Raw genomic sequence first — 144,179 nt, forward strand, 5'->3', positions numbered from 1 at the left:
TCAAGACAGCATCAACAAAAACGACATGGGTATTGCCATCATCTTCAAGTAAACCATCTTATGTACCATCATTAAGCAACGCCTCTCAAGGAACACCTCAGCTTTAGACTTCGGACTGATGCTAAGACCACAGAAAGAGGCACCATTCCTTACAGACCTCTGGGAACTCAACCAGTTTTCTGCAATGCCATCTACAACCCCATTGCCCACATTGCCATGGACTCCCACCACTATGTCCTACTTGGCCATTTCAATTTCCACGTTGATGACCCCAATGACACCAACTCCACCATCCTCCTGGAGAACCTGAACACCACCAGCCTCACCCAACTCACAGAACCCATGCACAAATTTGTAGGGGCACTTGATGCCAATTTTACCTCCAGCAACAGAATCAAATTCACACTACATCAGAAAACTCACCTGGACTGACCACTCCATGGTTCACTTCACCATCTCCAATGACAGCCAGTGACATTCCTAAAGCCCCTCCCACTTCCACAGAACATATGAACGTTAAATTGACAGTCTTGTATTTTCAGAATTGAAACATTTACAATACCAACTATTCATAACAAACTCCTTTTTGCTGTTCATTTAGCTTGTAGGCCAGGCTTGTTTGAGGTGCATGTGTTGATTGCTGTGTGAGATGTCTGGATGCAATAACATCAAACTCACAGCCATGCACCCAGACACTAGTCAGATGCACTGCTGAGTGAAGCACAGGATTGTAGTTTACATCTTGTAAGTTAAATCCTTACTTACACAGGCCTCTCTTCTCAGACAGGAATCCTACTTACACATAATTGTCCTCGCCCCTTTTAGAGAGCCCCGCCCTATCTTTTTCATCCCCCTTGAAGCACTGCCCAGAAGACCACTGGGCCCAGATGGCTTTCCATAATTGCTTTAAGTCTGCCTTTCCCTATAAACAGATCTATCCCCCACACACAGGTGTTTAGGATGCTCATCTAACACGAAGCCCTCATTGGACTGGCTTTGGTGGGTGTGGACTATAAAGGTATGTACAGCCCTATCCCTGCACACAGGTGTTTAGGATCCTCATCCAACACAAAGCCCTCATTGGACTGGGCGTTGGTGGGTGTGGACTATAAACCTATCCAGAGAACTCCCTTCTGCAGTGACGTCAGTAGTGAAGGTGCATTCACTCTGAAGTAATGAAAGCCATGTGAAGGAAGGGTCAGTTTTATCACATTAAATGAATATTGGTCAGTAATGGAGGTAAATAAAGATCCGACCTTCCAAGGCTGGGACAGAGAGACCTGTGCATGATCTTCACCTGGAGACAGCCCCCCCTGGCTGCATCAATGGGTGGTACACACAAACTGCTGGGACTGAGGCTAGAGGGGGAGTCAGTGGGGTGGGCGCCCTCTACAGACAGCCCTCACACAAGGGCTATAATGAGAGACTCTACCCTCTTGGCTACTGAAGGAGAGGGAATCGTTGAGAAACCTCTGTACCCCAAACACACCTCACCTGGCACAAGGTACACATAGGAGCTAGAGCCAGATCAGACACCTGAGGAGGGAGGGGCTGCGGCTGAAGTAGTGGAAGAGGTGAGTGGTGCCTGGGGCACCAAAACCTCATGTATACTGCCCCTGGCTCAAGATACTTGTTCTCAGGACACCCCCGCGCCGCTCGGCCACCAGCTGTGTGTGTGCCCCTCGCCTCGCTGCTGCTCGCAGCCTCGTTGTGCCTGCCTCTTCGCCCTAGCTGCCTGTCTCGCTGATCCCTGCCCCTCCGCCGTGTTTGCGTGTGTCTAACTATATTTCTTATTTCTTTTCATTGCCTTTTCTTGTTGCCACTGCTGTTGTCCCCTGTGCACATTGTAGAATTAGCCTATTGTTTTGTTACTTCAGTCCCCCTGTGCCCTGCCCGCCCCGCTCCCCGCTTCCCGCCGCCGTCCACGCGGCCACGCCCCCTTTTTGTTCTGTGCCCTCCCCGCTCCCGCCTCCCAGCTGCTCCTCCCTCCCACTTGGCCATAAATGACGACCGCGCGGCGCAGGTGAGTGTGACCTGTTCTCAGGACACCCCCGCGCCGCACGGCCACCAGCTGTGTGTGTGCCCCTCCCTCCCTTCTGCTCGCAGCCTCGTTGTGCCTGCCTCTTCGCCCTAGCTGCCTGCCTCGCTGATCCCTGCCCCTCCGCCGTGTTTGCGTGTGTCTAACTATTTTCTTATTTCTTTTCATTACCTTTTCTTGTTGCCACTGCTGTTGTCCCCTGTGCACGTTGTAGAATTAGCCTATTGATTTGTTACTTCAGTCCCCCTGTGCCCTGCCCGCCCCGCTCCCCGCTTCCCGCCGCCGTCCACGCGGCCACGCCCCCATTTCGTTTTGTGCCCTCCCCGCTCCCGCCTACCAGCTGCTCCTCCCTCCCACTTAGCCATAAATGGCGACCGCGCGTACGCGCAGCGGTCACGTGCAGCGGGCGCGCCGATTGTGCGCCGAAGGCACGCCAAAGGCAAGCCCGTCCGCGCCTGGACCGCGCCCAGGACCCCTGGCCCCCACCGACGCAAGACGACCCGACAAACCTACGATGCCACGGCCCTCAACGCACTCAATACCGGCTGGAAGCCCACCTGCTGCCGGGCTGCCCCCCACCGACGCAAGACAACCCGACAAACCTACGACGCCGTGGCCCTCAACGCACTCAATACCGGCCTGAAGCCCACCTGCTGCCGGGCCGCCCCGAAACGCTTCCACGGACCTTTCACCTGCAAGTTCACCTGCCTCCGAACAGGCACCGCGCCCGCGAAGCCTAACTCCAGCAGCGACCTCAAGTGCATCCTGCTCAACACCCGCTCCGTCCACAGACACGCCGTCGAACTCTGGAACCTCCTCGACACAACCTCACCAGACATCGCCTTCCTCACTGAAACATGGATGAACGCCTCCTCAGCCCCCGACATCGCCATCGCCATCCCGGATGGATACAAGATCACCAGGAGGGACCGCGTCAACCAGACCGGAGGAGGCATCGCCATCGTCCACAAGAACACCATCCGCATCACGACCGAGGCGGACAACACATTTGCCGCCGCCGAACACCTCCACTTCCAGATTCACACCGACCCAAAGACGACCCTCAGAGGCACCCTCATCTACAGACCCCCGGGACCTCACGCACAATTCAGGGAAGACATCACGGACTTCATCAGCCCACACGTCCTCCCCTCCGCCGACTACATCCTCCTAGGGGAAACCCAACTTCCACCTGGAGAACAACAAGGACAGCAACACCGTCACCCTGCTGGACAACCTCGCCAACCTCGGACTCAAGCAGCTTGTCAACACCCCCACCCACTACGCCGGCCACACGCTTGACCCCGTCTTCTCATCCAGCAACCACATCGCCTTCAGCCACTCCACCGGATTTTACTGGACCGACCACAGCTGCGTCCACTTCAGCTTCAGAAAAACCACCACCCACCACCACCCGCAACAGGTCCCACACAGAAGCTGGAGCAAGATCACCGCCGACCAACTCACCACCTCCCTCAGCCAGAACCCACCTGCCAGCACACCGGACCCCAACGAAGCAGCCCGCAACTTCACACAGTGGCTGACCGCCTGCGCCAACGACCTCGCACCACTGAAGAACCCAGAAGCAAGAAGGCCCCCTGGTTCACTGACGAACTCAAAGACTCCAAGAAGACCTGCCGCACCCTCGAGAAAGCCTGGCTCATCGACCGGACCACTGACAACATGACCGCCCTCAAACTCGCGACCCGCAAGCACCACCAGCTCATCCGCACCACCAAGAAGAAATCACTGAAGGATCGACTGGACAACAACGCCCACGACAGCAAGGAACTCTTCAGCATCGTCAAGGAGTTCTCCAACCCCAGCACCGGCAACAACGACATCACCCCTTCACAAGATCTCTGCAACTCCCTCGCCTCATTCTTCCACCGCAAGATTGCTGACATCCACAACAGCTTCTGCGCACCATCCGCGCACCCAACCGTCGAACCAACGCACCCCACCGCCACCCTCCGCACCTGGACCACGGTGACCACCGAAGACACAGCCCGTGCGATGAACACCATCCACTCCGGATCTCCGACTGACCCCTGCCCCCACCACGTCTTCAACAAGGCCGACTCCACCATCGCACCCCAACTCCGAGATGTCATCAACACCTCCTTCGACACCGCCACCTTCCCGGAGAGCTGGAAGCACGCCGAGCTCAGCGCCCTACTGAAGAAACCAACAGCGGACCCCACCAACCTCAAAAACTTCCTCCCCATCTTGCTCCTCCCTTTTCCTGCCAAAGTCATTGAGAAGATTGCCAACAGACAACTTGCCGCCTTCCTCGAGACGAATGGATCCCTCGACCCCTCGCAGTCCGGTTTCAGAGCCAACCACAGCACCGAGACCGCCCTCATCGCAGCCACCGACGACATCGGAGCCCTTCTCAACAACGGGGAAACAGCGGCACCCATCCTCCTGGACCTCTCCGCAGCGTTCGACACTGTCTGCCACCGCACCCTAGTCCAACGCCTCAGCAACACCGGCATCCAAGAGAAGGCACTGAAGTGGATCATCTTGTTCCTCGCCGGAAGAACACAGAGAGTCCGCCTTCCCCCGTTTCGATCCGAGGCCACCAAAGTCATCTACAGCGTCCCGCAAGGTTCATCACTCAGCCCCACCCTCTTCAAGGTCTACATGAGACCTCTTGCCACCATCGCACGCCAACACAACCTCAATATCATCTCCTACGCCGACGACACCCAGCTGATCCTCTCCCTCACCAGAGACCCCGACACCGCCAGAACCAGCCTCCACGAAGGGATGAAAGAAGTCGCCGAGTGGATAAAGAACAGCCGCCTGAAACTGAACTCAGACAAGACGGAAGTCCTCATCCTGGGACCATCACCCTCCGCCCGGGACGACTCCTGGTGGCCCCCAGCCCGGGGCACCGCCCCCATGCCTACAGACCACGCACGCAACCTGGGCTTCATCCTGGACTCCTCCCTCTCGATGACCAGACAAGTCAACGCCGTCTCCTCTTCATGCTTTCACACCCTCCGCATGCTCCGCAAGATCTTCCGATGGATCCCGACCGAAACCAGGAAGACGGTCACCCAGGCACTCGTCACCAGCCGACTGGACTATGGAAACACCCTCTACGCCGGAACCACAGTCAAGCTACAGAAAAGACTCCAACGCATCCAGAACGCATCCGCCCGTCTCATTCTGGACATCCCCCGACGCAGCCACATCTCCGGCCACCTGAGGGACCTGCACTGGCTCCCCGTCAACAAGAGGATCACGTTCAGGCTCCTCACCCACGCACACAAGTCTCTCCACGACCTGGGCCCCAAGTACCTCAACGACCGCCTGACCTTCCACACGCCCACCCGCCAGCTACGGTCTGCCAGCCTCGCCCTCGCCGCCGTACCACGCATCCGAAGAGCCACCGCCGGAGGCAGATCCTTCTCCTACCTGGCGGCCAAGACATGGAACTCCCTCCCCATCCACCTTAAGCTGACCCAGGACCACCTCGCCTTCAGGAGACAACTCAAAACCTGGTTGTTCGAGCAGTAGCGGACCCCTTCCCCAAGCGCCTTGAGACCTTTACGGGTGAGTAGCGAGCTATACAAGTGCCATGATTGATTGATTGATTGATTGATTGAAGATACATGTGTGACAGCACCTGACACTGGCTGTACATACATGTGTGACAACACCTGACACTGCCTCTACTTACCTGTGTGACAACATCTGACACTGGCTCTATTTACATGTGTGACAACACTTGACATCTCTGAGTGTTTCTGTGTAACAGCACCTGACACCTCTGTCTCCATTTGTGTGTGACAGAACCCAATACCTCTAGCACTGGTTCTACGTGTGTGTGTGCTTGTGTGTGTGTGTGTATATGTGTGTCTGTGACAGCACCAGACACTTCTGGCACTGGTTCTACATTGTGTGTGTGTGTGTGTAACAGCATCTCAACTGCTGGAACTATATATTTGTGTGACAGCACCTGACACCTGTGGTACGGACTCTACTTGTGTGTTACAGCACCTGACAGATTTGACACTGGCTTTATGTTTGTGTGACAGCACCTGACACCTTTGACACTGGCTCTATGTGTGTGTGACAGCACCTGACACCCCTGGCACTGGCTCTATGTGTGTGTGACAGCACCTGACACCGGCTCTATGTGAGTGTGTATGTGTGACAACACCTGACACCTCTGGCACTGGATCTAGGTGTGTGTGTGACAGCTCCTGACAACGGGTCTATGTGTGTGTGTGTGACAGCACCTGACACCTCTGACACTGTCTCTATGTGTGTGTGTGACAGCGCCTGACACCGGCTCTATGTGTGTGTGACAGCGCCTGACACCGGCTCTATGTGTGTGTGACAGCACCTGACACCTCTCGCACTGGCTCTATGTGTGTGTGACAGCCCCTGACACCTCTGGGACTGGCTCAATGGGTGTATCTGTGACAGTACCTCACACCTGTGTGTGTGTGTGTGTGTGACAACACCTGATACCTCAGTACTCAATCTATGTGTATCTTTGTAACACACCTGACACCTCTGGCACTGCCCCTACATGTATGACGTGTGTATAACGGACAAGGGAAACCAAATTAAATCGGCCAGGGACCTTGGAAACAAACAGGCAGTGGTCCCTGAGTTAGAGGAGAATATAAATATAATAAGTATAGCCTCAATCAGTGCTATAGTGCAACCGATATCCAGCCGGACAAGGGCTGTTTTAATATGCAAAATGTTTGAATAAAACGGGAATGCGAGTTCCATAACAGTGGGATACAAGCTGCATGTATGACAGCACATGACACTGACTTTAGGAGCAATCTCTGACCTCATGCTCTGTATGAGAGTGGGAGACTTACCAGTGAGTCGAGCCAAGGTCAGCCCCAGCAGTACCAGCAGCAGCAGCGAAAGTGCACAGAGGGCACAGAGCAGCACTGGGGAGGATAGAGTCCCTGTAAGAGAGGAGACAGGACAAGGGGTCAGAGAAGCTTCTGGTCACAGGATGCAGTGAGAGGATCTCTACAGGATAGGGGGTGGTGGGCCTATACTGGCCGGGGCAGGCACAGAGGTCAGCTGGGTGTCTCTTACTAGCAGAGCTCGGGAGGAATCCATCCTCAGACTGGGCCTATATAGTGTCTGACGCCATATGTGGACTTCAGACACCTGTAGGCTTCTAGGCGCTCAGGAGACGGGCTTTCAGTACTGCAAGGCATAGAGAATAGGACTCTACAGGCTAGGACAGTGTCAGGATTTAAAGCTTCTGTCCTTCACTCACAGAACCTGGAACCTCTAATATCTGACACCACAAGCTGGATTCAATTCCTTTGGTTTCTTGGCGCTAGAAAGGAGGATACCGGCGCAGGGTTTCCCCCTCAGCAATGTTGAGAGTTTTCCCATTGTAGGAATCACTGAAGGTTTGCAAAGAAATAACCAGCCTTTCTGCTTAAGAGGCCTTAAAATGAACTTTTTTTTTTAAACACAATTTGATTGAATTTGAAATCCAGGTTGCTAGTGAGATGTATTCTCTGACTCATCTCATGAAAGGACTCCTCAGCAGTAAAACACGTGCTGGGGTGACATTAATGCACACATCACATCACATGCTCTCTCCTGCTCATCAGTGTGATGATCAGATAGAAGTGAATACATTCATTATTTTTCCTCCTGGTTTTGCCCGCTGCCTTATTCGCTTCTGAGGTCACTCTGGTAAGTCACGGTTTCGAGCCAAGGTCACACAGAGCTTCAAGGTCATCAAGATTTAGAGCTGTTGATTTACTCCAGACACAGCTCCGACAGTCGGCGGAAGACTTTACAGAGACTTACTCCTACTCCGGGGAAGGTTCAGAAGGGGAGCAGATGAGAAGGGGCACTGCAGTTAGTTGTACCAATGCTTGTGCCTCGATTCTGATAGGATTCACAAAGCCAGTACTAGCAGCCAACAAGCACTGACAAAACCAATACTGCCAGCCAACAAGCACTGACAAAACTAATACTGGCATCCAACAAGCATTGACAAAACCAATACTGGCATCCAACAAGCATTGACAAAACCAATACTGGCAGCCAACAAGCACTGACAAAACCAATACTGGCATCCACCAAGCACTGACAAAACCAATACTGGCAGCCAACAAGCACTGCCAAAACCAATACTGGCACCCAACAAGCATTGACAAAACCAATACTGGCAGCCAACAAGCACTGATAAAACTAATACTGGCATCCAACAAGCATTGACAAAACTAATACTGTCAGCCAGAAACTGGCAGCCAACAAGCACTGACAAAACCAATACTGGCATCCATCAAGCACTGACAAAACCAATACTGGCAGCCAACAAGCACTGACAAAACCAATACTGGCACCCAACAAGCATTGACAAAACCAATACTGGCAGCCAACAAGCACTGATAAAACTAATACTGGCATCCAACAAGCATTGACAAAACTAATACTGTCAGCCAGAAATCATTAACAAAGTCAGATCTTTGCAGTGCTTATGAGTGGCTGTCCTTGCCCTTCTTCCTCTCTCTCTCTCTGCTCCTTCCACTCACCCACCTTCCTCTATTAATTATCCCCTTAGCAACCCCTTCCCCCACATAGAGGCTGCAGCCCCACAACAGTACTCAGCCCCCTCAGGATGGCTTCTGCGCCCTCAGCTTGTGACCCTCTTCATTTGGATTTGACACGGTTTCTTGTCACTGCCTGTGAATGTGCAGAGACAGAGACACTGACACACAGGGCACATTCAATGGATTGTGTTAATGCTTTACCATAATAAATGTAAACATTACAAGCAGGGATGTTTACACCGCCGTCACAACTGTCTTTTAGGTAAAGCATTCATTAATTAAGATAGCCACCATGTATGCAAGAACACCAGGGCAGTCTGTCTTAGCCTAGCCGGAGCAAATAAGCATTGGGAAAGCCAATAGATGTATTACCTTTTACGTGCTTGTTAGTTTGCTGTAGTATGTGAAGCAGATACATTCACGTCAGAAACAGTGAAAAAAAGAAAACAGAGGCAAACACCTCTCCCTGTTTCCGCGCTGTGCTGTTTGCAGCTCAGACACAAACTGGAAGAATTTCTGAGTAAAATAGGAATTCCCTTATTTGCATGGGGGCGGGGCAACATCTGAATAAGGCTACGTCTTTGCTTCCCACTTCTGCGTCTTCATCATTGTGGGCCACTCAGAGACTGACCTGAAGCCTTGCAAGTGAGGCATCACAGGGAGCTGAAAGTGAACTTTCAGAGTGACATACTTCTTCTGGGCTCCCTCCTTCCGTGCATGAGTTTCACTGCACATGTTGTACAAATCCCTGCACTTCCCACTTCTGCATCTGCATCACTGTGGGCCAATCAGAGACTGACCCAAAGCCCCTACAAGTGAGGCATCACAGCGAGCTGAAAGTAAACTTCCAGAGTGACATGCTTCTTCTGTGCTCCTTCCTTCTGTGCATGAGTTTCACTGCACCTGTGGTACAAGCCCCTGCACTTCCCACTTCTGCATCTGCATCACTGTGAGCCAATCAGAGACTGACCTGAAGCCCTTCAAGTGAGGCATCACTTTACAACTGTTCTTAAACACACTATACAACTCTGTTGGAATAAATCCAGAACTTTGCATCAAATACCCTGGTTCTCTTTCATGTGAAATTTTAATTCACATCCATGTGTTATCCACGGATCGTTCTACATGAAACAAGCATTGGCAAAGAAAACAGGCCTGGCACTCTATTTTAAGTGCACCTTCACTGATTGGTGAGCAGCCTGTGTGTGGTGTTGTGGATGGATGAGTGGATGAATGCAACAATAGGTTAACAGGGCATGAGTGCAAGCATCAGTGACCGAGTGCAGAGGCGAAGAGTCACCGAGTACAGGCTTGGACACTTGAACGCAGTGAAGAGGCATTTCCGTTTATCAACCAGACCTATTGGCTTTGACTCTGCAGTCTGAGTATGTAATGGTGTTCACTTAAAATTGGGCATACAGAATTGCAGCTTGACCTGGCACCTAAAATACATCCTGAGTGCAGAGTCCCTGTAGGCGCACTCGATGCGCTATAAAGACACACATGACTGCTGCATGTGACCACTACACCCTGGCCCAACAACAGCAAGATTGCTGCATTCAGACCATTGAGTACCTTGCATGGGGTGTGAATGAGGGGGACACATGTGAGACTGCTTAAATTGCTGTAGATAATGCAGCAAGTATCAGAAAAGTGCAAAGGGCAGCTTTATAAGAACAAGCCTTGGCAAAGCCAGTAGGTCTCACCTACAAGAAAGCTATTAGATTTGGCATTGTCTTTTAGCGTGGCTGCTGCTCAGCATGGCTTAAAGTTAGTGGCTAAGCATGGGCGAATTTTGCGAATTTGCGATCCGTGAATTTGCGGATTTGCGAATTCGCGATCCGCAAAATTCGCGAATTTGCGGATTTTAGTTTTTTGCGTGTTCGCTGGTTTTTTTGCGTGTTCGCGGGGTTTTTTGCGTCTTCGCAAAACGCTTGCATAGCGAAGTTACCCATGCAGTCGTTTATGGGAGAGGGAGAGAGAGATAGATAGATGGATAGATAGATAGATAGAAAGAGAGAGAAATAGAGGGAAAGAGAGAGGGAGAGAGAGAACGAGAGAAAGAAAGAGAGGCCGGATCTCTGAAGGGCCAGATTCCTGAGTTGCCCCTACAGAACATACAGCTTTTTATTTTTAGCAAAATGCATATGAAAATTGTGCTGTAAGGGTCTCTTTTAGTTTAACCCCTCCTGACAACTCAAAATGGGTGTATTTGCCATCCTCTCCCTTCTTCCTGTCTTTTATATCTGTAAGTGCTTCCTGATGAGGTTTAATTCCTTGGACAGGTGCCTCGTTGCCTACTTGTAACTATTCTCTGACCCTGCTTTAAGGGTCAGAGCAGGGTCAGAGAATAGTTGCAAGTAGGCAACGAGGCGCCAGGAAGCAATTAGCAGCAGGTGTCCAAGTTGAAGTTAATTTGTTTGTAACCCTTTTGAAAAAGGTTACAAAGAAATTAGGTTCAACTTTTGCACCTGCTGCTGTAACCCCTGCTTGGCTGAAAATTCGTCCCCGCTGATTCGTGGATTTTACCGCGATTTCGCGAGATTCGCGGAAAATCCGCAAATTCGCCCACGAAACAGATTTTACGCCCACCCTTATTAGTGGCGTGGTGTAGAGGAGAGTAGAGTGGAGTAGGAACCACAGAGTGGAGTGGAATGGTGGAGTGGAGTGGACTGATGTACAGTGGCGTCTATTGGAGTTGCATAGAGGGGAGTGGTGTGCATTGGAATGAAACAGAGTTGAATAGTTTCAGTTTTAAGTTTATTGTATGATTAATTAAAATCATTACAAATATCCAAAACAATTAAATATCTTTTAATCCATGGTTAAAACCAAACTACATTAAATACTATATCCTGTTAATTACATTGTGGGGACTCTACCAACGCATGAAATACTAAAAATACAATAGTTAAAATTTAGTCCAACATCTATGTCACCTAATCAATTAAATTCTAAATAAATCTACTTTTCAGTCCGTTTATTGCACAACTGATTCCAATTAAACAGTGTCCTGTTGGTCAGACCTTTCTGATCTTCTCCTGATCCGCTTGGAGTAATAGTTTTTTTACTTCTACCAGGTATTTTACTCCTCGGCAGGCCAGGATTATGGAGGAATCGTCCATCCAGCGTATAACAGCTTGCCTACACGTGCGGATTTTAAGTTCATTAAAAATAGCTCTTAAGTAGTATCTCCTCCAAGTTGTAACTGCTGGACAAACGCAAAAAAGGTGGATTAGGGATTCCTTTTGGTAGCCACACAGGCGACACTGAGGTACTTGTTTGGGTTGTTTCCAGGACGGCTGTAGGTCTTTCGAATCGTGCAAGCCCAGCCTGTAGTTTATGTAACACTTTTTTACCTGCCAGCTAAAGTGAGGTGTTAGGTATGCTTGCGGTTTCAATAATTTATAAGAAGAGATGATCCTGCAATTAGGAGTTATAATTTTGTCCTCCAGAAAGGATTTCTTTTTTGCTGCGTCGTTAATCACTTTACTAAAAGTTGCTTTGTCTAGGCTTTTTTACCAGTCTGCTTGTATTTCCAGGTCAGCCTAACAAGTTCTCAGATAGCTTCCCCATGAGCTTGATCATTCTTGGCCCATCTGGAGCTTGATTTCTTCCCAACATAGGCTATCGTCTGAATCTGGTTCTGCGGAACTGAATTTTTGGCAAAGCTTTATAAACCCGCTCATGCTCTGAAATTCTTGGTTTTGGAGGCCGAATTCAAGCCGGACTTGGGATGGAGAGGCTGACTTTGGCAAATTAAAAACGGCTTTATAGATCCTTGTCTGGAGATCATTGAGTAACTCTGCCTCCTTGCCACACCAAGTGACTAAGCCATATGACAGGGTAGGCATACTTTGCGCTGACATCACTTTGAAAAGGTGGTTATAATTTGGGCAGTCCAATTTATTGTTTAGTTGTCGGTAAGCAAAGATTAATGATTGGGCTTTTGCTTTAGTGACAAGTTTGTGCTCCTTGTGGATTGTACCCTGCCCTATTGTAATACTGAGGTATTTGTATGACCCTTGCTCTTCGACCTTCGTCCCTTTTACTGTCCATTTGAACTTGATTTTGTGTGGATCCACCAAGCGGACAACCTTTGTTTTTCCTTTGTTAAGTTCCAGATTTTCCTGGTCCAGATAGGTTGCTAAATTATTTATCGCTCTTTGTAGGCCGAGAAGGGTTTGGTTTAACAATACAATGTCATCCGCATACTGTAAAATGGAGATCTGCTTATTGGCCATTTTCGGCGGGTGGCAGTCAGCTGCTTCCATGTATTTACTAAGATCTGAGAGGAACAAGTTAAATAGGCTTGGTGCTAACACGCAGTCTTGTTTTAATCCTTGCTGAGTGTCGATGCTCGCTGTCGTACTGCATCCTTCGCCCAATTTTACTCTCGCCCAGGTGTCACTATGTAGGGCAATTATTGCATTTAATAATTGATTCGGTAGGCCCCATGCCTGTAGCTTTTTCCAGAGTCTCCTTCTGTTTACTCGATCAAAGGCAGATTTTATATCAATAAAACATGCATACAGACGCGTTCTCCTTATTTGTGCCTTTTCAGTTAGGATTGCCAGGATTGCCAAGTTTGTTATTGTACCCATCCCTTGTCTAAAACATATTTGACAATTTGGAATTATGTTATTGTCATCCGTCCACTCTTGCAACTGAACAAGGAGGCGTAGAGCTTGGCCTCAACATCGATTAGAGATATGAGTCTATAATTCCCTGGATTACGACGATCGCCATGTTTAAATATAGGATGGATTATGGTCCCTTTCCATGAATCGGGGACATCGCTGTGTGTAAAAATATGGTTGAAGAGCGGAGTTAAGTTGTTCGACCAATAATCTGGTTCATTTTTAAATAATGCGTTGGGTAGGCCATTCGGACCTGCCGGCCTTCTGTTTTAAGCTTTTGTATTATACCTCATAGTAGTTTTGTGGTGGTCAGGGTATTTTGATCAATGCCGTCTATCACTTGTTATTGATTTTGCAGAACCAATTTATCCTGCTTTGGTTGTATTTTCCTTTCTTCCACTACCAAAGACGGCCCTTGAGACCCTACAATGGACCCTAGTGCCGAACTGCTGTACATGTCCCACACATGTTCGACCCACGCTTTCGCTCCAATTCCAGGCTCTTGTTTGAGTCTTGCTCCTTTGTTCAGGCTATTTATAATACCCCAAAAGTCCCTACTATTTTGGAATTTACTTGCGCTCAATAGATTTATCCAAATTGATTCCTTATAAACCATTTTTGCGTGCCTCAATGACTTCTTAAAGTAATTCCTTAGTTCTTTCAATTTACTTTTGGGTTTGAATGCGTACCTCTCTTGAGATCCTTCTCTTTTGATCTCTTAGATCGTTGCTAAACCAGGGTTCCCTCCTCAAGTTAAACCTTCTTTGGCTGCCAGGTGGTGCTGGAAATTTCCTGGTAATTTCCTGGATCAGATATTCCCCCTCGCCATTTTAGTTTCCACAAGTTAAACCTTTCGGATGGTTGTATAAGGGAGTTGATTTTTCCAGCCCGTATAATGGAATTGGACATTGTCGTAATTGGAGAGAAATTATCACTTTCTATGCGTTGGATGATACAAAAAGATTCGATGCAAGGGAGTGACCTTTTACTGGCGATGGTAACATCTATTATTGAGCTAACATTACCACTCAAATACGTTATTGCCGCTGATGTGTCTCCCTTTGCATTTCCATTCAAGATGGTCAATCCCAGATCTTTTAGCTTATTCATTAATATTCGGCCTCCCCAGTTCCCTAACCTCTTTCCTTTTATTCAATCTTTGGTTATAAGATTGCTATTAAAATCACCGAGATGAACATGGGGCATTGCTCATAAGATCCTTGCAAAGTTTTGATCAGAGCCGTTAAAATGGAGTATCTTTCTTTCTGGGTTTTTCTCTCAGGATGTACGTAAAAATGAATCAGTAAGAGTTGCCACTTTAGGTTATTTAAAGGGGACGTTCCGATGATTTTAATCACTTGTACCCAATTTGCCCCCACGTCCAGCTCTATGGTTAGCCGGTTATACTTTTGTGAGGCGTATATTGACAGGCCTCCTCGCGGGTGCCCAAGGTTGAGAATCTTTCTGCGAGAATATGATGTTCTTTAAATCCTGGGATTGCGGATGGAATCAAGTTCCAGGTTTCCTGAAGCATGATTATATCTAATTGTTGAAAGAAAGCTAGTGTTTCATAGTCCTAGTCCATATCTTTAAACCCGTTGACATTCCAGGAGCAGATTGAAAGTTTGTCATGCTTTATTCCCTCCGTATTATCAGCCTGCTTCTCTTCTCTTACATTTAGTTTTGCCTCTTTGTTAGGTATTTTTTTAATTAGAACCATTGGCAACCACGACCAATCCAGCCTGTCCAATTTTCTACTTCCCTCGTCGGGTCCACTTGCCGATGTTGTGGGCCCCTTTTCTGTCAATGTCATAACTGGTGTGGTCGATCAAGCTCCTCGAATGCATATGTTCTGGAATTTCCTGAGTGAGTCTTCCTGTTTTACATTTTTTGGACTGCCTAAGAGGGGATAAGGGTATCTTAGGTGTTTATGCAACATCAGCGTGATTCCCCAGGCTCTGAATCTTGCTTTTGCTGCAAATATCTTGTCAACTACTTCCTTTGAGGATCAAGTTGTCACTGACTGTTCAATATCAGAGTTTGATCCTTTTTGTTGAAATTCAACAGCTGTTAAGTCTTGTGAGGTAATTCTGTTTAATTCTGGGACTGCTTTAAGCAACATTAGCAAGTTCCCTCGATTCAAAATGCCTTCTTGGTTGAATATTCAGGCACAAATGTCAGATTTAATTCAAATGCGTCTGACTGGGTTTGCAAACGATTAGGAAATTGTGTGATTTCTTCTTTTGGTGATGACAAGTTGCTAGTAGTCAATGAGGCAAGTTCTTTACTGGCTTCTTGACCCAAGTAGTTTCCATGAGTCCTCTTCATATTCATGTCCAAATTTTCTGTTGTCCTTGTCCCTGTTTGTTCGTCTTCCGGTTCCTTGGGGGGGAGCATACATCTTCATTCCTTTCCTCTTGTGGTAACCTTTATCAGGTTGTACTTAGCATGGGGACTGTTTTTTATTTCCTGTATCCACCTCTTACTTGTTGGATCGTCCATACTTCCTTGTTCGTTCCTATTTATGACTCGTCCCAATGTAGGATTTTGTCTCCTCTGTCTGAGTTTCGATGTTTGTTACTAAAAGGAGCGTTGTTCTGATCTATTTCCTTTATTTGCAGGCTTTCTGCTTCTGTGACAAGACGTTGCTTTAACTTGTTTTTTTGCAAGCTGGAGATGGAAAGAACAGGGATGCGTGAGCTTTCCTCCTTTCTCTTATGTTCTTGTGGGGACTTTGCTTGAGCTATGTCAATTACGACTGGCCCACCCGCTGATGAATTCAGCGAATTGATTTTTCTCGTTCGAGATGTTTCGATTGCGAATATTGGAAAGATCTTTTCTGAATCTGGGCTTTGTTGCTTTTTATGCTTAAGCCTGGCCTTACTTGCACGTTTTCTTTGCCTTTTTGTGGGTTTTTCTCCTTCCCTCTTTCCTCTCTGTTGGTCAGGCTCCGGCTTCCGATTCACACAGCGGTCGCCATTTTGTGAGCTGTTCCCGGGGACCACTAGTTGCTAATTTTAGCATTTCCCGGCGTTGCATGGGAAATTATCACACCCTTTCACGTCCACTGGGTGCCAGGGTAAGGCGGCCGCCATTTTCCCAGTTTCAGTGAAGAGCCCGGGGCTCAGGATATTGACAAACAAGGGAGTCCAGGGCCGGAGATCCGATACTCACTCCCGGAGTACCCCAGCTGTGCGCGCAAAAAGGGTTAATTAATGTTCTCTGCAGAATGTAATCAAGACTCAGTTCCAAATGTGTGCCCTACTAGTCCGCTGTGTGTGCTGGTGGAGTATGTCAACAAGAAAGGAGTACTATGGGCCTGTGTCGCGGGGGCCGTGATGGTCTGAGGAGGCTGCCAGGGTCGTGACACTCGGGCTTGGAGCTTGCACCGGCACGTGGTGGGCACTCTTCGACACACACCGATGTCGGCAGGTGTGCCTTGAGGCCTGGGTGCGCAGGGCAGGACCAGCAGCCCGGGGTGCAGCAGGTGGACAGGATTGCAGGCAACTCCGCTTACGGTAATGGCATTGGTCTCATAGCGGGGTGAGGGGTGCTGCCCTGGCAGGGACTTTGGGCATTACGGAGGAGAACCACGCCCAGAGCTACATGCTTTTTATTCACACCCCTACGCTGGCCTGGCTTACGCCGGACCAGCCCACTCTGCTCACGCTTCCAGGGGGGAACATAACAAGCTACATTTCCAGGATCTTCTCTAATGGCTGGGGTGACATGGTGGCGTCCACTGTCAACTACACTCCAAACACCAGTGGTGTATGTCGAAAAGGATATATGTGTGTGGTCTGCATACTACAGTCTGGCCATCACATCCATGCCACACTTGGCATTGTGTACATTCTCATTCTTGGGTCACTTGCCTCCTTCGCACATACCTGGACCCCACCTCTTCCCACATTCTGCTATTGTGTGGCTGAGATGCCAGGCCGTTGATGGTTTTTGTGCATGGCTGGCCCAGGTTGCCACAGTAAGTTGTGCTGTTGTGTCTGGTGGGTGGGCTGGTTGTTTGGCATGTTGTATGTGAGTTTGTGATGTTTGCATTCCCAGTGTTGTGAGTTGCATTTTAGTGGAGTTGAGGTGTTTGTTGTGTTCATTTGGCACTTGCCAACGAGCAGTGCATTTCCGTAGGTGCCATCCTGCAAGCGCTGGTTGATGATGGAATGTCGGAAGATGTAGGAGTCATGTACACTGCCTGGGTGGTTGGCGTCGACATTGATGGAGATTCCCCAATGGTCCACTATTGCCTGCACATTGATGGAATGCGTGTGGTTTTGGTTGCGGTTATTATGTCCAGTGTTGCCAGGGGACAGAAGTAGGACATGTGTGCAGTCAATTGCCCCCTAACACGTGCGGGAAGCCAGCTATGGTGTAGACACCTTGCTTGGTCTCCAGCTGTTCATGCGCAGTGAGGGGGAAGGATAGGTAGAGTGGTACGAAGCTGAAGATGGTATCCAAGACAGTTGTGATAAACTTTGATTGGGTTGGCTGTGAGATTCCTCTAACTCTGGCTGTTGTTGGTTGGAAGTTCCCAGAGGCCAACATGTGCAGCACAGCCAACAGATTTGTATGAGGTGTGATATTGGTTGGCCACTGTTTTGGTATCGTCAGCCTGTGGGCAATGGTGGTCAGGATGCGTAGTATGGTTGTCCTTTTGTGCCTGTAGTGGGCAATGACATTCTCTGGTGTTGGGTCTGTGAGGTTGTTTTCTAGAGGTCCGCTGTCTTGACCTGCGCTGCCTCAGTGTTGATCCGGAGAAGGGGGAGTGGAGGGGGGCGGTTACAGGGGAATGGCTTACTTTTGGTGGTGGCGGTGGGTGTTGTTGCCCTATTGGGGCTCCGGGCTGCATGATCAGTGGCTCCATGGCATCTGTTGTTCATCAGGTATGGCTCCGGGCTGTGCTCCCTTGTTTGGTGCCGGTTGTCGTCTGACTTTGCACCAGGTCAGAGCAGGTGTTAATTTCCTGCTGCTAACATGCCTTATCACATATTTTGTGTTCTTATCGCAGATCTGGATGGTTGTTGAGAATGTTGAGGTGTGGTGTTGTCATGGCTTTTTCCTCGGGAACTCCTACTCTGTATCTTATTAGCAATAGTTGCCAGGGTCATCCGTGGTGATGTTTTTTGAGGATGCTATCGCAGGTAAACTGGCGATATGGGCTGTTAGCACCAGCTTGTGAATGGGGCAATAAATTTATCGCGAATTTGGATGCGATAAAGTGCTGATAACTCAGTGATGGGTCCTTGAGAATATACCCCTGCGGTAGTGTTGTGTGATCATGTGTAGTAGGACCCTTGTGGTCCTCGGGACCCCTTACAAAGTTACATAATCCGTTGGGAGGTGTTTGGGTATGTCTGGATGTGGTCAATAAAGTTTTGACATAGTGAGTTCAATTAACAGTTGCATGTCGAAGAATAAAGACATATCGTACTGTGCTCTATGTGTGGCATGGTCATTTACATGCTCCCGCGCTGGGGAGCAGAATACATCTGATGATGAGTAGGAAATGAATACACCAAAGAAAGAAGATTGCTCCCCCTGAAAGCTTGCCAAGGCCCAGAAAACTGGTTGTGCATGCCAGATGTGCCTCAAGAAGCAGTTTACTGTTGGCGTATGTGGAGTCAAAGCACCACTCTAGCTTGTACAAACCCATCGAAGAAGGGGAAGGCCCCAAAGAGGAACACAGTCAGAAAACCTGCCAGGAACATACTGATAAGGCCAAAATAAGTAATGCTGCGCCACCGAATAACACAGAGCCATCGTCCTCACGAAGTAGAAATGCTACAGGCAGCAACAGCCAGGTGTAAGAAAGCACTAATAGTTAAGATGACCAGGTGCAAAGAAATGGACAAGGCAACGATAACCAGATAAAATACACAAAGTTAAGAGCAGTGAATTACATGTTCAAGAGACAATTCTGTTACTCACTGTCAAGAAAGAAGATGGTGCCTTACCAAATCAGCCTGGGCGTGACGGCCCAGATGTCAGCACATTGCTGACGCTTCAAGTTCAAGTTCAGGAATTTGTATAGCGCACTACTCACCCAGAGGGTCTCAAGGCGCTTGGGGGAAGGGGGTGCATTATTTATGGAATAGCCAGGTTTTAAGTTCCTTCCTGAAGGAAATGTGGTTCTGGGTAAGGCGGAGGTGAGTGGGGAGAGAATTCCAGGTTTTGGCAGCCAAGTAGGAGAAGGATCTTCCTCCCATGGTGGATCTTTGGATGCGTGGAACTGCAGCGAGGGCTTGATTGGAGGATCTTAGTTGGCGGGTCGGTGTGCAGAAGGACAATCGTGAGTTGAGGCATTCGGGTCCTAGTTTGTAGAGGGCCTTGTGTGCGTGGGTGAGGAGACGGAACGTTATTCTCTTGTTGACGGGAAGCCAGTGGAGGTCTTTCAGGTGACCGGTAATGTGAGCTTGACGCGGGATGTCCAATATGAGTCTGGCTGATGCGTTTTGGATGCGTTGGAGTTTTTTCTGTAATTTGGAAGTGGTTCCGGCGTAGAGGGTGTTTCCATAGTCCAGTCGGCTAGTGACCAGAGCGTGGGTGACAGTCTTTCTTGTTTCGGTGGGGAGCCAACAAAAGATATTTTTGAGCATACGAAGTACATTAAAGCAAGAGGATGAGACGGCTTTGACTTGTCTGGTCATCGAGAGGGAGGAGTCTAGGATGAAGCCTAGGTTACGTGCGTGGTCTCTGGGTATGGGTGCCGTGCCCAGGGCCGATGGCCACCATGAGTCGTCCCAGGCAGAGGGGGATGATCCTAGGATGAGGACTTCCGTTTTGTCTGAGTTAAGTTTTAGGTGGCTGTTTTTCATCCATTCGGCTACTTCTTTCATGCCTTCATGAAGATTGGTTTTGGCGGTGTTAGGGTCTTTGGTAAGGGAAAGGATCAGCTGGGTGTCGTCAGCGTAAGAGATGATGTTGAGGTTGTGTTGTCGCGCGATGGATGCGAGGGGACTCATGTAAACGTTGAAGAGGGTGGGACTGAGTGATGATCCTTGTGGTACTCCGCAGATGACTTCAGTGGCTTCTGATTTGAATGGGGGGAGTCGGACTCTCTGGGTTCTCCCAGCGAGGAACGAGATGATCCAGTCTAAGGCTTTTCCTTGTATGCCGATGTTGCTGAGGCGTTGTATGAGGGTGCTATGACAGACCGTGTCGAAGGCGGCGGAGAGGTCGAGTAGGATGAGGGCAACTGTTTCTCCGTTGTCCAGTTGTGTTCGGATGTCGTCTGTCGCTGTAATAAGGGCGGTTTCGGTGCTGTGTTTGGCTCGAATGCCGGACTGTGAGGGGTCGAGGGAGTTGTTGGATTCAAGGAAGGTGGCGAGCTGTCTATTGACGGCTTTCTCAATGACTTTGGCAGGGAATGGGAGGAGGGAGATGGGACGGTATTTCTTGAGTTTAGAGCAGTCCGCTGTGGGTTTCTTCAAGAGGGCGTTGAGTTCAGCGTGTTTCCAGCTTTCTGGGAAGGTAGCGGAGTTGAAGGAGCAGTTGATGACATCACAGAGATGGGGTGCGATGATGGAATTTGCTTTGTTGAAGATGTGGTGGGGACAGGGGTTGGTTGGCGAGCCTGAATGAATAGAGTTCATTAGGCGGATGGTGTCTTCAGTGGTGATTGGGTTCCAGGCGTTAAGGATGTTAGAGGGCGGTTTAGGTTCGGAGGTGGGTGGAGTGGACTGTTCTTTGGAAATGTTCTCAAAGCTGTTATGTATGTCGGCGATTTTGTTATAGAAGAAAGAGGATAAGGAGTCGCAGAGTTCTTGGGAGGGAGTAATGTCGTTTGAGGCTGTGGTGGGGTTGGTAAATTCTTTGACGATGTTGAATAGTTCCTTGCTGTTTTGGGCGTTGTTGTCGAGTCGATCCTTGAATGCTGACTTCTTGGTGGATCGGATCAGTTGGTGGTGTTTGCGGGTGGCTGTCTTGAAGGTGGTCAGGTTGTCAGTGGTTGGCTTTTTTTTCCATGTTACAGAAGATGCAGGTCCAAGTGAGCAGCGACCGTCGTCGGAACAGCATATACTCTCAACGTCAGTAAGTCCCAACACAAGTATAATGTTGCTGCAATTTTTAAACCCCCTCTGCCATTCGACACTGCCAAGAAGAAGAATCTTGGTGCCAGATGGACCGCATGGATCAAAACATTTGACAACTTCATAGATACTCTAGAACAAGTAGATGACAAAAAAAAATCATAAAATTCTTAAAATAACTTGCAGGACATTGAGTGAAAGAAGTGATAAAGAAAATATCACAAGCTGAAGTATTGTACCGTCAAATCAAAGCAACATTAGAAGCCAAATACAATCTAATGCCAAATGTTGACTATAAAAAGGGACATTTTAAACCAGGCAAGACAGCAAGTTGGTGAAATGATGAATGAGTTTGTCGAAAGACCTGATACACTTATTAAGCACCGCAAGGTCAATGAATTCAGTGATGAAGAAGCCATGGGTCTCAGAGTCATTGGTGGTTACCTCTTCGATTCATTCAGACGACTCCTACTGAGAGAGACACTCAGTCTAGAAAAGGTACTCATGGCTGCAAGAGCTGAAGAATAGGTTGATTGACAGGCTGCTGATATGGAAGCTGGAACACCCTAGTATTAGTCAGTGTTGATCATGAAAAGTAAGCAGAAACACAAAATCGGATCCCATAAAATGATGTCCGTGAAGAAAAAGAAATTGTGTTTGCGATGTGGATTTTCATTTGTACACAAAGGTAAATGTCCTGCCTTCAGTCAGATATGCAAGGGCTGTTGGAAACAAAGTTGTTTCATATTGGTCTGCAAATCAAAAGAGAAACCAACTGTGTCACAAAGAGAAGAGAAAATGGATGCCAGAAAGTTCCAGAACCATTCCAGGCATGCCCCCAAGGCCAAATTGCTAAATCATTTGAGGCAAGTAGAGATTTAACGAAGTCAGTCGTTATCAAATTCATCTTCCAAATGCTGAATGCAGTGACTCTGTTGGATTACTTTGCATTTACAGGGGGCTGTTGAGAAAAAAATAGAAACACTTTTAAAGCAAGACATCATCGAAGTGCTCTACTGGTCCAACGTCCTGGGTCTCACCCATAGTGGTAGTGACAATAAAGGACAGCTCTAGGTGTAGTGTGCATTTGTGTTGATATTCATCAGGCCAACAAAATGATTGAGAGCGAAACACATCCAGGTCCACAAATGGTGGAATTATTACACAGCTGAATGGAGTTAAAGTCTCCTCCCGTCTTGATTTTAACAAAGGATACCATCAATTTAGGCTGGAAGGGAACTGTGGGTACAATACTACTTGATCAACTCATGTTAGTTTTTTCCAGTACAGAAGTCTCATGTAATGATGTGTCGTTAGCTGCAGAAATTTTTCAGGATGTCATTCACAGAGTCATTCAACCTGTCTCACATGCTTTTAACTACATAGATGTTATACTAGTGTTTGCTGCCACAAAAAAGGAGCATGGCAAAGCTCTCATACAAGTATGCCAAATTCCTGCTGGTGCAGGTCTCACTTTAAATGCAGAAAGTGTGAATTTCACAAAACAAAACAAGTTTGTTGGGCATATTTTCTCTTCCAGAGTCCTTCTCTTAGTGGAGAAGGACTCTGGACCCTGTAAAAGTACATTGTCATCCACTTGTCCTCCACAAGATGTAAGCATGCTCTGATTCTTCTTAGGCCTGAACAGCTATTGCTCCAGATACATTTGTGATTTTTCCGTGGTGAATGCCCCATTAAGAGAGTTGACAAAGAATAAAAATTCCTTCCAGTGGTCCTTTGAATGTGACCGAATCTTCAAGAGAATAAAACGTGCAATTGAAAATGCAAGTGAAATGGCTTATTTTGTTCCAAAGTTACATTCTGAGATTGTAGTTGATACAAGCACAGTGGGGTTGTGTGTGATCATTGCTCAACACAAAGGGCATACAAATGCCACGGGACACATTGTGGCTTATTCTGGCAGAAGTCTAACTCAGATTGAACGTGCCTACTCTCAGACAGAAAAAGAGAGCCTGGCTGTAGTGTTAGCTTGTGAACATTTTCTATGGAAAGCACTTCATCCTTGTCACTGATCACCAGGCGTTGCTCACCATCTCGGAAACCCCAAATTCAAGATTCCCCTTTCCATTAAGAGGTGGGAATTGCAATTGCAAGACTATGATTACACTACCATGCATAAATCGCGGACGGATCAAAACCCTGCAGATTACTGCTTACAAATTCTGTTACAGCATCACAGTGAAATCTCTAATACGGCTGAAGAATATATCCATTTAATAGCAAAGTCTAGCACACCTGCAGCTCTATCCATTAAGCAGATCATCATTTCTACCAACACTGACAGAGACATGCTCAAACTCAAGGATATCATTGTGACCTAATCATAGAGAAATCATACTCGACCTCTCATAGATAAATATCAAAAATGTGCAGAAAGAACTTTTCACCACTCAAGAAGGCAGTGTACTAGGAGGGTTGAGAATTGTCATACCTGAGACCTTCAGGCAACAAGTCATTAAACTGGCACACTAAGGACATTGTGGCATTATAGCCACCAAGAGAGCCGTCAGATTTGAGTGTGGTTTCCTCGCCTTGATGAACGAATCAAGAAGGAACTGAAAGGGTGTCCCCTTTGTAACTCATTAACTCCCAAAACACAGCATCCGCAAAATATATCTGATCTTCCGAAACAAGTGTGGGAGAAAATTGTGAATGAATTCTTTGGACCCTGAAACAATGGAAGATTTACCATCAACCACCCATCATAGAGACATTGAGAGGCTGGATGATATTCTCGCAGCTTTGGGTATTCCACCCTTTCTTAAATCTGACAACGAACCACCCTTTAACAGCAGAGAGTTTAATACTTCCTTAGTCATTTGAATGTCAAACATCAGAAAAGCACCTCGTCATGGCCACAGGCAAATGTTGTCTATGAGTGATTTCTGGGCACCCTGAAGTAAGTGGCTCAATGCATTGTGCTTGAAGGAATCAATCTCAAGTCAGCCTTATGTACGGCCCTATATGCCTATTGGTCAACTCCCCATTCTACAACAGCAGGAAGCCCTGCTACCTTGCTATTTGGGAGAGCCACTGGAACACAACTACCAACATGGACCACGAGCTGAGTGATAGACATTGATGAGATTCATGTCACAGACACTTCTTGCAAAAGCAAGATGAAGGCCTATCCCGAAAACGCTTAAAGTCCCTTGAGACATAGTTTTCAAAGAAAGGGACAGAGTCTTAGTAAAAAAAGAACAGAAATGTAAGACTGATGCTTGTTAGATGCTGATTCATTGAGAGTCGTAACATGTAAAGGATATTTTAAATGCTACATCTCAGCAAGATCCCTCAGATAAGCCGAGCTCGGGAATCTTGTTGTTCCGAGAATAAAAAGGGCTAGGTGGCTGGTTAGAACTTCATCAATACAACAATCAAACTTTGGAGCTCCTTACCAACATCACAAAAAAGAGAGACATATCTGCTAAAATTAAGAAAGGCTCTAAAAACATGGCTTTTTGGGCATTACATAGAGCCTCATACAGTGGCAGCAGAAAGACTTCCTGAGAGTCTACCCTACTCTACTACAGATTTTGTTGTGGTATGAAGTCCTATGCTTGAGTGTTGCTCACTCGTCTGTATCTAGTCATTCCTTTGTATGTAATAGAACGTTAATGAAAGTATTTTCCCTTCCAGCTGACACAGCAAAAGTCCCATAATTTTTCATAGTTCCATAATTTCTCCTCCCCTAAGAGCTGAGTATGGACCTAAAAAGGTACACAGGCATTAAACAAGTTATAATACTACTCTAGATTGTAGCTGTAATCATTAGAGATGTGTATGTGAAGTGGAAGACAAAAAGGGTAACAACTCTTTTCTGTATTTCTTGTCTCCCTCCCGGCTGTTACTGCCCTCACACCCTTTTCCCTCACCGGGCCACATCAAACTTCTGTACCAGTACAGCAATCGGCATCGGTGGAGTCAGGAGGTGGACCCACTTGAGCATCGCACTGATCCTGAGGAGCTTCACACTGACAGCCTCACAACATTATCTTCAATATGAAGAGACATCCGTCACCTGTCATTTGGGGACAAGGAGAGACTGCAGGGATTGGACGTAAGCAACCAGTAGCATCATGTCAAGAGCTGTCCAGCATCTGCCAAAAAGAAAAGGTAGATTCAAAAAGCCAAAAAATAGAAAAAAATATAAAGAAATGAAAGGAGGCATTGCTACAAGGGCAATGGCACTGAAATGCATTAGTTTGCTAAAGTGGATGTACAGTGAACAAATGCATGCAAACAAAGCGATACCAAAGAGGTATGCCCAGACGTGGGTCCCTTGCTCACACTACCTCTGGATTCAAGATAGCCTCACACTCAGTCCATCATCCCCTTTGGTATCGCTTTGTTTGCCCCGAGTTGGCAGGGTATGCCCAGACGTTGGTCCCTTGCTCACTCTACCATTGGATTCAAGATAGCCTGGCTGATGAGGATTATGAATCCGAAACTGGTCCCAGGATGCTTGTTTCCGGTCCAGGGAAGACATGTCTTGGCAGTTCGGGCTGGACTGTTCCCATGAGGCACAGGGTCAGACTAATTTGCATATGGCCATATCTGAACTGGGGTGGCTGAGTGAGCTAAAGAATGATGATGGATTAAACCCAGATCAGTTGACTGGGGTGAGTGTTTGATTTGCTCAAATACTCCATCCATCAACCCCTTAGGTATCGCTTTGTTCACGCTGTTCTTTTAAGGCATTTGGACATGAACGCCATGGCACAGAGTGGGCAACTGAGACCAAAAAAACTGATGAGCTTGGAATGGACGGGAGCCTCTCATGTGGCATCATGTGGCTGCTAATTCTTCCACCACGCAGAATGATAAAGGCCTGCCAATCAGAGGCAAAGAGAGCATGGTGGGGTGAGAAGCACAGCCCGTGTTCCCACACAGCGCCTCAGTGCTTATATGGCAGGGGCGGCATTGTCTCTATCTGAACAGAAAGAGCCAATGTTGCATGTGAAGAGATGTAGCCAAAAGCCTCAGATTAAAGCTAGATTTAAAGCCAGAGGCTGGTAATGTAGTGCGTTTGGGCTGTCTGATGAATCTGTCTGTAAATGGAAGATAGACAAGGCTTTGGAAACAGTCAGGGAGGCAAAAAGCGGTCAGGCTAGCAGTCGAGGCTGTATCTTCAGCTATTCCATGCTCCCTAGCGCCTTGTTTCCCACACAATTTAGAGTTAGGGTCTTCCAAAGCATTTTGTTGCAGTTGTATTTACACTTAGCAGTGTAGCGCCACCATAGTGCAAGGGTGTCTGCATGCAGGTGAAAGATCCCCCTCGCTGTACATAAGAATCTTTCAATGTCATTTTGTCACTTAATACAGTCACAAAATGGCATATTTTTTTAAAGATTGTTTAGGTACAGGAAGGGGGGCCTTCCTACACATAAACAGACCATAGCATTTTGCTTTACCATGTGTACTGCACAAGGCAGCACACATGAAAAAAAACTAGGCAAAATAATTAATTTCTCCTCATTTTGCCAACTTAAGACCAGGTTTTCCCTGGTCTTAATTTTGGAGCTGCCTCCTATTTACGCTGCCCTTGTAAATGGGGGGCAATGTCAAAATACATAGGTGTTGCAGTGGAAAGCTCACAGCAACACACACTGCCAATCCTGCACGCTAAGCATAGCATGAAAGGGGGCCTTACTTACAAGGCAGCATCAAGCCACGTTAAGTGGCTTAACACTGCTTTGTAAATAAGGCTAAGCCCCTATCGCCACCACATTATCGTTGAAAGTGATGTTACCATGGCAATGGGGGCTTAGAAATATACTCCTTGGTAAGGGCCCCATATAGTTGGAAAAAGGTTTGGGCAGAGGAAAAGTCAGTTTTACACCCTTGTCAATATGGTTTTATGTACAAGGTAGGCACAGTTGGACAGTGCTTGAACCTAAATCTGATTATTGGGAAATACACTGTAGCCCAACAGTCTCCGCTTTACTTGGCTTTCATGGATTTGACCTCAGCCTTTGATTTCGTTAATCACTCAAATTTGTGGTCGACCCTTTTAGCGAGTGGACTGGATGACACACAGGTGCATTTTGTAGCTTATTAGCACAGAGATATGAAGGTCAGAATCAACATTAACATACAGGGGGAGGACTCCAAAGATAAGGACCTTCTTGGGGGGAGTGAGACAAGGTTGTGTTTTAGCCTCACTTCTAGTTATTTTGTATATTAATCCGTTCCATGCTCGTGTCGGCCAACGGCCGAAGCGAGCACTACCTACCTGGTGCTGCACACAACCGTTGGCCGACACCACCCTGCCCACCGAATAGAACGCCCGCACCACGGCAGAATTTGCACTGCGGTAAACGGGTTAATAATCTTCACCCTTTTTTAGCAACCATCACTCCTGATGTTGCAAAAATCCAAGGTTCTATTTTACGGTCCCTGTTGTACGTGGGTGATGCTGTGTTAATAGCTTGTACACCAAAAAGATTGTGTCTTTTAATTCAAGGATTTGTGGAGTTTACGGCCATGTTAGATCTGTGTGTAAAATAAGAACAAAGACCCAACTGGTATTATTTTAAGGCAGTTACATTAACATGCACAAGCATTGTACAAACAGAAATAAGGAGACTCACAATGATTTTAGAAATGTGCTTCGAGCATCATGTATTCAAAAAGGAAGGTTCAGAGAACAGTTGTAACTGCACGATACAAAGAAACAAACCCAATGTCTAATTTGACGGTGATTGGGTTAGCGTTAAGCTTTGCTATACAAATTCCCCTTATCTTGACTATGGTTGTCAGAAGCCATTTTGAATGTATCGGCTGCCATTTTATATGAATGCGTCGCCTCGTGGCTAGCATGCCTGTTCGTCCTTCCTCTGTACCACTGACCACTCGAGTTTGCCCAGCAACAGGCTATTTTTAGTACTGGTCAAGCCCGCACATGCGCAGTTGAGCTCTTTAGGACCGTTGAATAGTCATCACTTAGGAATGTCCCTCCAAACTGACCAGTGGTGTTGTAACCCCTCCTATGAGTTGGCTGTGTTCCAAAAATGACCATATGTGTACCTAAAACTCTGTAAATGTGTTCCGCCTACATTTTTATTACTGTAAAACTGTATAAAAGAGGTCTCGCACCGATGTTCAGTGTGATACTTCTTGCATTACCGAAGGGTGCTGTAGGAATGTACCACCACCCCATGGGGTCTTAATAAACTTGTCTTTTGCATTTTCAGTTTACGTGTCAACACCTTTTTATGGTGTAGCGGGTCTTGCTGAATATGTAGGCCTGGAGAACCCAATAGCACAAATTGGCGACCACGAAGGGACTCATCGGCGACTCGGATGCCCGAAGGAGAGGTCGTGACGAAGGATTGGAAACTCGCCATGGACGCGTACGCTGCCACTGAGTGACCCGAGTCTTGGCACCCACAGTGTTTTCTTCCTTTCCTTCTGATCTGACCTTCCAGGTGGCGCCGGTCCTCGACTGAGATCCTGCTCGTTCGAGTTGTCGTACAGTGCCAGTTTGGCTGATTCGATTAAAGACCTTGGCAGTTGGAATCTGGATATCTGAGAATTTGGTAAGCTTGTGATTGGTAAGATAGTCTACGGACGCTTACTGTGGCTCTTTGAATATGTTTTGAGTTAGCTAACATTTGATTCTATGATTTGAACTATATGTGCAGTGCACGTCACATAGGCAGGCATGTAGAGAGATTTCTCTAAACTGGTTTCTGTTTGAACGGCACATTTGTGTAGAGTATATTAAGTGCCATTTTTGTGATATTGCGTTTCTGTGATATTTTGACATGCCTGTTTTAAGCACACTCCGAGGAATGTGCTGTTTTGGAAATTGTACCAATTATCGATTAAATGAATCTCAGCCGGCTCCCCGAGAGGGGACCCCTAATCGGGAAATGTACATCAAATTCGGCCTTCCCCCTATTCTATATAGTAAATTATGGAACAAGTATACAAAACGAGATCTTGAGTTGCAATGGCCACTACATGGGTCATTTGATTTACGAAAGGTTCAGTATGTGGAGCAATGTTTGTTTCAATGTAGGTCTAGACAAGATATGTTTGATTGTGTACGAATGTGGGAGAAAGCAGTGCGAGAACGAATGAAGCGTGAAATAGCCTTGGCGGACAAAGAACAGCGAAAGGCTGCTCGGGAATAGGCTTTACAGCTGGAGGAGAAAGAGTTGCAGGAAAAGAAAGACAGGGAGACACTGGAACGCAATTTGCAAATGAATGGTCAATTTCCTATTCGGCGTCCTCTTTATCCTGTCCTTACTAATGAAGTTGATGATTTTTCATTATTAGATCGGTGCCCGCCTCCGTATGCTCTGCCTACGGCCCCAGATGAGGAATCGGACGGAGATGGTCAAGGAGATAGTCGTGTCAGGTTAACTGCTAGTGTGACTGCGGAATTGCGCAGTTTTGCCCGTAAATTAAATTTGAACAAAATAACTATGACAGAGATTAATGATGAAATGAGTAAGTGGACCGAACGAGAACGGTTGTACTTCTTGAGTCACTTTGGAGATGAAGTTGTAGACCGGTTTAGGAAATATTCAACTGATTTAGAGCCTAAGGACATATCAGTTAATCGTGAGAATATGCGTAAAGGCTTATTTGTTATTGCAGATGCGGATGAGTTTTTCCGACGATTGGTCCAGCTACGGGATGAGGCGTCAAGATTACGGGACGCAAGAAAAGAATCAGAAGTGTCTGCGCAGGGATCAACTGACACATCCAAAGAGTGTTCTATCTTTGGAACAGATAAGAGTTCTGCAGTTCATGTTAAGCCTATGCGTGAAGCCGCACCTTTGTATGTCCCTCCTAAAGGGCAAGGTACAAGTGATGATAAATTATCTGGGGATGCCAAGGGTTATTTCATATATAATTGGGTTTATACACCTTGGAATAGAGCAGATGTTATGGCACTGAAAAATGCTTTACCTGATCCGCGTAAAAATCCAGCAGCTTTCTATGAAGGAGTGGAAGGGGCTATTTCTTCGTGTGTTATGACGTTAGTTGATATTGATCTTTTCTTTGGGTTAATATTGCCCCCTGATATGTGGAGAGCGATTCGTAAGTTCGATGACCAAGCGACCTTGGGGGCGGATTGGAAAGCTTTAGCTCAAGCTGATTTAGATAGGGAGCCTGCATGTAAGCCGTGTCAATTGATATTAGATCTTCCAACTGCTATCTTAAATAAATTAAAAACGCTCGTACCTCCTAAAAAGATTGATTGGACTATGCTAGTTTCTTGTAAGCAGAAAGTGGATGAGTCGGTGTCTGATTTCTTCTCTCGTTTCGAGGAAGCATTTCATGATTACAGCGGGCAATTATTAACAGACGACACGGGTAGGCATTTGTTCGTCGATAAGTATGTGGCTAATCTCCTACCGGAGATTGCAAAACGTTTAAAGACTAGTGAGAGTTCTTGGACCACGGCGACCCCTGCTTCTTTATTAACTATGGCTCAGTATTATGAGCGTCAGGAGCTGGAGGCTAAGGAAATTACTGATAAGAAAGCGAAGGAGTTAAAGACGAAAGTGATGTTGGCTCAGGTTCGTGCTACACAGCCGAGAGGGAACGATAGAGGCAGGCGTGGAGCGTACGTTGCATCTTCTGGTCGTACTGACATTGCTGAAGACCAATGTGCATACTGTAAAGAGTTTGGACATTGGGCTTCAGATTGTCCGGTGCTTCATGAACAACGTAATCAGCATGGTCGAGGAGGTGGAAGGACACGGAATGGTTATTCAGGAGCGAGGAGTGGAACAAGTGATTGTGGCAGGTTTGAAGCGAGGGGTCGTGGTCAAGATGATCTTAATACTTTTGACCTAGGGAATCAGTACCAGATATCTGAGGGTGAGAATGTGGAATCTCAGGATTATGTTCATGCATAGGAGTGCGTAGGATGGGGTGTGGAATCGGTTGAAATACCAGTAGATCAAAGAGGTCCATATGTATCAGCGGGCGTTTTGGGTTCTACTGATCCGTTCCTGGAGGATACAGGAGCTACTCGTAGTGCTCTGTCTAAAAACTTGGTTCCAAGGGCTCCCCTGTCTGGCAAAACGATTACATCTATAGGGTTCGATGGAACACCCTCTCTTAGCCCATTGTCACAACCCCTTACATTTTATATTGACAGATTCTTTGGTCTGTGTCCGTTCTTATTGTCACCAAATACTCCAGATAATATTATGGATATAGATTTGCTTAAATACTTCTGAGCAACGATACGCTGTGCCCCTGAAGGAGTGCGGGTTATCTTGAACGATAATTACCCAGATGTAGAGAGACTGTGTACAATGCAAGAAATTGAAGCGTTAGCCTCTCTCCCACAAACGTTATGGGCTACTTCATACACGGATGTGGGACAGATGCTTATTCCCCCTATTCGAATAACTGTTAAGGAGGGTGCGTCTTTGCCACGTGTGCCACAATACAAAATATCTAGGGAAGGTGAAATTGCCTTAACTCACATTGTGCATGATTTAATTATCGCAGGAGTAGCGGAGGAAGTTCCCTACAATGTTTGTAACAGCCCGATTCTTCCGATCTTAAAGAAAGATACCGATGACAAAGTCTATCGATTTATTATTGATTTGAGGGAAATTAACAAGATCGTAGTGCCCCAGTACCCGGTGGTGTCTGACATCACCACCTTACTTACTTTGATTCTGCCCACGGCTACCACGTTTACCGTGGTTGACCTCAAAAATGCCTTCTTTTCCATCCCTATCCATCCTGATAGCAGATATCTATTTGGCTTTACATTAAATAATAAATCGTATAGATTTTGTCGAGGTACTCAAGGCTATACAGAAAGTCCTAGCATCTATAGCCAGGCCTTAAAAAGACAGTTCGATTCTTTTGACCTGCAGACTGGAGTGGCCCTTATCCAGTATGTTGATGATATCCTACTTGCTGCAGATACACATGAACAGTGCGAGGAGAGCACTCTTGCTTTACTCTCCTTTCTTGCTCAGAATAAGCATAAAGTATCTAGAAAGAAACTGCAATACTGTAGACCAAAGGTGACATACCTCGGTCATCTTTTGTCTAAGGAGGGGCGTGCATTAACGTCTGATCGAATTCAAGCGATCTTGGATACACCAGTCCCCCGTACCCAGAGAGATGTGCGTGCTTTTATAGGCCTAACGTCTTTTTGCAGGCAGTGGATAAAGGGGTTTTCACACATTATAAAACCTTTGTTAGCGTTATTGTCCAAAACTACACCAATGCCCCTTGAATGGACAGATGAATGCCACAATGCTTTTCAACAATTGAGACAAGCTCTTTGCTCTGCACCAGTGTTAGGCACACCAGACTACACAAAGATGTTCACGTTGTACGTACATGAGAAAGATGGGTGTGCATTGTCAGTTTTGGTGCAGACTCACGGAGATAAGCAGAGGACCTGTGCGTATTTTTCCGCAATACTTGATCCTGTAGCACGAGGATTACCTGGGTGTTTTAGAGCAGTTGCAGCAACAGCAGTGGCCATACGACAGAGTGAGGGAATAGTTTTGTCACACAAATTGCTGGTGTTAGTTCCCCATGCGGTAGATGCTCTACTAAACCAAACAAAGACCCAGTATCTCACGAGCGCACGTTTAACAGGATATGAGCTTACATTGTTGGCGCCACATATCACACTAAAGTGATGTGCTACTTTGAACCCTGCCACTTTATTGCCATATCCAGTTGCTGAGGGCCAGGAGGAAGAACACCATGATTGTGTTTTCCTGACTGAAGAACAAACAAAGGGTCGTGTCGACTTACAGGATACGCCACTTCCAGATGTGGATGGGGAACTGTGGGTTGATGGATCGTGTTTGAGGCTGCCAGATGGTACAACTTCTGCAGCATATGCGATCACGACACTTAAGACAGTGGTAGAAGCAGCACGAATACCACAGAACTCGGCCCAAGCAGCGGAACTGATAGCCTTAACAAGAGCATGTGAATTGAGTGCTGGCTTGTGTGTGAACATCTACACTGATAGCCGGTACGCCTTTGGAGTAGCGCATGATTTTGGCCTACTCTGGAGAGAACGAGGGTTTTTGACCTCGCACGGAGTGCACATAATGCACGGAGAACTAGTGCGTGATCTTTTGAATGCATTACTTTGTCCGAAGAAAGTGGCAATAATTAAATGCAGTGCACATAAGAAAGTGACTGACAAAGTGGGACAAGGAAACGCTTTTGCAGATAGTATAGCGAGGGAAACTGCTATGTTACGAAATGCATCACCAATGTATGTAGTGAAATCGCAGGCTGAGCGATGGCATGATGCTAGAGAGGAGATATTAGATATTCAGAAATCAGCGTCTGAAGCAGAACTCGCAACTTGGGCAACAGAGGGAGTGCTGGATGATGAGGGTTGTTGGAGAAGCAAAGATATGGAAAGATGGAAATTGCCTGCAGCTTACTTGCAAGCAATGGTTCAAATGACACATGGATTGGCACATGTTGGAGCTCTTGCAATTACTCGATTCCTAACGCGAGTTTGGGAGCATCCTGAGATTGCCAATACGGCCAAAAGAGTAGTGCAGACCTGTCTGATATGCTTGGAACACAATCCTGCAAAAGGGACGTATACTCCGAAAGGAGGGTTTGTTCCACCTACTGCACCATTTGAGGTACTACAAATGGACTATATCCAGCTTGAGCGTTGCAATAACCTTAAGCATGTCTTAGTGGTGGTGTGTGCTTTCAGTTAGTGGATTGAGGCCTTCCCCACGAAGGATAATACAGCGCTGACAACAGCTAAGGTTTTGCTCAAGGAGTACTTCCCTCGCTATGGTGTTTGTAAATTTTTGTGGAGCGATAACGGTCCTCATTTTGTTAGGAAAATTTTGGAATATGTAATGAAGGGATTGGGAATTCAGCAAAAGTTTCATGCTGTATTTCATCCACACCAGAGCAGAGGGAAAAGGAGGTTACTACAGACCAGGTCGTCCTCCTGAGTATAGTTACAAGAAAAGAAGCCAGTGTCTGGGTTCAGGGACCTGTCTTGTGTGTGGGCTATCTACCAGTGTGTGGGTGTAGCCGTTCAGAAAGAAAAGAATTTTTCTTTCTTGTTATCCCCTCACTCACCGGAGTTTCCTCACGGTGACATGCTTCATCATCGGGGTCATCCCAGTTCTCTACGAAAAGGGGCGTGCTGCGACTCTCGAGCTACGAAGGAGCTCTGTGAAGTGAAGGACTATGTGTGGTGAGAGTAAGTGGAGTGGATGTGTGTGTGAGTGTTAAAAATACCGTGCTAGTGGGCCTCAATGTTTTATTCTGCTCCTAGACCGGTATGTTAAAAGTGGGGTTTGTACTGTAGACCAACCTGTGATGTGGGTTGGTTCAGTATCTGGTCAACATGTTTCACGCTACCCCTAGCGTTTCGTCAGGACCATACAGGGACCAGCCCTGTATAATACCACTCCTAAAAAAACCTAGATTCAGGATTCAAAGATTGAATTAGTGCAAAAAAATATTTACAGTGATTGACGCTGTTCCGACTTGGTACATGCGTTGGTTTCGTTCAATGGTGAACCTGCAAAAGATATGAACAGAAAAATGTTAAAAACTACCTCGCCCCTTTCTCATCCGAGATCGGGGTCTTTTAGTCCTTTAAAACGTGCAATTGTCCATGCACGCTCGTTCATGCACGTGGTTTATATGGTGTAACTTTTTGCCATACAGGGACGTGCATGCTTTGGAGTCTGTTGTCTGTCGGCGATTGACACTGGAAGTGAGCTACCGTGAAAAATCGTGACAGACATACCAAAAGTGACTATACAGACAACAGTGAATACACAGATCAGACACACAAAGGGAGAGAAAGTCTTGCCAATAATTACATTTGTTGGTGCAAAATGGCACATCATGGTCTCATAGGGGGGCGGTATCGCCTCGGTGGAAACAATGCTAAAAAGTTATTGAAGTTGTAAAAACAGAGTTAGTATTCAGAAGTTTCTACTCTTCGGAGTACATTTCTCATGTGCTCAAGAAAGAGTTCTTAGGTCTGGATGGATAAAACTTACTTCCTAATCAGCAATGCCGCATAGTATTACCTAGCTGCTTCCCCTTGGACCGCATCTTGAGGAATGGCCGTGGGTCCGGGTTTTATAGGTATTGACTTCCGGTTTTAAGAGACTAGAGTGTTGTAGCGGCCATCTTTGGAGGATGTAAATTGACCTAGTTTGAGTCTTTTTACTATTCCTATTCTTCAATAGGCCTAGTCACAAGAGTACATTGTTTACATGGGGATTTTGACAGTTTCGTGTGGGATCTAGTTCTGGATTAGTTGGTTTAGTAATGTCATCTATTTAAGACACCCCATGGTATGTCATCGTTCAATCCTCTGGTATCCGTCTGAAGTTTGAAAACCCAGCGCTGTTCACGTTCGTGGAGGACTTTCTCAAGGTTTTCTCTGTTTTTTACACATTCCAAGACAACCCATTTCAAATCGTTCGGGGTGTGATTTCTCTCGATGAAGTGGTTGGTCATTCGCGTTGTTGACTTCTTGCAGCGTATATTGCTTCTGTGCTCCACAATCCTGGTGCTTACTTTTCTTGTCGTCATGCCAACATAGTGCAGGTTGCATGTGCATGTGATCAAATATACCACTCCGCTTGTGTTGCAGTTGGAGAATTCTCTGAGTTGCCATGTGGTGTTGTTGTTAAAAGTGATTTTTTTGGTTACTGAGGTTAGGTGGCATACGCTACAGTTGTTACACGGGTAGTGTCCGTTCGGAAGCGGTTGTAGTCTGTTTGTGTTTTCTGTTGGTTTTGGTCTTGTGTGTACCAAATAGTCCTTCAGATTTCTTCCTCTTCTGTGACTAAACATCGGTTTAGGGATGTTTAGTTCTCCACTGTTCAGTATTGTCCAGTGTTTCTTCACGATCTTGCTCACTTGATCAGACACTTTATCGAAAGTCGTAATGCAGATTGGTCTGTCACTGTTTGAAGGTTGTGCTGTTTTCGGTTCCAGGAGAGCCTCTCTGTTGTTGTTGCTCGCTCTCTTACATGCTTTTTGTACCATTTTCTTCGGATAGTTCCTTTGTTGTAGTTTTGTGCTTAATTCCTCTGCTTGAGATAGATAATCTGATTTGTAAGAGCAATTTCTTCTTAGTCGGAGGAATTGTCCGAAAGGGAGGTTTTGTTTTAGGTGTCTTGGGTGGAAGCTGTTAAAGGTGAGGAGACAATTTCTGGAGGTTGGTTTGTGATGTGTTGTAGTTATCAACAGTCCGTCTCTTGCCCAAATATTTAGATCCAGAAACACCAGATGGCTCCTGCTCATGGTGTTAGTAAATTTTAAGAATGGATCTTGATCATTCAGCCACTCGCAGAAACTCAATGCCTCTTCCTCATTGCCGTTCCATATCAACAAAATGTCGTCGATATAACGTTTCCATAGTTTTATGTGGTCCATGTGGGGGTTGGTAGCAGTTAGAATTTTCTTTTTCTCTAGTTGATGGACATATAGTCCCGCTATGCTCGGCGCAAAGGTGCTGCCCATGCTGGTCCCATGTTGTTGGCGATAAAGGGTTTCTTCAAAACGGAAGAAATTTTCTGTGAGAGCCAGCCTACAGCATTCCAATACCACATGTCTGGGTGCGTGATACGTCCACTCCTCCTCAAACAGAACTTCCTCCAAGATTTCCAATGTTTCTTTATGCGGTAAGCTCGTGTAAAGACTCTCCACATCTAGACTTATCAAAATGCTAGATGTGGGGTCAAAAGGTGTTTCCTTCAAAAGGCATAGTACGTCCTTATTGTCTTTCAGATAAGTGTCTGTTTTCTGAACAATGGGACGGAGAAAGGCGTCCGCATATCTTGATACCGGTTCCAGTACAGACCCTATACCAGAGACTATTGGCCTTCCTGGAGGGTCATCCATGCGTTTATGGATCTTCGGGATTGTGTAGAAGTATGGGATGACTGGTTTAGTGTTGACTAAGAATTCGGATTCTTTTTTATCCATCCAGTCATTCACCAGACTTTCCTCAATCAGGTGTGCTATGCTGATTCTTATTCTCTCTGTGGGATCTTCTTTAATGATGATATAGTTCCTTGTATCGGCCAGGAGTCGGAGACACTCCTGTTTGTATTTTTCGGTATCTTGTAGGACTATTGCTCCTCCCTTGTCCGCCGGTTTTATGGTTATTGCATTGTTATTTGATAGTTCCCGTATTGCTTCGAACTCCAAGTTGCTTGTGTTCTTGAAGACTCTTTCTTGAGCACATGAGAAATGTACTCCGAAGAGTAGAAACTTCTGAATACTAACTCTGTTTTTACAACTTCAATAACTTTTTTGCATTGTTTCCACCGAGGCGATACCGCCCCCCTATGAGACCATGATGTGGCATTTTGCACCAACAAATGTAATTATTGGCAAGACTTTCTCTCCCTTTGTGTGTCTGATCTGTGTATTCACTGTTGTCTGTATAGTCACTTTTGGTATGTCTGTCACGATTTTTCACGGTAGCTCACTTCCAGTGTCAATCGCCGACAGACAACAGACTCCAAAGCATGCACGTCCCTGTATGGCAAAAAGTTACACCATATAAACCACGTGCATGAACGAGCGTGCATGGACAATTGCACGTTTTAAAGGACTAAAAGACCCCGATCTCGGATGAGAAAGGGGCGAGGTAGTTTTTAACATTTTTCTGTTCATATCTTTTGCAGGTTCACCATTGAACGAAACCAACGCATGTACCAAGTCGGAACAGCGTCAATCACTGTAAATATTTTTTTGCACTAATTCAATCTTTGAATCCTGAATCTAGGTTTTTTTAGGAGTGGTATTATACAGGGCTGGTCCCTGTATGGTCCTGACGAAACGCTAGGGGTAGCGTGAAACATGTTGACCAGATACTGAACCAACCCACATCACAGGTTGGTCTACAGTACAAACCCCACTTTTAACATACCGGTCTAGGAGCAGAATAAAACATTGAGGCCCACTAGCACGGTATTTTTAACACTCACACACACATCCACTCCACTTACTCTCACCACACATAGTCCTTCACTTCACAGTGCTCCTTCGTAGCTCGAGAGTCGCAGCACGCCCCTTTTCGTAGAGAACTGGGATGACCCCGATGATGAAGCATGTCACCGTGAGGAAACTCCGGTGAGTGAGGGGATAACAAGAAAGAAAAATTCTTTTCTTTCTGAACGGCTACACCCACACACTGCTGGTAGATAGCCCACACACAAGACAGGTCCCTGAACCCAGACACTGGCTTCTTTTCTTGTAAGTATTTCATCCACAGTCAGCAGGACTTGTGGAGAGGTATAATGCTACTCTGAAATTAAAGCTAGCAAAGAGCGTGGCATCCACGTCTTTGAAATGGCCGGATGCTCTGTCATTAGCATTGCTGTCCATCAGATCAGTGCCCCATTCCCGAACTGGCCTCACACCTTATGAAGTGGTGTTTGGACGGCCTATGAATATATGGGGAGTTCCTAAGCCTCGATTGTTACATGATGTGCCTTGTATAATGATGAACGATTATTTGGCACGATTAACAAATGATTTACTTTCCATTCATCAACAGGTTCGAGAAGCGCTCCCCGACAATTCCATTGGAGAGGCTCACAATCTTCGTCCTGGCGACCATGTGATGGTCAGGTCCTTCGAGAGAACCAGCAGCTTGGAGCCGAGGTGGCGTGGCCCCGAGCAAGTGCTACTAGCGACTCGTACGGCGGTGGGTTCATTTCACTCACTGCCGTCGAGTCTCTCCGGACCTGGTGAGCCCAACTGTGCCGTCTGATTATTGAGACATCTTGGACGAGGAGAAGAGCCCAGCTGTTGCGTCTACTGAATCGGAGGGAGCCTTCCCAGACCACACCGTCTCTGGAAGAGAGAGATACAATCTACGACCACGAAAAGCAGTTGTTTTGTGCAAGACTGGTTGAGTTACCGCTCCAGGTTAGTGAAACGGAAGCCGGGAATATCAAGGGGGGGGATCTGTTCTGCCAAGTGTAGCGACACCCGTCTTGAATCTCGGAGAAGAAACCAACGCCTACCTCGGAGCTCAGCACTCATATTTTTATTTTTTAGTTGTTTTTGAGACACTTTGAACTTTTGAACTATGGCATCTTCTACAATGTGAAATAAGAGAATTCTTGGTGCAGTATTATTTGTTGTAACAATTGTGGTGATAGCTGTGATAGCTTAGGTGGTAGAACTTCTGGTGCCGGCAAGAGAACATTTATTGCCAACCACCCCAGTTCCGTCTGAACATTTTCATTTTACTTTGCCTTATCATGAAGAACGACACAGACAGACTTATCTGAATAACAGCTTCATCCAGATTCTGCATCATACACATAACATGACGAACACTTCGAACTGCTGGGTATGTGGGATGTTGCCTGGACATCAGAAGAAAGGAGGCACACCACTTATTCCTCTCCCGTTTTCCCATAATGGTTCTTGTAATGCGTGGTATACACTTTTGTTTACTTTGCGATGGCCAACAAAAGGTGGACAAAAGGTGGACTACTTTTTCGACTCAATAAAGTTTGTTTTAATGATCGAGATGGCTATCCACAAGCTGAGGGAACTAAGTTCGAATGGGAGGAGTACAGGCCGGATGACGTATCCTCGCCACGAATCTACAGCAATCAAAGAAGTGTGAATATGTCTAATTTGCATGGGATTACTGTTATCGATACGAAAGCGGATTTATGTGTTCGTAATAAAGGTACAATCCCAGTGGGAAGAAGTGAATGTAATACCACTCTCACCTTTGACACTCCAAATGGCATTGCATTTGTGGCCTCACGAAATACGTATTTTATTTGTGGGAATAAAGGTTATCATCGTCTCCCTATAGGATGGTTAGGAACATGTTATATATCCTTTGTATTACCCCCTGTGTTTATTGCCCCGCCTATGTATCATCATGATTATATTTTGTACCATGATTTTATATTGAATAGAGTGAAAAGAACATTAGTTCTTGATGAGATTGACCAAACAGACACTTCACTGCAGCAGTATGTTGACTTTAATTTAGGTCTCTTTTCGTTTGTTGGGGCTGCTTTAAATAGTCGGAAAATAAGACGACAGACGCGTGTTGTAGAGGCTGTTGCTAATGAGATAGTCTTCGCTTTAGGAAACTTAACAGAGGAACTTCAGATTACTAGAATTGTAACACTCCAAAATCGGATGGTTTTGGATGTCATATCAGCCGATCGTGGAGGTGCATGCCGCATTATCGGAAGTAGTTGCTGTGTATACGTGCCCGATAATTCACCTTCTGTATATGATGCAATATCTAAGTTACATAAGATAGCTGCTGAAATACTTCCTGATAATGGTATTTGGACATTTTCGGGGTGGTTTTGGACATTGCTTAGTACATGGGGTTGGAAGTTGCGGACGATTCTATGTGTAATAATTGGGATATTATTCTTTCTGTGTCTCTGTATTCAATGTGGCCCTATGTTGTGTTCCATGTGCCTCACTGCCTGTATCCCGTCCAAACGAGCTATTGTAAAAAATGAACAAATGATTCGTAGAGAAGTAATGAAAATAATGTCTATTGATATTGAGGATGAATACCCTGACTATGTCCATTATGAGGTAGCTTCAGCTAAACGCTAAAAGGGTCGTCTGTCGTAATTTGACGGTGATCGGGTTAGCGTTAAGCTTTGCTATACAAATTCCCCTTATCTTGACTATGGTTGTCAGAAGCCATTTTGAATGTATCGGCGGCCATTTTATATGAATGCGTTGCCTCGTGGCTAGCATGCCTGTTCCTCCTTCCTCTGTACCACTGACCACTCGAGTTTGCCCAGCAACAGGCTATTTTTAGTACTGGTCAAGCCCGCACATGCGCAGTTGAGCCCTTTAGGATCGTTGAATAGTCATCACTTAGGAATGTCCCTCCAAACTGACCAGTGGTGTTGTAACCCCTCCCATGAGTTGGCTGTGTTCCAAAAATGACCATATATGTACCTAAAACTCTGTAAATGTGTTCCGCCTACATTTTTATTACTGTAAAACTGTATAAAAGGGGTCTCGCACCGATGTTCGGTGTGATACTTCTTGCATTACCGAAGGGTGTTGTAGGAATGTACCACCACCCCATGGTGTCTTAATAAACTTGTCTTTTGCATTTTCAGTTTCTGTGCCAACATCTTTTTATGGTGTAGCGGGTCTTGCGGAATATGTAGGCCTGGAGAACCCAATACCACACCAAAATCGGACTTGGTGCATGGTCTGTGAATGTGACATACGAGTAGCGACGCAAGTGACAATTGGAAACAGCCAGGAAGGCGCGTGAGGCGCAATTTGTGCAGATATATACAGTGACTCAAGAAAACGAGGTGGCTCATATAACAATACAATTTACTTTTTTGTATTAGGTGAGCAATTCAGTTGAGCCAGCACGGTTGGTGCGCCATTTAATGAGCTGAGGAGTCGACGACGTTTCGATCCCATTTGTTCAGTGTCATCATCAGGACGGATTAGTATAGATGAAGCAGTGCTGTGCAGTGAGGACAGGCAAGAATAACTCAGAGAATCCAGGTAGATGTGGCCTTGTCAAGAAGCTAAGCACGGGCGTTCCTTCAGGAATCTTGGGGAGACACAGGGATAATGGACGTCAAAGTCAGATTGGGTGGAGCGAGCCCTGTGAGCTGATTGAAGCAGCAAACTGGAGTAATCCTCACCACAGATGTGTGCGGGATGCCGGGTTGAAATAAACCATCCATGCCCCCTGCACAGCATCCATGCCCCCCACAGCACACATGCCTTCCCACAGCATCCATGCCCCCCACACAGCATCCATGCCCCCTGCACACCATCCATGTCCCCTGCACACCATCCATGCCCCCCTGCTCAGCATCCATACCCATGCACAGCATCCATGCCCCCCTGCTCACTGTCCATGCCCCCTGCACAGCATCCATGCCTTCCTGCACAGCATCAATGCCGCATGCACAGCCTCCATGCCCACTGCACACCATCCATTACCTCGCACAGCATGCATGCCCCCTGCACAGCATCCATGCCCCCTGCACAGCATCCATGCCCCCGGCACCCCATCCATGCCACCTGCACCCCATCCATGCCCCCTGCAACCCGTCCATGCCCCCTGCACACCATCCATACCCCCCTGCACAGCCTCCATGCCTCCATGTCTACCTGTCCAGCATCCATGCCCCCTGCCCAGGATCCATGCCTCCCTGCCCAGGATCCATGCCTACTGCACAGCATCCATGCCCCCTGCACAGCATCCATGCCCCCTGCACAGCATCCATGCCCCCTGCACAGCATCCATGCCCCCTGCACAGCACTAATGCCCCCTTGCACAGCATACATGCCTCCCCCGCACAGCTTCCATAACCACCCGGCACAGCATCCATGTCCCCAGCACAAGATCCATGCCCTCGGCACAGCATCCATGCCCCCGGCACAGCATCTCTGCCCCCGGCACAGCATCCATGCCCGCGGCACATCATCCATGCCTCCGTGCACAGCTTACATGCCTCCCTGCACAAAATCTATGCCCCCCTGCACAGCATTCATGCCCCCCTGCACAGCATCAATGCCCCCCTGCAAGCATCAATGCCCCCCTGCACAGCGTGCATGCCCCCTGCACAGCATCCATGCCCCCTGCACAGCATCCATGCCCCCTGCACAGCATCCATGCCCCCTGCACAGCATCCATGCCCCCTGCACCCCATCCATGCCCCCTCCTTCCGTGGGTGCCTGCAGTGGTGCACCGTGAAGGGGATCATAGAACCTTCAGGGGATGCCGACACTCCACGTGGTACTCTGACCAACTAGATTTAATATAAAATAGATGTGTGTGTAGTAGTGCTTTGCAATTTAGTGACCTTAAGTGTGTATATAATTTTCGGTCACTGTTGTTTTGCCTGAAAATGTCTGTGCATTATTTCTGTTTTTTTCCATGTTTTCTTAGATTTCATCACTTGTTGTTAGATTACCCAGGCAGGGGTTACTTTCTTAAAAATCTGATATAAATAAAATACACTTCATCTCTAACTTGACAATTCCTAGGCGTTATTGTTCGCCAAGTAATATAATTTTTTAAGAATATTTTTTACGGACCTCGGTTCCTTTAACTCGACTGTCAGTCACTGGCAGAAAGGCAGTGCGGCATCACAGCGAGCTGAAAGTAAAGTTCTACTGACCTGCATCTTCTGCGCTCCCTCATTCAGTGCATGAGGTTCACTGCAGCTGCCCCACAAGTCCCTGCACTTCCTCCTCCTGCATATTCATCTCTGTGGACCATTCAGAGACTGACCTGAAGCCCCTTCAAGTGAGGCATCTCAGCGAGCTGAAAGTAAACTTCCAGTGTGACATGCTTCTTCTGTGCTCCTTCCTTCTGTGCATGAGGTTCACTGCACATGTGGTACAAGTCCCTGCACTTCATACTTCTGCTCCTGCGTCTTCATCACTGTGTGCCACTGAGACACTGACCTCAAATCATGTTAGATCTGGGGGTCTCTAGTTGTCAATTGTTATCACCTTTGCCCAAGGAGGGACCCTTACTTCTAAGTCAGGATAAGGGGATTAAACTCCTTAATAAACACGTCTCACCCCCTTGGTAGCTTGGCACGAGCAGACAGGCTTATCTCAGAGTCAGTGTGTTAAGCATTTGTGGGTATACACAGTAATACAGTGGAAACACTACAGATGGACAGAATACAGGTTTTATAAAAATAAGTATTCTTTATATAGACTTAAACACAAGACCACAAACGACCAAATTCCACAATACTATACTTAAGGTTACTTAAAAGATGATTAAAGTTTCTTAATTCAAGTTGTTGGTAAATGCGACAACGTTCTCAACAAAGTACCTGGATGTGTAACGCAAAGTAAACAAAAGGTTTGCAAAAGGGGAGATGCGTCTGTTCTGTGATCCGGGGGAACAGTTGCTTCCTTCCTCAATGCTTGCGCAGAGTAGGGGACTCGTCGTGAGCCTTACAGGAGCGAAGGTGATGCGTAGATTCTCGGCTTGCGGGCCCAATGCGGTGCGCAAGATGACGCCTTGATGCGATGATCCAGTTGCGATGCGAGAAGATGGTGCCCTTGATGCGGCGATGCGATGACGATGCGATGACGCGCTGGCAGCCTTGCGACGACTCTGTACTTTGACGGCACGACAGGCCCTGCGACACGCTTCTCCGGTGATGCGATGGCAACTCTCTCGATGTTGTCACGCTTCTCTGGTGATGCGACAGCAGGCAGCTTCGATGAACCCAATCTTCCAGGGAGATGAGGCAAAGGCTCGCTTCCCCGGTGTTGCGATGATTTAAGCTGCGGCGGTGACACGCTTCTTCTGGATGCATCGCTCTACCAGCTCCCAGCATCACGCAAGTGACTGGAGTCAGAATTCCCAGTAAGGAAATTCAGGAGGGAGCTGGAGATGAAGTCTTTTGGCCCTGAGGCTTCAGCAGGAGGCAAGCACAGTTCAAGCCCTTAAAGAATATTCTGTAGATGAAAGTCCTTACAAAGTTCCTAATCCTTTCCCTTGGCAATGAAACAACCACTGCAGGCCAACCCAGCAAACAGCACACTGGCAGAGGGGCAGTACATCTCCTGCAGCTTCCTTGGTTCTTCTCCTTAGCAGAAAGGTTTCTTGTTCCAGAAGTGATCTGAGTTCTTGGGAGCAGGGTCCCAATATTTATACCCCAAAACCCTTTGTTCTTGGAAGGCAGAGATGCCTCTGCCTGGTCCAAACCAGTTCCTGAGCACTTTGTTTACATGAATCTCATCTTCCTTTCACTGTGCAGGCCAGAGACATCAGCTGCCCCACAGGAGGTGGAGCCAGCACAGGGGAGGGAAGATACAGCTCTGGAGCACTTTGTTGACAAGATTCCTTCTCTCCTTTCACAGTGCAGGGCAGAGACATCAGAAAAGCCACAGGGGGTGGAGCCAGCATTGTAGAAGGAAGGCCCAACCCTATTCAGGTCCCAGGTGCAACTCCACCCTCCAATCTAGATGTAGTTCTCCCTATTCACTAAAGGGCTGTTCCAGCCTGTCTCCTGGAATTCCCCAGCCCGGTCACTCACAAACCCAGACAAGGAATACACAACCCAGCAGAGGCAGGCTCAAATGGTTAGGCAACCAAATACCTGCTTTCTAAAAGTGGTATTTGCAAACACAGAATATTAAAATAAACTCTACTAAAATATGTATTATATTATTCTGAGTTCAGGCATACTAAATTCGAAATTTCTACCATGTCCCTGAGTCAGTTAGGATTGTAAGAATGTAACAATCTTAACGGCCCATACTGGCCTATGAGAACAGGTAGCCTTCAAGAGTGAAAAACAAAAATGGCTGTGAATCACTATTAGAACACGCTGCCCACATCAGAGCAAGTCCTACCTTGTACTTACAATGCACCCTGCCCTTGGGCCTACCATAGGGGTGTCTAAAATGAAGCAAAGGGAAGGTTTAGGGACTGTCAACTTGGCCAAGTTGACATGGCAGTACTAGACTGCACACAGGCTTTGCAATGGCAGGCCTGAAACACACTTTACAAGCTGCTTCTGTGGGTGGCACAACCAGTGCTACAAGCCCACCAGCAGAATGGAATGGAATAACCAATCAGTACATTAATTTCATATAGGGAGCACTTGCACTGTGGCACTGATCAGCAGTGGCACAGCGCCCAAAGCATAGATCCAGCAAAAACATATCAAAACAGAGGAGGCAATGCGTCAAAATGGAAGGGAGACTCATGCCAATGATGCCAGGTCTAACAAACCCGGATGTATGACGTTACAACGCATACTTTTACAATGCATACCTTTACAACGCAACATCCTTTACAACGCATTCCATTACAACACATGCCATTACAACTAATTTAAAAAAAATTACCTTTACAACGCATTCCATTACAATGGATACTACCTTTACAACGCATACCATTACAACGCATACCATTACATTGCATGTATGGTAAGTATTGGATAGTGTACGGGTAAAAATTACTATTCTAACTCCAGGGTGGTGCAACAATAGGGTAAGTGTTGGATAGTGTAAGGGTACTATGCGTTGTAATGGTATACGTTGTAATGACATGAGTTGTAATTGTATGCGTTGTAGTGTCATGCGTGGTAATGGTTGCGTTGCAATGGCATGCGTTATAAGGGATGTTGCGTTGTTATGACTGTGTTGTAATGGTAGTGCGTTGAAAAAGTTGCGTTGTAAAGGTTGTTCCCCAACAAACCCTAACATAGCTTTTCAAGAGTCTTTATATACATTATCAAACTCTAGGAGAACAAATCCTGAACTTTGTATCTAATATCCTGGTTCTCTTTCAAATGAAATTTTAACTCACATTCATTTTTTATCCAAAAAGCTTTTAACATCAAACAAGCTTTGGCAAAGAAAACAAGTATGCCATTCTATTGTAAGCGCATCTTTACTGATTGGCAAGATTGCAATTGTGGAGTGTTGTGAATGAGCGAGTCGGTGAGTGAATGCATGAATAGGTTAACAGGGCATGAGTGCAAGCGTTAGTGACCCAGTGCAGGGATGTTAGAATTGGGGATCTCTGGTTGGCGCAAGTATGCACTTGTGACAAGCAGGGACCCTCTCCTCTAAGTCAGGGCGAAGGATGACCCCTTAGAATTACCCTTGCTCACCCTCTAGGTGCGTGGCGTGAGCAGCCAAGGCTATTCTTCAGGCGTTAGTTAGTTAAGCATTTGTAATCACACACACAGTAAAATGTACCAATCCCCCCACAAATGGACACCAGGCTGTGAATATATAAAAAATACGCTTCTTTATGTAAAAATATATATATGTATCTCAGCAGACTTATCACAAGACCAAATAACGTTTTTGTAGAACCACAGGTTGTAAATAGGCACTTTTCTTCTTAGTAGCAGTTCAAATGGAGATGTCTTTGTTATATGTTCCAATAACAGTTCTTTTCACTTTATCTCTTCTTAAAAGCTAGTCTCTTTTCCCTTCTGCACAGTTCTCTCAGTTCCTTGGCCGTTTCTGACCAGATTGTGCACTTTTCCACCCCTCGAGGACCCTAGGGACTCGGTCCTGCACTCTGTAGCGCTTTGCGGCGTCTCAGACGGGTGAAATCCCGACCCCCTTCCAAGTCTCACGCTTCCCGCGTGGGGCGCGTTCGGCCCGGCCGGGTCTCTGGGAGCGTACGGCCCCCCTGGTCTGCGGGACCCACACGGGGGAGAGCGCCGACCTCAGAGCTGCCAAGGGGGGGGGAAGGCCAAAGAACCCAGCGCAGCCCCAGTCACTCTGGCAGGGACTCAGATTGCAGCCTGCGGCTTCCCCTTCCCGGCTCTCGTCAAATTCCGACGGGAGGGGGTGGAGCGCTCTCACAGAGCAGAGCGGCGCTGGCTGAGAGGCGCTGCAGGCAGAGGCACACAGAGCGGTGCGAGTCCGGTTCGGAGAGCGGCTCGCACCGCGGGGGGATAAGTACAGTACCTTGGTGTCTCTTCAATCAGGAGCGGGGAAATAACGCGTTGCGGGCCCCGAGCCCGATGGTGATTTATAGACACTTGGCGAGAGTTGGCACAGGTTTAGTGCGACTCAGGCGGTGGGGGCACCTCGGGATCCTGACGTCAGCGGGCGTGGGCAATCAGGCAGGCGCGGCCCGCGACCCTTAGCACGATGGTGCGGGGGTCTACTCAGCGGGGGTGGCGCGGCCTGACGAGTCTCTGGGATGCGAAGCTGGGTCACAGGGCACGGCCTGTGCAGCTGTGGACCCGGCGTGGATCACGATCGGCAGAGGGAATTCCGGCGGGAGGGGGGAGAGCGTCTCAGCGCGCTCCAGTAGCAGGCAAGGGGCAGAGGAGCAGGAAGCCTAGCCTGGGGGCAGAGAGCGACTCCGGTCGGAGCGAGGCTCTCACAGGACAAAGGCAGGCAAGCTCCCGAGTGCCACAGCCTTAGGAGGGGCGATGAGGGGCGCAGTCTGGCTCCAGCGGGATGCACACACGGCTGGAATGTCAGGACGAGCCAAAGCACCAAGGGCCCACTAGTCCTGGGGTCCAGATCAGGGGGCAAGCTCAGTCAAGCCCTTGGAGAATGTTTAGAGCACAAAGCAGCAAAGTCTTTAAAGCAAGTCTTCTTCCTCTCCTTTCTCAGCAAGGCAAGCAGCAGGCCAGTCCTTCCAGCGTCTCTTCTCCTTCTAGTCGGGCAGAGGTCCTTTGTGGTAAAACAGCATTCTGATTTCTTAGGAGCAGAGCTCCTACCTTTATACTGCATTTCTTTTGTTCTTACAGGCCAGGGGGGCCTTTGCATAGCCACTTTCAGTCTCTGAGTTCTTTGTTGGGGGTACTCTGACTTCTGCTTTCAGTGTGAGGGGCAGGCACATCAGACACTCCACAGGAGGTGGAGCCAGCATTGTGTGGACAGGGGCAGCCAGGAGTACCTTGTTGATGGAGCTTCGCCCTTCCTGGGCCAGGTGCAGGCTGAGTCATCAGTCGCTCCCCAGGGGGGCGGAGCCAGCATTGTGGTGGCGGAGCACAGCCAGATTAAGAGTCAAGGGGCACTCCTACCTCCTACTAAGGTGTAACCTTGCATTCACCACCTGTCATCCCCCAGCCCTGTCACTCACACATCCCAGACAGTCAGATACACATACTAGCAGAGGCGGGCTGAAATGGTTAGGCAAGCAAATGCTAACTTTCTAAAAGTAGCATTTGCAAACACAGGATATTAAAATAAACTTTACTAAAAGAAGTATTTTATTATTCTGAGTTCAGGCATACTAAACATTAATTTCTACCATGTTCCCTGGGCCTGCTGGGATTATGGGATTATAGAGTGTAATAATTCCAGCAGCCCATCTGGCCTAAAGGGAGCAGGTAGCCTTATAACAGTGAAAAACGAATTTGGCTGTAATTCACTATTAGGACATGCCACACACATCAGGGCTTGTCCTACCTTAAACTTACAATGCACCCTGCCCTAGGGCCTACCATAGGGGTGACTAATATGAAGTTAAGGGAAGGTTTAAGGCCTGGCAAGGGGGTGCCCTTGCCTAGTCAGCATGACAGTACCAGACTGCACTTAGGTTCTGCAATGGCAGACCTTAGACACATTTCACCAGGCCGCTTCTGTGGGTGGCACAATCAGTGCCGCAAGCCCACCAGCAGCATTTGTATTTACAAGCCCTGGCACTCCTGGTGCACTTTACTGGGGTCTGACAGTAAACCAAATAAGCCAATCAGGCTGGCAAGTGTGTGCACTTGCCCAGCCAGCATGACAGTACCAGACTGCACACAGGTTCTGCAATGGCAGACCCTAGACACATTTTAAAAGGCTGCTTGTGTGGGTGGCGCAACCAGCGCTGCAGGCCCACTAGCAGTATTGGCATTTACAAGCCCTGGCACTCCTGGTGCACTTTACTGGGGACTGACAGTAAATCCAATGAACCAATCAGGTATACCAAACACAGTTACACTTTTCATAGGGAGAGCATATGCACTTTAGCACTGGTCAGCAGTGGTAAAGTGCCCAGAGTCAGTAAACCAACAAAAACAGGTCAGAGAGAATATTGGAGGAAGGCAAAAAGTTCAGGGATGACCCTGCCAAGAGGGCCAAGTCCAACACGGGGCAAAGAGTCACTGAGTGCAGACTTGGACACTTGAACGCAGTGAAGAGGCACTTCCTTTTCTAAGCCAGACCTACTGCCCTTGGCTCTGCAGTCTGAGTATGTCATGTGTGGTGACTTAAAAGGTGGTATTCAGAGCTGCACTCTTGACCTGGCTCCTAAAATCCCTCCTGTGTGCTGAACCCCTGTAGGTGCTCTCGAGGCGCGATAAAGACACACATGACTGCTGCATGTGACCACTACACTCAGGCCCCAACAGGAGGATTGTTGTATTCAGACCACTGAGCACTTTGCATTGAGTGAATAAGGGGGACACATGTGAGACCTTTAGAATTGCCTTAGATGATGCATCCTTTCATTAAGAAAATGCAAAGGGCAGCTTCCTAAAAACCAGCATTGGCAAAGCCAGTAGGTCTCTCCTACGAGAAAGCTATTAGCTTTGCCATTGCCTTGTAGCGTAACTGCTGTTCAGCATGGCTAAAAGTTAGTGGCGTGGTGTAGAGGAGAGTTGAGTTGAGTGGGGAACCATAGAGTGGAGTGGCCGAGTGGAGAACCATAGAGTGGAGTGGAGTAGGGAACCATAGAGTGGAGTGGAGTGGACTGGTGTAGAGTGGTGTATATTGGAGTTGTGTGGAGAGGAGTGGTGCACAGTGGAATGGGGTACAGTTGACTGGTGTAAAGTAGATTGGTATACAGTAAAGTGGCAAGCGTAGAGTGGCATAGAGCAGGGTGGTGTGGAGTGGACTGGTGTAGAGTACAGTGGTGTAGAGTGGTGTAGAGTAGATTGGCATACAGTAAAGTGGCAAGAGTAGAGTGGCATAGTTCAGGGTGGTGTGGAGTGGACTGGTGTAGAGTACAGTGGTGTAGAGTAGATTGGCCTTGAGTGGTACAGAGTGTCTAAAAATGGAATGGGTTGGGGTAGAGTGGAGTTGGATAGAGTGGCATTGAGTGTGATGTTGTGGAATGGATTGGCAAAGAATAGAGTGGAGCAGAATGGGTGGCATCGTGTGGAGTGTCTTAGAGTAGAGTAGAGAGGTGTAGAGTAAAGTGGTGTGGAGTATAGGGGTGTGGAGTGGTATCTAGTGTCGAAGAGTGGCATTGAGTGTGATGGTGTGGAGTGGACTGCTGTAGAGTAAAGTGGTGTAGAGTAGAGGGGTGTGGAGTGGTATCAAGTGTCGAAGAGTAGCGCGGCGTACATCGGATTGGATTGGTTTAGATTGGAGCGGAATAGAGTGGAGGCGTAGAGTGGCATTGAGTGTGATGGTGTGGAGTGGACTGGTGTAGAGTAAAGTGGTGTAGAGTAGAGGGGTGTGGAGTGGTATCTAGTGTCGAAGAGTGGCGCAGTGTACAGTGGATTGGATTGGTTTAGATTGGAGCGGAATAGAGTTGAGGCGTTGAGTGGCATTGAGTGTGATGGTGTGGAGTGGACTGGTGTAGAGTAAAGTGGTGTAGAGTAGAGGGGTGTGGAGTGGTATCTAGTGTTGAAGAGTAGCGCGGCGTACATCGGATTGGATTGGTTTAGATTGGAGCGGAATAGAGTGGAGGCGTAGAGTGGCATTGAGTGTGATGGTGTGGAGTGGACTGGTGTAGAGTAAAGTGGTGTAGAGTATAGGGGTGTGGAGTGGTATCTAGTAGCGAAGAGTGGCGCGGTGTACAGTGGATTGGGTTGGCTTAGATTGGAGTGGAATAGAGTGGAGGCGTAGAGTGGCATTGAGTGTGATGGTGTGGAGTGGAGTGGTGTAGAGTAAAGTGGTGTAGAGTAGAGGGGTGTGGAGTAGTATCTAGTGTCAAAGAGTGGCGCAGTGTACAGCGGATTGGATTGGTTTAGATTGGAGCGGAATAGAGTGGAGGCGTAGAGTGGCCTTGAGTGTGATGGTGTGGAGTGGAGTGGCGAAGAGTAGAGTAGACTAGAGTAGAGTAGAATGCCATTGGATGGTATTGTGTGTTGTGGAGGGACGTAGAGTAGAGTGGAGCAGAATGGGTTGCATTGTGTGGAGTGTCTCAGAGTAAAGTGGTGTAGAGTAGAGGGGTGTGGAGTGATATTTAGTGTCGAAGAGTGGCGCGGCGTGCAGCGGATTGGATTGGTTTAGGTTGGAGCGGAATAGAGTGGAGGCGTAGAGTGGCATTGAGTGTGATGGCGTGGAGTGGAGTGGCGAAGACTAGAGTAGAGTGGAGTCACGTAGAGTCGAGCAGCATAGCACTGAGTGGCATAAAGTAGTTCAATTGTGAGTATAAGTAACAAACGACTCAATAGAGGTGGCAGATAGAGTGAAGACAGTGCAAATAAGAAGCTGTGTGTCTGTGATCAAGGTGAGAAAGATCATTGTACATTCAAAAACACGACTGAAATGCTTATAAAAATGTTTTTTAAGTGTGCTGCAAAAAGGCACGGAAGGGCAAAGATGAGGACATGTACTTGGTCCATTCTCCAGGGAGGAACTGACACAAGATCGAAAAGGAATCCTATGGGAGCTGAGCAATGGAACGATCACATATGAGAGTGACAGCGAAAACAACGAATGGTGAGCCGTGGGCGGGTTCTAAGCCCCAAATTGTGACCCATGAGCTGTGTAGGCGCGACTTAACCCAGTGGCATGCAAACGGCACATTAGCCCGATGGTATTCTTCCCACATGTTCTGTTTATTTGAATCTGGATCTTTAGCAGGTGCCGAGTACAGATATTTAGTCGAAGGCACACTTGCATTTAAAGTCGGATCTCTTGTCTGTGTCGATGCTTATTTAATACAAGCAAGAACTTTTCGCTTTGTCAATGCTTGTTTTTACTTTACTTGATCCTCCTAACTCCTCACTAAATTTCCGCTACCAGGTCCTAAGCATAAAAAAGTTACAAATTCCGGCTCCGCCTTTCACTGCTGTACCCCCCCCCCCCCGGGTGTCATTACATCTTCTTACCTGTAGGTGGCAGGCGCTTCCTCTTCCGGCTCTTCTTCTCTCTGGGGGGTGTCTTTGTGGACCCGGTATCAGACTCATCTGCTCTGTCCCAGCCCCCTCCTTCAGGGCCTCTCTCCTGTCCGGGCTCTCCCTCCCCAGCAGCATGTCACCCCCTGACTCCGCATCTTCTCCTCCTCTCGCTGTGTCTTCGTGAAGCCCCCCCGAGCCCCTCCTGTATCCATAACACGGCAGGCGCCCCTCCCCATTCTCACCCTCAGCCCCCTCCTTCGGGTCCTCTCTCCTGCCCGGGCTCTCCCTGCCCAGCAGCATCCCACCACCTGACTCCGCATCTTCTCCTTTTTTAGGTTTTGACTGGCCATGCGCTTTGCGCATGTGCCAAAAAAACCTCTTGAGTTGTGTGTGTGGCTTTGGGTCGGCCCTCGTCATTGATTGGCTGGCTCCGTAAACGGAGCCTTGCCATTGGACGAGGGGCCTGTCCGTCAATGCCGGACCAGACACGGGGGCGTTCCCGACATTCTTTGGCTTTTGCCGACGTCACGCGACGCCGGGAACGCCCCCGAGTCTGGTCCGGGATTGAGGGCACCCGCCTTCCACTGTGCCCCTTCCTGATTGCCTTGCGAGCGCACTTAGTGCACATGCGAAATAGTGAAATGAAGGGCATGTTTGATACACCACTATGCCTCTGTTCTCCAAATTGTAAATCCGGCCCGCGACCAGGAAGCCAGGCAGGCCGGGGGCGGAACTGCGGGACACTCCCTCGACGTCATTCCCGGGCCGCGCTGTGATTGGCTGCCGGCCCGGGACCTGACGGGGAAGACGAGCTGCCCGCGTCTCCTCCTTCGTTCGGCAAGCTTATTGATTGGCTACCCGGAAACTCTGACTTCAACCTGTCTTTTTCTTTATATTTTACATCGTTCTCGGCTTCACCGGCTCCCCTGCCCGCTACCAGGCCGCACCGTCCGCCGAGGCGCGGACCGAGGCACAGTGTCCCGCTGCGGGCCTCCTCCGCTCCTCTCCCCTCAATCTCAGTTGTACGCGTGGGAGCATTCACCCGCAGCGCGGGGATCTCTACCTCCGCGTCTCTAGCCGGGCAACAGCTCAACGCTCTCCCCGCTCCCGGGCATGTCCTGCCGTTCCGTTCACCAATGTGTCACTCAGCCCAGACCCGTGACAGGCTGCTGACTCTTCCTGGCCGATCTGCACCCAGCGCCGGCAGTTGCAAGGACACCCTACGCCTCTGCTCCCGGCTGTCAGCGGGAGGCCCGCCGTTCACCGACCTGCCTTGTGCTCTGCCTGAGCTCACGTCTGGAAGGCCGCACCAGGCTGCGGCATCCCCGAGCTCCGTCTCACATCGAGGAGTCTTCCCGTTGCTGTTGTGCAGGTAGGAAACACTGCCGCTCGCCTCCACTTACTCAGATGGGCACCTTTAGAGGATATATACAAAGCTTAGTAATTGCTGGCGCCGGAGGGACCGTAAAGCACATCCTTCTCCGCCGCAATCTTGGCCACGCCCCTCAATAAGTTTTTTAAAAGGACTCCAGCGTCATGAAAGTACCCCAAAACACCAAAAAAAAACTAGGACAGAGTCAAGTCCGGAATGAAAGGCAGAGATCGGCGTGTAGCCATTTGGAGCATCAGTATCTACTTCTTTGAAGAATCTGCTTCTTCTTCTAGTGATCCAGCACAGACGGGTGAAGCACCACTATTAATAATTGATATACATTTTCATGTTTTATAATTTCTTATTAGACTGATAGGGTTCATGGTAAACTGCATTTTCTTTGCTTCTCTGGTTCTGTATTAGTTGCTGATATTCACACCACACCTTGTAACTCTCTACTGTTGGTGAGTTAGAATGTCTACCAGGATGTGGGTTGGCTGACGCTGCACAGCAAACTTTGGAAGATACCATGGACCTTCAAGGTGTCAATGCATTAAGGGCAGAAGAAGGGTAGAATATTCCAAACAATCCTCCTGGCAGTTTAGCCTTGCTAAACTGTATTGCTCTCTGTGGTATGCTCTGTTGAGTCAAGGGGCCCAGTCTGTAGATAAGTGGGACGGATGAAGGTGAGCGTATAGCTCCCTGTCCTCTCCTCAGCCTCTTCAGTCTTCGATGCGCATGGGGGCGGGGCTCTAGGGCGGGAAGGGTCACCCTTGGTAACCTCCTGCCCTGCCGGTAGCGCGGTGGGTCTGTGCGGCTGTGGGAGACTGAAGGGGGCTGCCAGCTCTCCTGATTGGCTCCAGGGCCCTGCGACGTGTCTCACAGATGAGGCCGCGGGCGCAGCCGTCATAGCAGAAGGGAAGCCTTGCCCCCATCATCACTCCTGGCATGCCACACTGTCCCCCCCCCCCCCTCTTCATTACCCTCCCCTCTCTATCGCCGAGCTCCTTCCTCCCACTTGACGTTTTCCGCTCTCTGGTGACTTGGCGCACCCGCAGTGCTTAGCCTTAATTTGTAAAATAAGTGCCGGGGCTCTCGTCGGGAGGCCACTGCAGCTTGCACCACTCATTGCCCCAACCAGCGCTTCCATCACAACTGCCAACCATCACACGCCTACAAGTGTGACAATTCAGACTATTCCAGGCCCCAATAGCTCAGGAGGTAAATGCACCCTCTGCAGAAATCAGTGTGCAAATTATAGGTAAAAAAAGTTGAATGCCAGAAAGGGCTGCTTAACTTTCCATCCATTCGAGCCCGATATATTGAATATGATAATACTTGTTTTTACTTTGTGTGGCTGTGTGTGTGGGGGGCTCTGTGTGGCTGTGTGTGTGGGGGGCTCTGTGTGGCTGTGTGTGTGGGGGGGGCTCTGTGTGGCTGTGTGTGTGGGGGGCTCTGTGTGTGTTTGTGTGTGTCATTTGCGAGAGATAAAGCTAGTGGCATTGTAAATGACAATGCCATTTATTTATGTTAAAAAAACATAAATAAAAATAATGTCAAGAGCAATGCCAATAGCTCTAACTTTAACAAAGGCAAAACCATTGCATTGTAAATGCTTGTTCTCTGTGTCTCCCTGATCCTGCAGGAGCCCCTCCCCCCTCTGTCCCTCTGTCCCAAACCCCTCCCCCAGAGCCTCTCTCCTGTCCTGGCTCTCGCTCCCCAGCAGCATCTCACCCCCCGACTCCGCATCTTCTCCTCCTCTCTCTGTGTCTCGGTGCAGCCCCAGGCCCGAGTCCCTCCTCTCACCCCTGTCTGCCTTCCCCCTCTGCCCCTGTGGTCCAGCCCCATCCACAGCCCCCGGCCTCGGTCCTGGTCTGTCCTGGCCCCCGGGCTTCTGGGGAGTCATGGGGGTGTTGGGCATTGGAGGGGGTATACGTGGCCTGGTGCACAGTGAGGAATACCCCGAGTCGCGCCGCTCTCTCCTGAGTCTGACCTCTTTGTACAGAGGGGGCCCTGTCTCCGGGTCTGTATCACACACAGAAGGCATCTCAGCGCCCCCCTGACGCTGAGGCTTCTCCTCGGCAGGCCTGGGGTCTCGGGGGTGCTGTGTGGGCCCCTTCTCCAGGTCTGGCTCTCTTTCAAGCCCCTTCACAGCGCCCCCCTGACACCCCGGACCCTCCGTCCTCACAGTCCTGTGCCCGACCCCTCTCAGGTAAAAGTGAGCACTGCTGTTCGTTATATATAACCTGCCAACTCCTGTGTGTGACCCCGCCCCCCCTCAGGTGTGAGGAAGGAGCAGCGCACCTGAAACACGAGCTGTGGGGAGGAGGAGTGAGGAGAGACTCAGCCCTGTCTCCACCCCTTAGGAATGAGAGCTCAGAGCCCTGACACTGCTCTCACCCCTGTCCTGGCATCGGAGCTGCGTCCATAGAGACCCCCCTCAGGTGTGAGGAAGGAGCAGCGCACCTGAAACACGAGCTGTGGGGAGGAGGAGTGAGGAGAGACTCAGACCTGTCTCCACCCCTTAGGAATGAGAGCTCAGAGCCCTGACACTGCTCTCATCGCTCTCCTGGCACCGGAGCTGCCTCCATAGAGACCCCCCTCAGGTGTGAGGAAGGAGCAGCGCACCTTAAACACGAGCTGTGGGGAGGAGGAGTGAGGAGAGACTCAGCCCTGTCTCCACCCCTTAGGAATGAGAGCTGAGAGCCCTGACACTGCTCTCATCGCTCTCCTGGCAGCGGAGCTGCGTCCATAGAGACCCCCTCCCTCAGGTGTGAGGCAGGAGCAGCGCACCTGAAACACGAGCTGTGGGGAGGAGGAGTGAGGGGAGACTCAGCCCTGTCTCCACCCCTTAGGAATGAGAGCTCAGAGCCCTGACACTGCTCTCATCGCTCTCCTGGCAGCGGAGCTGCGTCCATAGAGACCCCCTCCCTCAGGTGTGAGGCAGGAGCAGCGCACCTGAAACACGAGCTGTGGGGAGCAGGAGTGAGGGGAGACTCAGCCCTGTCTCCGCCCCTTAGGAATGAGAGCTCAGAGCCCTGACACTGCTCTCACCGCTCTCCTGGCACCGGAGCTGCGTCCATGGAGACCCCCCCCCACCCCCCCTCAGGTGTGAGGAAGGAGCAGCGCACCTGAAACACGAGCTGTGGGGAGGAGGAGTGAGGAGAGACTCAGCCCTGTCTCCACCCCTTAGGAATGAGAGCTCAGAGCCCTGACACTGCTCTCATCGCTCTCCTGGCAGCGGAGCTGCGTCCATAGAGACCCCCCCTCAGGTGTGAGGAAGGAGCAGCGCACCTGAAACACGAGCTGTGGGGAGGAGGAGTGAGGGGAGACTCAGCCCTGTCTCCGCCCCTTAGGAATGAGAGCTCAGAGCCCTGACACTGCTCTCACCGCTCTCCTGGCCCCGGAGCTGCGTCCATAGAGACCCCCCCTGAGGTGTGAGGAAGGAGCAGCGCACCAGAAACACGAGCTGTGGGGAGGAGGAGAGAGGGAAGACTCAGCCCTGTCTCCACCCCTTAGGAATGAGAGTTCAGAGCCCTGACACTGCTCTCACCCCTGTACTGGCACCGGAGCTGCGTCCATAGAGACCCCCGCCCTCAGGTGTGAGGAAGGAGCAGCGCACCTGAAACACGAGCTGTGGGGAGGAGGAGTGAGGGGAGACTCAGCCCTGTCTCCGCCCCTTAGGAATGAGAGCTCAGCGCCCTGACACTGCTCCCACCCGTCTCCTGGCCCCGGAGCTGCGTCCATAGAGACCCCCCTCAGGTGTGACGAAGGAGCAGCGCCCCTGAAACACGAGCTGTGGGAGGAGTGAGGAGAGACTCAGCCCTGTCTCCACCCCTTAGGAATGAGAGCTCAGAGCCCTGACACTGCTCTCATCGCTCTCCTGGCACCGGAGCTGCGTCCATAGAGACCCCCCCTCAGGTGTGAGGAAGGAGCAGCGCACCTGAAACACGAGCTGTGGGGAGGAGGAGTGAGGGGAGACTCAGCCCTGTCTCCACCCTTTAGGAATGAGAGCTCAGAGCCCTGACACTGCTCTCACCTCTGTCCCGGCACCGGAGCTGCCTCCATAGAGACCACCCCCCCCTCAGGTGTGAGGAAGGAGCAGCGCACCTCAAACACGAGCTGTGGGGAGGAGGAGTGAGGAGAGACTCAGCCCTGTCTCCACCCCTTAGGAATGAGAGTTCAGAGCCCTGACACTGCTCTCACCTCTGTCCCGGCACCGGAGCTGCGTCCATAGAGACCCCCGCCCTCAGGTGTGAGGAAGGAGCGCACCTCAAACACGAGCTGTGGGGAGCAGGAGTGAGGAAAGGCTCAGCCCTGTCTCCACCCCTTAGGAATGAGAGCTCAGAGCCCTGACACTGCTCTCACCGCTCTCCTGGCACCGGAGCTGCGTCCATAGAGACCCCCCCTGAGGTGTGAGGAAGGAGCAGCGCACCAGAAACACGAGCTGTGGGGAGGAGGAGTGAGGAGAGACTCAGCCCTGTCTCCACCCCTTAGGAATGAGAGTTCAGAGCCCTGACACTGCTCTCACCTCTGTCCCGGCACCGGAGCTGCGTCCATAGAGACCCCCGCCCTCAGGTGTGAGGAAGGAGCGCACCTCAAACACGAGCTGTGGGGAGGAGGAGTGAGGAGAGACTCAGCCCTGTCTCCAGCCTTTAGGAATGAGAGCTCAGAGCCCTGACACTGCTCTCACCTCTGTCCCGGCACCGGAGCTGCGTCCATAGAGACCACCCCCCCCTCAGGTGTGAGGAAGGGGCAGCGCACCTGAAACACGAGCTGTGGGGAGGAGGAGTGAGGAGAGACCCAGCCCTGTCTCCAGCCTTTAGGAATGAGAGCTCAGAGCCCTGACACTGCTCTCACCGCTCTCCTGGCACCGAAGCTGCGTCCATAGAGACCCCCCCTCAGGTGTGAGGAAGGAGCAGCGCACCAGAAACACGAGCTGTGGGGAGGAGGAGTGAGGGGAGACTCAGCCCTGTCTCCGCCCCTTTGGAATGAGAGCTCAGAGCCCTGACACTGCTCTCACCGCTCTCCTGGCACCGGAGCTGCGTCCATAGAGACCCCCCCTCAGGTGTGAGGAAGGGGCAGCGCACCTGAAACACGAGCTGTGGGGAGGAGGAGTGAGGAAAGACTCAGCCCTGTCTCTGCCCCTTAGGAATGAGAGCTCTGAGCCCTGACACTGCTCTCACCTCTGTCCCGGCACCGGAGCTGCGTCCATAGAGACCAGCCCCACCCCCAGGAGTTAGGAAGGAGCAGCGCACCTGAAACACGAGCTGTGGGGAGGAGGAGTGAGGAAAGACTCAGCCCTGTCTCCGCCCCTTAGGAATGAGAGCTAAGAGCCCTGACACTGCTCTCACCCCTGTCCTGGCACCGGAGCTGCGTCCACAGAGACCCCCCCTCAGGTGTGAGGAAGGAGCAGCGCCCCTGAAACACGAGCTGTGGGGAGAGGAGTGAGGGAAGACTCAGCCCTGTCTCCGCCCCTTAGGAATGAGAGCTCTGAGCCCTGACACTGCTCTCACCTCTGTCCCGGCACCGGAGCTGCGTCCATAGAGACCAGCCCCACCCCCAGGAGTTAGGAAGGAGCAGCGCACCTGAAACACGAGCTGTGGGGATGAGGAGTGAGGAGAGACTCAGCCCTGTCTCCACCCTTTAGGAATGAGAGCTCAGAGCCCTGACACTGCTCTCACCTCTGTCCCGGCACCGGAGCTGCCTCCATAGAGACCACCCCCCCCTCAGGTGTGAGGAAGGAGCAGCGCACCTCAAACACGAGCTGTGGGGAGGAGGAGTGAGGAAAGACTCAGCCCTGTCTCTGCCCCTTAGGAATGAGAGCTCTGAGCCCTGACACTGCTCTCACCTCTGTCCCGGCACCGGAGCTGCTTCCATAGAGACCAGCCCCACCCCCAGGAGTTAGGAAGGAGCAGCGCACCTGAAACACGAGCTGTGGGGAGGAGGAGTGAGGAGAGACTCAGCCCTGTCTCCGCCCCTTAGGAATGAGAGCTCAGAGCCCTGACACTGCTCTGACCGCTCTCCTGGCACCGGAGCTGCGTCCATGGAGACCCCCCCTCAGGTGTGAGGCAGGAGCAGCGCCCCTGAAACACGAGCTGTGGGGAGGAGGAGTGAGGAGAGACTCAGCCCTGTCTCCGCCCCTTAGGAATGAGAGCTCTGAGCCCTGACACTGCTCTGACCGCTCTCCTGGCACCGGAGCTGCGTCCATAGAGACCCCCGCCCTCAGGTGTGAGGAAGGGGCAGCGCACCTCAAACACGAGCTGTGGGGAGGAGTGAGGAGAGACTCAGCCCTGTCTCCACACCTTAGGAATGAGAGCTCTGAGCCCTGACACTGCTCTGACCGCTCTCCTGGCACCGGAGCTGCGTCCATAGAGACCCCCCCCCTCAGGAAGGAGCAGCGCCCCTGAAACACGAGCTGTGGGGAGGAGGAGTGAGGAGAGACTCAGCCCTGTCTCCGCAGCTCCCGGTCTCTGACACGTAGGAATGACCGCACCACTGCTTCTAAACTCTGCATTTTGCTCCGATTTCAGGAATATATAGGTTTCATTGGTTCCTATTTTTCACTCTTTATATTTTACCAAATGAAGTACTAAGTACCGGGTACACAATGGAAAACCATCGCAAGACGCAGCTCAGTTATTGGCTCTGGGTACCGCGGGTTCTTCATGAACCTTCATGTCCTATATATCCCCACAAGCAGAGGTGTCCAGCAGATGTATCGGTATATTGCTTTTAAAATCTGTCATACTGAGAAGTAGTTACAGGTGAAACCTTTGGCACAAATGGCTGTTTTTTTCAACTTTATTTCAATATTTTTTTATTTCAAATAGGAAAAATAGGCTACGTCCCAGTAAAATGTCAAAACGGTGTAGAACATTTTTGTTTTCTGACAGGAGTCTGCCCGTTCCTGGGAGCTGGGAAGATGGTGGTTTTAGCACCTCAAAACTTTTGTTGATACCTTTTGCACAGAAAAAACCTGCAGTTTTATTCTGCAGCACTTTTCTCCCATTTTCTGAAAGAAAAAAAAATAGCTGTATTTTACCAATATCTTTGTCCCTTCCAGGGGAATCTACAAACCCTGGGTACCTTTAGAATCCTCAAGATGTTGGAGGAAAATGACGCAGATTTTGTGTGGACAATAAAGTTTCAGGGGCCTAAATGTAAACAACCTCGAATATCCCATACAAGGCTTAGCGTTGTTTGGGGAGGCCTGGCAGCGAAGGGTTAAAGCTCATATCCCGGACACAGCATCCTAGCAGAGAGCAAGAGCTGCCTGGGTGAGACCTGAACACAGCAGACAGGACTTTCTGCCAAAAATCTACGCTTCCTTGAGGCAGCTGCTTCCTTGAGGCAGTTGTAAAGTTGTGTGAAAGTGTTAAAGGCTAGAGTTGTGAGCAGCACTTAGAGCTGGTAGTAACAAAGAAAGGACATTGAAACTGGCCCCTGTCAGGCCCTGTATTCACTCCCTTAACCTCAATGACAAAAACGCTGATGGAGTTTGAACAAGAAATGTAAAAAGCGTTTAGGTAATCTATGTCAGAGATATGTTTTTTGTTTATAATTCAAGTTTTATTTAATATTACATTCCCTTACTGTGTTAGCTACTTCCAGGATGTTTATGTTATTTTATGGTTTAGCATTTCACATTGATTCAGTGCATAGTCTCCACTGTGTCGCCTCTCTGCACTTATAAGGTGCCAGGACTGGACTCTCTGGAGTTTGGACTGAAGCTGATCGAGTTTCTCTTGTTGTCTTTGGACTTTCCTTGTCTTAGAAGCATCCCAGTTCTCCTCCCTGAGCACGAGGGTTCTTTAGGTAACCTGCCCAATGGAGCTGAAACCTAATATCGCGTGAACAGGAAGCAGACCGGGATTATCGCTCATGAAGAATAAAAGAAAGGTTGGGCTGTGAGAAATCACCTTTGTTGTCAAATACCAAGGGAGACATTGTATATCTCAGTAATCAGAAAGCGACAGGTGTGCTTGTTAAATCTACTGGAGTCTGGCCCATCTGAGGTAAAGCTCTTTCGATTCGGCCATTCTAACCGGACCGCCCTGTAAAGCCGTTTAAAGAGCTTTACTTTCAGAGTGTTTCTTAAACACTGTGTAATGGAAGGGCAAACAATAGCTTTAACAATATCCGCCGCCGCCTGCGTGCAGGAATGTGCGGGGCTTGGCACACACGGAGTCAGGTGCCAGAAAAAAAAAGAGAAACCCCGACGATCATCCCAAAAGGGACAGCATTTGACAATAAAGGCTAAGGCTCGAGTTCATCTCAAGTTTAGATCTCTGAAATGGAGGCTGTGCCAGTGAAAATAAACGGGCATAAAAAACATGTTTGGGGGAAAATAGGGACAATAATAGTTGTTGTGACCACTATAGAGAGACGAGGGCGCTGGACCGTGCCTGGACCTTCACTCTTCACTCCAAGGGTCAAGGCAGCGAGGCTGAGCTCTGCCCCCCTTAGATACCTTCGCTTATCACGAATCCACCGCGAATATCAAATGTGATCCCCAGTGGGAGACGGTGGGCCGTGCCTGGACCTTCACTGCTTCACACCAAGGGTCAAGGCAGCGAGGCTGAGCCCTGACTCCCCTTAGACACCTTTGCTTATCACGAATATCAAATGTGATTCCCAGTGGGAGCCAGTGGTCCATGCGTAACTCAGAGACCGGAGCACGGCTGGTCGCCACCTCTTCATGGCCCAGTGGTCGCCCATTGTTTGTGTGGATTCTTGGTTTGCTGAAGGTCTGTTGAGGCATTGTGGAGATACATAGCAAACTTGTATGGCCCACCTTACATTTCACAGTCTGTCGATTTTCAAATAAAATGCAAACACAACAAATCAGAGCGCACGCGCGTTGGATGCCCACGAAGAGTTTCATCTCAATGTTCGGAAAGATTAGGGGGAAAGAAAATAGGAAACGCCAAAAGGGAACAGAGCCCAGCACCCTTGTGACCTCTGATCTAGGCTTGAGGCTCTTGAAACTAGAGAGACAACAATCCGTCTTTAAAAGACATGGATTGATACCAGCATTGGCTGTTTGCGTGTATCCTTCCTCCAACTCCAGGGCTTGCATTGAACTCAGGATGGAGAACTTTACAACTGTGGCCCTCTCCGTCCACTCCTGCTGCCCCCTCTCAAGTGTCTCACTCTAATGTGCTTCAGCTGCATACAATAACACATTATACACTGAACTAATGGCTTTGCCAATGCCTCTTTCCCATTTATCTAAAACCAGTTTATCATCAGCATACTGCAGAATGTTAGCTCCCACAAAGCTCCTTTTGGAGTAAACACATCTTCGCCATTCAAAATATGGCACAATTCTGAATGATTCTACTTTCTCTGATCCAGTGCAAGGCGGGGCTGATTTTGCCAGCAAATAAAGCTAATTTTTTTCCAGTGATATAATGATACTTATCAGCTGACGTTAAAGAGCTCAGGTCTTTCTGGCCAGGACACCCTTGGTAACAAACAAAAGCGAGCTCGCATGTGAATTGAAGAGACATTCAGCCTGGTTGGGGGCAATAGAAGGTTCCTTGTTTTCCAACAACATCATCTGTATCTTTTCAACTCTGAGAGGCCTCCTCCCAATCTTACTCACAATGAAGCAATTCCAATCAGTTCCTGGCTCTAAGATACATTCAAAGGTCTCTAGCCGGATTCATATATCTGCAGAGTCTTTGGTGATTGGTGAGTTGTCTGCCCACTGTGATCTTCCATGGGCCTCTTATAGGATGAAATAAGTTTCCATCATCTATTCTGGGTTCGGTGAAAGGCTAAAGGGCTCATGGTCTGGCAGATTGAGCTACATCCAGATTTCATTCTTTGAAAAGATTCCTGCTTGTGGTCTTCAGTCAACTATTGTTGTGAAACATATAGTCAAATGGAACCCTAAAGGATTGTATCGCCTGCAGTGATAACCTTGGAATATGGAAAATTGCCAGGCTCAGCATCTTCAATAGAGGACATGGTTAAGGCATGTGACACAAGACCCACCATCAATTCCCAAACATATATGAGCAGGCAAGTTTCAATCAAGAGACAGTTTCACTCTCTATGGGAGCTGCCCCCTTCCAAATGGTGAAGTTTACTTAGGGAGGACAACCCTATAGAAATATAGTGCTTAATGGGGGCTTGGCCTCGGCGTCATGCAAGATGGCTGCCTAGGGACTGAGTTCCGCGGGATGTACGTCAGTACAACGCAATCAAAATGCTCACAGTATTTTACGACGCAGCCATTACAACGTACGTCGTTACAACGGCTTGCGTTGGAGGGCGCTGGATTGTGGATTAGTTTAATTTTCGATTCCAACTCCAGCCCACGTAACAGTAGGGAAGGTGTTGGAATAGAAAATCAAACTATTCCTTTAACAAGAGCGCCCTCCAGCGCAAGTCGTAGTAACGATTTGCGTTGTAAAGGCTGCGTAGTAAAGGACGCACGGTGTAAACACCGCGTTGTAAAGGATGTTTATCGTTCCGCGCGCCGGGACCTTTGAAGGGCTTTTTCTCGTCCCTTAGGCTATTTGGAGAGACACCCTTGAGTGAGAAGACAGCAGAAAATGCTAGTAAGCTCGGTTCCTATTGGTCTTTAGGAAATAAGCAATAACTGGCTTGTTATTGATGTCACAGCCGTTTCCTCAGAAGCAGCAGCCATATTGACATGTTCTGGACTGTTGCTACAGGCTAAAGGATGTGGTGTGAGTTTACTGGCACCTTCTTTTTCTCTTTTTTCCCTTTCTTTTTTATGTTGGCAGCATTTTAATGCAGGCTATTCTGCTGCTAACTTTATAATGGTTTTCCCCTTATCTATATGTCATTGTGCTCCTTTGTTGAGGAGACTAATAAACGTATCCACAATCTGGACAATAACTGGTCATTAATGGAGCATTGAGTTTCCTTGGTGGAACAGCAGGTGGTAGAATTACACGATGAAACACCGAATATTCGTCATTTGGAAACTGAGGTTGAGCAGCTTAAGAAGCATTCAGAAGATTTGGAAAATACATATTGGTTGTTAGAAATGGCGAGTTCCGGTTGGCTAAGGCTTGCGCCAAAGCCAGGCAGAAACCACCACTCTAGTCAGGGCAAGGGAGTTACACGCCAAAGATAACCCCTGCTCACCCTCTAGGTAACGTGACACGAGCAGTAAGGCTTATCCCAGAGGCAATCTAAAGTAAGTATTTGCGCACGCACCCACCAGCAACAACATCCAATGCCCACCACAAAAGAAACTCCACACAAGGCTATATGTAAAAATGAATGAATGAATGAATGAAATTGTATTTGTATAGCGCATTCTACCATAAGGCCTCGTAGCACTTGTGGAATTACTTGAGGATGGCAGAGTGATTATGGGACATTGCGGAAGAGGGGGGTCTTGAGGAGCCTGCGAAAAGTCAGAATGTTAGGTTCGCTGCGTAGAGGGGGGGCAAGGAATTCCATAGATCTGAGGCGTTCAGAGAGAAGGAACAGCCACCCCACTTGGCCCAACTGACTTTCCTGGTGGTAGCGAGAAAGGCTGAGCTAGACCGGAGGTTTCTTGAAGGTTGGTAGGGTGTAATAAGGGACCGTGAGATGGCTAGACCGGTTTTCCACATGGCTCTGTGGACCAGACACAAGGATTTAAACTGGATTCTGGCCCAGATGTTGAGCCAGTGCAGCGTCCTCGGGGCGGGTTTAGCCGATTGTCTCTGGGGAATTTGGAGCAGAAGGCACGTTGCGCTGTTCCGTGACACCTGAAGTTTTTGAAGGGTTGACTGTGGGGCACCCAGGTACAGTGCGTTCCTATAATCAAGGCGTGACAAAATTAGGGCCTGTACCATGATCCTTCTGGCATTGAAGGGAAGCAGGGGCAGAACTTTCCTGAGCATCCTAAGCAGGCCATAGCAGGTAGCTGCTAGCATAGTGGCCTGGTGGCCGAAACCCAGAGAGCTGTCAAGCCATATGCCGAGGCTCTTAATCTGCTGTTTTCGAATGGGCATTGGGTTCAGATAGGTCGGCCATAGCTGTGATGATAGGGGGGATGGTAGTTTTCCCAAAAACATGAGCTCGGTCTTATGGCTATTTAGTTTTAAATGGGAGAGTTTAATCCAGTCGGCTACAGCCTCTAGGCAGCTGCCGAGGGAGCACGATGAGCCCTCTGGGTGGTTTAAGGATACCACCAATTGGGTGTTGTCAGCGTAAGTTATTATTTGTATTCCAAAAGGTAGAACTACTTCTGCTAATGGTGCCATATAAGTATTAAAATGTGTGGGGCTCAAGGAGGAGCCTTGGGGAACCCCACAACCGAGCGGCCAGCAGTCAGAGAAGGCATTACCTTCGAACACCTGAAAGACCCGGTCTTTAAGGAATGATTGTAGCCAGGAGAGAGCTGAGTGGGTCACTCCTAGACTTTTTAGCCGGCTCAGCAGGATCTTGTGGTCCACAGTGTCGAAGGCGGCCCTGAGGTCCAGCAGGATGATAGCTGCTGAGCCATACTGGTCCATAAGTTTTCGGGCCTCTTCGGTTACGGCCAGGAGGGCCGTCTCTGTCCCTAGTAGGGCCGGAAACCTGTTTGAGATATGTGGAGTAAGTTGTTAAGTTCAAGGTATTGAACTAGAACAGAGTTTATGTGTTTCTCGGTTATCTTACTTAGCCAGGGGAGGAGGGATATGGGTCGGTAGTTTGACAGGTTGGTGGGATCCAGGCTAGGTTTTTTCAGCAGGGCCTTTACCTGGGCGCGCTTCAATGCGAGTGGGACCGTGTTAGCAGAAATAGAGGCATTTATAGTGGTCAGGATGACAGGGCTTATGATACTGGCGTCTAAAGGAAGGTACCGGGGAGGAGCAGGGTCAAGTGGAGAACCCGAGGTCACTCTGGGTATGATTGCTTTCAAGGAGTCCTCATCTAATAAGGGGAACTCTGCTAGGGAACAGCAGGGAGAGCTCCCAGTGTCGGTCTCGCCAGAGACGTCCTGGGATGAAGGAAAGGAGCGGGCAATGAGATCAATTTTTTTTGGTGAAAGAATTCTGCGAGACTGTTGCACCTAGGAAGTGCGTCTTCCTGATTGGGGATTTTTTGGGGTATGGTGATCAGAGATTTGGCTATCCGGAAAATCTCCTTGGGGGAGTTTGCTGCCGCACAAATCTTTCCTTCATAGAAGGAGGCTTGTGCGGTTTTTATTTCTTCCTTATATTTCCTTATTGCCTCGTGGTAGCCTTTGTATTATACCAAACACATTAGATAAGAAACACACACTTTACAATGTGCTATAGGCATGGGCAGAATTTACAGGGGATTATGTACATGGGACAGGACCACGTGGGCCACTGTAAGGAATAAGCACTTTTAAAACTAGCACTTGGTAGAATTATCACTTTGTTGGAATAACACTTAGCACATATAATAACTGTAGCACCAAATATAAAATGTAGCACACAACCAGTAACCACTGGTAAAAGGTAAGTACCACCTACGCAATCTTAACCACCTTAGGAAAATATCACGCAGGGAACCATGAACTCACTAGTATAACCTATACTAGGTAAAACAACCTCCTAAGCATGAAAACACATTCAGAGGTATAGGCCAGAAGCTTTGTACATGATGCATGAAAACACATTCAGAGGTGTAGGCCAGAAGCTTCACACATGATGCATAAATCACATAAGGCAGGTCATCACAAATTGCCCAAAGGATCACATAGGGCAAAAACACGTGCCCCACGCAAGGGCACAACACCTGAACTGTCCCCCAGGCCAACTGGCCTCCCTGGGGCTGAAACGCCCTGTGTCTGCAATGTCAGGGCAGGCTGCGTGGGCAGCCAAGGAAGAAGGTGCAAGGGCTTAAACGTATCAGCTGCCCACTAAGTGCTGGGCAGCTGTAGCAGGGAGCCTGGCACCAATGTGCCTCCTGGCTCTCTTCTGGATTCCAAACAATGGGGCCCAAGAACACGTGGAAACCTCGTGGGCTCAAGAAACAAATGCCACCACACTGGGAGGAGCGGCTCGCTGCCAACCGGGGCCGCTCTACCCTCCAAAATACACCCACCAATGCGGATGTGGGAGCAACCCTCTGGAAGGTTGGGCCGCTCAAAGAATATGCCCGGGCCCCCACGGGGCTGTTAGAGAACAGTGGTGCCCCCAAAATAAAGTTAGTAGCCATAGGAGAGGGGCGGGCACCGGCAATGTGCCTCAACGCCCCCTCTGGCAGCAATGGCCCCCGGAGCCCGGCTCAACGGGCTCTGTATACAACTGTGCCTCTCTTAGGCACTCTCAATCGGCCCAGAGCTCCCCCCAGCCCGTGACACTCACCGGGCTGCTCTCTCTGGGGGACATCTCAAGTCGGCGGCCGGGGGACTCCCTAACTACTGGAGTCCTTCTCACCGGCGGGCCACAGGCACGAGAGCTCTCGCTCCTCGGGGCTCTCTCTCGCTCCTCTTTGTCCCGGCACAGCGCGGGTGGGCACCCACCTGGGTCCTCTGAAGGCGGCGCTGCGGGGCTCCCAGCGACTTCCGGCTTCCTCTCTTCCTCAGCACAGGAGCGCGGGGTAGGATCCCATCCGCTTCCTGTTGGTGCTGGCAGCCCCGCCCACGTCCTCGGCGGGGCTGCCTGACTTCCGGTGTAGTCCGGGCTGCGGCAGTGATTTCACTCGGGCAATATCCGGGGTAGGCTCCCGCTATAAATACTAAATTGGGGTGGGCACCCAACAGGGGCACAAAAATGTTGGAGCGCTTCCCTCGGGGAAAATGCTGGTACTCTGCCCAGGAATAGAAATAATATTTACAAAAAGGGGTGGTGAGGGACAGAGTCTCTGAATTAAGCAGAAAGCTCTCACCCAGTCAAAAGATCAGGGCTAGATCCAACACCGTTTTTTAGCTCACTGCACCATCCCAGTTTCAGAACCTGGCTGTATGCAAATTAGTCTGTTCCTGTCCCAGTGCATGATGGGAACAGGACAAACCAAACTACAGAAGCCAATTCTTACACTGGGAAGGAAACAAGCTCCCGGGGACCGGTTTCTGGCATTACAGCCGTCTTCGGCCCGGTTTGCTTGAATCCTGATGGTGCAATGAGCAAGGGTCTCACATCTGAGAATACCCTTCCACGCTTAGGGTGGACAAAAATATTTACAAAAAGGGGTGGTGAGGGACAGAGTCTCTGAATTAAGCAGAAAGCTCTCACCCAGTCAAAAGATCAGGGCTAGATCCAACACCGTTTTTTAGCTCACTGCACCATCCCAGTTTCAGAACCTGGCTGTATGCAAATTAGTCTGTTCCTGTCCCAGTGCATGATGGGAACAGGACAAACCAAACTACAGAAGCCAATTCTTACACTGGGAAGGAAACAAGCTCCCGGGGACCGGTTTCTGGCATTACAGCCGTCTTCGGCCCAGTTTGCTTGAATCCTGATGGTGCAATGAGCAAGGGTCTCACATCTGAGAATACCCTTCCACGCTTAGGGTGGACAAAAATATTTACAAAAAGGGGTGGTGAGGGACAGAGTCTCTGAATTAAGCAGAAAGCTCTCACCCAGTCAAAAGATCAGGGCTAGATCCAACACCGTTTTTTAGCTCACTGCACCATCCCAGTTTCAGAACCTGGCTGTATGCAAATTAGTCTGTTCCTGTCCCAGTGCATGATGGGAACAGGACAAACCAAACTACAGAAGCCAATTCTTACACTGGGAAGGAAACAAGCTCCCGGGGACCGGTTTCTGGCATTACAGCCGTCTTCGGCCCAGTTTGCTTGAATCCTGATGGTGCAATGAGCAAGGGTCTCACATCTGAGAATACCCTTCCACGCTTAGGGTGGACAAAAATATTTACAAAAAGGGGTGGTGAGGGACAGAGTCTCTGAATTAAGCAGAAAGCTCTCACCCAGTCAAAAGATCAGGGCTAGATCCAACACCGTTTTTTAGCTCACTGCACCATCCCAGTTTCAGAACCTGGCTGTATGCAAATTAGTCTGTTCCTGTCCCAGTGCATGATGGGAACAGGATGATGGATCAAGCCCTGATCTTTGGACTGGGTAAGAGTGGTCTGCTCAATTCAGACACTCTGTTCATCACCACCCCCTTTTGTAAATCGATTTTGGCCACTATAGGTGTGGCAGGGTATACTCAGACATGAGTCCCTTTCTCACTGCTCCATCAGGATTCAAGCAAGCCGGGCCGAAGAGGCTGAAATGCCAGAAACCGGTCCCCGGTAGCTTGTCTCCTTTCTGGTAAAGAATTGGCTTGGTAGTTTAGTCTGCCCTGTTCCCATGATGCACTGGGCCAGGGACAGACTGATTTGCATATAGCCAGGTTCTGAGCTGGGATGGGGCAGTGAGATAAATAACGGTGATGGATCAAGCCCTGATCTTTGGACTGGGTAAGAGTGGTCTGCTCAATTCAGACACTCTGTTCATCACCACCCCCTTTTGTAAATCGATTTTGGCCACTATAGGTGTGGCAGGGTATACTCAGACATGAGTCCCTTTCTCACTGCTCCATCAGGATTCAAGCAAGCCGGGCCGAAGAGGCTGAAATGCCAGAAACCGGTCCCCGGTAGCTTGTCTCCTTTCTGGTAAAGAATTGGCTTGGTAGTTTAGTCTGCCCTGTTCCCATGATGCACTGGGCCAGGGACAGACTGATTTGCATATAGCCAGGTTCTGAGCTGGGATGGGGCAGTGAGATAAATAACGGTGATGGATCAAGCCCTGATCTTTGGACTGGGTAAGAGTGGTCTGCTCAATTCAGACACTCTGTTCATCACCACCCCCTTTTGTAAATCGATTTTGGCCACTATAGGTGTGGCAGGGTATACTCAGACATGAGTCCCTTTCTCACTGCTCCATCAGGATTCAAGCAAGCCGGGCCGAAGAGGCTGAAATGCCAGAAACCGGTCCCCGGTAGCTTGTCTCCTTTCTGGTAAAGAATTGGCTTGGTAGTTTAGTCTGCCCTGTTCCCATGATGCACTGGGCCAGGGACAGACTGATTTGCATATAGCCAGGTTCTGAGCTGGGATGGGGCAGTGAGATAAATAACGGTGATGGATCAAGCCCTGATCTTTGGACTGGGTAAGAGTGGTCTGCTCAATTCAGACACTCTGTTCATCACCACCCCCTTTTGTAAACAGGAATAGAAATAAAGCACTAACGAGGCGCTAGGGGCACAGAAATCACCAAAGGCCCCAGAAAGGAGAATCCCCCTAAAGCATAAAGGGGTCCCAGCGGTCCTGGGCATCAGGAGGGGAATGCAGGGCCCAGGGTCCAGCACACAGGGCAGGAGACAGCCCCCCTTGGTGGTCCCTCCTGGGCCCCACCAGCAGCAGCCCCCTCCTATCAGGACCTAAGCAGGAACTCCAGGCTTCTAGGGGCTGGGCAGGGCCCAGGGAGGCAAGCCTTCCCCTGGGCCCCAGCAGCAGCACGCCCCTGGTAGGTTCAAGTCAGGAAACAAGAACATTTACCATTAGGTCACAGCCTCTTTTTATACAAAAAATCCCTTTGTCTCTAGGGTGCAGGAAAGGGGAAAAACCAGATGCAGCTGGTTTTGGAGCACACTGTTGCTAAGCCCATCTCCCCATTCACTGGCCAGGCTAGGGTAATCAGTCACACCACAGGGGGCGGAGACAGCATTGTGTAGAGAAAGCCCAACCCTATTCAGGTCCCAGGTGCACTCCTCCCTCACATCAATCATGCAGTTCTCTCCACTCACCACCGGGGCAGACCCATCCTGACTCCTGGAGCCAGGCTCACCAGCCAGCTCCAGCGAATCACAAGCCAGACAGTAAATTCACATAAATTACACAGACATGCCAACTTCTAGAAGTGCTATAGAAACACGGGTTAACCCAATAAGTCGCTGGGACCTGGGTGAGTTAGTGATGCAGACAAAGTGGTCCCAGATACTGAAATAAATGAACTAAGATTAAATAATATCTCAACTAAATTCGAGGAGAGTATCACATTCTTTTTAATCACAAAGTGTACAAATATTCAATAAAACACGATTTATAAAATACATCAATATTTAATTATAGATGGTGCCCCTAACAGAAGGGAAAGGGAGTGGTAGTGATGTGAAAGGTGAGGGAACTGAACAAGTGTCAAAACAGTGGTCAATTTGACCTCAATGTAAAATTACTAACAATTGATTAACAAAGGCTAATGATCACAGTTCATAAATTAATATAGTGAACCCATGCCTAACAAAATAAATCCACAAATGATAAATGGGGAAGAAGGCTGAGGATGGAAAAAGTGTTGACGTTTCGACCCAATTGGATGCAGGCGTAGGATAGAGCCTTGCTAGAGGGTCTACATCAGGACAGGGATGCAGGAGGGGCAATGGATCTGCACAGAAAATTAATAATTTTAATTACGGTCAAGATGATCCATCTTAATCATAAAAATGTACACTATTGACGGTCGAGGAGGGAAACACTACCAGAGGGACACACAAGTTGAGGCCAAGGTAATGTGAGGGATACTCATATGATAAAAATCACCAAATTTAAAGGACTGCAGGTTTAAACAAAAGACATTACATTGGAACAGTGTCACTCCCAAGTTATTGAAAACAACCGACAGAAATACTACAATAGTTACTTACATTAATGAATGTAGTATAGGGCAGTGATTTCGAAGGATGAGGTAATAAACGGGTCCTAAAAAGGTGATAAAATAGTGGCCACTTACAATTTGTCTGAATGATGAAACAAAATTCTCATAGCATCAGGTCAAAGAGAATGTATTTAGACTCACTAGATAGGGAATTTTGCAGAGTGAACAGCAACCGGGTATGATGGATGTCCACAGTTCAATAAATCTGTCAAGTAAACGGCTAGGTTAGTTATCAAGAAACCTAATATCTAGTAATAAAAGTGAGGGCATAATACACCTCAAATGAATTACCTCAATAATAATACGTGTTTGCATGGTAGATAAGGAATCCGCCGCGTAGGTCAGGATCCTATAAAAAGTAAATTTTCGACAGTTACCTAACCATAAAGAAGGTACTTAATCAAAGCAGACGGTGATTTGGAAAAAAGCCTACCTGAAGTGGGTAGTTGAGTTGCTAGCCCAGAGGGATGCAAAGTCAGTATCTGTCGATAAGAAACGGCTGCATAAATTACTTCGGTCCGATTTCTAGAAATATTAAAGTGACAGATGTATAAATAGTCACAAAAATGCAGCTAGATAATCTTATTAATGCTTATGGCAAAGTCGCGATGTGCATACCTGGAAAAGGGCGTTGCAGTACTTTTACGGGGGTCTGGTATGTTTAATACGAGTTGGTAAAAGCTGTGTTGTGAATGGGGCCGTGGTTCCAAACTTCCTATGTCGGAGTTCCGATCACGTGACCACGCGGACTTCAGAAGAGAGTGAAAAAAGACTCCCAATACTTTGTCTATCATGGTTAACACACAAGATGATAGGGCGGTGAGATAATTCCCATTGGGGACACACGGATAAAAAACAGCATGCAGCCCAATGTATCTGGAAGAATTCCGATTGTTTTTATAATCTTCCCGAAAAAACATATATATTTGGGTTATGCCACATCCGAGGTGGTGCAATTGGTAATACCAATGAGGGCAAGTTGAATATAATTAAACAAAGGGAAATAGCTATATCATGGGGGAGGCCCAATACGGATAGTCGATGTATCTATCCTTCATGATGGTAGTGGCCACAACATATTTTGGTCAATGGGGGTCAGGCTCAGGCTGTTTGAAGATGACAGAAATTGCACCCCAATAAAATTGTAGGTATATCGATTAGGTGAAGAAAATATGCAAGTAAACAATGTTCATTACAGTACATAGCAGAAAGTTTTGGGGTGCCAAGGGAAATGTTAGGGTTCAGGGTGGATATGGATTTTGGGGTGCCAGGGGTAATGTTAGGGTACAGGGCAGGTATGAGTTTTTGGGGGCGGGGGTAATTTAAGGGTTCAGGGTGGGTATGGGTTTGGGGTACCAGGGGTGTAATTTTAGGGTTCAGGGTGGGTATGGGTTTTGGATTTCAAAGGTGGACACTTTAGGGTTCAGGGTGGATATGGGTTTTGAGGTGCCAGGGGGCTAATTTTAGAGATCAGGGAATGTATGAGTTTTAAGGGGCCAGGGGGTAATATTAGGGTTCATAAGTGTGCTCTAATTGTTGTCCAGTTTCAAATGCAGAATTCACCACTTTTTTTTCTCAACTTGGCCTGAGTATTACCCGATCCTGATTGTTTGCCATGTTAGCCCCGCCCCTAATAATTAACATTAGCCACGCCCCTTTGTTTGCCAGGTTAGTCCCCCTGAAAAAGTTCCTGCGGATGCCCATGCTGGGCCTTGTATGACTAAGGAGAGATTACAGAGGGCCTGAAAGAGGCTGGCTAGATATATAAATGACAAATCGGGCTGTAGTGGCCCACGCAAATGCACCCTTGGCCCACCCAAATAAAAATTCCTTGAGCCGGCCTGGAGATATGTTTGCTCGTTTTTTCGTCACTCAATACATCAAATGATGTGTGAATGTTTGCTCAATACTCCAATGAGTAACACAACTAAAGAAAGTCAACATAGTTTGCCTTGTACTTCTGCCGACTTTATAATGGTGCAACCCTCTCAGATGTGTTCGTAAAAATGACAGTGTTCGGAATTGTTGTCCTGAATGTTGACCCTTCGTCCGGAGTGTTCTCTGTCTCTGGCCAGGATTCGCCTTCTTGGCGGATGGACGCCGCCCCGGCCTCTTCCAGAGCTCGTGTTCCTGTTTGCTGTTAGAGGCAGTGAAAGGAGCAAGTCAGGTAATGAGGTACGGACCTTCCTCGTACCTGAGGGATGGGGTGAGGCAGTCACCCACGCTGGGTGTTTGATTGACAGCAGATCTCCCGCCGCTCGCCGCACAGCCCGTGTTATTTATTGTTTTCCTTCCCGACGTGAGAGGATCAAGTCAGGTACTGAGAGGTGCGCTCCTTCCTCGTACCTGAGACCTGAGAGGAGGCGGGGCAGAGGTGCTTGTCCTGCACACACCTGCGGTGCCCGGGGCGTGTGGTCCTTACAGACCGCGTCTCCCACAGACAGGCACGGACACAGGGCTGTGAGGATGGAGGCGCTGCCGCGTGGGAGCTCGAGTGATTCTGGGTCAGGTGGGCACCAGGAGTGGTGCCCCCCACAGCTCCGGGACCCCTCCATCCCTGCACCAGGCCTTGAGGAGGAGGGCGGCAGCACGACTCCCAGCACAGACTCCGGGTTTTCCTACGCATCGACCAACAGACCCCCCAGCAGAACTTCAAGAGTGTCTGACACCCCCCCGGACCCGCCTGCGACCCCCGACCAGGGCGGGACAGCGCCACCTGCCGAGGGGGGGCCCGGGCCTGAATCCCAAGGAGGGCGGGAGGAACCACCGACCATACTAAGAGCGAGAGCGAGGATCAGTAATGACTCTGGACTGGGGGTTCAGGACCACGAGCAGAGGGAGGGGGGGAAACTATACCCTGTAGAAGAGTATCATATTCACCTGCCGGGAACGGACCGGAAAGGAAAGAGCAGCGAGGGACAGGAGAGGGGGTCTGATATAGAGAAGCATGGGATCCTGCTGAGGACGAGAGGCACGGTGTCCCGAGAGAACTCACCTAGAAACATGGAAAGAAGAAAGAACGGGCAAAGTTCGAGAGCGAGGAACAGGAAGGACTCTGGACCGGGGCTACAGGACAACAAGCAGAGGGAGGGGAGAAAACCCCAGCCTGTAGAAGAGGATCAGCTGCTGGGAACGGACCGGAAAGGACAGAGCGGCGAAGGACAGGAGAGGGGGTCTGAAACAGACCAACGAGGGACCCTGCTAAGAACGGAGGGCGCGGCTTCCCTGAAGAGCTCACCTGGAAAGTCGAAAACAAGAACGAGCCTGCCCTCTACAGGTAAGAAGCTAACACTACAACAGGTTTTCATCTTCAGAGCGGAAGAAGCGTTTATCATTTGTAGAGCGCCTGAATCACCCCAAATGAGGCACTCCACACTGAGGACGTATAGAAGTAAGGGATGCAGTGTTAGAAAAGTAAGGTTTTAAGTTTTCTCCTAAAGCCTATATAGTTAGTGGTGAGGCAGAGTTCCAGGGGCAGTTGGTTCTATAGTTTGGGGAAAAAAAAAACACTTTAATAAGAGGGTCCAAGGGCGAATTTAACGTCTCACCTTAGGTACATGCCCCAAAACAGTCTCTCAATACACAAAAGAGTACCTAAAGGTCGGAGAAACCACTCAACTGTGGACGCAGCCCCAACACTATACAGACAACTTAGTGGGACCCAACAAAGTGAACTAAGTGTGATAGTATTTGAGTTAAGACTCAAGGGCATAGGGAAAAATTCCCATCAGAAACCACACTGTACCGCCCTCTTTTGCATCATTTGGGTACTCCTTGCCCAGGAGACATAACTCACGGCTAGTTGTTATCTTAGCCGTATTCAAATGTGCATGAAGTGTACTTATAAAGGGAGGTCGTGTAAAAGTTTACAGTATTGGTGTGGCTAATGAAAAAGCAGTGTGAGAGTGAGTGAAAAAAGTGAAAGGTGCAATACTTAAAATTTGATAGGCTAGGTGGATATAAATGATTTATTGGTATCCCCAAGACTTCCAACTCTAAAAACTCAGTGCAAACACAGATTTAACAAAATATCCGTGATCAGTAGTGGTCAACATGTTTCAGCATATCAACGAACATTTTTCATGCCTTCTTCAGGACCCGTTATAACATAACTACTGCTTTTTATGTGAAAGATAAAAAGTCATATCACCTGAAACATCCAGGTTGTTAGTACAACCACATACTGTTGTCGCACCACGTCAGAGACACGGCATCCACAGGAGCGGATATGTAAAATACATGACAAGACATTGTGTCAGTTTCATAAAGATGTTCTCAAAGTAGTGTCATACATCTCAATGACTACCAGTGTATAATAATCACATTCATTTGCATTTATATTGGTTGTAAACCACTCACCCATTTGTTGTGGTTGTTGCGCTTCACCCCCCCTGGCTACAGCTCAGGTTTAGAGGAGCACCGCTCTAAAATAAAAAGCGAAGGATTAAAAACAAAAGTCACATTCATGGCTTCTTATAGTAATTATCTGTTTGGAAACTGTATGGCTATGTTGTTTCAATGAAGGTAAAAAAGGGAAGAAAGTGGATTTGTGATGTTGTTCTAAATCCACATTATCAGAGGACCATTATATTTCAAAAAGGCCAAATTATAATAGCTTATCTGATGAGGCGGTGTATGTATTACCAACGCCAAAATCGAAAGCCATCAGCTTTAATGTAAGCCCCCATGTCTGATAAATCCTCTCGACATGTAGACAATACAGTGAACTAGCATTAAATATACCCCAAGATTGTAACTCAATGATTACGTTAATCATTCGGTCTTAAGTGCCTGTGCGCTGCATATACATGCCGACGTGTCTAATAGGTCCACTTGACATGTATTAAACAAGCATTCCCCAATTCTATCAAGTCCGCTGATCTTAAGCTTGCCTCAAACCAATGCAGCGCAACAGCGTGTAAGTCCCAAAGGCTACACATGCGTGCCAGTTTGTTACGCAGAAAGGTACATGGGTCCCACTCACCTGTCCGTTGGTGTCTCCCGGCAGTCTTCCGAGCTGTCTGGGGAGGCACCGAACGGCAGACGAGTGCCATATTTAACCCGGAAGTGTACCGCGCTAGTAGCGTCGGTCACATGACTCTCTGGTTGGGCGGGAGTTGTAGTTTGTATTCTCCCGTTTTTGTAGTTCTTCATTTGCAAAGTCTTGAACACTTTTATTTTGGATGTTATGTGATAATTACACAGAAATGAGCGGGAGCAGACATAAAGTCGCATTACAATTAATACATGATGAAACGCTCACCTTAAATAATAGTCATAGCGCTAGCTCGATATTTTAGGTGTAGTTTTCTAAGCTTACTAATTTTTAGAATATGTATCGGCGCTGTGATTGGAAAATTCAGCTCTATATATATATTATGTAAAAATTGTCCCTATTATCATTAAAAAACTGCGTATTAACATCTCATGAAACATCTTTAGTGTTCCTCGTGCTAGCTCGATGTTTAAGGTGCCATGATTGTAGTTTTTTGCTTATTATAGTTTCTTATGGGCGCTGTAATTGGGAACTACGGATATTTTTTATATGTGTATGAGAAATGATCATTACTGCCATCAGAGTGGATCTAATGTTTATGAATCACAGTGTATTATATATGGATTCATTTTAAGATTTTTAAACATATATACTGCTATAAGATAGCTTTGGGATGTTTTACACAGGGCGTTGCATCCAGACTAGATCATCGTGGCGAAGCGTTCAGATCAGTCATAATAGTCTGAGAGATACTTCAGAGAGACATCCACGGTACTGGCTCATTCAGCCCATCCTTATCGCTATTGAGTTTGTAGACCCACTTCTGTTCAATTTTGAACAGAAAGCGGCGTATGTCTGGGCACGAGTCAGGGATACGAGGCTGTTCAAGCACAGTCCAATGAAACTCATTTGGGCCATGTCCCACTTCCAAGAAGTGTGCAGTCAGGCGGGTGGCTTGTTTACGACAGCGAACTGTGCTCTTGTGTTCCTGTATTCTGGTCCGTATCTTTCTCGTCGTCATGCCGACATATTTCTTCTGACAGGGACAGGTTATCAAATAGATTAGATTTGCACTATTACAGTTCGTAAAATTACGTTGTAACCAAGGTCTATTTGTACCTATGTCAACGGTTGTGGATTTACAGGTCTGAGGGCATACAGAACACGCACCACAAGGGTGATGACCTTGTATCGGTGGCAAATCCCACAAGGTACCCACTTGTCTTGGTTCCTTGTTCTTTGGGCGTGTAGGTAGGTAGGTATGGCATTTGTAGAGCGCAACCAAATACCCGTGGGTGTCTCGGCGCTAGACTGCAGTAATGTCTATCCTTAGAAGTAGGTACGGTGGGCTGAGTATGTGAGTTACTGGTCAAATAACCACGTTTTTAGTTGTCTACTGAACTGTAGGAGTGATGAGCTGGATTTAACGTAGTAAGGTAGGGAATTCCAGATCTTAGAGGCGGCAGCAAGGAAGCGACGGTCGCCCCAAGTAGCTGTTCTACTGCGTGGAGTGATTAGTTGATTAAGTGTAGAGGAGCGGAGAGTTCTGACTGGATTGTAGGGTTTTAATTGATCTTTGAGGAAGCGAGGCCCCTGGTCCTGCATTACTTTGTAAACTATACACATGGCTTTAAACTTTATCCTATTTTGGATAGAAAGCCAGTGATAGGTTCTCAGAGTGTCTGAGATGGGGGCGAATTTGGGTTTTTTGGATAGCAGGCGTGCAGCCGCGTTTTGTACAGTCTGAAGTTTTTTAGTGACTCGTTTTTGTGCATTTAGAAGAAGGCCGTTGCAATAGTCTAGGGAGGTAAGAACCAATGATGTGACCAGGGTCTTGGCGGCCGCATCAGGTAGAAAAGGCAGGATTTTCCTAATCATCCTAAGTTTGCAATGGGCCGTGGAAGCTACCTTATTGGCATGGGTCATAAAGTTGAGTTGGTCATCAAACATGACCCCCAGATTTCTGACCTTGGAGGAGGGACAAGGTGGGGTGCCAAAAGTTGATGGCCACCAGGCTGTGGGCCAAGATGGTGAGAGCTTGCCAAAGATGACCACCTCCGTTTTGTCGGAGTTTAGCTTTAGGCAGTTTCCTGCCATCCATTCACCTATCGCCGTCATGCCAGCTTGGAACCGTTCGGCCACCTCCTGACCATCACCCTTGATGGCCAGCACCAGCTGCGTGTCGTCGGCGTATGAGGTTAGGCTCATCCCATGTGCTTTGATGACACTAGCAAGGTCCGACACGTAGATGTTGAAAAGTGTCGGACTTAGGGATGAGCCTTGAGGAACCCCACACGGTAACGACCGACTGGCAGATTGGAATGGGCCTAGTGTGACCGCCTGGGTTCTGTTAGCCAAGAAGGAAGTCAGTAGATTTTTCGCAGTGGACTGGATGCCCATTTTTTCGACACGGTTGACCAAGGTCTTGTGGTCAACCGTGTCGAATGCTGCAGAAAGATCTAGGAGCACCAGCAGGGCTGTCCCTCCCTGGTCCCGGATGGTTCTAATATCATCCGCTGCCTTAATGAGAGCGGTTTCCGTCCCGTGATATTTGCGGAACCCAAACTGGGTGTCATCAAGCAGGTTATTTCTCTCTATGTGTGTGGACCAATTGGTCCTTCAGACTTTGACCTCTCTTAAACGAGAACAAAGGTAGCGGAATCCCATCACCTCCTGTATTGAGTATAGACCAATGTTTTTTAATGATCTTCTGTACTTGATTAGATCTGGTATTGAAGGTGTTCACAAAAGTGATACGATCCGTTTTCTCCTTTGGTGGCTGTATTTCAAGGAGGGACTCTCTATTGTTGTTTGAAGCCCTCTTCTTGGATTGTCGGATTATCTTTTTTGGATAGTTCTTTTCACGAAGTTGTCTCTCCAGATTTTTTGAGTGGGTGTTGAATGCTTCTTTGTTGGAACAGTTTCTCTGGACCCTGAGAAACTGGCCAAATGGCAAGTTGTTTCTGAGAGCCCGCGGGTGACAGCTTTCGTAATTGAGTAAAGCGTTCTTTGCTATTGGCTTGCAATAGAGCTCCGATTCAAGGCCATTCGCAGTCGCTAAGATCATAAGATCCAAAAAGGCCAACCCAGTCTTACTGTGTTCCACAGTGAACTTGAGATATGTATTCTGGATATTAAGCCACTGGTGAAATGCCAACAGATCTTCTTCAGTCCCGCGCCGTACAACTAAAATATCGTCTATATATATCGCTTCCATACATGGAGCGACAATAGATAAGGATTTGTGGGTGTTAGCACTACCTGCTGTTCGTAGTTGTGCACGTATAGGTTAGCGAGGCTCGGTGCGAAGACACTACCCATACTGGTACCAGATGTTTGTAGGTAGGTAGTGTCTTCGAACCGGAAATAGTTGTCCTTCATAGCTATCTCAGCCAAGTCCATTATAAATGATACTGGTGTGATGGAATGATGGTCACTCTGTTCCAACAATTGGCCCTCTACTTCAAGAGTCTCTGTCTGGGGAATTGAAGTATACAATGACTCTACGTCAAAAGATACCAGAATGTCAGTACTGATGTCATATTGTATTTCAGGAAGGAATCTCAGGACATCCTTTGTGTCCTGAAGAAACGTTGGCATGGCCTTAACCATTGGATTCAAAAAGGAGTCCACAAAGGTGGGCAGAGGTTCCAGAAGGGATCCAATTCCAGAAATGATAGGCCGTCCCAACAGGAGGTCTTTGGGGTTTGTGGACTTTTGGGAGGCAATAGATAAGGGTGGGGCCACTGTTATACTTGACATTGACACCTACCGAAATGAATGATTGAGGCAATTGAGTGATCGGAAATCATATCTCCCACTCACAGAAGACCCCACTGAACGACTAAGAACTAAGATTGGGCATATGGTGGAAGAAGCAACATCTGAAGGGTGGATTACACCACAAGAGGGCCAGTACCTTCTAACCACTCACCCTACCATCCCATACTTCTGTTCTCTCCCAAAAGTCCACAAACCCCAAAGACCTCCTGTGGGACGGCCTATCATTTCTGGAATTGGATCCCTTCTGGAACCTCTGTCCACCTTTGTGGACTCCTTTTTGAATCCAATGGTTAAGGCCATGCCAACGTTTCTTCAGGACACAAAGGATGTCCTGAGACTCCTTCCTGAAATACAATATGACATCAGTACTGACATTCTGGTATCTTTTGACGTAGAGTCATTGTATACTTCAATTCCCCAGACAGAGACTCTTGAAGTAGTGGGCCAATTGTTGGACCAGAGTGACCATCATTCCATCACGCCAGTATCATTTATAATGGACTTAGCTGAGATAGCTATGAAGGACAACTATTTCCGGTTCGAAGACACTACCTACCTACAAACATCTGGTACCAGTATGGGTAGTGTCTTCGCACCGAACCTCGCTAACCTATACGTGCACAACTTCGAACAGCAGGTAGTGCTAACACCCACAAATCCTTATCTATTGTCGCTCCATGCATGGAAGCGATATATAGACGATATTTTAGTTGTATGGCGGGATACTGAAGAAGATCTGTTGGCATTTCACCAGTGGCTTAGTATCCAGAATACATATCTCAAGTTCACTGTGGAACACAGTAAGACTGGGTTGGCCTTTTTGGATCTTATGATCTTAGCGACTGCGAATGGCCTTGAATCGGAGCTCTATCGCAAGCCAATAGCAAAGAACCCTTTACTCAATTACGAAAGCTGTCACCCGCGGGCTCTCAGAAACAACTTGCCATTTGGCCAGTTTCTCAGGTTCCAGAAAAACTGTTCCAACAAAGAAGCATTCAACACCCACTCAAAAAATCTGGAGAGACAACTTTGTGAAAAGAACTATCCAAAAAAGATAATCCAACAATCCAAGAAGAGGGCTTCAAACAACAATAGAGAGTCCCTCCTTGAAATACAGCCACCAAAGGAGAAAACGGATCGTATCACTTTTGTGAACACCTTCAATACCAGATCTAATAAAGTACAGAAGATCATTAAAAAACATTGGTCTATACTCAATACAGGAGGTGATGGGATTCCGCTACCTTTGTTCACGTTTAAGAGAGGTCAAAGTCTGAAGGACCAATTGGTCCACACACGCCCAAAGAACAAGGAACCAAGACAAGTGGGTACCCTGTGGGATTTGCCACCGATACAAGGTCATCACCCTTGTATTGCGTGTTCTGTATGCCCTTAGACCTGTAAATCCACAACAGTTGACATAGGTACAAATAGACCTTGGTTACAACGTAATTTTACGAACTGTAATAGTGCAAATCTAATCTATTTGATAACCTGTCCCTGTCAGAAAAAATATGTCGGCATGACGACGAGAAAGATACGGACCAGAATACAGGAACACAAGAGCACGGTTCGCTGTCGTAAACAAGCCACCCGCCTGACTGCACACTTCTTGGAAGTGGGACATGGCCCAAATGAGTTTCATTGGACTGTGCTTGAACAGCCTCGTATCCCTGACTCGTGCCCAGACATAGGCCGCTTTCTGTTCAAAATTGAACAGAAGTGGGTCTACAAACTCAATAGCGATAAGGATGGGCTGAATGAGCCAATACCGTGGATATCTCTCTGAAGTATCTCTCAGACTATTATGACTGATCTGAACGCTTCGCCACGAGGATCTAGTCTGGATGCAACGCCCTGTGTAAAACATCCCAAAGCTATCTTATAGCAGTATATATGTTTAACAATCTTAAAATGAATCCATATATAATACACTGTGATTCATAAACATTAGATCCACTCTGATGGCAGTAATGATCGTTTCTCATACACATATAAAAAATATCCGTAGTTCCCAATTACAGCGCCCATAAGAAACTATAATAAGCAAAAAACTACAATCATGGCACCTTAAACATCGAGCTAGCATGAGGAACACTAAAGATGTTTCATGAGATGTTAATACGCAGTTTTTTATTGATAATAGGGACAGTTTTTACCTAATATATATAGAGCTGAATTTTCCAATCACAGCGCCGATACATATTCTAAAAATTAGTAAGCTTAGAAAACTACACCTAAAATATCGAGCTAGCGCTATGAATATTATTTAAGGTGAGCGTTTCATCATGTATTAATTGTAATGCGACTTTATGTCTGCTCCCGCTCATTTCTGTGTAATTATCACATAACATCCAAAATAAAAGTGTTCAAGACTTTGCAAATGAAGAACTACAAAAATGGGAGAATACAAACTACAACTCCCGCCCAACCAGAGAGTCATGTGACCGACGCTACTAGCGCGGTACACTTCCGGGTTAAATATGGCACTCGTCTGCCGTTCGGTGCCTCCCCAGACAGCTCGGAAGACTGCCGGGAGACACCGACAGACAGGTGAGTGGGACCCATGTACCTTTCTGCGTAACAAACTGGCACGCATGTGTAGCGTTTGGGACTTACACGCTGTTGCGCTGCATTGGTTTCAGGCAAGCTTAAGATCAGCGGACTTGATAGAATTGGGGAATACTTGTTTAATACATGTCGAGTGGACCTATTAGACACGTCGGCATGTATATGCAGCGCACAGGCACTTAAGACCAAATGATTAACGTAATCATTGAGTTACAATCTTGGGGTATATTTAATGCCAGTTCACTGTATTGTCTACATGTCGAGAGGATTTATCAGACATGGGGGCTTACATTAAAGCTGATAGCTTTCGATTTTGGCGTTGGTAATACATACACCGCCTCATCAGATAAGCTATTATAATTTGGCTTTTTTGTAATATAATGGTCCTCTGATAATGTGGATTTAGAACAACATCACAAATCCACTTTCTTCCCTTTTTTACCTTCATTGAAACAACATAGCCATACAGTTTCCAAACAGATAATTACTATAAGAAGCCATGAATGTGACTTTTGTTTTTAATCCTTCGCTTTTTATTTTAGAGCGGTGCTCCTCTAAACCTGAGCTGTAGCCAGGGGGGGTGAAGCGCAACAACCACAACAAATGGGTGAGTGGTTTACAACCAATATAAATGCAAATGAATGTGATTATTATACACTGGTAGTCATTGAGATGTATGACACTACTTTGAGAACATCTTTATGAAACTGACACAATGTCTTGTCATGTATTTTACATATCCGCTCCTGTGGATGCCGTGTCTCTGACATGGTGCGACAACAGTATGTGGTTGTACTAACAACCTGGATGTTTCAGGTGATATGACTTTTTATCTTTCACATAAAAAGCAGTAGTTATGTTACAACGGGTCCTGAAGAAGGCATGAAAAATGTTCGTTGATATGCTGAAACATGTTGACCACTACTGATCACGGATATTTTGTTAAATCTGTGTTTGCACTGAGTTTTTAGAGTTGGAAGTCTTGGGGATACCAATAAATCATTTATATCCACCTAGCCTATCAAATTTTAAGTATTGCACCTTTCACTTTTTTCACTCACTCTCACACTGCTTTTTCATTAGCCACACCAATACTGTAAACTTTTACACGACCTCCCTTTATAAGTACACTTCATGCACATTTGAATACGGCTAAGATAACAACTAGCCGCATGTTATGTCTCCTGGGCAAGGAGTACCCAAATGATGCAAAAGAGGGCGGTGCATTGTGGTTTCTGATGGGAATTTTTCCCTATGCCCTTGAGTCTTAACTCAAATACTATCACACTTAGTTCACTTTGTTGGGTCCCACTAAGTTGTCTGTATGGTGTTGGGGCTGCGTCCACAGTTGAGTGGTTTCTCCGAACTTTAGGTACTCTTTTGTCTATAGTTTGGGAGCCAGGTAAGAGAACGATTTCCCTCCCAATCTGGTTTGCCTGATACGGGGGATGACAAGAAGACCTTTCTTTTCAGAGCAAAGGGTGCGTGAAGGTGTGTATTTGACTGGTTTGTCGCCCAGATATGCAGGACCCATCTGGTTTAGGCCTTTGAACACTATGCAGCAGATTTTGAAATAGATTCTTTTGCGTATAGGTAGCCAGTGGAGTTTGCGTAGTAGGGGAAGTGAGGAGGCACGATAGGGTTCACTTGTTACCAAGCGGGCTAATGTGTTCTGCACCACCTGCAGACTGTGCAGGCAGATTCCTTAGCAGAGATCAGCAAAGCATTGCTGTAATCCAGACGGCTCAGTACTAGGGCATGAGTCAGGGTTTTGCGTGTTGAAGAAGGAAGGACATGGAAGACCTTACGGAGTAGGGTAAGGGCATGGAAGCAAGCTCTTTTGGGTACCGCTATGTGTTCATCCAAATTCAATTTGTTGTCTATTAGGACTCCTAGCTTTTTAACTACTAGCTTAGGAGATGGTGCCGGGCCTAGTTCCTCTGCCCCCAGCTAGGGGACCAGCTGGTGACTGCAACTTTGAAGAGCATTATTTCTCTTTTTCCTGCGTTTAACTGCAGGAAAATGCTGCTCATCCAAGATGTTATAGCTTTCATGCCTTCCGCGAATATGTTTTGGATGTTGGGGGTGTCTTTATTGTAAGAAAGGAGTTGTGAGTCATCTGCGTAGGAGATCGGGGTAAACCCAATGTTCCTAAGTAGTTCTGCAAGAGGGGCAACATACACATTGAATAGGGAGGGGCTTAGACAGGAGCCCTGGGGTACCTCTTTATTTACTGAGGTGAACTTGGATTTGAAGGGTCTGAGGTTTTTCTGTGCACAGGGCTGCTGTGATATTCAGTACTTATTTAAGTGCACAGGGCGCTGCTGTGAGATTCAATACTTATTTATCACCTTGGCTGCTAGGTGTTTTCCCCCCCGGTGCTGAACTCATAGAGTTCCCATTGTTCATGACGAGCTGAGCTCGTCATCAGCACAGCTCAACCGTGCATCATGACGAGCTGAGCTCGTCATGAGCATCGAAAGGGTTATGTGCACAGGGTCCTTCTGTGAGATTCAATACTTAATTATGTGCACAGGGTCCTGCTGTGATATTCAATACTTATTTATGTGCACAGGGTCCTGCTGTGAGATTCAATACTTAATTATGTGCACAGGGTCCTGCTGTGAGATTCAATACTGATTTATGTGCACAGGGCGCTGCTGTGAGATTCAATACTAATTCATGTAGACAGGGCACTGCATGAGATTCTCTACTGATTTGTGTAGACAGGGCGCAGCTGTGAGATTCTCTACTGATTCATGTGCACGGGTGCTGCTGTTAAATTCTTTATTGATTTATGTGCACAGGGCTCTGCTGTGAGATTCTCTACTAATTTATTCAGTCTGGGCGCTGCTGTAAGATTCAATACTGATTTATGAAGACAGGTGTTAGACCTGGCACCATTGGTGTGGGTCTCCCTTCCATTTTTACTGTTGCCTCATGTGTTTTTTCTGGTGTTAGATGCTTTGGGCACTGTCCCACTGCTGTCCAGTGCCACAGTGTGAGTGCTCCCTACTGTAAACTAATGTATTGATTAGTGGTTCCATGATTGGATATTTGGTTTACTTGTCAGACCCTAGTACAGTGCACTGAGTGTGCCCACGGCATGTAAATCCAAATGCTGGTAGTGGGCTTGCAGCACTGGTTGTGCCACCCACAGAAGCGGCCTTGTAAAATGTGTCTTAGGTCTGCCATTGCAGAGCCTGCGTGTAGTCTGTTACTGTCATGCTGACTGGGCAAGTGCACCCACTTGCCAGTCCCTAAACCTTCCCTTTCCTTCATATTAGTCACCCCTATGGTAGGACCAAGGGCAGGTTGCATTGTAACAATAAGGTAGGACAAGCCCTGATGTGTGTGGCATGTCCTAATAGTGAATTACAGCCATTTTCGTTTTTCACTATTGCAAGGCTACCTGTTCTCCATAGGCCAGAATGGGCTGCTGGATTGTTACATGTTTATAACCCTAGCAGACTCAGAGAACATGGTAGAAATTTGAGTTTAGTATAACTGGATTCAGAATAATAAAATACATCTTTTAGTAAAGTTTATTTTAATATTCTGTGTTTGCAAATACCACTTTTAGAAAGTAGGTATTTGCTTACCTAACCATTTGAGCCCGCCTCCGCGAGGTTGTGTATTCCTTGTGTGGGTTTGTGTGTGACAGGGCTAGGGGATTCCAAGAGACAGGCTGGTGCTGCCCGGTGGTAAATAGAGAGATCTGCATCTAGATGGGAAGGAGGAGTTGCACCTGAGACCTGAATAGGGCTGGGCCTTCTAGCTACAATGCTGGCTCCACCCCCTGTGGTGTGTCTTTATGTCTCTGCCCTGCACACTGAAAGAAGAGAAGGAAGACTGTCAACAAAGTGCTCCAGGACTGTACTTGCCTTCCACTATGATGGCTCCACCTCCTGTGGGGCATCTGATGTGCATGCCCTGCAATGTGAAAGGAAAGGAGAAGTCTGGTAATCAGAGTGCTTCAGAACTGGCTTGAACTGGGCCCAGGCCCCTCTCACCTCAGAGACTAAATGATTTTGGGGTATAAGTATTGGGACCCTGATGCCATGAAATTAGATCACTCCTGGAACTGACAAGACAAAACCTCTGCTGAGGAGAAGGAACCTGAAGAAACTGAGGAGAGACTATTCCCAAGCTGAAGTGCTGCTTGGGGGATTGTCTTGCAGTGGTTACTTGCTGCCAAAGGGAGGAGAAAGACTTTGTGGACTTTTCTTTTCAACTTGTGCAAAGACCTCCAAGGGCTTGGAAGAGAGCATGCACCCTGACCGAAGTCCCAGGACCAGTGGACTTTACCAGCCTTTGTGAATTGATCCTGGAAATAAGTGGCTACAGAGGCAGGGAGCTGTGACCGACTCTCATGACAAGCCCGGTGTCCTTTAGGCACCGCACCAAGCAACGTCCGCCTCGAACAACGCAAGCTCTGCGCTCACCGACTCCGTCCTGACGCCTGCACCGCGACTGGAAGGACACCGCGACGTGCAATGCCTCGCTACACCAAATCGAATTGGTCTGAACGACGCGGTCACTGCTGCTGACTTCGAGTCCTGTGACCGCACCGGAGTTGGGCACCACCTCGCACGCTTTGCGATGCACCGCCCGACTCGCACCGCTGTCCGGACTGATCAACGCCTGCTCCCGAACTCCGGCTCGTTCGCCGCACCGTAAGCTGCAAGCACCGCATCGAAGCACCGTCTCGCTCTGCAACGCAAGCCGTGGATCCACCGACTCTGTCAACGGGCCGCTGCCTGCACCGCATCCATGCCGGCCGCCCCAAGGAAAAGGTACTGTGTTTAAGTCTATCGACATTTGGGTGGGCCCGGACCACCGCGGTACACTGGATTTGTTATACTCTGGGTTCCTTCAGCAAGCTGTAGCTGGACAAGGCTACCGACTCGCACAGATCTTTGATTTAACCCTTTTTAACCTGAACTCTTGAAACTTAATAGTACTGGGGACCCTTCGCCTGCCACTCCTGCAAATTTACCAGCATCAAGACCCATACCACATCCACTAACCCCAAACACAGCTCCGACTCTAACCACCTGAAGTGCATCCTGCTGAACACCCACTCGGTCCACAGACACGCCACCGAACTCTGGGATCTACTCGACACTACATCACCGGACGTGGCCTTCCTTACTGAAACATGGATGAACGCATCATCAGCACCCGATATCGCCATAGCCATCCCGGACAATTACAAGATTATCCAAAAAGACCGCACCAACCAAACAGGAGGAGGCATCTCCATTGTCCATAAGAACACCATCAAAATCACGACCAGCTCCGACGTTAACCTTACAACCGCCGAACACCTCCACTTCCAGGTCCACACCGACCCTAGAACCACACTCAGAGGCACCCTCATCTACAGGCCGCCAGGAACCCGTAAACAATTCAGCGAAGACATCACTGACTTCATCAGTCCACATGCTCTCGCCTCCGAGAACTACATTCTATTAGGAGACCTTAACTATCACCTGGACAAGAAAAACGACAGCAACACCACCACCCTGCTTGACAACCTGGCCAATCTCGGCCTCAAACAACTTGTTGACACCCCCACCCATGTAGCCGGACATACCTCGACCCAATCTTCACCTCCAGCAAATACATCTCCTTCGTTCGCACCACAGCTCTCCACTGGACGGACCACAGTTGTGTTCACTTCAGCTACAAAATGACCTCGACCCACAACCTATCCCCCAGAGAAAATGGAACAAAATCACCACCGACCAACTCCTCACATCGCTCAACCAAAACCCATCCGCCCTCTCATCGGACCCAAACCAAGCTGCCATCAAATTCAAACAATGGATCACTCACAGCGCTGACAAATTAGCACCTTGAAAAACCATCACACCAAACAAGACAGCAAAAAGGCCCCCTGGTTCAACGATGACCTTAAGAAATCCAAAAAGCTATGCCGCACTCTCGAGAAAACATGGAGACAAAACCCAACCTCCGTCAACATGACCACCTTCAAGGCAGCCACCCGCAAACACCACCAGCTGATCCGAGCCACCAAGACATCAGCACTCAAGAATCGACTCAACAACAACGCCCATAACAGCAAGGAACTATTCAACATCGTCAAAGAATTCATCAACCCCACCGCAGCCTCAAACGACATCACTCCCTCCCAAGACCTCTGCGATTCGTTATCCTCCTTCTTCTACAACAAAATTACCGACATACATAACAGCTTCGAAAACAGTTCCAACAAACAATCCTCTCCACCCCTCTCAGAACCTAAACCGTCCTCTAACAACCTCAGCGCCTGGAACCCAATCACCACTGACGACACCATCCGCCTCATGAATTCCATCCACTCTGGCTCGCCAACCGACCCATGTCCCCACCACATCTTCAACAAAGCAGACTCCATCATCGCACCCCATCTCCGTGATGTCATCAACTGCTCCTTCATCTCTGCCACCTTCCCAGAAAGCCGGAAACATGCCGAAGTCAGCGTCCTCCTGAAGAAACCCACAGCAGACCCCTCTGAACTTAAAAACTACCGCCCCATATCCCTCCTCCCATTCCCGGCCAAAGTCATTGAGAAAGCCATCAATAGCCAACTCGCCGCCTTCGTCAAATCCAACAACTCCCTCGACCCCTCACAGTCCGGCTTTCGAGCCAAACACAGCACTGAAACCGCCCTCATCGCAGCAACAGACGACATCCGAACACTACTGGACAACGGAGAAACAGTAGACCTCATTCTACTCGACCTCTCCGCCGCATTCGACACTGTTTGTCACAGCACACTCATACAACGCCTCAGCAACATCGGTATAAAAGGAAAAGCCTTGGACTGGATCATCTCGTTCCTAGCTGGAAGAACTCAGAGAGTCCGACTTCCCCCATTCAAATCAGAGGCCACCAAAGTCATCTGCGGTGTACCACAAGAATCCTCACTCAGTCCCAACCTCTTCAACGTTTACATGAGTCCACTCACTTCCATCGCGCGTCAACACAACCTCAACATCATCTCCTACGCAGACGACACCCAGCTGATCCTCTCCCTCACCAAAGACCCCAACACCGCCAAAACCAATCTTCACGAAGGCATGAAAGAAGTAGCCGTATGGATGAAAGACAGCCGCCTTGAACTTAACTCAGACAAAACGGAAGTGCTCATCCTAGGACCAACCCCCTCTGCCTGGGACGACTCATGGTGGCCTTCGGATCTGGGCTCAGCACCCATACCCACGGACCACGCATGTAACCTTGGCTTCATACTAGACTCTTCACTCTCGATGACCAATCAAGTCAACGCCGTCTCATCCTCCTGCTTCAACGTACTTCATATGCTCAAAAAAATCTTCCACTGGATCCCCGCAGAGACAAGAAAGACTGTCACGCACGCACTGGTTACGAGTCGACTAGACTACAGAAACACCCTCTACGCCGGAATCACAGCCAAATTTCAGACAAAACTCCAACGCATCCAAAACGCATCAGCGAGACTCATTTTGGACATCCCTCGCCAAGATCACATTACCGGCCACCTGAAAGATCTCCACTGGCTTCCCATCAACAAGAGAATAACATTCCGTCTCCTCACCCACGCACACAAGGCCCTCTACAAACTAGGTCCCGAATGCCTCAACACTCGACTATCCTTCTACACACCCACCCACCAACTGAGATCCTCCAATCAAGGCCTCGCCGCAGTTCCGCGTATCCAAAGATCCACCATGGGAGGTAGATCCTTCTCCTACTTGGCGGCCAAGACCTGGAACTCACTCATCACTCACCTCCACCTTACACAGAACTTAAAACCTGGCTATTCGATAAATAATGAACCCCCTCCCCAAGCGCCTTGAGACTCTCTGGGTGAGTAGTGCGCTATATAAATTCTTGAACTTGAACGTATTCTTTTTGTCGTTTATTGGTCTTGTGATAACTTTATATAAAGTATACTTATTTTTGATATAAAACCTTTTTGTGGTGTCCATTTGTAGTGTTGTCGCTGGGTTACTGTATATGGTCACAAATGCTTAACTTACATTGCATCTGAAATAAGCCTTGACTGCTCGCGCAGCACCGCCAAGAGGGTGAGCAGGGGTTATTTTAAGAGAGGTAATTCTCTTTCCCTGACCAGAGGAGAGGGTCCCTGCTTGTCACAAGTACCTACCTGTGCCACCCAGAGAACCCCAATTCTAACAATAGGACTCTGCTGTGAGATTCTCTACTGATTTATGTGCACATCGCTCTGTTGTGAGATTCTCTACGGATTTATGTAGGCAGGGCTCTGCTGTGAGATTTAGTACTGATTTATGTAGGCAAGGCACTGCTGTGAGATTCTCTACTAATTAATGTGCACAGGGCGCTGCTGTGAGATTCTCTACTGATTTATATAGACAGGGCTCAGCTGTGAAATTCTCTACTGATTGATATGCACTGGGCACTGCTGTGAGATTTGCTACTCATTTATGTAGACAGGGCTCTGCTGTGAGTTTCTCTACTGATTCATGTAGACAGGGCTCTGGTGCCAGATTCTCTACTGATTTATGTGCACAAGGCACTGCTGTGAGATTCTCTGCTCATTTATGTGTACAGGGCTCTGCTGTGAGATTCTCTACTGATTTATGTAGACAGGGCGTTGCTGTGAGTTTCTTTATTGATTCATGTGCACAGGCACTGCTATCACATTCTTTACTGATTTATGTGCACAGGGCACTGCTGTGAGATTCACTACTGATTTATATAGACAGGGCTCAGCTGTGAAATTCTGTACTGATTGATATGCACTGGGCTCCGCTGTGAGATTCTCAACTCATTTGAAAGCACGGGGCGCTGCTGTTAGGTCCTCTATTGATTTATGTGCACGGTGCTGCTGTCAGATTCTTTACTGATTTATGTGCATAGGGCTCTGCTATGAGATTCTCTACTGATTTATGTGCACAGGGCGCTGCTGTGAGATTCTTTACTGATTTGTGTAGGCAGGGCAATGCTGTGAGAATCAATACTGATTTATTTAGGTAGGGCTCTGCTGTGATATTCTCTTCTGATTTATGTAGACAGGACTCTGTTGTGAGATTCTCTACTGATTTATGTCAGGGTGCTTCTGTGAGATTCAATACTGATTTGTGTAGGCAGGGTGCTGCTGTGAGATTCTCTACTCTACTGATGTGCACAGGATGCTGCTTTGAGATTCAATACTGATTTATGTAGACAGGGCGCTGCTGTGAGATTCTCTACTGAATTATGTTCACAGGGCACAGCTATGAGATTCTCTACAGATTCATGTGCACAGGTGCTTACTGTCAGATTCTTTACTGATTTATGTGCACAGGGCGCTGCTGTGAGATTCTCTACTGATTTATGGAGGCAAAGCGCTGCTGTGAGAGTCAATACTGATTGATGTAGACAGGGCTCTACTGTTAGATTCTCTACTGATTCATGTGCACAGGCGCAGCTGTGAGATTCTCTACTGATTTATTTAGGCAGAGCACTGCTGTGAGAGTCAATACTGATTGATGTAGACAGGACTCTGCTGTGAGATTCTCTACTGATTCATGTGCACAGGGCTCTGCTGCGAGATTCTCTACTATTTTATGTGCAAAGGGCTTTGCTGTGAGATTCTCTACTACTTTATGTGCAAAAGGCACTGCTGTGAGCTTCTCCATTGATTCATGTGCACAGGCCGCTGCTGTGAGATTCTCTACTGATTTATGTAGTCATGGCACTGCTGTGAGACTCTTTACTGATTTATGTAGGCAGGGTGCTGCTGTGAGATTCAATACTGATTCGTGTAGACCTGGTTCTGCTGTGAAATTCTCTACTGATTTATGTAGACAGGGCGCTGCTGTGAGATTCTCTACTGATTCATGTGCAAGGGTACTGCTGTCAGATTCCTTACTGATTTATGTGCACAGGGCGCTGCTGTTAGAATCAATACTGATTAATGTAAAAAGGGTTCTGCTCTGAGACTCTCTACTGATTGATGTGCACAGGGCGCTGCTGTGAGATTTTCTTCTGATTCATGTAGACAGGACTCTGTTGCGAAATTCTCTACTGATTTATGTGCACAGGGCGCTCTTTTGGGATTCTCTACTGATTTATGTGCACAGGGCAGTGCTGTGAGACTCTCTACTGAGTCATGTGCACAGGGTGCTGCTGGGAGAGACTCTACTGATTTATGTAGGCAGGGTGCTGCTGTGAGATTCAATAGTGATTTGTGTAGGCAGGGTGCTGCTGTGAGGTTCTCTACTGATTCATGTGCACAGGACGCTGCTTTGAGATTCAATAATGATTGATGTAGACAGGGATCTGTTGTGAGATTCTCTACTGATTTATGTGAACAGGGCATTGCTATGACATTCTCTACTGATTTATGTAGGCAGGGCGCTGCTGTGAGATTCAATACTGATTTATGTAGGCAGGGCACTGCTGTGAGATTCTCTGCTGATTGATGTAGACAGGGCTCTGCTGTGAGATTCTTTACTGATTCATGTTCACAGGGCGCTGCTGCGAGATTCTCTACTGATTTATGTGCACAGGGCACAGCTGTGAGATTCTCTACTGATTAATGTAGGCAGAGCGCTGCTGTGAGAGTCAATACTGATTGATGTAGACAGGGCTCTGCTGTGAGATTCTCTACTGATTCATTTGCAAAGGGCTCTGCTGCAAGATTCTCTACTAGTTTATGTGCAAAGGGCTCTGCTGTGAGATTCTCTACTAGTTTATGTGCAAAGGGCTCTGCTGTGAGCTTCTCTACTGATTTATGTGCACAGGGCACTGCTAAGAGATTTTCTACTGATTTATGTAGACCGGACTCTGCTGTGAGATTTTCTACTGATTTATGTAGACGGGGCATTACTGTGAGAATCTTTACTGATTTATGTGCACAGGGTGCTGCTGTGAGATTCTCTACTGATTCATGTGCAAGGGCGCTGCTGTCAGATTCTTTACTGATTCATGAGCACAGGGAGCTGCTGTGAAATTCTCGACAGAATTATTTAGGCAGGGCACTGCTGTGAGATTCAATACTGATTTATTTGCACAGGACCCTGCTTTGAGATTCTCTACAGAGTAATGTAGGCACAGTGATGCAGTGATATTAAATACTGAGTTGTGTAGACATGGCACCGCTGTGAAATTCTCTACTGATTTATGTAGACAGGGCGGTGCAGTGAGCTTCTCTACTAATTTATGTGCATAGGGCCATGCTGTGAGATTCTCTACTGATTCATGTGCACAGGCCGCTGCTGTGAGATTCTCTACTGATTTATGTAGTCAGGGCACTGCTGTGAGATTCTTTACTGATTTATGTAGTCAGGGCGCTGCTGTGAGATTCTTTACTGATTTATGTAGACAGGGTGCTGTTGTGAGATTCAATACTGATTCGTGTAGACCTGGTTCTGCTGTGAAATTCTCTACTGATTTATGTAGACAAGGCGCTGCTGGGAGAATATTGAGAGATCCGGAGAATATCGAGAGGCAAGATGGCGTTGGGGAGAATATCGAGAGGCAAGATGGCGTTGGCGTGGACAGTCGCTGACTGAGCGCTCTCCGCTCTCCTGGGGCCCTGCGTGAGGAACCGTGCAATCGTGCGAAATGGGAGAAATAAACCTGCCAGCCTGAATGTTAGGAAATAACTCACAGGGGGAAAAAAAGGAAAACAAAGGAAGAAAAACAATCCATTAAAAGGATTGCGAAAGGGGCTGCGGAAAAAAGACTGTTGCCAGCTGGCCTTTGATCCTTGAGCTGAACAGATATCTTCAGACACCCGAAGATATCACTGACATTCTCGGATATTGCCGACTGTTGTCTTCTACAGAGGTGGTCTGAGGGGAAGAAAATATTCGTCGGAGGGGAAATAATTGCAGAAGCTAAAAAGACACTGATGCCTGCCCTTTACTCCTAACTCCGTTTCTTGCCTTGGAGCTATCAATCCCTGACTCGGCGATCAGCCTGCTGGAGCTGGAGGCGAGGCGAGGCGAAAGGCAGAAGGTGAGGAGCGGGGTGCATTGTGTGGCGGCACTACCTAACCCTCAATGTTTTATCAAGGGAACATAAGCAGCTTAGGCTGAATGGAGGGGGGGGGAAAGTGTGTTCTGACACTTCTTCTTCTCCGAGAACCATATTCCGACGGCTCAGTAACAGTGAGACGCCATCAATCACATGTGCTAATCGGCTTCAAGGGCTCTAAAACTTAGCTTCAAAGAGTGCTGAGATTAACCAGAGCTGAAAAAGAAAAACAAGGACAAATAAATAAAGAGAAAACCGAGGTGGGGTGTCCTGCTGAAGTTGTCGCTTCTGACCTGTCACATCCTGTCACATCCACCACTTATACAAAGGAGTGAAACAAACAAGATGCAGCAGCGAGTGATAGACATTACATTGTCACAGTGTTAATTGTGATACAAGGACCCCTTTGCTTTCGGCTTTGCTCTGCTGTTTCCATCAGGTTCCATCAGGGTGGCAAGGGAGGCTTTTGAACCCGCTTTTGAATCTGACACCGTTCACCTGTTTAAAAGACTTTGCAGGGCATTTCCGAGGGGGAAAAGTCTAAATAAAAAAATATATATATGTATCCCAACATTCAACATCCTACATCCTGCAATGCGCGAGGAGCCTCGGCGTCTGAAAAACCAAGAACTCTACTCTCGGTCCCTAGACACCCCTATACGACAGCAAGTGGCGGATGGAGAGATACAAATCTCTATACCGTGCTCTTTAAAAACCGCAACCAAACTTAAGGGGGCCCTCAAGCGCCTACAATCTGACAGGCAACAGGTGCAAATAAACGAAACTTTGAAAGTGATATCACCATACTCATTCCTCTGTGTCAATTGTACAACAACCGAAACTCACAAGGACGGTGCATCACACTGAGTCTCTTGAGAATATTAAAAGAAGTGTCAAAACTGGCTAACTCAGGGCATGGATTAGTCACATTACAACTAGCACAACCAGCCCATACAATATCAATTGAGCGGAAAAAAATCGAATCTAACAAGCACACTATAGGGAGAGAAGAAATAGGGAAACTGCAGGAAAAGGGTACAGAAAAGGTGGAGAGTATCCAATGTGATCAGATGGAATCACGTGATCAAACTAGAGTGCCTGATCTATTCGATTCACTTATGCCCCGATCAAACACCCTGGATGACATGAACGCCCAATGTATTGAAGACTCTGAACCTGACGAGAAGATACATGAGGCACAAGAACCGGATAATGTTCAATTATTAAAGCCATTACAGCCATTGCAGCAAAGACGAGAGACTAGAGGAACTAAAGCGAGGGAAGTAAAAAATTAAGGATCAAGGACAAGTTAAAGGAAAAGATAGAGAAAAGGACAATGAAAAGGAGAAGGACAGAGGAAACAAAAAGGGTCCAGAAAAAGAGAAAAATAAAGACAAAGACAAGGTCAAAGGTGTCATCCAGAGCTGCAGTGAGCAACACGGAGACCACGAAAAATCTAAAAAGGAAAAGAAGAATGATATGTATGCAGTCAAAATTAATGACATAGAAACAGAGAAAATGAAAGATAAAGCCAAGGAGAGTTACAAAGAGAAGGAGAGAGAGAAAGACATTGTAGACACGGAAGAGCTGGAACTAATGGCAAAAAAAGCAAAACGGCTACAAACTATCAAGGATTTGAAAGCAAATGCAAAAGCAACTTTGCCGGGGCAATCAACTACTTCACAGCCTAGCATATTAAACATCTTTAGCCCACTGCCCAAAGCTGGGGTAAATAAAGGACCAAGCCAAGAGCTAGTGGTCCAGGACCTAACGATAAACAACGGGACAACCCAAAAATCTGCTCAGGGGATGAATCCTCATGCAACATCGAATACCCGAATGGACAAATTGCCTTTACCACAAATGGATTCACATTCAGACGAATCTGAAGCAGATATATATGAAACTGGCATATCAACTTCTAGTGAGGCTAGCGATGTAAATAAAGAACAAGACCAAGAAGTATCGACCCAGGAAATATCAGGTTGTTCAGACACAAGGAACATAAGCAATCTTGGGCAAGGGAACACACCAAGGAAAAAACTAGAGAAAAGAAGAATAAGGAATAAAAGATTAAATAAAAGTACCTATGAAGAAACAACCGATCAAGGAAGTAACCCAGAATCCATCAATCCCCGAAAAAACTCAAAATCCAAAAAGAAATTAAAGGGGGAAAAGATACTGGCTCAAGAAAGCGAGGAGTATCCAACTGGGGACATCTCTCAATTTGATGAAGAATTAGGAGAAGCGGATGAGCCGTCACTGAAAGATATATTTTGCTCAATAAAAAAACTCCACAAAGAGGTTAAAATGGAAACCCAAAAGCATCATTCAGTCATCCAACAACTGCAAGGCGCTGTAAATAAAGTGGGAAGTACATGTATAGAGATTTCGGAAAGAATGGTGTCAGTCGAATCACGAACCGACCATCTTGAGAACGAGGTTACCTACCTTCAGAGGAAGGAAAAAAACAAGAAGGAATCATACAGGATCTATTGATAAAGGTCGAGGAACAAGAGAATAGATCAAGACGAAACAATCTGCGCTTTCTGGGGCTCGCAGAAGGCGTCGAGGAAAACGACCCCAGGGGGTACGTAATCAGACTTCTGAAATCAGCCCTTCCTGAACTTCAAACCTGGGATTTAGAGAAAGAAGTTCAACGTGCCCATCGGTTCCCCCTCACTCAGTCTAAGAAAACACAGATTCAACCTAAATTTCCAAGGGCAATACTGGTGTTTTTTTGAAACGTTCTACTTCGTGATACTATCTACGACTTAGCGCGTCCCACAAGCAAGAGAGAATACAACGGCTCCACATTTTTTGTGAGACCAGATTTTGCCCACGCCACCGTTGAAAGGAGGGGGAGGTTGAGACAGCTATTTTCTCTTTTTGAGCAAATTGGCGCTAAAGTGTTTTTACAGAACCCTGCTCGACTGAAAGTAGTTTTTAGGGGAGCAACTCGCAGTTTCATCAGCGAAATACAGGCTGAAAATTACCTTAAAGAGATCTCAGAGACTGCAAAAGACAATACCAGAAAATGATTTAGAACTATATTTTCTCTTAAGATGTGGATTGGATAATAAGTTTCAGTTCTTTATATCAATATTGGGTTTAGAACTTTTGTTTGTCATAGACTTTCTCCCAATTTAATTATAATAATCACGTGGGGCTAAGGGGGGGGGGGGGAGTGCACTGAGGCGTACTGCTCAACGGACGCCCACACCTGGATCCGGATGGACCCAGGATGCCTCAAAGGGGGCGGGGGGGGAAGGGGCACAGGACAGAATACAGGGAAAAGGACTGGGACATATCAACACAAGGAAATTACACAAAAGGAACTCAAGTTACATGGAAGGGAAACAAGGGCTGTATTCACGTTTAAAGCATTAATCTTGGTTATACTAAACAGCTGGATCTGGCAAAAACTAGACAAAAACTTAAAGGCAACGATAATGGTACTAGTAGCAAGGGTGGTAATGAGGGTAGAAAATAAATGTTATCTCTTCAGTCTAAAAGGCTCAGGAATAATAAAGAGTAAAGATGAGCTCAAAAGTTAAGCTGTTAACAATGAATGTATGTGGGCTGAACAATAGGCTGAAAAGACAAAAGGTAGCTTTATTAATCAAAAACACCCAGGCAGAATTTATATCTTTAAAAGAGACACACATAGAAGGTAACAAGTCTTTCTTGTTGGAACAATTGGGACTGCACGTGCTGGCATATTCAAAACATGGGGCAAAGGTCAGGGGAGTGGCCATTTTAACTAAATTACCTAATGTTAACACTAGGAAGACACTAGAAGATCCGTGGGGCAGGTGGGCCCTGATTGAGTGTCTGATCGGAGAAGTCTGGATCACTTTGGGGTCCGTCTATGGGTCAACGGAGGATGACCCTGAAGTATTCGAGTTCCTAGATATAGAACTGGCTACCTGGGCACCAAAAATGATTCTAGCAGGAGATTTCAACATTGACGGGGCGTCAGGTTTGGGACTGAATAATAGGGGCCTATACCAAGGAAGGAATAAGAGGGTGTGCAGAGCAATCCGAAGTATGGCCAGTAACAATGCCTTTATGGATGACTGGGAAGAGCTTAAAGTGGGCGAGGATGGCTTTACTTACTACTCGGCCCCCCATAGGAAGTGGTCCGTCTGGATTACTTCTTCACCTCCGGATTACCTTCAAACACCCTCACGATAGCGAGGCTACCCCGTATTCTGTCTTTATCATAACCCCCTATTATTGACAATAACGGGTAGCGGGCTTAAAAGACAGGCTAAATCATGGACATTTGAAAGGGAATTCCTGACGGATATAGATTATATTACACACATGCACGCCTGGATAACGGGCTTCTGGGATATCAACAGAGGGAGTACTAATGTGGAATTTTAGTTTGCGATCTGAACATCATCTGCGCCAGCTTGTCACCTATGTACTACGTGCACGGCAGCCATTTTAGATATCATGGTCTCCCTGTCCACGATCGATCGCCAGCGCGCCCCTCTGACCCAGCAAGCATCCTCCGCGCACCCTGGCTCCCCCTCCCTCCCCCCTCATGAGCATGACCCTTCTGCATGACCCTGTCCTTGGGAGTCACGCCAGCGCCTGACCAACACCTCCTCTCCTCCCATGAATGCCCCTCTGTTGATAAACCTTCCTTCCGCACTGGTCTGTCCACACGGCATGAATACCACTCCTTTGATGACCCCTCACCCCGTGTCCAGCTGTCCACGCAGGTCCGAGGCCATTGCCTAAGCCGGGAGATATCATTTACTGCCCCTTATTGTATGAGGTCGCTCTCCTTCAAAGGACCCTCTATTGACCCAGGCCTCCCCCACCCCCTGTGATATGATCAGGCGCACACATCCTAAGACTCGACGGAACACTCAGCTGCATGATGACCCCCTCCTCTTATCAGCGGGTTGAGGACCTCCATTGTGGAGGTATCTGGGGGTGGGATTGACACGAGGATTACGGGGATGTCTTTTCCTTTATGCCACAATGTTCTGATTGTAATAAAGAAAGGTCACATGCCATAAACCAGTGTATAAGAGGCCAGGCCTCCGAGAGGCTGTTAGAGCACCTCGAGACGATACCTTGTTGTCTGATCTGATGTGTTCTGCTCCGTCGGAATAAACTTCTGTTTCCTGCCTTCTGGTCTCCGGCGCCTGCCTCATTGCTTGGTAAACTTGAATGGTACAAGGGCGGTTAGCGCCGGGCAAATCTTGAGAAAGGTCCTAGCCCTACCTTTTTCCACAATTGGCGTCCCAAAGCGTGGGGCCCATCAGCGACACGTGGATCCAGTGGGAGAGGTCCCGATGACAGAGTGAACGACTGCAACGATCGGGAAGAGCTCGTGTCCGATAGACCCTCGTCTGACAGCCGATCATCCGACCTTCACTAGTTCTGAACAGACCTCTCTCGAGTGATCTACGGTCCTGACTGGGAACCATCAGGAGTGCCACGAACATCACGAAGGAGAGAGGACGATCGGGCGCTGGATCCAGAGGACAGGAAACCGTCCATGCGGTCCGGGTAAGGTCGTGTAAACACGACGAATTAAGAAAAGATTGTTTTGTTTGGATAATACTAGTATTACGCTTTGTTAAAACCTCTGGAGATTCGCTGTCTGCAAACGGAGAAAACAACAGGCTCTCTCTTTGCAAACAGTGAAGGATAGGTAACGCAGACTTTTGTCCCCGTTGTAATCCGTCGTGCCTATCTTCCTCCCCCACTGTTTCCCGAACTATCGTTCGTGGATTATTGTCTGTAGATTCTTTTTCTGCAAACAGGGAAGAACAAGGTCTCTCTTTGCAGGGAGAGAAAGAGTAGGTAACGATAACTTTTCGTGCCCACTTATTCTCCCCACTGAATTGTTTTGACTGACCGATTATTCGGTATTGGTTCGTTTGAGGTATTCACCGCCGGCAAACAACGGAGAATAGAAATATTCTGTCTAGTCTTTGCCCGCCGTGATAAGATAGGTAGTGCAGACTTTTGTCCCCGTTGTAATCCGTCATGCCTATCTTCTCCCCACTGGTTGGTAGCCTGTTTAGCCCGGACCGCTTATTAGAGATGAACCATCCGGCTCCACTGGAGGGCACCCCTAATAAGGACATGTTCACTAAGTATGGACTAGTCGCTATAGCTTACACTAAACTATGGCATAAATATACAAAAAAGAACCCTGAAAGTCAGTGGCCACTGATAGGTTCCTTTAATGAAAATAAAATAAAAACATTAGAAATAGCGCTCCAGAAGAATAAGACCACGCCCACTATGCTCGACAGTATCGGCATGTGGCGCAAAGAAACGGAACAACGAAAGAAAAGAGAAGAAGCAAAAATAGGGAAAGAATTACGAAAGGCAGCCCACCTAGCCGCAAAGCAACTAGAAAAGGAAATAAAAGAAAGAAAGGAAGCTACACAAACCCAAGAATCAGGGTCGACAGGCCAATGTCCTGTTAAGACCCCCTCTGCGCTCTACCCTGAATTGCCCTCCAAACAACGGGCAAACGATGAGTTACTGCTAGGTCCCCCAATCATCTACATGCCCCCTCCATATGCTCCCAGCCAACAAAGCCTGCAAGCCCCGAGTGTGAGTGAAAGTGACCCTAGCGCTAGTGCACCAGCCCTCCTGGCCTCTGCACCAGCCACATTAACAACTTCGTCAGACGATCCCGAGGCTAGCAAACAATCACCAGCCAGACTAAATAGGTTGAGCAAAGATGAGCGGGATGGGATCGACAAAATAGCAAAGACATTAGTAGAACGAAGGGAGAGCGAAGATTATACAATGAGCGTATATAATTCACATGCCGACAGCCACAGACGGCATTTTATCTTGCGATTCAGCTACTACACCCTGAACGCATATGAAGATAGGTATCAAAGTAAGGGTCCCGCTAAACTAACAACACTGTATAGGAAGATTGATGTTGGAGATGGGACTGAATGCGAGGCGACGGAGCTCTTCATGCAGATGCTTGAGGTCTTCCGCCACCTCACGGAACAGAAACCAGAAGCCAAGGTTACCGTCCCTGAAACAACCTCAGTAGAAGTAGCCAATACTATGATGCCTATCAGAGAAGCGGCCCCTTACTGGATCCCGCCACGGGGCCAGGGAACAAGCGATGATATCAATAATGAAAATGCAAAAGGGAGGGTTGTGTACAATTGGGTTTACCAACCATGGGACCGACAGGATATCCTAACCTTCAAACAAACCCTGCCCGATTTAAGAAAGAACCCGACGGCATTTTATACCGAATTAGGCACAGCCTTGGGTTCGACAATAATGACTTTAGCGGACATTGACTTGTTCTTTGGGTTATGCCTGCCAGCTGATGTGTGGAAGCAAATCCGGAAGGCTGACCACACGGATCTGTTTGGACATACCTGGGACCAACTCGGTAAACTAGATAGACAGCGAGAGCCAGGGAGGAAACCAGTAAAAGATATACTGGAACTCCCAGACAAACTAGTCCAGAAATTAAAGACGCTTATTCCAGAAAGAAAGGTAGATTGGTCGATAGTCACGGCCTGTCGACAGAAACCCCAGGAAGATGTGTCAGAATACTTCTCCCGATTCGAGACAGTGTTCTCCGACTACAGTGGCCAAGACATGACCACCGCAACCGGACAGCACCTGTTTGTACAAAATTATGTAAAGGGCCTAACACAAGAAGTCTCCCAAAAACTGCAGACGAGTGAGAGTAGTTGGGGGGCCTCCAAACCCGCAGCTATCCTTCAGATGGCTCAGTATTACGAGCACCAAAAGAATGAGAATGATAGGGCGTCCGAGAAAAAGAAGAAAGATTTAAAGGAAAGGGTAATGATAGCCCAGATACAGGGTATAGCGGTAGGACGGGAACACCAAAGGGGGAACTACCAATCAACCACCCCCAGAGATCTACCTTCTAAAGATCACACCCCAACACCCCACACTGGACGAAGAGACATTAGCAATGACCAATGCGCCTTCTGCAAAGGGTTCGGCCATTGGAAATCCCAGTGTCCGGTTCTACTAGAGATGAATAGAAATAGGGACTCCAGGGATGTGGCAGGAGGGCCAAGAAATAAAGTACAAGGACGAGGGCACACCAACGACACCAACAATGACAGATCAGGGAGACTGAACACATTTGACCGTCCCCGACAAAACCAATATCAGCTGTCCGAAGGTGAAAATACCCCCGACTTTGCATAGGACTGCCAGGGGCAAGGGAGGGATCCAGTCGAGCTCTGTGTTGACCAGCAAGGTCCTTATGTCACCGCTAAGGTCCTGGGTACAGAGTCTCCATTCTTGGTAGACACTGGGGCGACACGTAGTGTGTTATCAAAACGACTGATTCCAAGGGCACCCTTGTCTGGCTCACACATAACGTCGATAGGTTTCGATGGAACGCCCTCCACTAACCCCCTGTCCGTACCTATTACCTTTGACCTAGAAAACAACACCACTGACGCGACATTTCTGCTCTCCTCCAACTCCCCTGACGCCATTATGGGCATTGACTTACTGAAACATTTTCGAGCTACCATTAGGTGTTCCCCAGATGGAATACGAGTCATCCTGTACGACAACCCAGACATGCCCAGATCCCGTCCCCCACGACACATGTGCTCCATAACTGACGCTGACATGTCCTTGCTTGACACCCTGCCTCCGTACCTATGGGCCAAAAATGACTCTGATGTGGGGCGAATGATGATTGATCCTATTCACATAACTGTACGACAGGACGCTATGCTCCCGAAACTCCCGCAATATCGGATATCACCAGAGGGTGAGAAGGCACTGGTAGCGATCATTCAGTCTCTGGTAGATGCAGGAGTGGTTGAAGAGGTGGTTAGCAACGTCTGCAACAGCCCAATCCTACCTATTGTTAAGAAGCAAGGTGAAGGAGATGAGAAAGCGTACCGCTTCATCATCGACTTACGAGAGATTAACAAAGTGGTTGTACCCCAATATCCTGTAGTCTCTGATATCACCACCATTTTGACCCTCATCCCGTCCACTGCCACCACCTTCACTGTTATCGACCTTAAGAACGCGTTTTTCTCTATCCCCATCCATCCAGACAGCCGTTATCTCTTCGGCTTCACTTTAAAATCCCGCTCGTACCGATTTTGTAGAGCTCCCCAGGGGTACACTGAAAGTCCCAGCATTTACAGCCAGGCCCTCAAAAGACAGCTAGATGCCTTCCAGCTACCAGAGGGAGTGGTGTTGATCCAATATGTCAATGATATCCTTTTGGCGGCCGACACCACCCCACTTGCAATGACAGCCACCGTCCAACTCCTACACTTTCTTGCAGAAAATGGCCATAAAGTCTCCAAAAAGAAGTTGCAATTCTGCCAGCCACAAGTAACTTACCTGGGCCATCTCCTGTCCAAAGAAGGGAGGAAACTTACACCCGACCGAATCCAAACCATCCTAGACACCCCCATCCCAAAAACACAAAAGCAGGTCCGCTCTTTGGTTGGCCTAACCTCTTTTTGCAGACAGTGGTTGCCTAATTACAGCCTCATTGTGAAGCCATTACTCGCCCTGCTGACCAAAGATGTCCCCTCCCCGCTTCCTTGGACCACTGAGTGTCAAGCCTCCTTTAAGGAATTACGAGATGCACTCTGCTCAGCACCCGTCCTCGGAACCCTGGATTACTCCAAACCCTTCTCCCTCTTCACCCACGAAAGGGAGGGGTGTGCATTGTCTGTCCTAACTCAATCAATTGGTCCTAAGCAGCGCCCTTGTGCCTACTTCTCCGCCACTCTTGATCCTGTAGCCAGAGCTTTACCTGCCTGCCTTCGAGCGGTAGCTGCCGCTGCTGTCTCTATCCGCCAGAGCGAAGGAATTGTACTTTCAAACTCCCTCACTGTGTTAGTACCCCATGCAGTCGACACCCTTTTGAACCAGACAAAGACCCAACACCTGACTAGCGCACGACTGACAGGGTACGAGTTGACTCTGCTTGCACCCCACATCACACTAAAAAGATGCACGACTTTGAATCCTGCCACATTGTTACCCCTGCCTGAAAATGACCCCGACATTCCTCCCATCCACGACTGTGTGACCCTCACGGACGAACAAACTAGAAGTAGGGTTGACCTCCGAGACACTGCTTTTACTGACCCCGATGGAGAGCTATGGGTAGACGGCTCATGCATCAAACTCCCAGATGGCACCACTTCAGCTGCCTATGCAGTAACGACAGCCTGAACAGTAGTCGAGACAGCCTGCATCACACGACGATCTGCCCAGGCAGCAGTGCTGATAGTCCTCACACGAGCATGCATCATAGCCGCAGGGACCACCGCGAACGTATATACGGACAGCCAGTATGCCTTCGGAGTGGTCCACCATTTTGGGCTCCTGTGGAGGGAGAGGGGATTCCTGACGTCGCACGGCACCCCAATCCTCCACGGAGATCTAGTTTCCGCTCTGATCGAAGCGGTTCTCCTCCCCAAACGATTAGCGGTGATCAAATGTCAGGCACACAAAAGGGTGACAGACTTAGTCGGACAAGGGAATGCATTAGCCGACGTTACTGCACGAACCACTGCTGAGAATAGGACGGTGACACGCATGTATGTGACCAGGTCACAAGCAGAAACATGGAGTGACACAAGGGTAATGATCAGAGACATACAGTCGGCCAGCACCCCTCACGAGCTGACCAAGTGGGCAAGAGTGGGTTTGAAGGATGAAGAGGGCTGCTGGCGAACGAAGGATGCAAACAGATGGTTGCTACCCTCATACCTGATTCCCATACTGACAATGGCACACTCCCCCGCACACATAGGGTCTGCACCCATGATCGAACTCATCTCCAAAGTCTGGCACAATGACAAAATCCCTGACTCAGCCAGACGCCTAGTTCAGCAGTGCCTTATCTGTCTGCAACACAACCCCTGACATCGCCATCGCTATCCCTGATGACTATAAGATCACACGCAAAGACCGCACCGACCATACAGGAGGAGGAATCGCTATCGTCCATAAGAAATCAATCCGCATCTCAACCAGCTCTGACGACAACCTCGCTAACTCCGAACACCTTCACTTCCAGATCCACATCGACCCCAAAACCACACTCCGAGGCACCCTCCACTACAGACCACCAGGACCCCGCGCAAAATTCAGTGAAGACATCACGGACTTCATCACCCCACACGCGCTCCCCTCCAAAGACTACATCCTTCTGGGAGATCTCAACTTTCACCTTGAAAAGAACAACGATCACAACACCGCCACCCTCTTGGACAACCTCGACAACCTTGGACTTAAACAACTGGTCACTTCCCCCACCCACATCGCAGGTCACACACTCGACCCCATCTTCACCTCTAGCAACCATGTCTCCTTCAGCCACACTACGAATCTCCTCTGGACTGACCACAGCTGCGTTCACTTCACCTACAACAAGCCGAAACCCACCATCCACCTCCAACCAACTCTACAAAGAAACTGGAACAAGATCACCACCGACCAGATCTCCACATCACTCCTTCAAACCTCCCCAGCCCTCTCTTCTAACGTCAACGAAGCCGCCTCCAACCTCACCCTCTGGCTATCCAACACCGCCGACACCTTAGCACCACTGAAAAAACGTCAACACAAACCTGGTGTCAAGAAGGCCTCATGGTTCAACGATGACCTCAAGAATTCCAAGAAACTGTGCCGCTCCCTTGAAAAGGCCTGGAAAAAAGACCCATCCACCAACACCAAAGACGCCTTCAAAAGCGCCATCCGTACTCACCACCAACTGATCCGAAAAGCCAAGAAAACAGCATTCAAGGATCGACTTGACAACAACGCCCACAACAGCAAGGAACTTTTCAACATCGTCAAGGAATTTTCCAACCCCTCAGCCAACTCCAACAACATCACCCCCTCTCAAACCCTGTGCGACTCCCTAGCCTCTTTTTTCCACAACAAGATTGCTGACATCCACAACAGCTTTGACAACCAACCCGGAAGCCAACCCACCCTACCATCAGCCGACCATCCTCCCCTCGTTAACACCCTTAACGCCTGGAACCCAATCTCCACTGAGGACACCATCCGCCTGATGAATTCCATCCACTCTGGATCCCCCACAGACCCATGCCCTCACCACATCTTCAACAAAGCAGACTCCGTCATAGCTCCGCACCTCCGAGACGTCATCAACTGTTCCTTCAACTCCGCTACCTTCCCAGAAGACTGGAAACACGCTGAACTCACCGCCCTTCTGAAAAAACCAACAGCAGACCCCACCGAACTCAAAAACTACCGACCCATCTCGCTTCTTCCATTCCCGGCCAAAGTCATCGAGAAAGCTGTCAACAACCAGCTCGCCGCCTTCCTCGAAGACAACAAATCACTCGACCCCTCACAATCTGGCTTCCGAGCCAAACACAGTACTGAAACCGCCCTCATCGCAGCAACAGACGACATTCGAACTCTACTGGACAATGGAGACACAGTCGCCCTCATCCTGCTCGACCTCTCTGCAGCCTTCGACACAGTCTGCCACAGCACCCTTTTACAACGCCTCAGAAACATCGGAATCGAAGGAAAGGCACTGGAATGGATCACCTCGTTCCTCACCGGAAGAACCCAGAAAGTCCGCCTTCCACCATTCAAGTCCGAAGCCTCTGAAATCATCTGCGGTGTACCACAAGGATCCTCACTCAGTCCCACCCTCTTCAACGTATACATGAGCCCCCTCGCAGCCATCGCCCGCCAACACAACCTCAACATCATCTCTTACGCGGATGACACTCAACTGATCCTATCTCTCACCAAGGACCCCAGCACCGCTAAAACTAACCTACACGAAGGAATGAAAGAAGTCGCCGAATGGATGAAACAAAGCCGTCTGAAACTGAACTCAGACAAAACAGAAGTCCTCATCTTAGGTAAATCCCCCTCTGCATGGGACGACTCCTGGTGGCCGGAAGCCCTCGGAAATGCACCCATCCCGACAGACCACGCACGGAACCTGGGCATCATCCTGGATTCTTCACTGTCTATGAACAGACAAGCCAGCGCCGTATCCTCCTCCTGCTTTAACATTCTTCGCATGCTCAGAAAAACCTTTCGCTGGATCCCCACCGAAACAAGGAAAACAGTCACCCATGCCCTGGTCACGAGCCGACTGGACTACGGAAACACCCTCTACGCAGGTACCACCGCTAAACTCCAGTAGAAACTACAACGAATCCAAAACGCCTCTGCCAGGCTCATATTAGACATCCCACGCAACGAACACATCTCTGGTCACCTCAAAGACCTCCACTGGCTACCCGTCAATAAGAGGATTACTTTCCGTCTGCTTACCCACGCACACAAATCACTCTACGACATCGGACCAGATTGCCTCAACTCTCGACTGTCCTTCTACACCCCCTCCCGCCAACTTCGCTCTTCCAGCCAAGCCCTCGCCACTGTACCTCGCATCAACAAGACCACCATGGGAGGCAGATCCTTTTCTTACCTGGCTGCCAGAACATGGAACTCTCTCCCCGCTCACCTTCGCCTCACCCAGAATCACCTAGCGTTCAGAAAACAGCTTAAAACGTGGATCTTTGACAAATAATTCATCCTCCCCTTCCTAAGCGCCTTGAAACCCTCTGGGTATGTAGTGCGCTATATAAATTTTATGACTTGACTTGACTTGACCCCGGGGAGGGTTTGGGACCCCCAATCACCCCTTTGAGGTCCTTCAGATGGACTACATCCAACTAGAGAGATGCCAAAGCCTGAAGTATGTACTAGTCATCGTGTGTGCCTTCAACAAATGGGTAGAGGCCTATCCAACCCGTGACAACACTGCCATGACTACTGCCAAAGTACTACTGAAGGAATTCTTCCCTCGCTATGGCCTTTGTCGAATTTTATGGAGCGACAATGGCCCCCACTTCATAGCTGAGGTTATCCAACTAATCCTAAAAGGGTTGGGGGTGAAGCAAAGGTGTCATGCGGTCTTCCACCCCCAATCCGCCGGTCTGGTGGAACGCCATAATGCCACACTGAAGCTGAAATTGTCAAAAATAGTGGCCACCACTGGACTTAACTGGCCGGATGCCCTCCCACTGGCCTTGTTATCGATGCGCTCCACTCCCACCAAGCACCATTTGACCCCCTACGAGGTCGTGTTTGGGCGACCGATGAATCTCTGGACTGCTCCCAAACCGACCTCCATTCATGACGTCCCAGACGTCCTACTGTCTGATTATTTGTGCAAGTTAACTAAAACGTTGTCTGTCATTCATCAACAGGTGCAGCAGGCCATCCCCGATGCTTCCAGGGGCCCCGGCCATGACATCCAACCGGGAGATTTTGTGTTGATACGAAATTTCCAGCGGACCAAGAGTCTGGAACCTCGGTGGACGGGCCCCTGGCAAGTGCTGATCACCACCCGAACGGCACTCCGAGTGGAGGGGAAGAAGCACTGGCTGCACGCGCATCATTGCCGGAAGGTCTCTGCAAACCTGACCACGACAGAAAACGTCAGCGCCCAAGAAGAGCTCCTGAGCAAAGACCGACCGATATTGGACTGTTATCCCGATACTGAGGCACTCGAACTTGCAAAATTCTCTGATCCCACTGTGCCATCCAGAGAAGGGTATTTCCTGCGTCGAAAGGAGGGAGTTTCGGCTAAGTAGGCCACGGACTAAGTTAAATCTCAGAACGGTGACCTGAACACAATCAAGGGTTACCAGGAGAGAAGCTAAACAAAGTCTGTGGTTCTGCCCACTACCGAGCCCCTTGAAGGTGATGGAAGCGCCAGGTAAGAAGATGATGGAAGCGCCAGATAAGAAGATGATGGAAGCAACAGGAAATACCCAATATAGAAATCCAAAGACTGACAACCTGCACAAATCAAAGACAATCGCACTCTTCATTGTCTTCCTCTTCTGCCTCCTCCACATGACCTCCTTCTGGATTCTGGAGGAAAGCACACCGGCTCATGAGGCATTGCTACCTACTGCACAGCCAACACCCCTGAAAGAGCATCACCTAATCTCTCTGTCGCCTCAGCTCCGAGAAAGGCGCAGGGAATTCTGGAACAATTCCTTCGTGCAACTGTTGCACCAACACAACCTTGCTGCAAATGCTACGAACTGCTGGATCTGCGGGTTGCTCCCGCATGCCACTGGACACTCCATCCCCTTCATCCCTTCACCCTTCTCAGTTCACGGCTCTTGCCTCGCCTGGTTGATCCTCATGCAAGAGAGCCACAAGGACAACGCCACCTCCAGCCGGACAGTCTCACACTTCTACTCTGGGTTCTGGCTGAACAAAACCGGAAAGACCCCTGCTGCCCTGTGTCCTGCGCTCGCGGGCGCCACCTTCCTTAAAGACATTCCTGCCAAAGAACGAGTCGAAGTACAGGTGCTCCACAATCCAGCCAGGACCACCTTCTCTCATCTGCAAAAACAAACCACCGCCACTCTGACTGTGGCTCTGTCTGTTATCAATGTCACCGGTCTTGTGTGCCTAGAAGGCCAGGGAACGCAACTGGTGGGTCACAGCACCTGCCGAATCACCAGAACATTGGACTCAGCTGACCCCCCTTCCTTTGTTGCTTCTCCGAACATGTACTTTGTGTGTGGCACCAAAGCTTACACCTGGCTCCCGAAGGGTTGGAAGGGTATCTGTTACATTGCCTTCGTTCTTCCACCCACATATGTAGCCCCTGCCAACCATCACCGGCAGAGGCGTGCAGACGACCTTGGACAAGCCGACTCCACCGGAGCACAGTTCCTGGATGCAGCAAAGGGACTTGTTCCTCTGTGGGGCCCAATGGCAAACAGCCGTGCTATCCGACACCTGACCCAGGCAGTAGAAAAAACGATCAACATCACGGCTGGCATCCTCGCCAACAACACTGCGGAGCTTCAGGCGGTCCGCCTTGTGACCCTTCAAAATCGTCTTGCCCTAGACGTGGTCCTAGCCGACCGAGGAGGAGCATGCCGCATCATCGGATCCAGCTGCTGCACCTACGTGCCAGACAACTCACCTTCAGTCTACAAAGCCATTGAACACCTCCACAGACTTTCCTCGGAGGTTCACCAAGAACAAGAAGGATGGTCGCTCGGGAGCTGGTTTTGGGACACTTTGAAGAATTGGGGCTGGAAGTTGTTTTCCTTCGTGCTGATACCTGTTGTGATGATATGTGGGTGTTGCTTAGGTATCCAATGTCTGCCCCCTTTGTGCGGCCTTGTTTCTAACTGTATGTGCCCAAAGACTTTGGACTTCCGAAATGAGCACATGAGCCCCCTCTATGAAGTAGAAATACGTGGCCTTATGGGGATAAATCCAAACTGACAAGTTGGCGAGACATGTTAAAAGGGAGGACTGTGGAATTTTAGTTTGCGATCTGAACATCATCTGCGCCAGCTTGTCACCTATGTACTACGTGCACGGCAGCCATTTTAGATATCATGGTCTCCCTGTCCACGATCGATCGCCAGCGCGCCCCTCTGACCCAGCAAGCATCCTCCGCGCACCCTGGCTCCCCCTCCCTCCCCCCTCATGAGCATGACCCTTCTGCATGACCTTGGGAGTCACGCCAGCGCCTGACCAACACCTCCTCTCCTCCCATGAATGCCCCTCTGTTGATAAACCTTCCTTCCGCACTGGTCTGTCCACACGGCATGAATACCACTCCTTTGATGACCCCTCACCCCGTGTCCAGCTGTCCACGCAGGTCCGAGGCCATTGCCTAAGCCGGGAGATATCATTTACTGCCCCTTATTGTATGAGGTCGCTCTCCTTCAAAGGACCCTCTATTGACCCAGGCCTCCCCCACCCCCTGTGATATGATCAGGCGCACACATCCTAAGACTCGACGGAACACTCAGCTGCATGATGACCCCCTCCTCTTATCAGCGGGTTGAGGACCTCCATTGTGGAGGTATCTGGGGGTGGGATTGACACGAGGATTACGGGGATGTCTTTTCCTTTATGCCACAATGTTCTGATTGTAATAAAGAAAGGTCACATGCCATAAACCAGTGTATAAGAGGCCAGGCCTCCGAGAGGCTGTTAGAGCACCTCGAGACGATACCTTGTTGTCTGATCTGATGTGTTCTGCTCCGTCGGAATAAACCTCTGTTTCCTGCCTTCTGGTCTCCGGCGCCTGCCTCATTGCTTGGTAAACTTGAATGGTACAAGGGCGGTTAGCGCCGGGCAAATCTTGAGAAAGGTCCTCGCCCTACCTTTTTCCACACTAATCCAGGAAATGATTGGGATACCTTTAAAGCAGGGGTGCGAGGTGAAACACTGAGTTTCAGCCTAGTCAAACAGAAAAAGGAGAAAGCCAAGGTAGATCAAGTAAACAGCGATCTGTTGAAAGCAGAGCAGAGACTGGAACAGGCTATTACTGAGGGGTGGGAGCTGGAACAATATTTAATAGAGGCCATGATGGCTAAAGCGGAAGCACAAGAGAGTATAGCAATAAAATCAGCTAAGATTTACAATGCTAAGAGAGAGCAATGCTATGAATACAGCGAAAGGGTAGGGCGAACACTTGCAACTCGCACGAGACAGAGGATGGCAAAAGGTGAAATTAAAGAGATAAGAGACAGCGGGGTCAATATGGTTTCAGATAGGGAAGGCATCCTCGGGGTCTTTAGGGAGTTCTATAGCAAGCTTTATGAGGAGGAGCAGGACCGGGATCCTGCCGATATTCAGAGGTACCTGCAAGACCTACCAATTAAAACCCTACAGGAGATAGATAGGGACTCTCTCGAGATCTGCTTAGAGGCAGAAGAGATTAAGGAGGCTATGCTCAGCCTACCCTCCGGTAAGACTGATGGGCCGGATTTGATACCCGGGGAATTTTACAAAGTGTTTTCGGCATCAATTATCTCAGAGCTAGTCAGGACACTTAGGGCGGCACAGGCGGGGCATTCTATACCAGCCAGCTGGGCAGGGGCAGATATTGTTATAATCCTTAAAAAAGGGAAACCCCCCGCAGAGCCCGGATCATACCGCCCGATTACACTGATTAATGCTGACCTAAAAATCTTCTCTAAAACATTAGCGAACAGACTTGCTAGGGTAATAGAGCAACTAGTAAGTATTATTCAGCATGGCTTTATTCCACTTAGAGGAACTACACTCCATGTTAGAAAAATGATCACGCTATTTGATGTAAAAGGGGCGGAGGAGAAACCTATGGCAGCTATGTTACTAGATGCCGAAAAGGCCTTCGATCGTGTGGCGTGGGAATTCCTGTGGGCATTGTTAAGGAAAGGGAGAATCAGAGAAGGATTCATAAAATCGATACAATCATTGTATGTAGGACCAACGGCGTGTGTAAGGGTGAATGCAAGCCGCACTACCCCATTTAGAATTACACGGGGCACACAACAGGGGTGCCCGTGCTCACCCCTGCTCTTTGCACTTACATAGACCCATTAATTAAGAAATTGGAGCTAAATGATGGAATTAGGCCGCTAGACACTAAGATGGGGCTGATTAAGGTACTAGCATACGCAGATGATATTGCGATTATCACACCCTCACCATCAGAGGCCATCAGTAAAATAGAACAGGAGGCGGAGCAATTTGGGCGGGTCGCGGGGTACGCACTAAATAAAACTAAGACACAAATCATAAAGAACATATATGCAACGTGCACGGATTCACGGGTGGTGGCTGAGGGGGTTTATCTAGGAATAACAATCACGGCTGACCTGGGCAATCTAGTGGACTTAAACACTTCTCCTATCATCGCGAAAGCGAAGAAGGATTTGGATAGGGTACATAATCTGCACATGTCTATAGTTGGCAGGGTAAATTATATTAAAATGAATCTCCTTCCGAAATTTTTATATATATTTAGAACTATACCTCTATTTTTTAGCCCACTTTTGTTTGGTAGAATAGAGCTCATAATAAACCGGTTTATTTGGTCACAGGGCAAAACAAGAAGGGCACTAAAATATATGGCATTACCAAGAGAGAGGGGGGGTGGGCACTACCCGATCTGAGACTCTATTACTGGGCAGCAGTGTTGCAGCAAATAACGGGCCTTATTAGCGGGGCCAAGATGGAAGTAGAATTTTATACCGGCTCGTTAGAGATCTTCGGTTTGATTTTAGGCGAGGAGGCACTGAATGTGTTCCTGACATATACTGAACCGAGTTACTTCAAGAGAACCAGATTCAAGACCCTGGAGGCAGCCTATAAGGTGTGGAAGGCGTTTAAAAAGAGCTTTGGACTGGGTAGATACCATGCATACACTAGGTTAGGGAATGATCCCACATTACCCCCCAGAGATCTTTGCTGATACTGTTTTCAAGGAATGGGGATGGTTAGGAGTGAAAAGAATGGGGGATTTGATAGGCTTGCTAGGAGTGCGCCAATTCTCAGAGATACAGAGAAAATTTGGGGTCAGTACAAGGACGTTTTTTAGGTATTTGCAGACAAGAAGCTTATTGGCCGAAAAGAGAGGAGAACCTCTAGGATTTGGAGACAATACAATATTACAAATAATAGAAGGGGGACACAGCTGCACGATAAAAAGGTTGTATGCCGAACTTATAGCACACAGGGGAGATGACTTGGGTAAATTTGAAGCAAAATGGATGGATGCGCTAGGGATTCGGGAGGGGATCTTTGAGAAGTCATTGCGGATGGGACAGGAGGTTCTCCGCTCTTCTTCATTGCAAACCCAGCACTATAAGACCTTGTACAAGCTATACTACACCCCAGCCAGAATTGCACAGTGGGGGGGCACACAAGGCATAACATGCCCAAGATGCGACAGCCAGGAGGCAGACATAGCTCACATGTTTGGCGAATGCCCCAACCTAGTTCCTCTGATAAAAGAAATCGAAGGGTTTTTAGATAGATCACTGAATTGTAAGTTAACAATGACACCCGAAGTAATATTAATGGGATTGGACAGGACTGGAGAACAACCACAGTTGGAGAACTTTCTGTTCGTAGCTATGGCAGTATTTCGTCTATGCATAGCTTCAGCATGGCGAGACAAGCTCCCCCCCACTATGCAGCAATGGTTGGCCAGGCTTTTGTATAAATACAACATGAAAAAAGCGCTATACGCCATAAAAGGGAAGAATGCTAGATCCCTAGGTCTGCAGGTCTGGAAACCAATAACAGATTGGAAGAATAAGGTGGCAGGAAACATAGAACTTCCATAAGGCCTCAGGGCGGGTGTATAATGCAATCAGGAATATTATTCTAGCTGTATACATGGGGTTATGTTTGGTTGTTTGCCCTTCAAGGGGTTTCTACCAGTTGTTTTTAATAATGCTCTAGCTTACCCAGTAAAATTTGCCAGTCTGAATTATTGTAAATTGTAACTTGAGATATAGTAATGTCATGGAAAAAAACGAAACTTGATTATATTCTTTTGGTATTTTACATGTCCTGTGCAGGGGGGGGGGGAAGTTAGGGGGAAAAAACGTTGTAAATTTTTTTGGGGGGGAATAAAAACATTAAAATAAAAAAAGAGATTCTCTACTGAATTCTGTGCACAGGGCTCTGCTGTGAAATTCGATACAGATTAATGTGCACAGGGCGCTGATGAGAGATTCTCTACTGATTTATGTAGGCAGGGTGCTGCTGTGATATTCACTACTGATTTGTGTACAAAGGGCTCTGCTGTGAGATTGTCTACTGAATTATGTGCACAGGGCTTTGCTGTGAGATTCTCTACTGATTTATGTGCCCAGGGCTCTGCTGTGAGATTCTCTAATGCTTTATGAAGGCAGGTCACTGCTGTGAGATTTAATACTGATTTGTGTAGACATGGGGCTGCTTTGAGATTCTCTACTGATTTATGTAGGCAGGGCTCTGCTGTGAGATTCAAAACTGTTTGAAGTACACATGACGCTGCTGTGAGATTCTCTACTGACTCATGTAGGCAGGGCACTACTGTGAGATTCAATAATGATTTGTGTAGAGAGGTCGCTGCTTTGTGATGTTCTACTGAATTCTGTGCACAGGGTTCTGCTGTGAGATTTTATACAGATTTATGTGCACAGGGCTCTGTTGTGAGATTCTCTACTGATTAATGTAGGAAGGGCGCGGCTATGAGATTATCTACTGATTTATGTGCATAGGGCCATGCTGTGAAATTCTCTACTGATTTTTGTGCAAAGGGTGCTGCTGTGAGATTCACTACTGATTTATGTAGACAGGGAGCTGCTGTAAGATTCTCTACTGATTCATGTAGGCAGGGCACTGCTGTGAGATTTTCTACTGAAGTATGTGCACTGGGCTCTGCAGTGAGATTCTCTTCTTATTTATGTGCACATGGCACTGCTGTAAGATTCTCTACTGAATTATGTGCACAGGGCTCTGATGTGATATTCTTCACTGATTTATGTGCATAGGGTGCTGCTGTGAGATTCTCTACTGATTTATTTAGATAGGTCTCTCTTGTGAGAGTCAATACTGATTTAAGTAGACCGGGTTCTGCTGTGAGACTCTCTATTGATTCATGTGCACAGACCGCTGCTGAGAGATTCTCTACTAATCTATGTAGGCAGGGTGCTGCTGTGAGATTCAATACTGATTTGTAAAGGCAGGGCGCTGCTGTGAGATTCTCTACTGATTTATGTTGGCAGGGCGCTGCTGTGAGATTCAATACTGATTTATGTATGCATGGCGCGGCTGTAAGATTCAATACTAATTTATATAGGCAGGACGCTGCTGTGATTCTCTACTGATTTTCGTGTACAGGGTGCTGCTGTGAGATTCAATACTGATTTGTGAAGGCAGGGCGCTGCTGTGAGATTCTTTACTGACTTATGTCCACAGGGCGCTACTGTGAGATTCTCTACTGACTTAGGTCCACAGGGCGCTGCTGTGAGATTCTCTACCTATTTATAAGCACCGGGTGCTACTGGGAGATTCGCTTTTGATTTATGGAGGCTGGGCGCTGCTGTGAGTTACCATCCTGATGTGTGTAGACAGGGCGCTGCTGTGAGATTCTCTACTGAGTCATGTGCACCTGTGCGCTGCAGTGGGATTCACTACTGATTTATATAGGCAAGGCGCTGTTGTGACATTCACTACTGATTGATGTAAGAAGGGTACTGCAGTGAGATTGTCTACTGAAATATGTGCACAGGGCTTTGCTGTGAGATTTTCTACTGAATTCTGTACACAGGGCTCTGGTGTGAGATTCTATACAGATTCATGTGCACAGGGCTCTGTTGTGATATTCCCTACTGATGTATGTAGGAAGGGTGCTGCTGTGATATTCTCTACTGATTTCTGTGCACAGGGCTCTGCTGTGAGATTCTCTACTGTTTTATGTAGGCAGTGCTCTGCTGTGAGATTCTCTACTGATTTATGTGCACATGGCACTGCTCTGAGATTCTCTACTTATTCATGTAGGCAGGACACCTCTGTGGGATTAACTACTGATTTGTGAAGACTGGGCGCTACTGTGAGATTCTCTACTGAAGCATGTGCACAGGCACTGCTCTCAGATTCTTTACTGAATTATGTAGACAGGGCACATCTGTGAGATTCTCTACTGATTCATGTAGGCAGGGCGCTGCCGTGAGATTCTCTACTGAATAATGTACACAGGGCTCTGCTGTAAGATTCACTAGTGATTTATGTGCACAGGGTGCTAGTGTGAGATTTTCTACTGATTTATGTAGATGGGCTCTGCTGTGAGATTCAATATTTATTTGTGTAGACAGGTTGCTGCTTTGAGATTCTCCTCTGATTTATGTGCACAGGGCGTTCCTGTGAGATTCTCTACTGATTTATGTAGGCAAGGTTCGGCTGTGAGATTCAGTACTGATTCATGTAGGTAGGTTGCTGCTGTGAGATTCTCTACTGAATTATGTGCACAGGGCACAGCTGTGAGATTCTCTACTGTTTTATGTGCACACGGCACTGCTGTGAGATTCTCTACTGAACTATGATTTGTGTAGACCGGTCCCTGCTTTGAGATTCTCTACTGATTGATGTGCACAGGGTGCTGCTGTGATATTGTCTACTGATTTTATGTAGGCAAGGTGCTGCTGTGAGATTCATTACAGATTCATGTAGGCAGGGTGCTGCTGTAAGATTCTCTACTGATTTATGTGCACATGGCACTGCTGTGAGATACTCTACTGATTTATGTAGACAGGGCGCTGCTGTGAGATTCTCTAATGATTTATGTAGACAGGACTTTGTTGTGAGATTACAATAGTGATTTAAGTAGACAGGGCTCTGCTGTGAGACTCTCTTAAGATTCATGTGAACAGGGCGCTGCTGGGAGATTCTCTACTGATTCATGTAGGCAGGGCACTGCTGTGAGATTCTCTACTGATTCATGTGCACAGGGCACTGCTGTGAGATTTTCGACTGAATTATGTGCACTGGGCTCTGCAGTGAGATTCTCTTCTTATTTATGTGCACATGGCACTGCTGTAAGATTCTCTACTGAATTATGTGCACAGGGCTCTGATGTGATATTCTTCACTGATTTATGTGCATAGGGTGCTGCTGTGAGATTCTCTACTGATTCATGTAGATAGGTCTCTATTGTGAGAGTCAATACTGATTTAAGTAGACCGGGCTCTGCTGTGAGACTCTCTATTGATTCATGTGCACAGACCGCTGCTGAGAGATTCTCTACTGATCTATGTAGGCAGGGTGCTGCTGTGAGATTCAATACTGATTTGTGAAGGCAGGGCGCTGCTGTGAGATTCAATACTGATTTATGTATGCATGGCGCTGCTGTAAGATTCAATACTAATTTATATAGGCAGGACGCTGCTGTGATTCTCTACTGATTTTCGTACACAGGGTGCTGCTGTGAGATTCAATACTGATTTGTTGAGGCAGGGCGCTGCTGTGAGATTCTCTACTGATTTATCAATCAATCAATCAATCAATCAATCAAGTCATTTATAGAGCGTGCTACTTACCCAGAGGGTCTCAAGGCGCTTGGGGAGGGGGTGGGGTGCCGCTACTGCTTGAACAGCCAGGTCTTGAGCTTCTTCCTGAAGGAGAGGTGGTCTTGGGTCAGGCGGAGGTCGGTAGGGAGGGTGTTCCAGGTCTTGGCGGCCATGTAGGAGAAGGACCTTCCTCCTGTTGTTGCTCTTCGGATGCGGGGGACGGCGGCGAGGGTGTGGTTGGTCGATCGGAGGTGGCGTTTGGGAGCGTAGAAGTTGAGGCGGTTGTTGAGGTAGCTCGGGCCTTGGTCGTGTAGGGCTTTGTGTGCGTGGGTGAGGAGACGGAAGGTGATTCTCTTGTTGACGGGGAGCCAGTGCAGGTCTCTCAAATGTCCGGAGATGTGGCTGTGTCGGGGGATGTCGAGGATGAGTCTGGCTGAGGCGTTCTGAATCCGCTGGAGTCTCTTCTGGAGCTTGGCGGTGGTTCCCGCATAGAGGGCGTTGCCGTAGTCTAGTCGGCTGGTGACGAGGGCCTGGGTGACCGTCTTCCTGGTCTCGGTGGGGATCCACCGGAAGATCTTCCGTAGCATGCGTAGGATGTTGAAACAGGATGCGGAGATGGCGTTGACTTGTCTGTTCATGGAGAGGGAGGAGTCCAGGATGAAGCCCAGCTTGCGTGCGTGGTCTGTCGGTTTGGGTGCGGTGCCCAGTGCCCAGTGCCGGGGGCCACCAGGAGTCGTCCCAGGCGGAGGGCGAGGAGCCAAGGATGAGGACTTCCGTCTTGTCTGAGTTCAGTTTCAGGCGGCTGGTCGTCATCCACTCGGCTACGTCTTTCATCCCTTCGTGGAGGTTGGTTCTGGCGGCGGCGGGGTCGGTGGTCAGGGAGAAGATCAGCTGGGTGTCGTCGGCGTAGGAGATGATGTTGAGGTTGTGCTGGCGTGCGATGGCCGCAAGGGGGCTCATGTAGACATATAGACAGGACGCTACTGTGAGATTCTTTACTGATTTATGTCCACAGGGCGCTACTGTGAGATTCTCTACTGACTTATGTCCACAGGGCACTGCTGTGAGATTCTCTACCTATTTATGAGCACCGGGTGCTACTGTGAGATTCTCTATTGATTTATGGAGGCTGGGCGCTGCTGTGAGTTACCATCCTGATGTGTGTAGACAGGGCGCTGCTGTGAGATTCTCTACTGAGTCATGTGCACCTGTGCGCTGCTGTGGGATTCACTACTGATTTATATAGGCAAGGCGCTGCTGTGACATTCACTACTGATTGATGTAAGAAGGGTGCTGCTGTGAGATTGTCTACTGAAATGTGTGCACAGGGCTTTGCTGTGAGATTTTCTACTGAATTCTGTACACAGGGCTCTGGTGTGAGATTCTATACAGATTTATGTGCACAGGGCTCTGTTGTGATATTCCCTACTGATTTATGTAGGAAGGGTGCTGCTGTGATATTCTCTACTGATTTCTGTGCACAGGGATCTGCTATGCGATTCTCTACTGATTTATGTGCACAGGGCACTTCTCTGAGATTCTCTACTTATTCATGTAGGCAGGACACTTCTGTGGGATTCAATACTGATTTGTGTAGACTGGGTGCTACTGTGAGATTCTCTACTGATTCATGTGCACAGGCACTGCTCTCAGATTCTTTACTGAATTATGTAGACAGGGCACTGCTGTGAGATTCTCTACTAATTCATGTAGGCAGGGTGCTGCTGTGAGATTCTCTACTGAATAATGTACACAGGGCTCTGCTGTAAGATTCACTAGTGATTTATGTGCACAGGGTGCTAGTGTGAGATTTTCTACTGATTTATGTAGATGGGCTCTGCTGTGAGATTCAATACTTATTTGTGTAGACAGGTTGCTGCTTTGAGATTCTCCTCTGATTTATGTGCACAGGGCGTTCCTGTGAGATTCTCTACTGATTTATGTAGGCAAGGATTGGCTGTGAGATTCAGTACTGATTCATGTAGGTAGGTTGCTGCTGTAAGATTCTCTACTGATTCATGTGCACAGGGCACTGCTGTGAGATTCTCTACTGAATTATGTGCACAGGGCACAGCTGTGAGATTCTCTACTGATTTATGATTTGTGTAGACCGGTCCCTGCTTTGAGATTCTCTACTGATTGATGTGCACAGGGCGCTGCTGTGATATTGTCTACTGATTTTATGTAGGCAAGGTGCTGCTGTGAGATTCATTACAGATTCATGCAGGCAGGGTGCTGCTGTAAGATTTTCTGTTGATTTATGTGCACATGGCACTGCTGTGAGATACTCTACTGATTCAAGTGCACGGGCACTGCTGTGAGATTCTTTACTGATGTATGTGCATAGGGCGCTGCTGTGAGATTCTCCACTGATTTATATAGACAGGGCGCTGCTGTGAGATTCTCTAATGATTTATGTAGACAGGACTTTGTTGTGAGATTACAATAGTGATTTAAGTAGACAGGGCTCTGCTGTGAGACTCTCTTAAGATTCATGTGAACAGGGTGCTGCTGTGAGATTCTCTACTGATTTGTGTAGACATGGCTCTTCTGTGAAATTCTCTACTAATTGATGTAGGCAGGGCGCTGCCATGAGATTCTCTACTGATTAATGTGCACAGGGCTCTGCTGTAAGATTCACTAGTGATTTATGTGCACAGGGAACTGTTTTGAGATTCAATACTGATTTATGTAGGCATGGCGCTGCTGTAAGATTCAATACTGATTTATGTAGGCAGGACACTGCTGTGATTCTCCACTGATTTATGTAGACAGGACTCTGCTGCAAGATTCTCTACTAATTAATGTGCACAGGGCGCTGCTGTGAGATTCGCTACTGACTCATGTGCACAGGGCACTGCAGTGAGATTTTCTACTGATTTATGTGCTCCGGTCGCTACTGGGAGATTCTCTACTAATTAGTGTGCAAGGGCACAGCTGTCAGATACTTTACTGACTTATGTAGGCAGGGCGCTGCTGTGAGATTCTCCACCGATTCCTGTGCGCTGCTGTGAGTCTCTCTGCTGATTTATGTGCACAGGGAACTGCTTTGAAATTCACTACTGATTCATGTAGGCAGGGCGCTGCTGTGAGATTCAATACTGATTTATGTAGGCAGGGTGCTACTGTGAGATTCAATACTGATTTATGATGGCAGTGCGCTGCTGTGAGACTTTACTGATTTATGTGAACAGGATGCTGCTGTGAGATTCTCTACTGATTTGTGTAGACATGGCTCTTCTGTGAAATTCTCTACTGATTGATGTAGGCAGGACGCTGCTGTGAGATTCGCTACTGATTAATATTCACAGGGCACTGCTGTGAGATTCTCTACTGAATTATGTAGACAGGCCACTGCTTTGAGATTCTTTACTGATTTATGTAGGCAGGGCGCTGCTGTGAGTCTCTACTGATTTATGTAGTCAGGGCGCTTCTGTGAGATTCAAAACTGATTGATGTAGGCAGGGCGCTGCTGTGAGATTCAATACTGATTTGTGTAGACAGGGCGCTGGTGTGAGATTCTCCTCTTATTCATGTAGGCAGGGTGCTGCTGTGAGATTCTCTACTGATTCACGTGCTCAGGGTGCTGCTGTGAGATTCACTACTGATTTATATAGGCAGGGCGCTGCTGTGAGATTCTCTACTGATTTATGTGTACAGGGAACTGCTTTGAGATTCATTACTGATTCATTTTGGCAGGGCGCTGCTGTTCGATAAAATACTGATTTATGTAGACAGGGCGCTGCTGTGAGATTCTTTATTGATTTATGTGCACAGGGCACTGCTTTGAGATTCTCTACTGAATTATGTTGGCAGGGCGCTACTGTGAGATTCTATACTGATTCATGTGCCCAGTGCACTGCTGTGAGAATCTCTACTAATTCATGTGCAAGGGCGCTGCTGTGAGATTCAATACTGATTGATGTAGGCAGGGCGCTGCTGTGAGATTGTCTATTAATTTATGTGCACAGGGCTCTGCTGTGAGATTCGCTACTGATTTATGTGCACAGGGCTCTGCTGTGAGATTCTCTACTGATTCACGTGCTCAGGGTGCTGCTGTGAGATTCACTACTGATTTATATAGGCAGGGCGCTGCTGTGAGATTCCCTACTGATTTATGTGCACAGGGAACTGCTTTGAGATTCACTACTGATTCATATAGGCAGAGAGCTGCTGTGAGATTCAATACTGATTTATGTAGACAGGGCGCAGCTGTGAGATTCTCTATTGATCTATGTGCACAGGGCACTGCTTTGAGATTCTCTACTGAATTATGTTGGCAGGGTGCTACTGTGAGATTATATACTGATTCATGTGCCCAGTGCACTGCTGTGAGAATCTCTACTAATTCACTTGCAAGGGCGCTGCTGTGAGATTCTCTACGGTTTTATGTAGGTAGGGCGCTACTGTGAGATTCAATACGAATTTACGTTGACCCGTCTCTGCAGTAAGATTCTTTACTGATTCATGTGCACCGGGCGGTGCTGTGAGAATCTCTACTGATTCATGTAGGCAGGGTGCTACTGTCAGATTCAATACTGATTTATGCTGGCAGTGCGCTGCTGTGAGACTACTGATTTATGTGAACAGGGTGCTGCTGTGATATTCTCTACTGATTTGTGTAGACATGGCTCTTCTGCGAAATTCTCTACTGATTGATGTAGGCAGGGCGCTGCTGTGAGATTGAATACTGATTGATGTAGGCAGGGCGCTGCTCTGAGATTGTCTACTAATTTATGTGCACAGGGCTCTGCTGTAAGATTCTCTACTGATTTATGTGCACAGGGCTCTGCTGTGAGATTCGCTACTGATTCATTTGCACAGGGAACTGCTTTGAGATTCACTACTGATTCATATAGGCAGGGCGCTGCTGTGAGATTCAATACTGATTCATGTGCACAGGGCACTGCTTTGAGATTCTCTACTGAATTATGTTGGCAGGGCGCTACTATGAGATTCTATAATGATTCATGTGCCAAGTGCACTGCTGTGAAATTCTTTACTAATTCATGTGCAAGGGCGCTGCTGTGAGATTCTCTACGGATTAATGTAGGTAGAGCGCAACTGTTAGATTCAATACTGATTTATGTAGACAGGTCTCTGCTGTTAGATTCTTTACTGATTCATGAGCACAGGGCGCTGCTGTGAGATTCACTACTGATTCATGTGCAAAGGCGCTGCTGTGAGATTCTCCACTGATTTATGTGCACCGGTCAGTGCTGTGAGATTCTCTACTAATTCTTGTAGGCAGGGTGTAAGATTCAATACTGATTTATGCTGGCAGTGCGCTGCTGTGAGATTTTCTACTGATTCATGTAGGCAGGGCGCTGCTGTGAGATTCAATACTGATCTGTGTAGACAGGGCGCTGCTATGAGATTCTCTACTGATTCATGTAGGCAGGGTGTAAGATTCAATACTGATTTATGCTGGCAGTGCGCTGCTACGATATTCTCTACTGATTCATGTAGGCAGTGCGCTGCTGTGATATTCTCTACTGATTCATGTAGGCAGTGCTCTGCTGTGATATTCTCTACTGAATTATGTGCACAGGGCACTGCTCTAGGATTCTCTACTGATTTGTGTAGACAGGGCGCTGCTGTGATTCTCTTCTGATTCATGTGCACAGGGCGCAGTTGTGAGATTTGGTACTGATTTTTGTGCACAGGGCGCTGAAGTGAGATTCTGTACTGATTCATATAGGCAGGGCGCTGCTGTGAGATTCTCTACTGCTTTATGTGCACAGGGTGCTGCTGTGAGATTCTCTACTGATTTAGAGATTCTCTACTGATTTATGTGCACAGGGTGCTGCTGAGAGATTCTCTACTGATTTATGTGCACAGGACACTGCTTTGAGATTCAATAATGATTGATGTGCATGGGCGCTGTTGTGAGATTCTCTACTGATTTATGAGCACAGGGTACTGCTCTAGGATTCTCTACTGATTTGTGTAGACAGGGCGCTGCTGTGATATTCTCTTATGATTCATGTGCACAGGGCGCAGTTGTGAGATTCGGTACTGATTTTTGTGCACAAGGCGCTGCTGTGAGATTCTCTACTGATTTATGTGCACAGGGTGCTGCTGTGAGATTCTCTACTGATTTATGTGCACAGGGTGCTGCTGTGAGATTCTCTACTGATTTATGTGCCCAGGGCTCTGCTGTGAGATTCTCTAATGCTTTATGTAGGCAGGTCACTGCTGTGAGATTAAATACTGATTTGTGTAGACATGGTGCTGCTTTGAGATTCTCTACTGATTTATGTAGGCAGGGCGCTGCTGTAAGATTCAAAACTGTTTGAAGTACACATGACGCTGCTGTGAGATTCTCTACTGACTCATGTAGGCAGGGCACTGCTCTGAGATTCAATACTGATTTATATAGGCAGGGCGCTGCTGTGAAATTCTCTACTAATTTATGTGCATAGGGCCATGCTGTGAGATTCTCTACTGATTTTTGTGCAAAGGGTGCTGCTGTGAGAATCACTACTGATTTTGTAGACAGGGCTCTGCTGTGAGATTCTATACTGATTCATGTAGGCATGGCGCTGCTGTGAGATTCTCTACTGATTCATGTAGGTATGGCGCTGCTGTGAGATTCAATAATGATTTGTGTAGAGAGGTCGCTGCTTTGTGATGTTCTACTGAATTCTGTGCACAGGGCTCTGCTGTGAGATTTTATACAGATTTATGTGCACAGGGCTCTGTTGTGAGATTCTCTACTGATTTATGTAGGAAGGGCGCTGCTGAGAGATTCTCTACTGATTTATGTGCATAGGGCCATGCTGTGAGATTCTCTACTGATTTTTGTGCAAAGGGTGCTGCTGTGAGATTCACTACTGATTTATGTAGACAGGGAGCTGCTGTAAGATTCTCTACTGATTCATGTGCACAGGGCACTGCTGTGAGATTTTCTACTGAATTATGTGCACTGGGCTCTGCAGTGAGATTCTCTTCTGATTTATGTGCACATGGCACTGCTGTAAGATTCTCTACTGAATTATGTGCACAGGGCTCTGATGTGATATTCTTCACTGATTTATGTGCATAGGGTGCTGCTGTGAGATTCTCTACTGATTTATGTAGATAGGTCTTTCTTGTGAGAGTCAATACTGATTTAAGTAGACCGGGCTCTGCTGTGAGACTCTCTATTGATTCATGTGCACAGAGCGCTGCTGAGAGATTCTCTACTGATCTATGTAGGCAGGGTGCTGCTGTGAGATTCAATACTGATTTGTGAAGGCAGGGCGCTGCTGTGAGATTCTCTACTGATTTATGTTGGCAGGGCGCTGCTGTGAGATTCAATACTGATTTATGTATGCATGGCGCTGCTGTAAGATTCAATACTAATTTATATAGGCAGGACGCTGCTGTGATTCTCTACTGATTTTCGTGCACAGGGTGCTGCTGTGAGATTCAATACTGATTTTTGAAGGCAGGGCGCTGCTGTGAGATTCTCTACTGACTTATGTCCACAGGGCGCTGCTGTGAGATTCTCTACCTATTTATGAGCACCGGGTGCTACAGTGATATTCTCTATTGATTTATGGAGGCTGGGCGCTGCTATGAGTTACAATCCTGATGTGTGTAGACAGGGCGCTGCTGTGAGATTCTCAACTGAGTCATGTGCACCTGTGCGCTGCTGTGGGATTCACTACTGATTTATATAAGCAGGGCGCTGCTGTGACATTCACTACTGATTTATGTAAGAAGGGTGCTGCCGTGAGATTGTCTACTGAAATATGTGCACAGGGCTTTGCTGTGAGATTTTCTACTGAATTCTGTTCACAGGGCTCTGCTGTGAGATTCTATACAGATTTATGTGCACAGGGCTCTGTTGTGATATTCCCTACTGATTTATGTAGGAAGGGTGCTGCTGTGATATTCTCTACTGATTTCTGTGCACAGGGCTCAGCTGTGAGATTCTCTACTTATTCATGTAGGCAGGACACTTCTGTGGGATTCAATTCTGATTTCTGTAGACTGGGCGCTACTGTGAGATTCTCTACTGATGCATGTGCACAGGCACTGCTCTCCGATTCTTTACTGAATTATGTAGACAGGGCACTGCTGTGAGATTCTCTACTGATTCATGTAGGCAGGGCGCTGCTGTGAGATTCTCTACTGAATAATGTACACAGGGCTCTGCTGTGAGATTCTCTACTGATTTACGTACACAGGGCACTGCCGTGAGTTTGTCTACTGAATTATGGGCACAGTGCTCTGCTGTGAGATTCACTAGTGATTTATGTGCACAGGGTGCTAGTGTGAGATTTTCTACTGATTTATGTAGATGGGCTCTGCTGTGAGATTCAATACTTATTTGTGTAGACAGATTGCTGCTTTAAGATTCTCCTCTAATTTATGTGCACAGGGCTTTGCTGTGAGATTCTCTACCTATTTATGAGCACCGGGTGCTACAGTGATATTCTCTATTGATTTATGGAGGCTGGGCGCTGCTATGAGTTACAATCCTGATGTGTGTAGACAGGGCGCTGCTGTGAGATTCTCAACTGAGTCATGTGCACCTGTGCGCTGCTGTGGGATTCACTACTGATTCATATAAGCAGGGCGCTGCTGTGACATTCACTACTGATTTATGTAAGAAGGGTGCTGCCGTGAGATTGTCTACTGAAATATGTGCACAGGGCTTTGCTGTGAGATTTTCTACTGAATTCTGTTCACAGGGCTCTGCTGTGAGATTCTATACAGATTTATGTGCACAGGGCTCTGTTGTGATATTCCCTACTGATTTATGTAGGAAGGGTGCTGCTGTGATATTCTCTACTGATTTCTGTGCACAGGGCTCAGCTGTGAGATTCTCTACTTATTCATGTAGGCAGGACACTTCTGTGGGATTCAATTCTGATTTCTGTAGACTGGGCGCTACTGTGAGATTCTCTACTGATGCATGTGCACAGGCACTGCTCTCCGATTCTTTACTGAATTATGTAGACAGGGCACTGCTGTGAGATTCTCTACTGATTCATGTAGGCAGGGCGCTGCTGTGAGATTCTCTACTGAATAATGTACACAGGGCTCTGCTGTGAGATTCTCTACTGATTTACGTACACAGGGCACTGCCGTGAGTTTGTCTACTGAATTATGGGCACAGTGCTCTGCTGTGAGATTCACTAGTGATTTATGTGCACAGGGTGCTAGTGTGAGATTTTCTACTGATTTATGTAGATGGGCTCTGCTGTGAGATTCAATACTTATTTGTGTAGACAGGTTGCTGCTTTAAGATTCTCCTCTAATTTATGTGCACAGGGCTTTGCTGTGAGATTCTCTACTGATTTATGTAGGCAAGGTTCGGCTGTGAGATTCAATACTGATTCATGTAGGTAGGTTGCTGCTGTAAGATTCTCTACTGATTCATGTGCACAGGGCACTGCTGTGAGATTCTCTACTGAATTATGTGCACAGGGCACAGCTGTGAGATTCTCTACTGATGTATGTGCACATGGCACTGCTGTGAGATTCTCTACTGAATTATGATTTGTGTAGACCGGTCCCTGCTTTGAGATTCTCTACTGATTAATGTGCACAGGGCGCTGCTGTGATATTGTCTACTGATTTTATATAGACAAGGTGCTGCTGTGAGATTCATTACAGATTCATGTAGGCAGGGTGCTGCTGTAAGATTCTCTACTGATTTATGTGCACATGGCACTGCTGTGAGACACTCTACTGATTCAAGTGCACGGCTGTGAGATTCTTTACTGATGTATGTGCATAGGCCGCTGCTGTGAGATTCTCTACTGATTTATGTAGACAGGACTTTGTTGTGAGATTACAATAGTGATTTAAGTAGACAGGGCTCTGCTGTGAGACTCTCTTAAGATTCATGTGAACAGGGCGCTGCTGGGAGATTCTCTACTGATCTATGAAGGCAGGGTGCTACTGTGAGATTCAATACTGGTTTATGATGGCAGTGCGCTGCTGTGAGATTCAATACTGATTTATGATGGCAGTGCGCTGCTGTGAGACTCTGATTTATGTGAACAGCATGCTGCTGTGAGATTCTCTACTGATTTGTGTAGACATGGCTCTTCTGTGAAATTCTCTACTGATTGATGTAGGCAGGACGCTGCTGTGAGATTCTCTACTGATTCATGTGCTCAGAGCGCTGCTGTGAGATTCACTACTGATTTATGTGTACGGGGAACTGCTTTGAGATTCTTTATTGATTTATGTGCGCAGGGCGCTGCTGTTCGATACAATACTGATTTATGTAGACAGGGCGCTGCTGTGAGATTCTTTACTGATTTATGTAGGCAGGGTGCTGCTGTGAGTCTCTACTGATTTATGTAGTCAGGGCGCTTCTGTGAGATTCAAAACTGATTGATGTAGGCAGGGCGCTGCTGTGAGATTCAATACAGATTTTTGTAGACAGGGCGCTGGTATGAGATTTTCTTACCTATTTATGTACACAGGGCGCTGCTGTGAGATTCTCTACTGATTCATGTGCTCAGGGCGCTGCTGTGAGATTCACTACTGATTTATGTGTACAGGGAACTGCTTTGAGATTCTTTATTGATTTATGTGCACAGGGCACTGCTTTGAGATTCTCTACTGAAATATGTTGGCAGGGGGCTACTGTGAGATTCTATACTGATTCATGTGCCCAGTGCACTGCTGTGAGATTCTCTACTAATTCATGTGCAAAGGCGCTGCTGTGAGATTCAATACTGATTGATGTAGGCAGGGCACTGCTGTGAGATTGTCTATTAATTTATGTGCACAGGGCTCTGCTGTGAGATTCGCTACTGATTTATGTGCACAGGGCTCTGCTGTGAGATTCGCTACTGATTTATGTGCACAGGGAACTGCTTTGAGATTCACTACTGATTCATATAGGCAGAGCGCTGCTGTGAGATTCTCTATTGATCTATGTGCACAGGGCACTGCTCTGAGATTTTCTACTGAATTATGTTGGCAGGGCGCTACTGTGAGATTCTCTTCTGATTTATGTGCACAGGGCGCTACTCGGACCGGGGATCGCAAGACTAATACCGACCCATACAGGCATTACGGCAGGGCTTCAAGCGGGTATAGTCACCCACAAGGGAGGCATCATACAACCACCATGTGGAAATAGATTACTTCACTCTGACAATTTCGTCAGGGGAGGTTGTCACTTTGAACTTCTCGCCTTCCAAAGAATCCCGACGTTGCCCAGGACACTTCCACAAACACACCGTGAAGAACAGCAAATCACAAGAGCTAAACTCGCCAACAAAGGGAGCAATGCGAAGGGAACAAAGGGATAATCCAAGAGAAAGACCGAAGGTACGGACCGGGTAAAACATAACAAGGATGGAGGATGGATACGAGTGTGAACTGATACATATATGGAGAGAGAGAACGCAGCCAGCGACACATTTTCAAGTGAAGTCTCTGAGACCCGAGTGATCTTAACTTGGGCTCTACCACTGTTTACACGGGGAGCTGACACTACCACCAGTATGTGAGTTCACACAGTTAGTGATATATTATTGTTCCCTTTCTAATGAGCTACCACTGACCTCTCCACCACCGTTTCCACCACAGCGACCGCTGACTGTCTGCATTTGCCCAGCATCCTGACAGACCCTTACTACATAGTTATGAACAACTCCATGGACAAACCCGGGCAGATTTATCACCTTCTTTGAGCAGGTGGTTAGTGTGAGTGGGGGCAGCGAGGAGGTGGGCAGGGGACAGGAGGGGCGAGGCCACCATGGGCCATGTGTGCTATGAGAACCCTGCTTTGAGAGCTCTTCCTGTGGTGATGCAGAGAGAGGTGGGTGGAGGGCATGGTTTGTCGATGCCCTGAGCCCAACCCCACCACTCTTCCAGCTATACCACTGGCTGCACATCTGGACGTGGTTACCTCAGTCCCGGCACCTGGTGCAGCAATACTGACCACCTGCACTCTGGCACAGAAGTATCCCCTTATGGTTACCCCTTCAACCGGCTCCTTAAGTGATCCCCGCTGATCCATATGTTTGTGAAATACACATCTAGGACAAAAAAGAGTAAGCATTGGCAAAAGCAAAGGGTCTAGCTTTAACATGCTAACGAATACAAAATGTTATGTTATGTTAGTATTATTTATACAGCGCACAGCTGCCCCAGCAAAGGGGCGTCCTGGCGCTTGAACAGATGCTAAAACACAACACACAGGGAGATGGAAAAAGATGGCTAACCAAGTACAGAAAACAGAAAAGTTTTGATAGCACGCCTAAAGATGGTCAAATTGTCCAGAGCTCGAATGTGCACCGGGAGAGAATTCCATAGCCCAGCGGCAAGCACTCGGAAGGAGCGGCCACCCATCCCGCTAAGTTTAAAATGGGGGCAGACCGCAAGATGAAGAGCCTCCGATCTCAAGGACCTCGAAGGAACATACAGGGTGAGCAAGTTAGCGAGTGAAGATGGCTAGGAGAGCTTCATGATTTTAAAAGCCAGACAGAGCGCCTTAAATTTGATTCCTTGCCTAGCCGGCAGCCAGTGAAGGGCAGAGATAGTGCTGGAGACCGAACAGTGCCTGGGAAGACCAACAATGGCCCGCGCTGCAGCATTCTGTACCCTTTGTAGCCTAGATGCCTCTGCCTGGTTTATCCCCAGCATCAGTGCGCTACCGTAGTCCAGCCGAGAAAGAACTGAATGTATGCTCACATGCCAGTAACTGGTTGTGATTCGTTTCTCTGAAGCCTGCTTCTCTCTGGGCCTCGTGTTTCTTTTTATTGTTCAACCTTGTGGTGCTGCATGCCAAGAGCACTAGAATCTTAGGGAATAAAAAAATGATCATTGTAATGTATGGGGAACCAAAAGCATGGAACTGTCAAAGGAGTCACAGAGACAGGATGCACAGAGAAACCCAGACCCTCCCCTCCACCTCCTCAACAGTTCCCTCTCTCAAGGCATAGTTCCCAACTCCTTGAAATCCGCGGTCATCGTGCCCATTCTGAAGAAACCGGGGGCAGATCCCTCTGTCCCAGCCAATTTCTGCCCCATCTCCCTTCTGCCATTTTTGGCTAAGGTGCTCGAGCGCCATGTCACCTGCGATCTGAGTTCCTTTGTGGAGAAGCACGGTGCCCTTGCCCCCCGTCAAGCCGGTTTCTGCCCCGCACACTCTACGGAGTCCGTTGTTATGTCGGTCCTTGACACCCTCAGGGAGGGTATGGACACCAATCAGTACCAGGCTCTTGTGCTCCTAGATCTCTCAGCCGCTTTCGATACGGTGGATCACAACATCTTACTTTCCCGTATCGCAGCGGCGGGGATCGGGGGGAGTGCCCTGGTCTGGTTGTCCTCCTTCCTGAGTGACCGCACCCAGGCTGTCCGCCTGGGTGACTACACAGCGGACATCCGTGGAGTTCAGTGCGGGGTCCCCCAGGGTTCCTCTCTCTCTCCCCTCTTGTTTAATCTGTATATTGCCCCTCTTATTTTCTCTCTTCAACAGATGGAGGTCACCGTAATTAATTATGCGGATGACCTCCAGCTGGTCTTCAATCTCTCTTCTCCTTCTGCTGCACTTAACTTTCAAACTGTCATGCTTCATATCAGGGACTGGATGAACCACAACCATCTTAAACTCAACCCTGATAAAACCGAACTGGTGTTGACGGGTGGTTCATCCAGCCCCTGGTCCCCCCTCTTTTGGCCCCCTTCTCTTGGTCCTTCTCCTGTTCCCTCTCCCTCAGTCAAAACTTTAGGCATAAAACTCAACTCCCAACTCACCCTTCACTCCCAGGTTAGCTCTGTGGTATCTTCTTCCTTTCTCTCACTGCGTACTATACGCAGGGTGTCCCGCTTCTTCACTTTCTCTGCCCTCAAACTCATCATTTTGGCCATGGTGGTGTTGAGGAAATATAAATTTTATGGTCAAGTTATGTTCCCTAACGAGTACCCCACCGTCTCCATGTACCAGCTGAAAGTGCATGTAACTTCCCTCCTGTGCCAGCTATGAAGACGCAAATACATTTGCGTCCAACGTTAATATGTCCTCTTTCAGATCCACCCTGAATGGGCTGAATATTCCGTTTCTAAGTATGCTATGCCAACGTCTTTTTGTAGTGTACTTTACACGTTTTTCAGCTCTGGCGAAGTAGGCCCTGAATTGTGCCATCGAGCCTCTTTTCTGGCTTCTGACTCTGAAAGCCTCAGCCCAAGCTGTCTCTGTACCCGTGACCTCTGCCTTACTCCCTGTGCGGCTCATGGCGCTTAGCTCAGCCTGCTGCCTGCCAAGACTGACTTCAACCTTCGAATTATCTGTTCCGCTCTTCGAAAATGCATTCCTGCCTACTAGTTTAAGTAAACATCCCTCCAGCTGCAGAGCAAAGGGCCCGGCCTCACTGTCTATGTGCAAGTAATTCATAGCCTCCGTTACCATGGTAGGCCCATGCCCCTCGCTTTCTCATGTAGACACTTAGGCGCTTATACATGCACTCACAGTCAGTATAGAATAGCTTCTGCCCCAGAGACCTTTTCCGTTTAGATAATATGGTTCCCAAACATCAGATATCAGATATGATAGAAGAACGAGTTGATCTGACATGCCAGACTTCTGTCTCTTTCCGCCAGTGTAAATGTCAAGTCCCCTGCACCCTCCAGTTTTCACGTCAATCACACGTCATACAGCTGCGCGCGCATCCAGGCCTCAGATTTCTGCTGACATTACGAAATTCTGCTTTGTTGCCACCCTCTGGTGACACCTATCTGTGACGTTTCTAGCACACACCTCTATGTTCACGCCTAGTTAACGCCTTCTAATTACGTATCATTACCACGTGGATGCTGTTATCTTGTTTCTCTCAGCTGTTACGCCTACTGTATTGGTTTCTATAATATGAATTAAGTATATAAGCTATGTATTGTCAATAAAATATTGCTCTATCCCTTCCTGAACCCCTGTGGTTGCAGGAACATGATATCCAGTTCTAGAACCATTCCTTTTTAAGGAATAAAACCCCAAAGAACTCTAACACCACGGACTCTGCCTCTTTCTTTCCAACTGAGTTATTATTGATTAAGTACTTACCTGCATAGAAATTAAGACGGTAAATCAAATATTTACCACAATATTCTGGCGCCCGAATAGGGACCCCTCCCCCACCCCACGCGCCGGTTGGTGCGTTGCAAACTCTGTCCCCTGCCATCAGTTAGACGGAAACTACGCGTACTGGCAGGATTTCCTGTATCTCCCTCTGGCCCACGAGGCGACGAAGACTGCAATCAGCACCCAGACGAGGCGGTGAGGAGTGCGGAGGATCCCGACCAGAGCCTAGCCGAAAGAAGCAAGGTCCGAGGTGTCAAGAGGCCCACCAGTTTTCCGAAATATCCACGTGTCGAGTCGAAGTTGAGTCCAGTCCGGTCCAGTCGAGTTTTTCCGAGGCCTTCTGTTTCCGTGCTTCCCGGTGAGTGCCATTGCTGGGACGTATCAAGACGGGTTTGGGTACACAAATTCGGTCTGCACTGTTTTAGACAGTGTATCTGTACTGTTTAGCAGTATATCAGTTATTCTAAGTTCTTGCACTGTTCTTAGCAGTGTATCTGTGCTGTTTAGCAGTACATCCAGTATAGGGAGGTAGTCATATATGTCTCAAATGTCTTTCATGTGATTAATGTCGTGGTATGAGTGTGACTGTTTTAATGTGCATTATTGTGTTCTTGTGTAACTTGTGTATTCAGTATTAAGTAGCAAGGATTGAGCATTCAGTACTAAGTAAACAAGATGCCGTTTTTCAACAAGTTAAAGCAGATAGGAACTAGGAAAGGGATACTAGAGGAAGAAATTCCTATCCCCCCTAAGGACACTCCTGGAAATTTTATGTACCACAAGCATGGCATAGACGCCATATTATATCTAGATTTATGGGCCGATTATACTAAGCATCTAGACGAAAGACATAGATGGCCTGTCACCGGAACATGGGATGCTGAGTGCATCATGAAGGTAGAAGAAGCACTGTGGAGAAAGAAAGCCAGACAATCTCAGAAAGACGCCATAGAGTTTTGGCGTAAGGAATCACATAAGCGTGCTGAAAAAGCACTCCGTAGAGAAGACAGACTTAAAGAATCAGATAAAGCCCAAGAAGACGAATTAGTTACTGAAGGGATCCGAGTAAAATCAGAGCAAATAGACCGCGCACGAAACAATCTCGTAAATGGCATGTATCTTGCGGCCGAGGGTTCGCCTGAGGCCACTTCAGAAATACCGAAAAATCTGCCGCCACCATTGGTTCCAACTAAAGTAACTCACAGGACCACTAAAGACATATTTCTGAATTCCTATCTAGAGGATGTAGCACCCGCTTACACCAATCTGCCTGTCCGCGTCCCGCCTACTGACGGTGACGGGGGTGGCAACCCGCCTCCAGACCATCTCCCGCCACAACTGCAACCAGGTTTCCCCGTTCGACAGCCCATCGTTCCTCCACCTCCACCACTTCCCGCACCTAAAATTGATATACCAAAACCGCTTCTACCTGATCCTACTAAAAGACAAGTTCAAGTACAGATACAGACTCCACAGAGAGATAATGTCCAAGCTTCCGCCTCAGGAGGTGCGACCGGGGGTTACCGGACCCCGCCACCAACACAAAGATTACAGCTTAGGGATATGCAGAACCCTTTTACATTCCAATCACCCCGCCTCGACATACTCAAAGAACCACTTTCAGTTTTGCAGATATGATCCAGTACCCGGCAAAGACGATAGAATGATGATAGCATCACTACGCTTACGACATGCTACAGATTATCTACTGTTTTTCTCAGGAATGAAAGAGCATCTAGATAGAATATATCAATTTGTCCAGACTGGGGAAGACCCTGAAAGTATTAAGGATGCCATGGCGCATCAGAAAGTTGACACTCAAGCATATATACTACGCTTTTTTATAAATTGCTTAATAAGAGAACGAGACAGGCCTGAGACAGAACAGGATGAAATGGAGGCACTGAACAAGTGGGGCCAAAATATATCCGAAGGAAAACATGATAAAGGGGGTTGCATAGCCAGTATGTACAAGAGAATAAGAAAAACAGTGATAGCAATACACGAAAAAGAGAAAGAAAAAGCTTCCGAGGAGGAGGAGGAAGAACTTGAAGAAAAAGAAAAGACTACAGACACGATAGCGTATGTAGGTAAGGGAACTTACCTTAGGAAAGGCATTCGTCCGGAAAGCAAGAGAGTCTTTCTCTCTGGCATAACAAAACCGAATTCTCCTGAACATCAGTTCCAAGAGACTGATAAAAGGCTTCGAGACCGAATGGGGTACCATGTACTCAATTCTATGGATGAACAAGAACTAGCCCGGTCATCAGTATTATGGGCTGACAATCCGAACATATACAATGATGACACAGTAGCACAGACATTTCTGAACCTTTCCCCAGACGAGCAGAAATTAGCAGGTGTATATATGATTCAGCACCTCCTCACGTTATACAGAAACCAACATTCTGATCCAGGTCCCTTACACGATACATTAGAAACATTACTCATGGATAGATGGAAAGGTCTAAGTACCAAGTTAATACAAATAATTCTAGAACAACGACATAGATACAACACTTTCTTAAGTACCGAATATGTACCAGCTCCGCCCCCAGAAAGAAAAATGTATCATATGGAGCGTCTGCATGGCATTGAAAGTCAGAACCCATTACGAGAAGTACACCCAGTCATGGGTGCTGATCATAACTTGAAACGTGTGTATGTACACACGCCACTGACCAAGTTAGAACTGTTAGAAATGAAGAAACTAGTACCGTGTCATGATAAAGACCCTGCAGGTTTTCACAGAGAACTTAAAGACATGTTACTGATGGGGGATTACACATATGAAGATATCATGAAAATGTTAAAGGTACTGCTGCCCACGGGCATCTACGAGAAACTCAAGGAAAAGGAATGGGAGGTGGGAGACAAAAAGATTGTATGGGCAGAAATAGAAGACGAGGAGGAAAAACGTACCCCAGGGCTAGGCCTTGGGGAGAAAACTAAAGCATTACCGGGTTTGATAGTACAGGTTCTGCCAAGATTACTGACAACTAGAAAGGAAGATTGGGACGCAATTTCGGCCTGTAAACAGAAGCAAGATGAAGATACTAGTGACTTCTATTCAAGATTCGAGAAATGTTTTATTATTAATAGTGGTCTTAAACCAAGTAGCGAGTCGTACCCGCATCTTTTTGTATCAAAGTTAGTGGAGAATTCCCTGTTAGCAGTTAAAAACCGTGTATACAAGGTTGAGAGCACATGGCAAGAGAATACGCCATCACAGATGTTACAGATGTTACAATACCATCAGAACAGAATTAGAGAAGAACAGGATCATGAACAGAAACGCATGAAGGACACGAAAATGAAAATGTTAGTGGCCCAATCAGTTCCAGCCGACAGCCAGAGAAAGGGTACGACCGAGACAGGTCACGCCGCAGCTCCCGTTAAAGGGACATGCAACTATTGCAAGCAGCCAGGTCACTACGTACATGAATGTCCAGTTCTGAAACATAACATAGCAACAGGTAAAACTAAAGAAAGACCGCATCCACCAAGACAAGACCAGGCCCAGCAACAGACTACACAGAATGTACAACCCATACAGAATACACAGCCTATGCATGCATCCTCTCATACAGCACAGACGGTAGCGGTACCACAGCCACAGCCCATTGCCGCGACTCAGCAAGTTTCACAACAGATGTACCAGTATGCCCAATCTGCTTACCCCGATTACCCACGATACACATGAAACAGCCTAGAGAGGGAGTTGGGTTTGCCTCTTATTGAAATTCCTGTAGATCAAGAGGGTCCTTATGTACACAGTCAAGTATTGGGGAAAGACAGAAAGTTTTTAATTGACACAGGGGCAAGCCGCACAACAATCAGTCATGACGAAGTCCCAGGGGCACCCCTCTCAGGCTCACAGAATGTTTCCCTTGGTTTTTCAGGACAGCCTATTGTAAATGAGGTATCAGAACCAGTCCCCCTGGCTGTGGGTCCATTATCACGAGTTACAGACCTGTTACTGACGAAATCATGTCCAGAAAATCTGTTAGGAATAAAGACATTGAAGGCTCTAGGAGCCGTAATATGTTGTTCTCCGGAGGGAGTTAGACTCTTTCTGCGAGATTTCAAGGGTCACTATGTATTACGAGAGTTTGATGTCAGATTGAAAAGTGTACCAGATCACTTGTGGGCACAAGGCCCAACTGATGTAGGCTGCATGCACATTACACCATACCGTGTTACACTGAAACAAGGTGTTGTTCTACCCCGAATCAGACAATACAAGTTACCACCCGATGCTGTAGTGGCTTTACTGGAAATCATTGAAGAGCTCATTGCCCAAGGAGTGGTCGTAGAGACCGACTCCAATATCTGTAATTCCCCTATCATCCCGATTCTTAAACGTACTGATCCCAATGCACCGCCAGTATATCGGCTGGTGATTGATTTACGAGAACTAAATAAATGCATTGTACCACAGTACCCTGTGGTCCCCGATATCTCTTCCCTATTGACTGCTATTGATTCTGAAGCGACGTTCTTTACTGTAATTGACCTCAAGAACGCCTTCTTTAGTGTACCCATTGACCCAGAGAGCCAATACCTTTTCGGATTCAGTTTAAATGGACGAAGTTTCAAATTTTCCCGCGCACCTCAAGGATTCACAGAAAGCCCCAGCATCTATAGCCAAGCACTGAAAAGACAACTAGATTGTATTCAAATGCCAGTTAACACTGCTTTACTGCAATACGTCGATGATCTGTTGATCACCGCACGAAGTGAGCCCGAATGTGAACAAGCATCACTGACAGTGTTACATTTTCTGGCCGACAAGGGACACAAGGTGTCTCCTTCGAAGCTACAATTCTGTGTTCAGCAAGTTGTGTACTTGGGTCACTTGCTGTCCAAAGTGGGGAGACAGCTCACTCCTGATCGCATCCAGTTAATTGTAAATATGCCGCAACCCCAGACACAAAAGGAAGTGCGGGCCTTTATAGGCCTCACCTCGTACTGCAGACAATGGATCCCTCAGTATGCATTTCTAGCTAAACCACTCATTCAGTTAACAACACAGGAGGCAGCAACTTCGACTGTCCTCCCTTGGACTCAGGAACATACACAAGCTTTTGGAGAATTAAAGAAAGCTTTATGCCAAGCACCAGTTTTAGCGACACCATGTTACAACAAACCTTTTACACTTTTTGTTACAGAACGTGATGGTACAGCATTGTCTGTCCTCACTCAAGATCAGGCAGGTTCAAATAAGCCTTGCGCTTATTTTTCAAGTACATTGGATTCTGTAGCCCAGGCACTCCCTGCGTGCTTAAAGTCAGTAGCAGCAACAGCCTTAGCAATCAGACAGAGCGATTCAATTGTTTTAGGACATCAATTAACAGTACAAGTTCCACACTCTGTAGAGGTTCTTTTAAACAGAACCCAGACTCAGCACTTGACTATAGCACGACTGACAGGTTATGAATTGACGCTATTCCAACCACACATAGAAATCAGACGCTGCAGCATTCTAAACCCCGCAACATTGTTACCTTCAATTATGACAGATCCAGCCCCGCATGATTGTATAGAGATCATTAATACAGTAACAAAGCCCCGACGAGACTTAACAGATGTTCCATTGACAAATCCAGACCTGACACTTTACGTGGATGGTTCATGCATGAGAACAAGTACAGGAGAATTAGTGGCCGCGTATGCAGTGACCACTGAAACTGAAGTTAAAGAAACATATCGTATTGACACACTGTCCGCTCAAGCGGCAGAGCTCATTGCTCTGACCCGAGCCTGTATACTAGCCAAGAACAGAAATGTTAACATATACACTGATTCCCGTTATGCGTTCGGAGTCGTACACGACTTCGGAATGTTGTGGCAAGAACGAGGTTTCTTGACCTCTCATGGTGCCAAGATTCAACACGGTCCCCTCATTCAAGGACTGTTAGAAGCAATACATCTGCCTTCAGGCATATCCGTCATGAAGTGTAAAGCACATACTAAAGTTACAGATTCTGTTTCCCAGGGTAACGACCTGGCAGACCAGACAGCAAAACATACAGCACTGACTCACACTCAGACAACTGACGTGACAAAGACAATAGTACCGACACATTGTATGACAGTCAGGGATCCCACACTAGATGTAATCGATATTCAGACACATGCTACTCCAGATGAAATAAAGAAATGGACTGAACTAGGAGGGATCCAGACAGATCAAGGTTGGATGACGAAGGGAAAATCTACATGGTTTCTCCCTGACTCTATGGTTCAGGTTATAATCAATACAGCACATAGTCCAGCACATCTAGGAGAAAAAGCGATGTTAGACAGTTTACAGAATCTCTGGTGCAATAAACACTTACGAGCAGCAGCAAAACAGAAAGTGCGTACTTGCATGATCTGTTGTCAGTTCAATCCAGGTAAAAGCGTTCCTGTAGAGCAAGGTGGATTTCATCCTCCCGATCACCCTTTTGAAGTCCTCCAGATGGATTATATTCAGATGGACCGTTGTCGAGGATTCAAATATGTCCTCGTAATTGTTTGTGCACTTTCCCGTTGGACCGAAGCATATCCAGTCCCAGATTACACTGCTCCGACCACTGCCAGGCAGCTGGTTCGAGAATTCTTCCCACGATATGGCTTGCCTCGTGTCGTGTACTCAGATAACGGACAGCCATTCTCATCCGAATTAATGAGACAAGTTTCCTTGCTGCTAGGATATCAGTGGAAATTCCATTGTGTCCGACATCCCGAAGCCGCTGGCCTTGTGGAGAGGCATAATCAGACACTAAAGACCCGCCTTGCTAAAATATGTAAAGAGAAAGGGGTCGACTGGATAGTCGCCCTGCCAGTTGCATTATTCTATATGAGGATGGTTGCCCACTCGAGATCAGGACTATCCCCGTATGAAGTGGTCTTTGGAAGACCACCGAATATGTGGGGGACGCCCATACCTAAGAAAATTACCGATGTTGATTGTAATATGCTGACAGATTACCTTGCCTCCTTGATGTCTGCACTCCAATCATGTCGTTCACAGGTTTTGACAGGAAAAGTCCGCTGGAGCCCCGCTGGAAAGAGCCGAAGACCGTCCTTCTTACTACGAGGACAGCGATAAAGGTGGAAGGCAGAAAGGGGTGGATACATACGAGTCATATTAAAAAGTGCAATGAACTGAAACCAGACCCAGACTCGTCCATCCCCTCCAAAGACTGTATTGAGCCTAGTGACTTTAAAGTTCCCGAAAGAGAGAAAACTCCCCAAGAGGAGTATAGACTGAAACTCCGATCTAGCAAGTCAGACAGTTTAATTGTTTAAGTCCTCCCCTAGGTGAATCGGTTAAATAGTTTCTGACATGTATCCCCTAGATCGAGATAGAGAGAAAGAGAGACAACTCAAGAAACGTACATATTGCAAATCACTCCGTAGTCACTGTATAGTGACACTATTGATTATGTTTTTTCTAAGTCTTCTGATTATTGTTGCTAGTATATTGCTTCCCATATACTACCCTATTTTCAAGCGTGAACAATCTGCTTACAATGTTTCTGCTGAACATTCTTTTAGTGAATTACCTCCCCACGAGCTTTCTTACAGACTCGCGCTGCGCAACAACACATTCATTAGTATGTTACATCATTCTCATCAGACTAACAATGCTACAAACTGCTGGATATGTGGCCGACTCCCTCCCTACCAGAAATACAAGGGAGTTCTGCCCCTATTTCCGTACCCGTTCACTCACAATGGCTCCTGTGGTGCATGGTTTAGAATAATTAATTCCTTAGATCCTGATATCGCTGTTTTCAAAGGGAGCTGGGTTTGGGGAAACTTGAACTTAGTTCTGCTTAACGCCTGTTACCCTGACAAGAAGGGACTACCCACTAGAATAGGAACTGATCTAGAAAATGAAGTATATGGATTAGGTAACTACACGATTAACCTTATGATTCTTACTGTTGAATCCGAAGCTGCACCAGTTCTCCCCGCTATGTCAGTATTACCAGTCACTGGTGATTTATGTGTCAGTAAAAAGGGTTCAGTACACTTAGGTCATAGTAAATGTACTACTGTGGTCGAATTCAGTGATCAAGGTAAATCTTCCTTTAGAGCTACTCGTCATTCCTACTTTGTTTGTGGTCATACCGCATACATACGCTTACCTCCAGATTGGGATGGTACCTGTTACATAGCATTCCTTCTGCCCCCTGTTTTCCTAGCTCCTCCTGATTATCACAGAAATACAAATCTAGTAAAGAATAGACTCCGAAGAGATCTCCCGATTGTCGACTACACAGAAACGGCATGGGAGCAATATACAGATTTTAATAAAGGATTCTTTTTCTTCACAGGCCCCGTCCAAAATAGTAAACTAATACGCAGATTAACTAGAACACTTGAAGCAGTAGTGAATGAAACTGCCTCCGCCTTAGGTAACTTAACAGAGGAGCAGTCTGCTATGCGGATTGTTGTCCTTCAAAATCGTCTTGTTATTGACGTCATCTTGGCAGATAGAGGTGGAGCCTGTAAGGTCATCGGGTCAAGTTGCTGTGTTTTCATTCCAGAAAACGCGCCAACCGTATACAAAGCTATTACCCGTCTTCATAAGATTGCAAGTTTGATACATTAGAATCCAGGCACCTGGACTTGGTCCGGTTGGTTCTGGACAACGTTAACCGCTTGGGGATGGAAGATCCTATCCTTCCTAGGCATTGCCCTTGTCATAGTATTCAGCTGCTGCCTGTGCCTACAGTGTGGGCCAGCGATTTGTGGACTGTGTGCCACATCGTGCATTGAACATTCCAATTTTCTCTCAAAACGTCAAAGAAAGAAAGAAGAACAACTGATGTTACAAGAACAGACTGATCGATTTATGAGGATCGATATATCATGAAGGGTCCGTAGGGAACAAGGAGGGAATGAGGAAATATAAATTTTATGGTCAAGTTATGTTCCCTAACGGGTACCCCACCGTCTCCATGTACCAGCTGAAAGTGCATGTAACTTCCCTCCTGTGCCAGCTATGAAGACGCAAATACATTTGCGTCCAACGTTAATATGTCCTCTTTCAGATCCACCCTGAATGGGCTGAATATTCCGTTTCTAAGTATGCTATGCCAACGTCTTTTTGTAGTGTACTTTACACGTTTTTCAGCTCTGGC

General features: G+C 47.6%; 1 pseudogene; it reads right to left on the minus strand.

The window, feature by feature from the left end:
- Positions 1 to 237: 237 nt before the first annotated feature.
- LOC147725158 (uncharacterized) lies at positions 238 to 66,672 on the minus strand (annotated as a pseudogene).
- Positions 66,673 to 144,179: the final 77,507 nt, after the last annotated feature.

This window comes from Lissotriton vulgaris, chromosome 4_1 (assembly GCF_964263255.1).
Source record: "Lissotriton vulgaris chromosome 4_1, aLisVul1.2, whole genome shotgun sequence".
Lineage (NCBI taxonomy): Eukaryota > Metazoa > Chordata > Amphibia > Caudata > Salamandridae > Lissotriton > Lissotriton vulgaris.